The 144,179-nt window shown below is 40.5% G+C and overlaps 3 protein-coding genes, 1 long non-coding RNA gene and 2 other non-coding genes across 6 annotated transcripts; 3 read left to right on the forward strand and 3 right to left on the reverse strand.

Moving 5' to 3' along the window:
* Positions 1-21,959: 21,959 nt before the first annotated feature.
* Positions 21,960-51,336, reverse strand: C4H1orf131 (chromosome 4 C1orf131 homolog). Its single transcript, XM_044001995.1, has 7 exons — positions 51,060-51,336; positions 42,658-43,004; positions 30,815-30,871; positions 30,223-30,318; positions 29,984-30,070; positions 27,704-27,756; positions 21,960-22,563 (listed from the first exon to the last, which is right to left on the reverse strand). The coding sequence occupies exons 1-7, from the start codon at positions 51,145-51,147 to the stop codon at positions 22,425-22,427; spliced, it is 867 nt and encodes a 288-aa protein (XP_043857930.1). The 5' UTR covers positions 51,148-51,336; the 3' UTR covers positions 21,960-22,424.
* Positions 51,319-95,042, forward strand: GNPAT (glyceronephosphate O-acyltransferase). Its single transcript, XM_044001994.1, has 16 exons — positions 51,319-51,568; positions 64,722-64,904; positions 72,543-72,719; positions 76,179-76,308; positions 77,487-77,614; positions 78,417-78,492; positions 78,746-78,897; positions 79,007-79,137; positions 79,787-80,010; positions 83,846-84,088; positions 85,014-85,093; positions 91,718-91,858; positions 92,646-92,745; positions 92,832-92,925; positions 93,891-93,952; positions 94,850-95,042. The coding sequence occupies exons 1-16, from the start codon at positions 51,482-51,484 to the stop codon at positions 94,891-94,893; spliced, it is 2,052 nt and encodes a 683-aa protein (XP_043857929.1). The 5' UTR covers positions 51,319-51,481; the 3' UTR covers positions 94,894-95,042.
* LOC122754034 lies at positions 84,103-97,658 on the reverse strand. Its single transcript, XR_006356323.1, has 3 exons — positions 97,397-97,658; positions 90,026-90,121; positions 84,103-84,372 (listed from the first exon to the last, which is right to left on the reverse strand). It is a non-coding gene; the product is annotated as an uncharacterized LOC122754034 (long non-coding RNA).
* Positions 97,659-97,733: 75 nt separating this feature from the next.
* LOC122726933 lies at positions 97,734-97,852 on the forward strand. Its single transcript, XR_006352924.1, has one exon. It is a non-coding gene; the product is annotated as a 5S ribosomal RNA (ribosomal RNA).
* A 1,229-nt stretch (positions 97,853-99,081) lies between these two features.
* Positions 99,082-99,200, forward strand: LOC122726829. Its single transcript, XR_006352823.1, has one exon. It is a non-coding gene; the product is annotated as a 5S ribosomal RNA (ribosomal RNA).
* A 16,881-nt stretch (positions 99,201-116,081) lies between these two features.
* Positions 116,082-125,537, reverse strand: LOC122725486 (intelectin-1-like). Its single transcript, XM_043962607.1, is given in 8 exon segments — positions 116,082-116,234; positions 120,772-120,875; positions 121,251-121,371; positions 121,481-121,639; positions 123,185-123,432; positions 124,875-124,970; positions 125,419-125,485; positions 125,487-125,537. Coding segments are annotated over 8 exon segments (999 nt in total).
* Between the last annotated feature and the right edge of the window lie 18,642 nt (positions 125,538-144,179).

A 144,179-nucleotide genomic window follows, 5' to 3' on the forward strand; every position in this document is an offset into this window, starting at 1 on the left:
TTAACCTTCCTTTCCATTCCCTCCCTAGTGTGTTAGTCTTCCCTTCCCTTTTCATTCTTCTCTTAAGGTCATCAAGACATAACAGAACCACTCCCAGGTCCTCCATTTAATTAGATTCTCTCTATGACCCCTGATTACTATAGGGTCCAAATGGGACCTCATATTAGAATGTAAGCATTTTATTCTTATTTAACCCTTTATCATTATTCATTCATGTTTAGCATTTTATGTTTTTCCTAACTCCTATGTTTGAACTTAAAAATATTTTTGCAGCTCTGTTTTTTTTTTTTCCAATCAGCAATGGTAGGAAGGAGAGCAGTTAGGTGGTACAGTGGATAAAGCACCAGCCCTGAATTCAGGAGCACCTGAGTTCAAATCCAGCCTCAGACACTTGACACTTACTAGCTGCATGACCCTGGGCAAGTCACTTAACCCTCATTGCCCTGACAAAAAAAAAAGAAAGAAATAGGAAATCTTCCCTCTCATTAAAAATTAATTCCACACACACAGTAGGATTATACTCCATTTTGGAGAGTAAGTTATTCTTGCCTGTAAATTTATATCTTTTGTATTCTAGAATATGTATTCCAAGCTCTCCATTCCTTTAGGGGGATAGCTTCTAAATCATGTGTGATCCTGACTGTAGCTCCACAGTACTGAATTCTTGGTCTGGCTACTTGTAGGATTTTTTTCTTCGAACTTGAAGTTATAGATTTTTAGTTATAATATTACTGAAAGTTTTCTTTTTGAGGTTTCTTTCAGGAGGTGGATCCTTACAATTTCTACTTTGTTCTCTGGGCAGAGTTTGGGGCAGTTTTCTTTTATGATTTCTTGGCATATAATGTCTAAGCTCTTTGTTATGATCCTGGTTTTCAGGTAGTCCTTGATTCTTACATTTTCTCTCCTCCAGCTGTCTTTTAGGTCACTTGTTTTTCTATGATATTTTCCATTTTCTTCTATTCTTTTAGTCTTTTGATTTTGTATTACTATTTCTTGTTGCGTCATGAAGTCATTATTTGCTATTTGGTCCCTTCCAGTTTTCAAGGAGTTTTTTGCTTAAACAAGGTTTTGTACCTCTTAGCTATTAATTACCTTTCTTCCATAACTCTCATTTGTTTTCCAATCTCTTCTCCTAGCACTCTCATTTCATTCATAGAAACATTTTAAAATTCTTTATTTATGTCTTTTAGGAATTCTAGTTTGTTCCTAGAGTGATTTTCCAGAAGTTTGGATCCGATCATTTCTATTGACATCCTACTCAATAAACTATAGTGGCTCCTTAACATCTCTAGGATCAGGGCACCAATTAATAGCTCTGCTTATTGACAGATCTTGAAATTGGTTCCCATCCACCATCTGTCACTCCTAACCCCCATTTAATATGGAGTTTGGAGGTTTGGAGTAGGGCAGAACAGATGGCAAAAGTACTGGGGTGTATGGAGTGTTCAGGGAACCTCTGGTATGAGGGCTATTGAACCCTTTTCAGTGCTGCTCATCTACCTTTGGTGTCCACTTGCCACCCAGATCTCATCTTTAGCTCCAAGAAGCTGTAGCATTCATGGCAGCCACTCTCTGTTAAAACTGTCTTGGGAAGACAGGGTAAACCAGATTGAAGGCAACCATGGGGCCTCAAACCCTTTGGTGAGTTAGGGGAGTGTCTACCTCAAGCATGTGAAGACTTTCCCTAGCAGAATGGACAGATGAGAACAATTTGTTCCAAGCCATGAAGGCAGCTGAAGGATGCTGTGGAGCATTTAGAGCATTTAGAACACCCAGAGGTGTGGCCATTTGTTTTGACTTTTGTCTTGCCGCTGGACTCCAATAACTCTGGAAGAGGGAGGGAGGGCGACAACTTAAATAAACTCTGCCTCACTTAAATCCAATTTACTCTTGAGTCAAAAGGCAAAAGTATTTGTATAATTTCTTTGCCTTCTTTCTCTTTTCAGTGATCTGAAGTCTTTCAAGGAAACCAAAAGTAGCAACTTCTTAGGAAAGGGTTTTGAAGATTATTAAAAGGACAAGGAAAGACTTATTCTCAAATCTTTGAGTATAATCTGCATAAATTGCTGAACACTGACAAGTTTCATTTAGAAAAAAAAAAATGAAACCTTCCTATTTATATATCACATTTCCAAAAAAGGTAATTGATGAACTTTGACCCTAGAGTCCCTCTGCCCTAATTGATGAGAGATTCAAACAGGCTTCAGCCATGCCTCTCTTTACTCCCTGACCAACTTCTTTGCTGGTACTATGAGATCTTCCTCCCTCTCCCTCCTTCTCATGCTTTCCAGTTCTAGACCACTGCTATTCTAAAAGACAAATGAATCTGCTATGAGACGACTTTACTCACCATCCCTATGACTTTCCAAAACACAGTACTGCATCCTTGCCAGCACCCCGCCATTTGTGTTGTCTCTCCCTATTAGAGAGATTTTGTGCACAGTGACAGCAATATTGTAAAGATGATCAACTGTGAAAGACTTGGCTACTCTGATCAAGACAATAATCTAAGACAATTCCAAAGGATTTGTGATGAAAAAATACTATGCTCCTCCTAGAGGGAGAGAACTGATGAACTCTGTGTACAGACTGAAGCATACTTTTTTTTGTGGGGCAATGGGGGTTAAGTGACTTGCCCAGGGTCACACAGCTAGTAAGTGTCAAGTGTCTGAGGCTGGATTTGAACTCAGGTACTCCTGAATCCAGGGCCGGTGCTTTATCCACTGCGCCACCTAGCTGCCCCCTGAAGCATACTTTTTTAAACTTTATTTTTCTTGTTTTTCATGTGTCTTTTTCTTTTGCAACAAGGCAAATGTGGCAATATGTTTTGTTGAATTCACATGCATAATTGATATTATATTGCTTGCCTTCTCAAGGGGTGAGAGAGGGTCAAGAGAGAGAAGAGAATATGGAACTCAAAATTGTAAAAAATGAATGTTAAAAGTTTTTTTTTTCTACATGTAAACTATCTTGTATTCATTTTGTATATATAACTATTAAGTATTGTGAGAAAATAATGAGTTTTTGGGACACCCAGAGGGCCTGCTCAGGGATAATATTAAGATTAACTGGATTGACTTTGCTGATTAACTCACTTAAAGTTAACTTAATTAAAACCACACCTATGAGGGGCAGCTAGGTGGCACAGTGGATAAAGCACTGGCTGTGGATTCAGGAGGACCTGAGTTCAAATCCAGCCTCGGACACTTGACACTTACTAGCTGTGTGACCCTGGGCAAGTCACTTAACCCTCATTGCCCTGAGAAAAAAACAACAACACACCTACCTGAAAGGCTGGCCCTCAGAGGGTGTGTTCTCTGAACTCTGTCCTCAGCCATTCTGCTCATGGACCACCCTCAAGTCCAGTAAACCAATAGATTTGAAAGATGCTAGCCAATTAGCTGGGAGATGTATGGAGGGGCATATCTTCTTCAGAGTGGGAGGTAGAGAGAGAGGGAGGCTCTCAGACATGCTCACTCATGGTGGAGGACTTGGAGAAAGAAGGAAGCCAGACTGAGCTCTATTTCTCCTCTAGGCTAAATTGGCCTTCTTAACTTTCTGAGTCACATGTTCTCTCTTTACTAATATTTGGTATGCTTTAACAAATGCTTAATGCCTGGTGCTAAAGTCTCTAATTTATAAGTAGCACTATATTAGGAACCCCAGCTAAGTTTCCCTAAAACTTGGGACAGAAATAGGATAACCACATATAATTTTAAATGCCACAGTATCAATGTGGAGAACAAATCTCACTGGCTGGCAACTCATTCCTCACTAACCATCTCTAGAATAAGGGAAGGAATAGAATCCTCCCAGACCACAGCTCTCTCTACCTTTTGGTACAGGCTCAGGGAAAAGCCTTCCCTCTTGGCCCCAGTCTCATTCTCCCTTCTCTACTTTAACTTTGTTTGAAGCCATGAGAAAGGAGAATTTCTTAGTCCTTCAGCAACCCTGGCTACAAAAACAATAGACTCATTTATATACAGAATCAGTAATGGGCCTAGATCTACATGGACTCCTTTCTCTACTGTTTTAAGAGGCAACTGGTATTCTAGTGGATAGAACTTTGGCTCTGAAATCAAAAAGACCTGAATTCAGATCTGAACTTAGTCACTAGTTACTTAACTTCTGTCTGCTTCAGTTTTTTCAACTCTAAAATGGGCATAATAATAATACTTTTCTCATGGAGTTGTTGTGAGGATCAAATTAGATAATACTTGTAAAGCACTTAGCACAGTGCCTGGAACATAGTAAGCTTTATATAAGAGCCTATTCCCTCTCTTCTTAGGGGAAGTCATAGTGTTGTTAATAAATATCTGCCCCCCCTGGGGCAGCTGGGTGGTACAGTGGATAGAGCACCAGCCCTGGAGTCAGGAGGATCTGAGTTTAAATCCGGCCTCAGACACTTGACACTTACTAGCTGTGTGACCCTGGGCAAGTCACTTAACCCCAATTGCCTCACTAAAAAAAAAAAAAAATCTCCCCCCCTACCAATAGCACTCAGTCACAAAATTAGCAAAGCAACTTTGCAGCCATTTAGCTCACTGTAGCCAGAATACTCATTCATCTCATTTTTGGTCTCCAACCACAGAAATATATACCCAGAGTAATTGAAATCCATCTCATCACTTATCTAGAGAAAGTCAGACAAAAAAAAAACTATTGAAATAGTAAAGATGAGCTTAGAAGCTTTTCATTTTGATCTCGGTCTCCTCAAAAGGACAGGGAGAGAGTAAGGGAATGTGGAAGGATAAACAACATATTGTCCAGGTCTAGGGAAAGAAGCAAATGTTATAAGCACCAGAATTCTTTGTGCATCCTTTCCTCCACTTGGAAGAGTACCTCTGTCACATTCATATCCTGAAAATGCTTATATGTGTATATGTTGTCTCCACCATTAGAATATAAGCTCACTGAGGGCTGAATTAATTTCCATGGCAACTCAGAGTACAGATTCTGCAGGGATCCTGTAGAGGATGCTGATCTTGGTGGGAAGAAGTGGAGCAGCAGCAACAGTAGCAGGCAGATTCCAAGATGGCCTGAGAGATAGCTGAATCAGATTTGAAGGTGACAGTAAAGCCTGAGGTCTGGATCCACTAGCCAACTAGATTGAGTAGGCTAGGGAAATTTGCACTCCTTCAGCAAGCAAGGCAACTGGGCCTCAGGGCAGTTATGACAAAGATGTTTCCCAGAGGCAACAAAAGCCTACAGATTCTTTTTCCAACTGGATTTTGCACTTAAAGTGTAAAGCTCTTCTGGGGGAAAGGAATTAAGTTAATACAGGTTATTATTTTAATTACTTTCACCTGGGATCTTTGGATCAAGATGAAGCTGAGTGATCAGCCACCAAAATAGAGATGAAGAGTTGGCTCTCTAAATATAACAAGCTCTCTCCCTAATAAGAGCAAAGGGGGTGCCAAAACATGACCTAGAGCTAGCACACTGAGATTTTTCTCTTAGTTTTTATAAAATTAACATTATAGGGAAAAGAGATGTTGTCTGGCAGTAGGTTAAGCCATTGCCACCTTTATTTATTCCTTAGATGCTTTGCCTGCCTTGATTTTTCCATCTCTGATGCTTTCAAGACAAATTATTAAGGAGAGGAGCTTACTTTGGGGGAAGGAGAGATAGATGTCAGCTATTCAACTGATTTTCCTGATGAGCCCTTCTCACACTATTCTATTTCTTAATTTAAACATTTGGTAAGATTGATTTTCAATGCCCCCTGTTCTTTAGGATTCCACAGGACACTTAGTATATCTGTCATAGCCCTCCTGAATACCATTATATTATTTAGAAAAAAAAACTCCCAGGGCAGAGCCAAGATGGCAGAGGAAAGGCTGTGACCCTTGGAGCTCCCAACACGAACCATCCACATACTTTCAAAATAATGCCATAAGACAATTCTTGAAGCAGCAGAACCCACAAAAGAACAGAGGGAAACCATTTTCTAGCCAAAGACTTCTTAAAAGGGTGAGAGGGAAGGTCTGTGGAACTGGGCTGAGAGAGGAGCTCAGTGCAGCACAGATCCAGCCCCAGGCAGACCATGCCTCCAGAGCCTTGGAACCATCAATGTCAGCCACTACTTCTGAAACTTCATTCACAGACCAGTGAGGGGGTCCAGTGGTTGCCTGGGGAGAATTAGCTGCAGTTTCTGCTGGAGCTAAGGCAGAGCACCAATATTCCGAACCAGTAAGCAGACTCGAGTGGCAGTAGCCCAGTGGGGGAGGGGCACAGGCACGCCAAGCTTCTGACCACAGAGAATCAAATTTCAATCAGATTTCTGCTTCTGGTTAAAGAGTAAGCAGGTCGAAAGGAAGGAAGGAAGGAAGGAAGGAAGGAAGGAAGGAAGGAAGGAAGGAAGGAAGGAAGGAAGGAAGGAAGGAAGGAAGGAAGGAAGGAAGGAAGGAAGGAAGGAAGGAAGGAAGGAAGGAAGAAAGGAAGAAAGGAAGAAAGGAAGAAAGGAAGAAAGAAAGAAAGGAAGAAAGAAAGAAAGAAAGAAAGAAAGAAAGAAAGAAAGAAAGAAAGAAAGAAAGAAAGAAAGAAAGAAAGAAAGAAAGAAAGAAATCACTTAACCCAACTTCCTTATTTGGGGCAGCTAGGGGGTGCAGTGGATAGAGCACCAGCCCTGGATTCAGGGGGACCTGAGTTCAAATCCAGCCTCAGACACTTCACACTTACTAGCTGTGTGACCTTGGGGAAGTCACTTAACCCTCATTGCTCCACCCCCCCCAAAAAAAAATCAATGTGAAAAAATTTGTTGTTTTTTTTTTTACATGTAACAGGGAAAATTCTAAATCAATCAATCAATCAACAAATAAATAAATGCTAAAAACAAAACAAAACAAAAACAAAAAAACCCAAAACTTCCCTTTCTCTTACCAGGGGAACTTCCCAGGAATATGCTGGCAAATGTTTAACAACTGGCTCACTGGCTGTGGGGAAAAGAAATGTATGCTTTTAAGTTTTATCTGTATTATAAATAATCAACAAAACAATAAATCAAACCTTGATTTATAGCATTTGCTAATTTCTGAGGTGACATGTTCACACTGAAAATTTAACAATTAGCTCTCCCCAGGCACTGGAGCTGACACCAGCACCCCTGGTGTCACCTTCTTGCACTTTCAGAAAAACCTGATTTGCCTCTGGGGTTGCAGGGAACTAGGATCCCTTTAGAGATAAGGAACCAATTCTGATATACCCAGGAGAAACACTTACCTAAAATAGCCTGCTTTTGTATAAATGATGCAATCCGTTTGGACACTTAAAAACTTTTAAAGTCAAATATTAAGGTGGAGTAGTTTAAAGTATAAGGACATTGCAGTTCTTTTGGATGGCTTTCATAATTTAAATTCTTTTTCAGAGAAGAAAGCCTTAGAATACCCACCAGTCCTTCCCTCCCTCCTCTCTCTCTCCCTTGTTACCTTTCTTCCCCTTTGCTCTTTTCCATTGTCCCGTTTTTGTCCTCTGAGAGGGGTTTGTTATCAAGGTGGGCATTGGTCAGGGGCAGGGCATGAGTAAAAGATGGAAGAAAAGAGACAGGGAAGATCCTCTCCCCTAGGATGGAAGGGAAACATTCTGTGGATTCTAATCTGTTCCCCCAGTTTTTTGGGGAAACTGACTAAAATCACTGATAAAACGAGTTTAGGTTTTTAAGCGTTTATTGAAAGATAGAAAGAGAAAGATTGAGAACAGAATTCCTACAGCCTGGCAATTCTATCTTTCCTCAATTTTCCTGTGAAGTCCTCAGGAGTCTCTGCACCGCCACCATGGTGAAGTCAGGAACCAAAAAGTCACCTCGCTCTCTGTGCAGGCTCCCCTACCTCCTTCCAGTTCCCTCCCAGAAATGGGAGGTTCTTCAAGCTGGTTGGTTGACTGGGCCGGAAGTTCAAAGTTTTTTTTTAGATTCTGAGAACCATGCTTTCTTAAATATTCTCAAGTATCAGCCAGATGTGCTTAGAATCTAGTCAACTACTAATCTAGTCAAATCAGCCAGTAATCCACTCAGGTGGGCTCCGGAGTATCTGCCAAATCTCATCTATCACATTCTATTATCTTGACACTATTTTGTGGGGTTTTTAAAATTTGCTGCTTCAAGCCATTATTAAAATTCTATAATTGCTGCACTGATTTCCCACCTACCCTTAACTTTTCCACTCTTTCTCCTGGACCACATCAGGAGATCTGGAGATGTTGGAAACTGCATCTTAAAGAAGGGATACACTTAGATCTTTCTCAAAGATGTCACTTTACCTTTTTGTTGTCTATATTTTTTCCCATCAACACAGTATCATTGTATAGATCTAATTTACCAAAAATGAGTGGCAATTTGTCTAGGGACCTATTTTCCTTTTTTTTTTTTTTAACAAGTGGGTACCTTTTCCTGGCTCAGCAGACTATGCCCTTGATGTTGATATTCTTTGCTGCTATCACAGGACTAAGGGATTAATAAAGGGATTTTTTTGTTACTCCAAAATAATGAAACTTTTCTCACTCTTAGCTAGAAGCAGCTGTTGTTATTTAGTCCAGTCTGACTCTTTGTGACCCCATTTGGGGTTTTCTTGGCAAAGATATTGGAGTGGTTTGTCATTTTCTTCTCATTTTATAGATAAGGAAACTGAGGCCAACAGGGTTAAATGACTTGCCCAGAGTCACACAGATAGTAAGTGTCTGAAGTGAGATTTGAACTCAGGTCTTCTTGACTCCAGGACTGGAACTCTGGATATGCTGTGCCACCTAGCTGCCCTAAAACAGTTAGGATAGCTCAATATGTGTTACATGGGATGACCCTTACAGGCCTTCTTCTAATCGACCCACTACTAATCATTGTTCAGACCTTAACAGAGAATCTCAATAATGCAGCATGGGCTCTCACTGCTTGTCTGTTTGCCCTTGGAGTCGGCTTGTTCTTTTGATCTCATTTTCATATGCCTTGTATCACTCCCAAACCTCAGATCTTTGTCTGTGTCCCCACAAGTTCTTGGCTTGGATCTGGAACTTTCTGGCAGGTACTGGTGTGGTTGCTTTTACTGCATGTTTAGTACAGCCACTATACCCAAAAATCATCTTCCTCTTTTCTGTTATACACATGACTTTGGCTTTCCTCCATCCCACACAGGGGAGGGGTGGGGAAATTGACTACTGTACTTCTGGCACATGCCCAGTATATATAAATCAAAATGGGCATATAGGGTGTTCAGAAGGATCAGCACCTTGGGCATGAGAGCTTGCAGAGCTGTTTTCAGGGCTGATCATCCATCTTTGATGTCCACCTGAATCACCCAACTCTCACCTGTGGCCACACCTTGATAAACCATCTCGGTAGACAGGCTAAACAAGTTTGAGGGTAACAGACCAGCCTCAGACCTGTGAGTGAGTTAAGGGGTGTCTACTCCCAGCATGTAAAGACTTTCCCTAGGAGAATGGGTAGATGAGAACAATTTGTTTCAATGACCATAAAGGCAGCTTCAGCAGAAGATCTTAGTCAGGCATCAAAGATGCCAAACTCATCTACTGCATCCCGAGCCATCGCCAGTTGTCTTGACTTTTGTCCTGCCACTGGACTTCGATGGCTCAGCAAGAGAAAGTGAGGCTGATGACTCTGTGCAACTGTCTCGTTTAAAATCCAATTTACAAACAAGCTGAGACATCATCTGTGATGTCATTGGACCTCTTCAAAAATGAAAGACAAACAATACATCAAAATGCCACTGTCAGCAAAATCTTCTTGGTTCAGTCCCACTGATTTGGAAAAATGGTATTGCTCTTCATTCCGCTTTATTCTTTTCTTGCCTACTTTTTCTCTTGGGTCTGCTTTTGCAAACAACAACAACAACAACACATAGATCATGTATTATTTTTTATTGTTACCCATTTTCTCACAGATTTGGAAAATGAGGCAAAGTAGGTATTATCACATGAGTCAATGCAGCTTTAGCTATACTGTAGTCATCCTGTGAGCAGAGTGATCAAGCAATTGTAGTAAGCATTATTGTGAATGGAGTCACTTCCCACAGTGAAAGAAAGTCATTAAGACTGTCTGGGGGCAACATGGATGGCACGGGGACAAGCAAGATAATATAAAGAATAGCATGTGATCTTGCAATCAGAAAAAGTAAGTTCAAATCTGACTTCTGGTACTTATTAGTCCTGTGACCATGGGTGGATCACTCACCCTTTCCAAGCCCCAAATTTCTCAACTGTAAAATGCGTATAATTCTGCAGTATCTCTCACAGGAGGGTTTTGAGGCTCAAATGAAATCATGTATTTAAAGGGCTCTGCAAACCTTAAAGCACCATATAAATTTCAGTGATAGTCATGATGATTATGACATTGGTGATGATGATAGTTACATGAGCCTGGTACATATTCAGAGGATAGACGGGTTTAACAGGTATTGCAGATGACCTGGAAAAATGTACCTAGTAAGACCTGTTGAGCTCTTTCCTCCTCAGGCCATCAGCATTCACCTAGGCAAAGGCTAAGAGCCAGCACAGTGGATACCAAAGAAGAGGTGTGGGGTGGGTAGAGGGGAAGGGTAGGGAATGGACATGGTTTTCTTCATTGTACATTCCAACTATCCATTCTTCTCAGAGGACTAGTTAGTCAGTCAGCCAATAAACATTCAAGTGTCAGGTACAGTCCTAAGTTCTGGGAGTACAAAAAGAAGCAAGAGATAGTGTCTGCCCTCAAGGAGCTCACAATCTAATGGAGGAGACAATAAGCAAACAAATATGTCCAAATAAGGTATACACATGATAAATAAGAACTGAGAGGAAAGGTACTAGAATTGAGGGGTTAGAAAAGGTAGAACAGAGGAATCAAACATGTGGCAGGCAGGCCTCCCGAGTATGATCCAAACCCGATTAAAATGTAATTGAGGGGCAGCTAGGTGGCGCAGTGGATAGAGCACCGGCCCTGGATTCAGGAGGACCTGAGTTCAAATCCAGCCTCAGACACTTGACACTTACTAACTGTGTGACCCTGGGCAAGTCACTTAACCCCCATTGCCCTGCCCCCCCAAAAAATGTAATTGAGAAGGGGCAACTAGGTGGTACAATGGATACACTTGACACTTAGTAGCTATGTGACCCTGGACAAGTCACTTAACCCTCATTGCCCTGGAAAAAAAAAATGTAATTGAGAACAAATGATCAAAATAAATAAAAATATAATAAAACATAAATAATGTTAACATGTGTTTTTCTGAGTTAATAGGTTCCCATATGGATCTTTGTAGCCCCCTTTCTATTTGAATTTGACACCATTGCTGTAAAAGATAGGATTTTAGTTGAGACATAAAGGAAGTAGGGAAAGCTAATTGGAGAGAGATGAAGGAGAACATTCCAGGCATGAGGGTCAGCCAGAGAAAATGTCCAGAGCTTAGAGAGATAAAGTATCTTGTTTGTGGAACAGCAAGGAGGCCAGTGTCATTAGACTGAAGAGTTTTTGTTGAGGAACAAGGTATAAAAAGATTGGAAAAATAGGAGGGGTATAGGTCATCAAGTGTTTTGAATGCCAAACAAGATTTTGTATTTTATCCTGAAGGTGATAGGGAACACTAGAGTTTATTAAGTAGGGTTGGGTGGTGACATGATAGGAAGTGAGCTTTAGGACAATCACTTTGGTGGCTGAATGGTGGATGGATTTGGAGTGGGGAGAGACTGGGGGAAGGCAGATGCATCAGTAGGCTATTTCAATATTCCAGGAGTGAGAAGATGAGGGAGGGTCTGCACCAGCTGAGATAGGAAAAGGCATGAAGTTCTAGACTATCTTCAGGTGCCTGAAGAGAGAGAAAGGTTCTGGGTAGAAGCTGACACATAGAGGAGCTATACTTCAATTAGCTGGAAGCCCAAAGAAGACCAGCATCTCTCCTTTCTAGCTCTTACCAGCTCTTCCATTCACACAGGCTCTGATCATTGAACATTTGATCTTCACCAATAAGGATAATCCCATGCAAATGACCTTTTGAGCCAAGAGTTACAATATCTAGAAGCGTACCTACTATTAATCATAAGTTCAAAAAAACCCCATCCAAATAACGCCACAGGAAAATGCCCAGAGCAGCAAAACTCATAGAAGAATGCACTGAAATCATCTTCTAACCAAGAACAGCTTGGAAGGTCAGAAGGAGGGAGCTGCTGTGCTGAGACAGGAGTCAGGCCCAACCCCACAGTCACCCTGACACAGATCCAGTCCCAGGAAGGCCTCACCAGAGAAGACCTCCCAGAGCCTCTGAATCAGCTGAAGCCCCAGTGTCATCTGAACTAAGCTCACAGTCTGGTGAGAGGGCTGAGCCCTGGGTAGGGGAGAGACTACAGGGGTCTATGCTGGAGCTGAGGCAGAACTTGGATTTTTCACCCCTGCTGAGAACCAGGAGGTAGGCTTGAGCAGCAGTGTGGCCCAGGTGGGGGAGGGGCACAGGCTCGTCAGAGCTAACAACCACAACACACAAAGCTGGTTGATTAGCAAGTTGGTCTGGGGTCATCTATGGACCAGGAAATAGGCCAGGCGAGTGAAGAACCTGATCCTCCTTAAGTCATACTACCTGGGACTTCTTAAGCTTGGGATACTGCAGCCTGGAAACAGTGCCCCACTTTAAGGAGCTAAAAGTCAAGTAAAAGAAAGGCAAGATGAGCAGACAGAGAAAGGTGAGGACCATAGAAAGTTTCTTCAGTGACAAGGAAGACCAAGGGGCACCCTCAGAGGAAGATGTCAACATCAGGGCCCCTATATCTAAAGCTTCCAAGAAAAATATGAATTGGTCTCAGGCCATAGAGGTGCTCAAAAAAGACTTTGAAGATAAAGTTAGAGAGGTAGAGGAAAAAAGGGAAAGAGAAATGAGGGGGATGCAGGAAAGACATGAGAAAAATTCAACAGCTTGAAAAGTCAAATTGGCCAAATGGAAAAGAAGGTACAAAAGCTCTCTGATGAAAATAATTGCCTAAGAATGAGGATTGAAAAATGGAAGCCAGTGACTTTAACCAAGACACAATAAAGCAAACCCAAATGAATAAAAAAATAGAGGGCAATGTGAAATATCTTCTGGGAAAAACTGCTGACCTGGAAAATAGGTCCAGGAGAGATCATTTGAAAATTATTGGTCTACCTGAAAACCATGATCAAGGAAAGAGCTTAGACATCATCTTCCAAGATATTTTCAGGGAAAATTGCCCTGAAATTCTAGAAGAAGCAGCTAAAATAGAAATTGAAAGAATCCACCAATCACCTCCAGAAAGAGATCCCCAAAGGAAAACTAGGAATATTATAGCCAAATTCCAGAGCTCTCAGGTCAAGGAGAAAATATTGCAAGCTGCCAAAAAGAAAGAATTCAAGTACAGTGGAGCCCCAGTCAGGATAGCACAAGATCTAGCAGCTTCTACATTAAAGGACCGTAGGGCATGGAATATGATATTCCATAGGGCAAAGGAAATGGGATTACAACCAAAAATAACCTACCCAGCAAAACTCAGCATAATCTTTCAGCAGAAAACATGGGACTTTAATGAAAAAGAAGGCATTCAGATATTTGTGATGAAAAGACCTGAACTGAATGGCAAATTTGACTTCCAAATACAAGACCCATAAAAAGTTGGAGCTGGGAGACATACCTGGGGTCGTACCACTGTACTTGTGACTGTCTTGTGTCTGAGGCCGGGTTTTGGCTGGGATCCCCCTGGGTCCAGGGGTGATGTTTTGTCCACTGTGTCACCTAGCTAGATGATGACATCTTTAGGGTTAAATTGAGGGGTGGAAGGGGCAGCCAGGTGGTGCAGTGGATAGAGCACCAGCCCTGGAGTCAGGAGTACCTGAGTTCAAATCCGGCCTCAGACACTTAACACTTACTAGCTGTGGGGCAGCTAGGTGGCGCAGTGAATAGAGCACCGGCCCTGGAGTCAGGAGTACCTGAGTTCAAATCCGGCTTCAGACACTTAACACTTACTAGCTGTGTGACCCTGGGCAAGTCACTTAACCCCAAGTGCCTCACTAAAAAAAAAAAATTAAAACAAAACAACACTTACTAGCTGTGTGACCCTGGGCAAGTCACTTAACCCCAATTGCTTCACTAAAAAAAAAAAAAATTGAGGGGTGAAGTAATCTCTCCAATCCTGCAGGAAAATAGGAGGGGAAGGGGATAGAGAGAGGGGGGCAAAAGAAGGAAGGGCAGAGTTGGGGAGGGGACAGACAGAAGCAAATCCCTTTTGAATAGTGATGGGATGAAAGAAGATGGATAATAGAATAAATATCATGGGAAAGGGAATAGGATGGAAGGGAAACTGTTAACAATAGTAATCATGAAAAAGAGAAAAGGGGGAAAAATTGTACAAAAAACATTTATAGCAACTCTTTGTGGAGGCTAAGAATTGAGAATCAAGGGAATGTCCATCAAATTAGGAATGATGGGAAAAGCTGTGCTATATGATTGTAGTGGAATGGTCTTGTGCTACAGGAAATGACAAACAGGATAATCCCAGAAAAACCTGGAAAGACTAATGAACAGAACTGGGAGGACATTGTGCATAGTGACAGCAATATTGTTCAATGAGCAATTGTGAATGACTTAACTAATCTCAGTGATGCAATGATCCAAGACAATCCCAAGGAACTAATGAGGAAGCTTACTATCCACCCCCATAGAAAGAACTGATAAAAAGAACACTTGTGGATTGTACATATATAACCTGGTTGCTGTCTTGTGGAGGGGGGGAGGAAAGGGAGGGAGGGAGGGAGAAAAATTTGGAACTCTAAATCTTCTGAAAATGAATGTTGAAAAAAATCATAAGTTCAGTCCTTTATCTACTATGCCAGCTCTATCTAGCTGCCTCAAAAACCAAACAAACAAAATGAAACAAACAAAAAAAAATCCTTTTCCTTAGAAAAGTACCACACAGGCTCTTCTCTACACATCAAAATCATTCAAGAGTCCTTGGAAGGGTGAAAAGACCCTGCTATATCACTTATTAGCCTTGATAGAAAAAAAATCACTTTAATATGAGCATACTTCCCTAATGGGAACAATAACTGTTTTATCAGGTCTATGAAGATTAAATGGGGCAATGCAAAAGTGCTTTGTAAACTGTGAACAGGCAATCTAATATTATTTAGAGGAAAAAACAGTCTGGGAAATGTTCCTGTTTCCCACTGGAATCTTGGATTCTATCCCAGGAAGCTAGACTCTGTTAAGTAAGCTTTCTATACCATACTAACTGCATTCTGGCAGTAATCCTCATTTCCCTCCCATGAGAACCTTGAACTCTGCCCCAGCTTCAGGTTATCTCATCTTGTCCCAAACAAGGTCCCAATACCACTTCTCAAACATCTCCAGACCATGCATCTATTCTCTCACAATTCTCCTTTATGTTTCCCTCCCCACCCCCAATCCCCATTAGAATGTAAACTCCTGGCAGGAATCGTAGTGCTTGCAGTTGTTTTCAGAACTTAGTACCATGCCTGACACATGGTAAAATAAATGCCTTCTTTTCTCTCTCCTTTCCTCTCTCCCTCTCCCTTTTCCTCCCTCTCCTTCTCCCTTTTCCTCTCCATCCTCCTCCCCCCCTCCCCTCCCCACCCCATCCACAAAAAGTTGTATTTATTACTCCTATTTCCTTTCCTCTTGCTCTTTTAAACTTGGCACAGTCTGGCTTCTAATTTTATCAGGAAATTAAAATTGCTCCTTCCAGAGTAACCTATGGTTTCTTAAACAACAATTCTGATGACCTCTTCTCACTTCTCATCTTTCTTGATCTCTCAGCAGCATTTGATATTATTGACTGCCCTATCTTCCTAGATATTCTCTCCCTGATGAGTTTTTGTGACACCACTCTTTCTTGCTTCTCCTCCTACCTGTCCAACTCCTACTCAGTTTCTCTGGCTGAATTATCATCCATATTGCTCCTCCCAATTGTGGCTGTACAAGGCTCCTAGAACTCCTCTTTTCTCTCTGTACTCTTTCACTTGGTGAGATTGCCATTAAATGAAGGAACTTTCCTGTGTTTCATGATCATCTCTGTGCAGATGACTCCCAAATTTAGTCTCTCCCAAATTCGTGCTGTGTCACCCACTGCATCCTGAATAGTTTGAACTGGATGCCCCATACACATCTCAAACTCAACATGTCTAATCTTCTCAAAAACTATCCCTTGGGGCAGCTAGGTGGCGCAGTGGATAGAGCACCGACCCTGGAGTCAGGAGGACTTGAGTTCAAATCCGGCCTCAGACACTTAACACTTACTAGCTGTGTGACCCTAGGCAAGTCACTTAACCCCAATTGCCTTACCAAAAAAACCCCCACCAAACTATCCCTTATCTGGACCTTCCAATCACTACAGAGATCTATTCAACATCCTTCCAGTCATCCTGGCTTGTAACCTGGTGTCATCCTTGACTCCTCCCTCTTACTCACCCTACATATCTAATCACTTGCCAAATCTTTTTCTTTTCAGTTGCATGTCTATCACATCATTTCTCACTGTTCACATACCATGTTACTAGTTCAGGTCCTCATTATATATCAATTATATTACTGTAATGGCCTCTTAAAATTTACTTCCCTACTTCAAGTTTCTTTATACCAATCTTTCCTCTACATAGGCACTAGTGATATTCCTTCATTCCTGGAATGTCACCCTTCTAAACTCTAGTAAACTCCAATAGTTTCCCCAATGTCAATAAAAAATACTAATACTGTATGTACTCTAAGCTTATCATTTAGACTAGAAAAAATTTTACTTATTTTACTTTTTTCTTTAATAAATTTCTTAATTTACCTAATGTTAAATCTCTAGATAATCTTTATAAATATTCTATCTATACTCTATAATCATACACACAGCTTAGTGACATGTCCAAACTGGCATAGCTACTTATGCTGTCTAACATATCTTCTCTGTCCCAGGAAGACAACACATAAGCATTAGGAATCTTGAACAAGGAAAAGATCACAATACAGTTTGGATTAACATTCTGGAATTGTTTAGTAACCAAGTCCATCCCCATCCTGGGCAACCCCTTATTTCTGGAGTAAACAAATCCTTTCTCAATGGAAAAGGGTGGAACTATTACTTCAGATGGGTGGGGAGCCCCAAGAACAAGAGTCAAATTGGGTTATCACTCTGAATCCCTAAGGTTAGGCCACTAACCCACATTTTCTAAGAGGCTTTCCCATGGATTTTGCAAAGGGCTTACGAGTAGAGAGAGATGATTGTATAATATTTCTAGAGAAATGGAAAGGTTTTTAATACATGTATCATCTTTAGGATCAAATATAAATCCCTATTTGGCATTTCTAGCCAGGCTGTCCTGCCTTCCTATGCTCACTACATATTGTTCCCTTCCATGGACTCTATAAACAGCTAAACTGCTTTTCTTGGTATTCTTCACATGTCACACTCCGTATGACATTCACATATGTCCGCTCCAGCTGTCTCCATTGCCTGGAGTGCACTGCTACCTTATCACCATGTTTTGGAATCACTGGTTTTCTACAAGCCTTAAGCTCAAGAACTTGGCTTTGGCAGGTGGTCTTTCTTTTCTTCTTACCTGCCTTTCTGACTAGGTTACCTTGACCCGTTTTGTATATACTTATGTATCTAAATAGTTTTCCATTAGAAAGTAAGCTCCTTACAGGGCAGCTAGGTGGTTCAGTGGATAAAGCACCGGCCTTGGGTTCAGGAGGACCTGAGTTCAAATCTAGCCTCAGACACTTAACAATTACTAGCTGCGTGACCCTGGGCAAGTCACTTAACCCCAATTGCCTCACCAAAAAAAAAAAAAAGTAAGCTCCTTGAGGGCAGGGATTGTTTTGTTATTGTCTCTGTGAGCACCTAGCACAGGACTGCATAAATCTTATTGCTTGACTGGCAAGCACGTTCATCCAACCTGTCAGATTGCCTGGGATAAGGTGCTCTTCTAGGCTACCTTGGAATTCATCACTGAGATCCTTACATAACATTTTTGTCACTTTACATAACATTTAGTCACTTGCCCACTTCTCCCATTCTCAGTCATGCTTTACCAAATTCCCGAGTCTGGTTTACCTCAAACATTTTGGCCCTGCTAGCACTGGGGCTGTAGCTTCATCCTGTAAAGATAACCATAACCCAAAATTCAAGTTTTCCCCAGCAACAGGTTAGCTTCCTGTACATTGTTCAGCTTCCTAATTAAAAGGCCACCCAAACTTGCTCAGTAGTAAATTTGTGGGGCCATTTCCTAAATACTATATAGCACTTGCCCCAGAAAAAGCTAGTATCTATCTAGACCTGCTCCCCTTGAAAAACAAGGCAAGGACAGAATTACTGACGCCTGTTAAGTAGCTGGTATTGGGAAAATAGCCAAAGTCAACAACATGTGGTGCCTTTGTTACAAGGTCCAGATTTGCTTTCAGGCCAACCCTTGTGGCTATCATTGAAGAGAAAAATCATTGTGGAGAATGGGCCCACCTTCTTCCTTATCAGCAGCAACAACTGCTGAGCCCTGGGAGTGGCAGGGCCCTGTCCTACTTCCAGCCCAATCTATAAAGGCATCATTGGGGAAGCAGCTCCCGTGGAGAAGTAGCCAGTCATCCCCCAGTAAATGCCAACCAACTACCACTTACAGGGCAGGAAAAGTTCACCTTTGTTGTTAAATCGTTTCAGACTCATGACCCCGTTTTCTTGTCAAAGATACTGGAGGGATTTGCCATTTCCTTCCCCAGCTCATTTCACATTGAGGAAACTGAGGCAAACAGGGTTAAGTGACTTGCCCAGGGCCACACAGCTAAGGCCAGACTCCAGGTTGACCAATCCATCCATTGCACCATCTAGCTGCCCCAAAGACCACCTAGCTGAAGCAATTGGGCACCCTGGGAGACAGCAAGCATGTGCCAGGCAAGTCAAACCACTACTACCATCTTGACCACCATCTCCCTTCAGACTCTAATGTAGTTGGATCCGAATCTTGGATCTAAATCCAAGAGCCTTGGGAACAGCAATACTTCTAGCCCAAACACCTTCAGCCATTATCCTACAAAAACATCCCCTGTGAAGGCACAGACTTGCAGCCACTCCTATAGATGCTTCATCCAAGACTACTGAAGACTCAGAGGGAAGTTGTTGCCACCTTGACACTGCTAAATGTCTTAACACCAGAAACGATGTGATTTTATCATTGGAAATTAAAGCAGCATTTTCACCTGCTTTGTTGCCACACTCTTTAATATATATATATTTTTTTTGGTGGGGCAATAAGGATTAAGTGACTTGCCCAAAGTCACACAGCTAGTAAGGGTCAAATGTGTGAGGCCGGATTTGAACTCAGGTCCTCCTGAATCCAGGGCCAGAGCTTTATCCAATGTACCACCTAGCTGCCCCCAGTTGCCACACTCTTAATCATGGTGCATTTCCATCTGATTCATTTCTGAAACTTTGTTTTTCTCCCATTTGAATGTGAACTTGAGAGCAGAAAATGTCTTACTTTTCGATTTCTCTCTCTAGACCTTACTACAGTGCTTTGTACATAATAAATGCTTCATAAAAACATCATTTGTTCATTCATTCAAAAGGATTTAGCTCCTGGAGTTACTTTCCTAAGTGTTAGACCACTCGACTAATACCTACATGCCTGGATGGAAGTGCACTAATACATCGTGTCAGGACAGGGGCTGAGATTGTGCTAGACAACATCTTTGGAAATCTATGCAAATTGTACTAAGTGCCACTGTTTTGAGGATGTGAATTATTATATGCCTTGACTATTTTATCCTATGTAATTGTGTTAGATGTTATGGTCTGTTTACACTATAATGCCTAATTATTGTTGGGCTGGTTTTTTGGGTGCTTTAATTGACCTGTCATGTCAACTATGTAAAAAGCTGCCACCAGTAATTGTTCTCCAGTTTAGACTAGTCTAAATCATTAGCTCTGAATGGTTCCTTTGAGTTTCCCAGTTGGGGAATGTTCCATTGACAGGTAAGTTCCCATGTATCTGAGGTGAGGGATTCTGAGAACCAGGGAGCAGCTGTACAGGTAGAGAATGGTACTGTACACACACACACACACACACACACACAAATTATTAATTATGAATTTCTAGGGGAGACCCAGAGATCAGTTTTATTGCTTTCTCTCCCTCACTCCAGAAAGTCCAGCTCTTGTCTTGGACAAGCCCAAGGGAGCAGGGGAAATGTAGATTGATTCTTTTGTTTTGCCAGGTGAAGAGCCACACCTAGACACTGGAATTTGCCCTTTTGCATACTCTCTAGACCACCCTCAAGTCATGTCAATCAATGGAACTGAATGATGCTATAACGAATTGGCTTGGATCAATGTGTAGTGATCCGCCTCTATTTAAGGAGGATAAAACCCTTGGCCACATCAGGGTCAGCCTCTCTTTTTGCCCCCTCCTGCCCCTTTCTCTAGCCTTGCTCTTGCTCGGTGTGTGCTCTTCCTCTTAGAATTATGTGGGTACGAAGGCCTGAAACTATGAAAACTTAGGGAGACACACAGTCAATTCTTGACTGCTATACATATTTATAACAAATGCTTACTGCCAAAACAGGTACAATAGCCATTAATATATAAATAGCAATTAATTTATAAAATACAGTAGCCACAATAATTTTAAAACACACACGTTATATAACAAAAATTTACATATATGATATCATAGACAACATGTGATCTCCTTGTCTTATGAAGCAGTCAAGGGACTGAGAGATGACCAATCTACCTGAGCTATAGCAGTGGAGGTAAGGTCAACTCCTGTAACCTGTCAAGTTATCCAATGCCCTATAGAAACTGGGAACAACTCAGATACTCATGATTCAGACATAAACTGTACTGGACAGAAATCTATTCTATAGCCTTCAGTCACACATTCCTGTACTGATATATGCTGCATAGGTAAGCAGGCAAGGTCTAGCAACCAGGTCACCAGCCCTAGCCCTGTATACACAGTAAGATAAGCAAGCAGGCAAAGAAGTTCCAGTAATTCAATATTTTTAAAAAATATGTAAACAAGAACAAAAGGGCATTTAGAAGAACACGGATAAGCAGGAAACTTTTGAAAGTAATGGAGTTGATTTTTTAAAGAGCAAGAGGTCTGAAATGGGGCATCACTATTTCTTTCATATACAATCCTCTTGGTTCTACCATCTATAAAGAGCTGGTGGCATAGGGCTTGGAGTCAGGAAGAGAAGTTCAAATTGGGCTTTAGACCCATACTAGCTGTGTGACCTTGAGTAAGTCACTTAACCTCTGTTTGCATCAGTTTCCCCCTATGTTAAATAGGGATAATAATAGCACCTACCTCTCTTGGTGGCTATGAGGATCCAATAAGAAAGTATTTGTAAAGTAATTAGCATAGCACCTGTTAGCTATCACTACTATATACACAGAAATACTTGGGTTTGGGGGGGTAGGGGAGAGGTTTGGATGTGTGAATTCAAAATTTAAAAAATTAATATGTTGTGCTAATTAGTTATATTCTGATGAAAACTTTTGTGCATGAAAGTTTTGTAAGCTTTCTTAAGGCCAATATATACTTTATAACCTAGAAGGGACAGAAAATGGCGGTACAGTGAGGAAAGAGAATTAGATTTGGAGTAAGATGACCTAGGTTTGAATCCTAATCTTGTTCCTTACTGTCTGTGTAACCTTAAGCAAGTCACTTTCTCTTTGGGTCTTAGTCTTCTCATCTATAAAATAAACAGTGACTTAGATAATCACTAAGGTCTAAGTTCTAACATTCAACTTACCCTTTCTACAAAACTCTTAAGAAACTAATATGCTTTATTATAAGGGCATAATACAACTGGCCTTATCTAGACTATGACCATCAGTCTCACTACTCTGAAATGTGACATGATTAGTTGATTTTTCTTTCCTTAAAGGGTAAAAAAGTCTCAGAAAACACAGAGATCACACAACTCAGTACATGCCCCCAATCCCCTAGTCAATAAGTACACGTCTGAAAGAAATGATGAAGGCAGAGGTGCATGGTGAAATTTATATGAACTCTGATGCTTAGCCAGGAAAATAACATTCTCAGAAGAAATGGAAAGGACAATAATAAAACAACAGAAATGGAATCCTAGGCAATGATAATGACCAAGTTTGGCTTCAGAGAAGAGGTGGAAGACGATGGTTGTGGAACACAGAACAAAACACTGGACTTCAGTTGTCCTTGCTTAGTTTAAACGAACTCTTTCTTTTCCTCTTTTGTCATAAGGCATGGCTCTTTGGGAGTAAGGAAGGATATAACGGAGATGATGTAAAACAAAAGATACCAATAAAAATAAAATTTTAAAAATAATAAAACATGTTGCAAAAAAAAAAAAAGGCTCCGGCAAAAATGTGAAAAGGAAATTTCTGAATGAATTTGTAATGTCCTCTCTTTTAGGATGATGGGGCTCATCTTAGCTTTTCTTAATTTTTTAGCTGATGCTTCATTTAGTCACTTTAGAAGAATTTATTTTCTTGATATCCACACTACTCAGAATTAAGGTCCCATTTTTGAATTTTCCAATTTGTCCTCCTGATCCTGCTGACAAAATACTGGGAGCCAATTTCTTCTTTTTGGATTTCCTAGGTTTAAAATAAGAGAAAAGAGGATATAATTAAGGTGAGTGAAGGAGATACACAAATCACCTATCATGGGTCCTAACTCAAGAGGAGCCAAAGATAACATCGTAAAATGTACATAAATGGGGCAAGATTCTTATTTTGAGTAAAAGCTTACTGTAGACTTTCCAGGTGTTGGTGAGTGAACAATGGAAAACCCTAAATTCCTTTGAATTAGCTTAACTGGAAATGATCTGGGGATTGCATAGGCTAAGTTTAGAGTTAAGAGTATTTATCTGTATTTCTTTTTTTGCTATTTCCTTATCTTTGATTTTTATTAGTTTCGCCTTTGTTGTTTAATTAATTCCCAAGTAATAAAATCTGATCCTTTTGTGAATTAAAGCTTAAAGGCTCCTTTCTTATTGGCCTGGGAGAAATATCTAAAAAAGACAGTTCAGAGGGGAGGGTGAACCTAAAAGGTCCCTCATATTTCCAGGACCCCAATATTCTGGCGAGTCAACCAATTAACACTCTGTATATCAAATTTTGGCCCTCATATTATTGAGATGATGAAAATCAGAGCAAAAGAATAAAATACAAAGAAATTACTGAAAATTACTAACGTTCTACATGTATGGTATTATGTCAAAGATAATGGAAAAGTTTGTGTGTTCAAGACCATAAAAAAAATTGATAGTCCCAAAGAAAAGATAATGGAAATATAATACTTCCCTTTTAATAGTAGAGGCATAGGAGACCACAAAGACAGAGAGCACTGTATACATTGTCAGATGCGGTCATTGTGTCAGGTATTTTCTTCCTAGTTTTATTTTGCTACAAAGAAGAGTTTAATTGTGGAAATGGGAGCAGAATTGAGATAACTGTGATGTAAAGAAAAAGGGTATCAATAAAATGTATTTTTCTTTAAAGAAATAGTCCCCTTTCATTTTACAAATGAGGAAACTGCAGCCCAGAGAGGTTAGGTGACTTGTCCAGGATCACACAGATATGGCAGAGCTAGGTCAGTGGATAGAGTGCTAGGCCTGGAATCAGGAACACCCAAGTTCAAGTCTGGCCTCAGACATACACTTACTGTATGACTCTGGGCAGGCCATTTAATCCTCGTTTGCCTCAGCTTCCTCATCTGAAAATGGGGATGATAATAGCACTTACTTCGCATGATTGTCATGAGAAAATAATTGTAAGGAGGTTAGCACAGTGGCTGGCAGACAGGCGGTGCTCACAGTAGATGCCTAATAAGTGCTTATTCCATTCCAAAAACAAAAAAAGAAATGGTCACAGTATCCCTTGAGCCAGGTTGCGACACTCTCAGAAACATGAAACTGAAGACACACAACCATCATGCCAGGTTAACAGGGTCTTAGACAAGACCTTCTTAATAAGACAGTCTCAATAAAATAGTGAATTGGCTAGGGCTTCAGGCAGATGAGGAGGAGGAGAGGATTCTGGAAGTTCTGCATTACTGCAGACAGTAACAAAAGTTATTGATCATTTACCTTATTTTTTCCTTTGAAATTGGTCCCAAGTTTGGAAACACCAGTTTTGCAACTATGTCTACCTTGGATGGCTATGTACATATGGCCAAGGGCTAATTTCAAAGGCCTGTAAGCCTGTCTAGGGTTACTGAGTTGTCTGACAAAAAGATCTGTGAATTACGGAATCTAAGAAGAGGTTCAACTTGGTGGAAATGGGAAAAATATGCTGTTTTGGGGAAGTTACTTCTCTACCTCTGCATTCTTTTTTTTTTTTTAATAGAATTTTATTTTCCAAAATATATGTAAAAACAAATTTTAACATCAATTTTTAAAAAAAAATTGTTCCAACTTCTCTTCCCACCCCCACCCACTAGAACTCAAGCATTTCAAAATAAATTATACATGAGTAGTCATGGAAAACATTCCCACATTAGCTAGGTTGTGAAAAAAAAAACAGTCAAAAAACTCCCAAAACTTCAGACTGAGGAATTGTCAAAGGAAAAAAACATTTTTGTAAAAAATGTGTTTCCAGGGGCAGCTAGGTGGCGCAGCGGACAGAGCACCCGCCCTGGAACCAGGAGCACCTGAGCCCAAATCCGGCCCCAGACACCCAACACCCACCAGCCGCATGACCCCGGGGAAGCCACCCAACCCCAATTGCCTCACCAAAAAAGAAAAAAAAAGAAAAGAAAAAAAAATGTGTTTCCATCTATTTTCAGATACTACCACTTCTTTCTCTGTAGATGGGTTGCCATTTTCATAAGTCCTTCAGGGTTATATTGGACCATTGCCTTGCTGAAAATAACCACATGCTTCCCAGCAGATCATTTTACACTATTGCTGTTATTTTGTATACAGTGCATTTCACTCTGCTTCAGTTCATGTAGGTCTTTCCAGGTTTTTCTAATAGTATCCTGTTCATCATAACCTAAATAATGTACCTTAAACTTGACAAAGAATTTTCTTCATATTAGCCCAGCAAAGTCATCATAACTATTTCCCTCCATCCTATTCCCTTCCCATGATATTTACTCTATTTTCTATCTTCTTTTAAACTATTCCTCCTCAAAAGTATTTTACTTCTGACTGTCCCCTCCCCTACTCTGCACTCCCTTTTTTTTTCACCCTTCCTTCCTTATCCTCTTCCCCATATACTTTCCTATAAGGTTAAATAGATTACTCCTCCCAACTGGGTGTGAATGTTATTCCCTCCATGAGCCAACTCTGATGAGTTTAAGGTCTTTGAGCTAATTCTATGTTCCAAATTTTCTTCCTCCCTCTCCTCAACCCTCCCTATGAAATCAAGCAATTCAATATTTCATACTTGTGCCGTTATGCAGAACATCTTCACCTTCCTTCAAAGTATTTTGCTTTTTACTACTCTCTCCCAGAATCTGCCCTTCCCTCCTTCCCCTCTCTCCCCTCCCCTTATCCCCCTCCCCTCCCTCAGGGCAAAATATATTACTATACCCACTTGAGTATGTATGTTAGTCCTTCTTTGAGTCAATTCTGATGATATTAAGGTTCAATCATTCCCCAATTCCTTCCCCCTCTTCCCCTCCCCTCCATAAGCTTTTTTCTTGTTTCTTTCATGTGAACAACCTCTCCCCAGACCATCTCTCCCCTTCCCCCTCCCCCAGTCTACTTCTCGTACCCCTCAACCCTATTTTAAGGATGTCATTATGGGTTAGTTAGGTGACACAGTGGACAATGCACCAGCCCTGGACCCAGGAGGCCCCAAGCCCAAATCTAGCCCTATACATAAGACACCCCACAAAGAACAAAACATAACATCCCTTCATATTCAGTTCAGACCTGTGTCCTCTGTATTATCTTCCCATATAGGAATGTTAACAGTTTGATCTTTTAATATCCCTCATGAAGTCTTTTTCCTTTATCTTTTTATGCTTCTCCAGGGTCTTGTATTTGAAAGTCAAATTTTCTATTCAGTTCAGGTCTTTTCATAACAAATGCCTGAAAGTCTTCTTTCTCCTTGAAGTTCCATGTTTGCCTCTGAAAGATGATGCTTAGTTTTGCTAGGTACGTGATTTTTGGCTGTAGTCCCAGTTCCTTTGCCCTCTGGAATATCATATTCTATGCCCTCCGGTCCTTTAATGTAGAAGCTGCTAGATCTTGCTTTATCCTTATTGGAGCTCCACAGTATTTAAATTAGGGTTAGGGTTAGGGTTAGGGTTAGGGATCGCTAACCCTTTTTCTAGCTGCTTGCAATATTTTCTCCTTAACCTGGGAGTTCTGGAATTTGGCTACAATATTCCTGGAGATTTTCCTTTTGGGATCTCTTTCAGGAGGTGATTGGTGGATTCTTTCCATTTCTATTTTAGCTTCTGCTTCTAGAATATCAGGGCAATTTTCCCTCACAATCTCTTGGAGGATGGTGTCTAAACTCTTGTTTTGGTCATGGTTTTCAGGTAGTCCAATGATTTTAAAATTATCTCTCCTAGATTTATTTTCTAGGTCAGCTGTTTTTCCAAGGAGATATTTCACATTGCCCTCTATTTTTTCATTCAATTGGCTTTGCTTTACTGTGTCTTGGTTCCTCATAAGGTCACTAGCTTCCATTTGTTCAATCCTAATTCTTAGGCAATTATTTTCAGCAGACAGTTTTTTAATCTCCTTTTCCATTTGGCTTTTCAAACTGTTGATTTTTTTCTCATGACTCTCCTGCATTGCTCTCATTTCTCTTTCCATTCCTTCCTCTCTTTCTCTACATCTTCCTTCTATCTCTCCTACTTTCTCTTCAAAGTCCCTTTTGAGAGCTTCCATGGCCTGAGACCAGTTCATATTTTTCTTGGAAGCTTTGGATGTTGGAGCTTTGACCCTATTATTATCTTCTTCTTCTGAGGATGTATTGTAGTCTACCTTTCCCCCAAAGAAGTTTTCGATGGTCTTCTGCTTTCTCTGCCTACTCATGCTGGCTTACTGTTTCTTGGCTTTTTACTCCTTAAAGTGTAGCGCTGCTTCCCGGACACACCGTTGGTGCTACAGCGTGGCCCAGGGGGTGATTCTCTACCTCTGCATTCTTACAAATGAACTGGGGAAAGCATCATTACCTTACCTATACTTCGACAAGGCTGTCATGAAGACAAAACCAGATGAGGTAGGGCCATAATCAGATAAGTAAAAAAAGCTACATTAGTGACAAGATTTTGTTATGAGTCCTAAATAGGAATTTAACCACTGACTTTTGAAAATAGGCTATCACCAGAACCAGGAGAACACTGTACACAATAACAGCAACACTGTGTGATGATCAACTGATAGTTTTAGCTCTTCTCAGCAATATAATGATCTAAGACAATTTCAAAGGACTCATGATGGAAAATGCTCTCCATGGCCAGAAAAAGAACTGTTGCAGATTGAAGCATACTATTTCTACTTTTTGGTTGTTTTTTGTTTTCCTTTTTGAGGTTTTTCCCTTTTGTTGATTCTTCTTTCACAACATGACTAATACAGAAATATGTTTAATATGATCATACATATATAAATTATATCAATTTCCTTCTGCCTTAGGGAGGGGAGAGGGAGGGAGAAAAATTAGGAATTCAAAATCTTATAAAAATAAATGTTGAAAACTATCTTTCATGTAACTGGAAAAAAATATTGTTAAGATTGGGGGGGAGGGGGGAAGAAAATAGGCTATCACTCACCGATTATCTTCTGTACCTTTCCTCTTCTTTCTGAGAGTGTCTGTGACCTGGGCCTAATTTCATAATTTCAAAGAATATCATGTCAAAGTAGTTAGCATTGTATTCCCATGTCTCCACAAAATATTGGTTCTCACAAAGACATCCACAGTTTATTTCTAGTAGATCATTCCATTCAACAAACATTAAGAACTTACAGTGCAGGGTTACTTTTAAAAATTCAACAGAAGAGCTAGAGTATCAAGGGAAATAATGCAAAGGTAGGAGTGAAAGGGTCAACCTCACATTCTTATTATGAAGCAGCCATAATCAAAACCCCTTGGTATTTCCTGGCAACCAGCTCCAAACCATTCTATCTCTCCTCTGACCTTTGTTTTCCCACCTTCTACTCCCCCTAAACTAGAACTCCAATTTTGGAAACCACCCTGAACTTTGAACTCTTTGCCTATATCTTGCTGGGAAGTGAGCCTCCACCATATTTCAGTCACCGATTCCAAATCATGCCACTTCCACTTGGGCCTTCATTCTAATCTGCTCCCCTTGTGAACCTGTACTCTACCCTACAAACCATCCTAGGATTTCATCTTATGTTGTCCAGAAATCAAGTCTCCACTGTACTTTTCAGCTACAGGCTCCAAACCATATCATTAGGGTCATAGGCCCCCCTCACTTTTATTTCCATCTCTCTTTTATGTATTGTTTTCTTGCCTTTATCTGCCACTCTTAGCATGGTGGCTGGCACATAAAAAATATAAATAAATAAATGCTCCATCTATTGGCTGGAAAGAAAACCCCAAAAAACAAAAGTAAATCAGTGGAGCAGATCAGATAAGGAAGAATAAGAAATAACTGAACTCAATAACCCAGCAAACTGGAAAATGAATTATGTAGGAAAGAAGCGTTTATTTGTTAAGAACTACAGGGAGAAATGGAAATCAGTCTGGCAGAAATTAGGTTTTGACCAACATGTTACACCATATTCCACAATAAATTCAAAATGCATAAATGACCTAAATATATGAAAAATCGTAATAAAAAGGAAACTGAAGTAGATCATATGCTTTTTTCCACTGGAGAGGAAATGAATGCTTAACCAAGCAAGAGCTAGAGAGGCTTAGATTTAAAAAATTTAACAATTTAACAATTTAACAATTTAAAAAAATTGTTTCACCTAGTCTAAGAAGGGAAGCAGCTGACTGGGGGAAAAATCTTTTTATCAACTATCTCTGATAAGGGTTTGATATCCAAGATATGTAGAACTCAAATTGAAATGTAGAAGAATAAAAGCCATTCTCCAAAAAGAAGTGGTCAAATGATTAACAACCATATAGCTCCATCTTACTAATAATGAGAACTGTAAATTAAGACAACCCTCAAATTCCACCCCACAACCAGCAAATTGGCAAAGGTGGTAAGGGTAAGCACATAAATACACTGTTGATGTAGCTGTGACTAGGCACAACCATTCTGGCAATTTGGAATTTTAAATAAAATGACTAAAATGTCCATACTCTTTTTGCCCAGATACTCTACTTGCTAAGCCAAAGAGATCACCACCAGATAGTAAGGCTGTGAATACACCAAAATATTTACAGCAAACTTTTCATGGTAGCAAAGAAGTGGAAACAAAATAGATTCCTGTCTATTGGAAAATGGCTGCATGATCCAAGGCAAGTTACTTATGCTATTTACCTCAGTTTCCTCATTTGTAAAATAGAGCTAGTAAGAACACCTTTGTCAGGGCAGCTAGATGGCACAGTGGTTAAAGCACCAGCCCTGGATTCAGGAGTACCTGAGTTCAAACCCGGCCTCAGACACTTGACACTTACTAGCTGTGTGACCCTGGGCAAGTCACTTAACCCCCATTGCCTGAAAAAAAAAAAAGACCTTTGTCCTAGGGTTGTTGTGAGGCTCAAATGAAATAATTGTAAAAATGCTTAGCACAGTGCCTGGCACATAGTAAGTACTATATAAATGCGAGTTATCATCATTATTATCTTAGTGCCACCCCTCTAAAATCACCAATTTATCCTGTACCTATCATTTGTATATAGTTATTTGCATTCTGTCACCTTCATTAGATTGGCAGCTTTTTTGGGAACAGGGCCTATTTTTTGCCTTTTTTTGTGTCTTGTCATTTAAAACAGTACCTGGAATATAGTAAGTGCTAAATAAATACTTGGTGACTTGATTTGACTTCCTAAATTGGTAGGCTGTGGTGACTTAAACATACAAAATCTTCTCAAGGCATAAAAATCAACAAAGGAAAAAGATTATACCCACCATTCTCTTCTTTTCTTCCTTTGCTACCTTTTTTTCTTTGATCTGCTCCTGCAAAACCTTGTAATTCACGTAATTATTCTTTGGAGGCTGCAATAAAATAAAAGGGACATACATTACTGACCTTAACTCAAAAGCAATTTTTAGACAACTTCCAATATACTGTCCCTTAAGCCCCCTCAAAGTCTGTTTTCTTCCATTACCCCCTAAACGGCACAGGAAGGCAGAAAGGAGCAACTGACCTTAGCACCCAGCATGATGGCTCTCTCCCGTTCCAGAATCCGTTCTTTCCCCTTCCCATAACCAGTGATCCCAAATCTATGCACTTCCAAACGGGCCTGTGAACAAGAGTGACATTCATTAAACACTAATCATCCATTTTAACCACCCTGAAGAAAACATGCCATCCCAGTGAACAATGTATTTTAGGGAGGCTACACCAAATGCTAATTATGTCTGCACTCTTACAACTAGAATTCCCTACTATTAAAGTTACTAACATATTAGAAATAGGTCTTTTATGCTGTGTTTTAAGTCAAGGGGCTTTAGTGATATTAGAAACATTCTCCCTAGTATGTGTTTTCCTTTCCAACCGAAGAATAGAACTCTAGTCACTTCTAAGAGCATTATGAATGCATATAGGAAACCACCAGCTCAAATCTTCCCATATCCCTATACTTGCAAGGAATATTTATTCATTCATAAGGGTAGGATAAGGCAAAGGGCAGCTACCTCATAAATCAATGAGAGACCTAGGAATAAAATTCAGGATATGCCCAAAATTTATGTTCAATCATCCTCTGAAATCTCTTCGGAGCATCTTCAAGTGCATACCTTTTCCAAATTAAACTCTTGCATACCCGTACCCTTCTCAAGGTCATTGGTTTTTTTCTGGAAGGAAAAAAAAAAATGGTTTTCATTATCAATTCATTATCATACTGGTGTAATGTCGACTCCAGAAGTCTGGACAAATACAAAAACAATCTTTAAGATGGCCAGAATGTTTGCCTATCCATTCATACTTGTCAACTGTGTCTCTCCAAGTCAGAAAATAACCCGCTACTTCACACATTACTTTGTTCTGTAACTCATATATTTATCATATAATTTGAGGGGACAGGGCATCTATACATGGGATTTCATTAATGCAAGGAATTCCTCATGAATAAGCCTCCTCTAATAAACCTGCCTCAGTCTGGTAAATGCTAAGCAATGTATTCTTTTAGGGAGTTGCCTAGGGCACTGAGGTTAAGTGACCAGCCAGCACATGTAGAGATGGGTGGATATAGACTCTGGCTTTCTTGAATCTGAGACTGGCTCCTCATCCCCAGCCTATCCTAGGTTGCTTCTTATTGCTCATATCTGTCCCCTTTTCTCTACTTTCATGGCTACCATGTGGCACAGGCCCCTCATCACCTGCCACCTGTACTATTTTTGATAGCCTCTAAAGGTCTCTCCCCTCCTGTGTTTTTTACTCAAATGACTTTGACACCATGACTCACTCTGGAACTTCACCTGTGCTCTATGTCAAGTTCCCATTTCCCATTCATGAGCTCAAAATTTTCCTGAACTCCATTTTGGAAATGTAAGGGGCTAAGGGCGCCCCAAACAGGCCGCCCCTCCCCAGGCACATAAGCCTCGAGCTCCCGTGCCCCGCTCAGCAGGGATGTGCATGAAGGGTCTCAGGAACACTGCAGCTTCATCCACCCAGCCCCAGGCTCGAGGCACACCCAGCACAGGGGCTCTGTGTGGCCTGGGGGTGTCAGCCAATTAGCTTGGGGGGGGGGGGCTTGGCCCCAGGTTCCCAATGAGAGAGGTCTTTTATATACCAGGGAAGTTAGACAGTGAAGGGGGATGCTACAGAGACAGATGAAGAGGAGGAAGAGTGAAGGGGAGAGTGGAGGAGTGAAGAGGTAGTGAAGAAGAGCAGAGGTGGGAGTTGGTCGGTAGCAGACGCAGGAGAGGAGCAAAGTGAATGGATACAGTTGAAAAGAGACTCAAAGGGGCCCGCTAAAGAGAAAGGAGGTGAGAGAAAAGGGAGGAGATTTCACGTGGCAGATGAGAAAGTTAAAACAGTCAGATTGTATATTCTATTTGTCTTTGTTCTTATCTCTAAGTTTATTCTTATCAATAAACCCTGGTTTTGGCTTTAAATTGAAAGAGGCTTCTTAATCTCGTTTCTTGTTAATTTGGGAGAAGCAGTTTGGGAGAGGGCAGGCCCTTACAGACTGGCTTAAGCAGCCTATAGCTCCACAGACAGCTAGACAGCTAGCTAGCTAAAATTTAACAGATTGGCTTAGTGGGGAAGACAAAGTTACAGATTAAAAAGCCAGTTATAATTTCTCAGATCAAACAGTTATAAAAAATTTTACATTAAATGGCCAGCGAGCCAGGAGTTTTCAGCTATAGTGCTATAATTTTCAGCTAAAGCTTATAGTTGTCAGAAATATTTTTTCAGGGGCAGCTAGGTGGCACAGTGGATAAAGCACCGGCCCTGGATTCTGGAGTACTTGAGTTCAAATCCAACCTCAGACACTTGACACTTACTAGCTATGTGACCCTGGGCAAGTCACTTAACCCCCACTGCCCCACAAAAACCCCCAAAAAAACAGAAATATTTTTTCAGGGGCAGCTAGGTGGCGCAGTGGATAGAGCACCGGCCCTGGATTCAGGAGGACCTGAGTTCAAATCCAGCCTCAGGCACTTGACACTTACTAGCTGTGTGACCCTGGGCAAGTCACTTAACCCCAATTGCCTCACAAAAAGAAAGAAAGAAAGAATTTTTCAGAAACAAGCCCAGACTAGCCATGCTTCCTTCTTATCTCATCTGTGCTTTTGACTTAATGACTTTGCGACCATGCCCCTTGCCCAGGTACCCATACTTAGCCTTCTCACTCTCCCATTAGAATCTAAGTGCTTTGAGGACACAGACTGTTTTTTACTTTGCATGCTCAGCGATAATGTCTGGTACATAGTAAACACTTACTAAGTGCTTGTTACCTATCTGTCTACCTACCTATCACTGCTCCTAGATTCTCTCCTTTACATCCAATCCTCCCCAGAGCTGCTAAACTGCTATTTCTCAAGTACAAATAATTTAACTATAGTCCTGCCCTGCCCAAGAAGCCCCAGTTGCTCCCAATTTCCTCTATGATCAAAAAGAAACTCTTCTGTTTGGCCTTTAAAGATCTTGTTCCAAACTACTTTTGAAGCCTCATTACAAATCATGATCCCCAACCAAGCCCTCTGCCGCCCAGTCAAACTGGCTTTCTTACTTCTCCCCCTAAACAATATACTACTTCCCATCTGCATGCTTTTGCACAAGGCTGCAATAGTCTCCCTCCTCTAAGAATTCCTAGCTTCCTTCCAAGCTTAGTTCAACTGCCATCTTCCCCATTAGGCCTTTCCTGATTCTACTGGCTGCTGCTATCACCTTTTTCTCCCAAATGACTTTCTATTTACTTTCTATATGTTTTGTTATCTACTCATGTGTATGACATGGTATTTCCCGATAGAATGTAAACACTCTGAAGGCCGGGATTGTTTTAGTATTTGTCTTTATGTTCCTGGTGCCTAGGCCAGTGCCTGATGCATAGTATAGTAATCATTTAATAAGTGTTTATGATGCTATAATACTAAGTATTATGGTTATCCATGTCATCATGCTGCTAGTGTGTAAGTTCCACTTGAGAAAGATTTTGTATTTTCTTTTTTTGTTTGTTTTGTTTTTGTGGGGCAATGAGGGTTAAGTGACTTGCCCAGGGTCACACAGCTAGTGTCAAGTGTCTGAGGCCAAATTTGAACTCAGTTCCTCCTGGATCCTGGGCCAGTGCTTTATACACTGCACCACGTAGCTGCCCCCATAGGTTTTCTTTTCAAAAAAATTATTCTGAACTTAACTAACACCAAATAAAATGAGCAATTTTTAATATACAAAATAGAACAAAAAAAGAGGATTGTACTAGAAACTGTGAATCTCTGTTTGATCCAGCTTACTTTTTTTCAAGCATATAAATTTAACATGTAACTTCAGGGAGAGGAGGAGATGCTTCTTGATGTAATGCTGTTAAGCCACATTAAATGAATTTCAGTTCTCCTGCACCTAGAACTGTTGTCATCTTTCCCTCATAGAATAAACAACTACTTAAAAAAAAAAACAAAACCGATCTTGGGATAGGTAATCTTTCACAAGACTTTCTGAAGTGCATAAAGACAACACATAAACCATGGATCTGTTCTTGGCCCTTTCCTCGCGGCTGCCCCTCAGGAAAATGTTGACATTAACCATTCCCCATCCCTTCTTATCTAAATCTATGGCTGTGACTAGCACAGAGCTACAATGACTGGGGGAGATGGGTCACCTGATTTCCCGATATATGTTTAATATGATTGAAATTCATTAATGATTTCATCTTGTGCCTAATCTCTTGTTAACAAAGCCAGATGACTCAGAGGTTTCTAAAATCACTGCCTCCACAGTAGGGAGGACTGTGAGAATGGAGAAACCTAATGGCTAAATACTTCACGGAAAGGCCCTGCCCATTGATCCAAGGTTGCCTAATATCTCGCACTGTGACATGGTTGAGTCATTCCTATTTGACCTAGAGAAAGCATTCCTCCATCTGGGAATTGGACTAGAAAACCTTTAAGTTCCCCTTGCAGCTGATTATAAAATGTTTGCAAATACTTTGATTAGTTATAAATACAGGAAGGTGTCATCCCTGTCGGGGGCCCCCCCCCACCGCCACCCCCGTGTGTTAATCTTGTCAGTCAGTAAACATGTATTAAGCATCTACTATGTGTGAGGCACTGTGCTAAGTATTAGAGATAGAAATACAAAAAAGAAAGGAGGTCCCTGTCCTCAAGCTTACAATCTATACAAAGGGAAGCTGAAAAGGGGGTAGTAAGAAGGTACCTGCTGTGGAAGCATGATGAGGAAATGAAAGAAGCGCAGCCAGATGGATAATGAAAAGATGGCTGGCATGGGCACTGTCCTTCATGGAGATTTTGGGAGGAGCTCTTAATTCTGCCCTTCAGCCCCCCACATGGAGGGCTCTGGTGAGATGTGTGGATACCAGGGCAGATGTGATCTTGTAGCAAGATGAGGTTCCTGGGAACATGATGGAGAAGTCCAGTGCAGCACTGAGGGGCACCCTCCTCAATCACTACAACTAAATTATAAATTCATTAAAGCCAGGGACCATGTTTTACACTTCACATGGTAGGCACTCAGTAAATATCTATTGGTTGACTGATAACACCCAACTCTTCTGTCTACCCCCTATTTAAGCTTTTATGGAACTTCAATAATCCGTGCAGTATGGATGCTTGTTAACAATATAAGCATGGCTATCACATCCCTTATGCCTTGCATGGCTTCCTGTTCATCTGACCTATCATTTTAGGCTAGTACTCTAAATACTATTCGGCTAGATGCATTATGGGTTAAACAGGCTCCTGTGTGCTGCCCTGGAGATGTAGCCTCCATTGAAAATACCTGGTCTAAGTCTCTGGAGATCACTGAACAAGAATAGAAAGGAGGACATCTACTGCTCAGCTGTGTGTGGTTACCTTCACAAAAACTGATCATGAGTTAGGCCGTAAAAACCTCACAAACAAATGCAGAAAAGTAGAAATATTAAATGTCATTTATGGACCATAGTGCAATAAAATCATATTCAATAAAAGGGCCTTTGAAGCAAAGATTGAAAACTGAGGACTAACTTAATGCTAAAGAATGGGTGGGTCAATCATAATCATAAAAACAATCAATTTCATTAAAGATAATAACAATGAGGTAACACACCACATTTTTTAGGATGCAGCCAAAGCATTTCTTATGGGAACATTTGTATCTCTAAACACCTTCATTGAGAAACAAGGGGACACTAGATGGCACAGTGGATAGAGCACTGGCCCTGGATTCAGGAGTACCTGGGTTCAAATCCGGCCTCAGACACTTAACACTTACTAGCTGTGTGACCTTGGGCAAGTCACTTAACCCCAATTGCCTCAAAAAGAAAAAAAAAAAGAGAAACAAGGGGACAGGGGATAAGAAGGGGGGTGGGGAGGAGGGGCACAGAGAGATCAAAGATCAGTGATACAGGTATACCACTAAACACACTGGAAAACTAACAATTTAAAAGCCATCAATTAAACACCAAAACAGAAATTCTGAAAATTAAAGAACAAAATTGAGAGCAAAAAATCCACTGAAAAAAAGTTGGTTTAAAAAACCCAAACCAAACCAATAAAACAATATTATTCCAAAGGGAAAATATATTCAAATGCAACACTCAAAGCCCACAGCACTCCAAACAATGCAGAGCTGGAGCCTGACTTTAGAAGGTTGTCAGGTAAACACATCTTCCCCTCCTTAAGCAAGCTGCTTAACCTCTCTGGGATTCAGTTTCCTCATTTGTGAAATGAGGGGTTTGGATGAGATGACCACTAATTCCCCTTCCAGTTCTAAATCTATGGTACTATTAGCTGAAAGGTACAGTTAATAATTACATCTGCTCTGTCTATCCAGGCTTTTTGTAACAAGGAAGAATTCTATTGGCGTGCCAAAACAACTTAAGTTACAAAACAAACTTTTGGAATCAGTCCTTAACTGGGTTCAGTCTTCATTATAATTACACAGGTAAACTGACAGGGAATAGGTCAGAGATCATACCTGAAGTTTGAAAAATTGGTAGGATTTCAGTAGTGTACAAGAGATGACTTCTATAGAAAGCTCTTATACTATAAGTCCCTTGTGAATCTGGGGTAATCCTTAAAATGGCTTTTTATCTGGAAGTAGCATGGTGTCATGAATAGGGAGCCAGCCTTGAAGCTAGGAAAACCTGGTTTCAAGTTTCATCTCTGGTCTACTCATTTAAAGATGAAGAAACAGACCCAGAACGATGAAGTAACTTGTCCTATGGACTTGATAACAGAGCTGGGGTTTGAGCCCAATCACCCATATCTGGAGTCAGCACTCTTACTGGAACATTGTACTTGAAATTAGATAGAAACCAGGGCCAGTGTGCCACACTTGGGTTACTATAGATGGACTCCTGAGGCAATATCATTCAGTTCTTGTGAAGAGAGTTTTGGAATGTATGTGCTTTGGGATGTATTGGTATCTCTCTCTCCACACACACACACACACACACACACACTCCTTAAGAAATCCTTAGCTCGGGGCGACTAGGTGGCGCAGTGGATATAGCACCAGCCCTGGATTCAGGAGTACCTGAGTTCAAATCCGGCCTCAGACACTTAATATTTACTAGCTGTGTGACCCTGGGCAAGTCACTTAACCCCAATTGCCTCACTAAAAAAAAAAAAAAAAGGATTAAGAAATCCTTAGCTCAATGTCTCAGGGCAGTAAAGTGGGTATTTTTAATTCAGAGACTGACTGTATTTATCTATTTCTGTTGATTATATGTTAGTGTACCCTGTGTCTCAATTAGATTATGGGACTCCTGGAAGGCAGTAAACAAGGCCTATTTTTTAATATGTAACATAAGCAACTGAGATGGTATTATACATCCTCATTAACCCCAAATCCCTGATCACTCTTTTCTTCTGCTCTTAAAATAGTCACTAATCTAAAAATTAGCACATTAGTTTGTCCATGTTGCTTTATGTGTCTTTTTTTAATTAATTATTATTTTTTTTTTTGCGGGGCAATGGGGGTTAAGTGACTTGCCCAGGGTCACACAGCTAGTAAGTGTCAAGTGTCTGAGGCCGGATTTGAACTCAGGTACTACTGAATCCAGGGCCGGTGCTTTATCCACTACGCCACCTAGCTGCCCCTTTATGTGTCTTTTTAAGCTATATTTTCCATTTCCCTAACTGAATGAGCTCAGATTTAAAAGGACACACACAAAATGAAAGATAACCATAACCAAGGACAGAGATAAATGAACGGAAAGTTCTTGTTATAGTGTCAGGTAGGCTAATTCACTTCAATTCAATAAATATTTAACAAGTACTTAGCATGTGAATAAGCCAAAGCTCAGAAATAAACCAACAAATATTTAAAATACCTACAATGTGCCAGGCACAAAAATAAGACAATTCCTGCCAAACAGGAGGGAAACAACATGTTTATAGCTAAGTACATAAAAGATGTATATAAAATAAATACAAAATAATTTTTAAAAGTATTTAACTGTGAAAAAGAGGACAGATATAGGATGATATCATCAGAGATGGTAAAGTGATTTTTTTTAATGATGGGTAAGGCATCAGGGAAGAAATCAGAAGATGAGGAGAGATGGAAAATTAGATAAAGATGGGTAAGAAGACCAAAACTAGAGATCATAGAGGTAAGTTCCCAAAGGAAAGAGTATGAGATCAAGGAGACAAACTACGGGGTTGAAATTGGTGAGGAAAAGAGCCACCTCTTCTTCCAAGGCTGGAACAAAGGAGAAGAAAATGGAGTATGACGATGAGAATTAACTCAGGACTCCGAATTTTTCTGGCTTAGCCAAAACATGTTTATTACTTGTATACAGAAGGGGAGAACTAGAACACAGACCTGCAAGCACACCTCAGAGCCATGTTCGTTCTAACCAAATGAAGCCTGATCAATTTACATCTAGGTTGAGAAGACAAAGAATAAATCGGGGGAGGTGGAATTTATGAGGACAAAAGGAGTTTGTACAATGCTGTAAGGGGGAAGTACAATAGTAGGAGACTGATAGAGATTTGGTTACGAGGACAGTGACTGAATTGTCAATGGAACATTATAGAAAGCAGTACTGGAAACTGAGCCCAGGCTTTCCACAGCCCTTCTTAGGGACAAGATCCTTTTCCCATAGAAACACATTTTCCCAGTTTCTCCATGCTAGCAACACTTATTTTACCCACAATCCTCTGCAGTGACATCAAACTTTCTAGAAGCACAACAAAATAAGAGGTCTGGGGTCTTGATTGCACAGTTGATAGTCAGTTGGGGAAAAGGAAAAAGTACTAGCCAAAAGCTATAAGAGCCTAGTTGAGAATACATAACATAAATCTGTAGTGAATCCAGCTAGCACCACTGTATGATTTCCTTCAATTGCATTCAATAGCATTTATACATGAGTGGGGTATTCAAATGATGGAAATGCTCTACAGTTGAAATTTGGAAAGGGATAAGCAGCAGCAATAGGATAAGGAGGCAAGGGACTTACAGGAAAAGAACAGTGTAAATAAAGGTGAATTGGTAAAACTATAAAGTCAACATTTTGAAGGGGATGAAAATGAGGCCAGAGCAGAGGTGATAGCTTGGGAAAGCAAGGTGAGGTGGATTGACTGGAGGTAACAACTAGGTCAAAGAATAGGTTTAAGAGAGGTAAGACTCAGGGAAAGATGGAAGGTTAAGAGGTTATGGTCGGATGAGGAAATTCGGAATGATGGATGGGAGAAATGGTACATGTAGATGAAATCTACAAAACATAAAAGGATGGAACCATTCCCATTTGTGGCTAGAGCACAGTGAAGGAACAGATCATGGGATCTGAGGAAGCTCGTGAACCAGAAAGCTGCTGTGTTGGAGAGGACATCCATACATAAATTCAAGTCATCAAGTATAAAGGTAAGAATGGAGGTGAACTTGAAGTCTAGGAAAAATCTACCATAAATTTTAAAAATGGGTTTTAAAGCTATGTTTGGGGCAAAAGGAACAGATAAGGAGTTGACTCATTGCAGGACACATTCACAAGGCTCTTTTATACTTAGAGCCAGTAAGTGTCTGAATTTTAATCTGAGTCTTTTGCTACCAAGTCTAATAACACTCTTTCCAAAATGCCATAGTACAGGTCATAGAAAGAAACAGAACTACCAAAAAATGATTATTTTTGCTGCTATCTGCTTTACTGAAGAGAATGATCTGCAAGCTGTAAAAGGCAGACAAAATATAGTTAATATGTAATTGAAATGTAAGAGGCAACTTGATGGCTTAGTGGATAGAGCCCTGGGCCTGGAGTCAGGAAGACCTGAATTCAAATGTGGCCTCAGACACTTACTAGCTGTGTGACCCTGGGCAAGTCACTAGATCTCTAAATGCCTCTGGAGATGGAAAAGGCAAACCACTCCAGTATCCTAGCCGAGAAAATCCGATGGGTGGGGCAGCTAGGTGGTGCAGTGGATAGAGCACCGGCCCTGGAGTCAGGAGTACCTGAGTTCAAAAGTTCAAATCCGGCCTCAGACACTTAACACTTACTAGCTGTGTGACCCTGGGCAGGTCACTTAACCCCAACTGCCTCACAAAAAAAAAAAAAAAGAAAGAAAGAAAATCCCATGGACAGTATTGGCATGGTCCACGGGATCACAAAGAGTCAGACACCCCCGAACAACAACAAACAAAATGTAAGATAGTTGAGGAAAGAGTAAGAGAACATCTTAGCTATTTTAACTAAATTCAAGTCTGAGCTATTCAATAAGGGCTGTGTAAAAATCACATGCTACTGTGGAGAGAGAACAAAACTTTAAGTCCTACTCTGCTAATGACCAACTGTGTGCCCCTGGACAAGTTGCTTAAATAATCCGTTTCTTCATCTGTAAAAATTAAACAATATGGGGCACCTAGGTGGTGCAGTGGATAGAGCACTGGCCCTGGAGTCAGGAGGACCTGAGTTCAAATCTGGCCTCAGACACTTAACACTTACTAGCTGTGTGACCCTGGGCAAGTCACTTAACCCCAACTGCCTCACCAAAAAAACCCCAATTGTGAGTTCTTGAGCCAAAGCCAATGTTCTAAAGTTTATCCCTGGAAGTTACTTCTGCCTCCACCTCCATTACCTGAAATAAACCTCAGCACAGAGAAAGCAGGATTCTCCAAACCCCAAAAATGAAATTGGTAGAGGACAAAACCTGAAAATGCTCCTACATTCTAGAATTGCATGACTCCAGTGAAAAATGTCCTTATTTTCTTTGCAATGATCTCCTTTATCCTTTACATCACAACCTTCCCAATCCAGTTCAATACCCTGAGGCAGAAAATAATCTCTTTTGTCCCTTATCAGTCCTGGTCTATTAAAAATAAAAAAAGAGAACATTCCAGTCTCACTTATTATTATTTTTTAAAAACAAAAGCCAATCACGTCTGCATTCCACTGTGGGATGCACTGTTAACTCTGGGCTTTTTCTACCATGTCACAGAGGCCTCCTCACTCATTCCTTCCCCCATTTCTCAGACTGGAAGTACTCTTTCCTCCTGAAGCCTCTTTCTCTGATTGGCTGGTTCTTTACAGAACCTCCCTTTTAAGGAAAATGGCCAGGCCAGCCAAGTCTTCATTCCTCTGCAGACTCCACTTGACTCTCTGGCCTTTCTCTACCAAGCAGCACCAGCTCTGGGGCTCTACCCTCTTTTCTCCCAGCCTTTTCAGCTTCATTTTATGTTCTGTCTTCCCTTATTAAAATGTAAGCGTCTCCAGAGTAGAGATTTTATTTCTGCTTATATTTGTATTTCCAGAGCTCAGCAAGTTCCTGGAACATAGCAAGTACTCAATTCATAGTTGTTGACTTGACTTGACAAGGTAGGATTCTTGGTCAGTGTCTTACAGAGGTTCCTCTGCAAATGAGGAAGCTGGGTAGTCATCCAACATTAATTAACTTGCACAAAGATTGACAAATGAGCTAGATTTAGAAATCACATCTTCAGAGTTTGGAGTCAATGAATCAGCAAACATTTAATAAGCCTCTACTATTGTCTAAGTGCTGTGCTAGGCTTTGGGGATCTGAGACAAAAATGAAACCAACCCTGCCCTCAAGAAGCTTTCATTCTACATAGCTGCTGCCTGTTCCTGTATGTGGCATCATCTCCTACAAAAATCAAACTTTGAGGGGAAAAAAAAGCAGTGCTTGATGTAGGGGCTGAATTCAATATATAGAGAGTTAACTGGGTGACTCACTAAAATATTGGGGTCCTGGAAATAATGAGGGACCTCTAGGTTCAAAGTTCCCTCCCCTCCAAACTGCCCTTTTAGATATTTCTCCCAGGCCAATAAGAAAGGAGCTTTAGGGGAAGCTAGGTGGCGAAGTGCATGAAGCACTGGCCCTGGATTCAGGAGTACTTGAGTTCAAATCCGGCCTCAGACACTTGACACTTACTAGCTGTGTGACCCTGGGCAAGTCACTTAACCCCCAATGCCCTGCAAAAAAAAAAAAAAAGGAGCCTTACAGCTTCTTTTCCACAAAAGGATCAGATTTTATTACTTGGGAATTAGATAAGGAAATAGGGAAAAAGAAATACAGATAAATCCTCCTAACTTTAACCTAAATCTATACAATCCCCACCTCATTTCCAATTAAGCTAATTCAAAGGAATGCAGGGCTTTTGTGTTCACTCACCACACCTGGGACATTTGCTAGCTTCTCGAATCACCGGGAAAAGGGGGAGGGGGGGAAAAGGGGAAGCTTGTGCTCTCCAAGCAACTCCAGCCTCCCCTCAGCAAGTATTCAATCTCCCTCCCCCAAAAGGGGAGGTCCTTCAAAAAGCTGCCTATGGAGAGGTTTTTCCTTCTGATCTCAGTAGCATAACTTCAGGGTTGACCAGGTGTGGCCCCTCCCAAATGAGTAAGCTAAAACTCCAATAATTTTTACTACATTGATTAATACTATTAGGGCAGAAAGCCTGTATATCACCAAGGACAACAGGGTTTAGGGAACTGTATTAATTATATAAAACAGATATTTATTACCTTTGTGTCGTCATCTTTGGGTGGTTCTTGTTCAGTTTTCTTCTTTTTCTTCCAGCTGTGAAATTCAACCACTTCCACTGGTTCTTTTTGTCCCTTTGTTAGCAATGGAGCAGGGAAAATTTTTTCAGAGACTTCCAGATGGGAAGCAGGACCAGGGGAACCCTCAGAAGAGTCACAAAGAAGCTCTTCCTGAAGCTTTTTGAAGAAGCTAGAAGAACTTTTCTTTTGACCTCTTGAAAGAGATTCTGGCTGCAAGACTGTGTCCACTGTCAAAGCTTCTGCAGTGACTGAATCTCTCTTCTTTTTATTTTTGCTTCTTTTCAGTGTCTTTTTATCTAAGGTCTCTCCTGTGCTTTCAAGGACAAAAGAAAAATATCAACACATTGAGTTTTAATGTGATTCCACCATCATCAAAACTTAAGTGTGAAGTGATGTACATGAAGGCACCCAAACAGCTAGGTGGTAAAGTGGATAGGGCACTGGTATTGGAATCAGGAAGACCTGACATTAAATCCATCCTCAAACACTTACTAGCTATGTGATCCTGGGCAAGTCACCTAACCTGTCTGCCTCAGTAGCCTCATCTGTAAAATAGGGACAATAATAGCACCTACCTTCTAGGGTTGTGGTAAGGATCAAATGAGATAATAATTGTAAAGTACTTAGCACAGTGTCTGGAACATAGTAGGTGCTATGTAAATGTTAGTGTGGGTAGCCTGTCCAATCACAGGGTGCCATATGCCCTATTTCTACCACACAAGTGCCCAACAACAGCCTTGTCCAATCCTCAGGTACCCCACACCCAATTCACCTTTTGCCTAAATTGAAACTTGTATAAGCTTTGTCCTTTTGTTCATTCATGGAGTCTCCACTCATGCAGGTTGGGCTCCTTTGCTAGCAAACATAATAAACCCTTGGTTTTTTCCCTAAATGCATAGTACTGAGTTTGGAGTATGGCTTTGGTTTGGAGGTTTGGGGTTCTGCAAAAGCAGTAAAAAGACATGAGGTTAGAAGCTCAGGCAAGACATTCCTCCCCATAGTGTAGAGAGTCCAAAAATAACAGAAAGTTCTAAGTTAAGAAGTAGGATAGAAAAATAAGCAAAAAACAAAACAAAACAAAAAAATCCATAGAGTTATTATGTTGACAAGAAAGCTCAAAATACAACCTCCAAAAGTAAAGAAAAAAATTTACTCAAAAACATCTATAAACAAAGCCTCAAAGAAAAATAGTTTGGACAAAGATTGAACAAGAACTCCTAGAAGAGTTAAACTTTTTAAAGGGTCTAAAAATGATTTTTAAAATGAATGAGAGTGGGGGCAGCTAGGTGGTGCAGTGGATAGAGCACCAGCCCTGGATTCAGGAGAACCTGAGTTCAAACCTGTCTCAGACACTTAACACTAGCTGGGTGACCCTGGGTAAGTCACTTAATCCTAACTGCCTCACAATCAATCAATCAATCAATCAATCAATCAATAAATGAATAAATAAATAAAAATGAGAATGGTTATGGGGGGAAAAATGGAATAGAAGTGAAATCTATGGAATAAAGAAAATAATTAACAGGTTGAAAAAATAGGAAAAAACCATATTGAAGAAAATAACTCCTTGAAAATTAAATTTAACCAAATAAAAACTAATGACTTATCTAGAAATTATAAAATAAAGTCAAAAGACTAAAAAATGAAAACAGACAGAAGAGAGATTATTTAAGAAATCACTCTACTACTTGAAAGTCATGAGCAAAAAAAGAATCTAGACATTATATACCAAGAAATTACAAAAAGAGAATTGTCCAATTCTCTAAGAACCAGAGTGAAGTAGTACCTCTAAAGGTAAGGAGAACTTGCAATATGATATTCCAGGAGGCAAAAGATCTAGACTTACAATCAGGAAAAACTTACTCAACAAAACTGATTACAATCTTACAGGGGAGAATAGACCTTTAATGAAATAATTACCAAGCATTCTTAATGAAAAGACCAGAGCTGAAAAGAAAATATGACATAAAAACAGAGGAGTCAAGAGAAGCATAAAAAGGTAAACATAAGTGAGCAAATCACAAAGGGTTACACAAAGTTAAACTTTATATTCTTATATGGGAAGATGATACATGTAACCCCTCAGAACCTTTTCATAATCAGGGGTCATAGAGGGAGTCTAAGTAGATAAGGCCTGGGGATGATTCTGTTATGTCTTCATGACTTTAAGAGAAGAATATAAAGAGGAAGAGGAATATACTAACAGAGAAAGGGAGAGGAAGAAAAGGGAAAATTATCTTACATAAATGGGGTGTATAAATAGAAGTCCATAGGGGCAGTAGGAAAAAAGTGGGTGCCACATGAATCTCATTCTCACTTGAACTGGTCAAAGGAGAAAAAAATAGAGAGTTAAGTTGTTACAGCACAACTGACACAGAAAATACTTAGCCAGGTACTCAAGGTGGAGAGAGAGAGTTTATTAGGCGAGGGCTCAAAGTGGGTTTCAATCTTCCATCAATGGGCAGTGAGTCTTGTAGCCCACCTGGTTATATACAAAAAGAGTAGGTGTGGTATAGCAGCAAGTTTATCAAACAAAGATGAAATCAGTTATTCACCAAACAAAGGATGCACAGTGGCGCTTAGTGGTTAAGGGAGGCTTGTCGTTGCAGCTGGGGTACCATCAAGGGAAGGCTAAGGGAGGCTTGGCATTGTAGCTGGGGTACCTCAAGGTCAGAGCCTGTCTGAGACAGACAAGGTCGGAAAGCAGAGATTACAGGCTGTAGCTGCAGCTTGGAACACAGCCAGGCCAGGGCCTGTTTGAGATAGCCAAGATCAGAGGCTGTGTGTGATTTTCTACATCAAGGTCCAGAAATACATCTTACCCAACAAAGGTATAGGAAGGAAAGGGAAAAGTGAAAAGAATAATAGGGAAGTAAATCAAACACACTTTTGAAGAGGTGGCAGGGGAAAAAGAGAAGGAAATGCATAAGAGAATAGGATGGAGGGAAACACATAATTAGAAATCATAATTGTGAATGTGCATGAAATGAAATGAAATCACTCCCCAAAAGGAAGAAGATAGAAGAATAGACTGGACACCAGAATCCAACAATATGTTCCTTATAATGAACACCTCTGAAACAGAAAAATACAAAATTAAAATAAGGAGCTGGAGCAGAATCTATTGTGCTTCAGCTGAAGTAAAAAGGCAGGGGAAAGGGGCAGCTAGGTGGCGCAGTGGATAGAGCACTGGCCCTGGAGTCAGGAGTACCTGAGTTCAAATCTGGCCTCAGACACTTAACACTTACTAGCTATGTGACCCTGGGCAAGTCACTTAACCCCAATTGCCTCACTAAAAAAAATTAAAACAGCAGGGGAAGCCATCATGATTTCAGACTAAGTGATAACAAAGACAGACCTAATTAAAAGAGAAAAACTCAAAACTATAGTCTGTTAAAAGGTAACATAGAAAACAAATTCTTAGCAGTACTAAATAAATATAAAAGTACCAAATGTCATAGCATCTGAATTCTTAAAGGAAAAGTTTAACAAATTGGGGGGGGGGCGGGGCAGCTGGGTGGTGCAATGGATAAAACACCCGCTCTGGATTCAGGAGGACCTGAATTCAAATCTGATCTCAGACACTTGACCCTAGTTGCGTGACCCTGTGCAAGTCACTTAACCCCAATTGTCTCATACACACATACACAATTGAAAAAAAAAATTATAGGGAGAAATACAGTAAAACTATAATAGTGAGGGACTTCAATTTTCTCCTCTCAGATGTAGATAAGTCTATTTTTTTAAATGAAGGACTAGAGTAGAATTTTAGAAAAAAAATTTTAGATCTGCTAGACTTCTGAAGAATACTGAATGGGAATAGAAAGGAATATACCTATTTTCAGATCTGTATGGCACCTTCATAAAAAAAAAAAACATGACCCTATATTAGGGCATAAAAACTTTACACAGTTTGCTCATACTATAGGCACTTTAAGGACAACATGTATGGCTCTTCCTTATATGGACAGTCCATACTGCATGTTTTGGAATTCACATTCCATCCTTTATATGGATATTCTGTTCTTTATGTCCTGGACCCTACAGAATCTTTTACACCAAGTGAAATGTTTAGAGCTTTCAACAGAATTTGTATTGTCCTGCAATGTATGGCTTCCTAACAGTGTTACCACTTGCTGTGTTGAATACATTTTATTTTAATTAGGAATTACATATTTTTTAAATCTCAGTTAAGATATTTTTATAGCATTTTATGATCCATAAGTGCCTTATAGCATTCTATTCCTAAGCCTGAATCATTAGACTTGTCTGAATTATGTCTAGTTTAGAATACCCTTTTGTGATCACTGCTTCCTTTTCTAGGTTATTAACAGACTAGCCCTTTAATAATATGTTCTACTCTGACCCTGGGAAATTTGCATAACCTCTCCATGACCCAGGCAATTCTTTTGGATTTTAAATCAGAGAAGAGTTGCTGATCTGTCCTGGGGGAAAAAGTTTCCTCAAAGGAGCTCCCTATACCTTGAAATCACAAGTCTAAAAAAAAGAAAAAAGAAAGGAAAAAGAAAAATATATGTCCCATAAATAAAGCTTACAGTTTTTAGAATTAATTTTCTTCCCCTTTGTTAGAGGTCATTTGCCCTTCTCCAGACCTTTGGCACCTCTCCCATTCTATAGGATCTTTCAAAGAACATTGACTCAAAAATTCATCTCTAACAGGACTATAATAATGAAGATTTAGTTCATTTGGTATGAACTCATCATCTGAAACAAGTAGGTTCTCTTTCTTTTCCTCTACTTTTCCTAGTCAACTCCCTATAACTATTTTCTGTTCTTTCCAGTCCCAAGATCATTTTCCTTAGCAGCGGAAACAGAAGCAACATAAAGGTTGAACAGTTTTGCCTTTCTTTAATATACATTATTGCTAGCTTTGACTAGTACAGAGAAGGCCATACATAATCTGGCTGAGACGGTCAAGTTTATATAGCACTGCGAGCTTATTAATTAACCTGAATCAGCTATTTCATTTAATTTCCCACAACAACTCTGTAAAGATTGTACAGTCATTATATTCATTTTATATAGGAGGAAACAGATTCAGAGAGGTCAAACCACCCTGAGGTCATACACATTGTTTGAGGCAGAATTTGAATCCAGGTCTTCTTGACTCCAACACCTTATTTATTATGGACTCTGCTTCTTACAGGTAAATGTATAATTATACATATATAATATACAAAAACAATGATGCAGAGGATGGTTTAAATTTTATGGACATTTGTTGTCATTTTTCAGTCATGTCCAACTCTCTGCAACCCCACTTGGGGTTTTCTTGGCAAAGATACTGGGGTAATTTTCTGTTCCCTTCTCTAGCTCGCTTGACAAATGAGGAAACTGAGGCAAATAAAGGTTAAGTGACTTGCCCAGAGTCACACAACTATTAAGTGTCTGAAGCTAGATTTGAACTCAGAAAAATGAGTCTTCCTGACTCCAGGCCAAGTACACTATTCATTGTGTCATCTCGTTACTTCATATTCATATTTATTACTACATCAATCAACTCAACATATGAAAACAAAAGGACAAGAAGTCTCTTCCAAAATAAGTTTGTGGTTTTGTTTTGATGGCTGAACCTTAGCAGACAGCTTCCCAAAATGGCAAAGTAGTGGCATTTATCTCTTATCAGGGATGGTGTTATGGTAGGGTGTTTGGAGTTGGTACAGACTAAGTATGTCGTCATGCTGATAGTTTTTATAAACTAGTTTGATCCTTCCCCAGTGTTTCTTCTTGGAGTTGTACCAAATCTTATTGCTTGTTTTCTTGCAATTCCATTAAGGAACGAAACAATTTTGCTTTTGCATCTTTGCAAGAAATCTCTTGATCCTGAAAATATGGTGGGAGGGCATAGTAAGGAGGTCACTCCTGTGCCTTCACCACCATGTTAAGATGAGCAAAAAAAGTTCTGAAATATCACACACTGGTATTCATTCTGTTATTTGTCTTTGCTTTCATCTTCTGTATGTCTTTTTAAAAAATCTTGCTCATTGCCCACACTTTGTACATTTGTATATGAACACCCGAGGTCATGTACTTTATTTTTGACATGTTCCTGAATTTTGTTTTCTATAAATTTCTGGCCTTTTCTACTTCTGAAACTTTACTGTGCATCTTTTCTTACAGGCACCTTTCTAATTCTCCCTTTTCACTTTAAAGTCTTTTTGGTCAGCTTTCTAAGACTCTTACGAAATACATTTCTACTAGCCCTTGTTAGGTGTCCTTCATCCCTCTGGGCCTATCATTCCTCTATTTTAAGACATAATCCGGAAATTCAAATACCATTCTTTTTTTTTTTTTTTGCGGGGCAATGGGGGTTAAGTGACTTGCCCAGGGTCACAAAGCTTATAAGTATCAAGTGTCTGAGGCCAGATTTGAACTCACGTCCTCCAGAATCCAGGGCTGGTGCTTTATCCACTGTGCTACCTAGCTGCCCCTCCCCCCAATACCATTCTGAGACACCACTGCTTCCCTTTTCTGCTTGCATGATGGACTAAAGCTGACAGTGGCATCCCAAAAGAATTCTTTTTGCTCAAAAAACCTCTCTTGCATTATGAGATAGAAGATATACCATCTTCTCACTCCTGATCTTCTACATTTAAAAATTCAACAATTAAACTAAACCTGAGGCAGAAGTAAACACTTTAATGCCCTATTTTCCCTAAATTACAATCATGTTCTTAGTACAACCTGAATAAATGTGTCAGTCACCCAAGGACCTCACTCTTCCCCACCACATAATTAGAAGTTTCTCTAGATTTATTGGCCTCTAGATTTACCTAGCATTCATTTATTTAAAACACCAAATTCCCTGATCATTCAGAACTCCTACTGCCTAACTCTCCAAAGTCCAGCTCATTCAGTTCCCATCTGATATTATAAACATGTATAATATTATATCACTTCTTCCATTAGACTTTAATTTTCTCAAAATTCTTTAATCTCGTCTTCTGCTTTATTTGTAACTGTACCCTTCTCCACCCCCCCCCCCTTCCCCGGGACAGTGCTTTCCTTTTAAAGGTATTCAATAAATACTATTGACTAGTTTTATATTAAGGTAGCCTAGAAGTCCAGTCTACCCAGTCTCAAACCAAACAATATTTCCAATGTTATAACTAGTTTGAAAATGTGTTTGCATGGATGTACATACAAGGACTCCCGGTAAAACTTATTGTCTGTCATAGGTGCAAAAGGAATTTTTCCCCTCCCTAGATCTTCCCCCCTCTCCTCCGTCATTGGCTAAAGGGGTGTGGTGCTACCTTCCGTGGGAGAAGTGCCAGATAGGAAATTATATTCCAACCATTAATAACATGCTTTTGGTCCACTGAGATTAAGGAAGACCTTCGTTTATCTTGGCTAGGAACTCAAGAGCCAGTGTAAAGTTTTGTTTAGGAAGGTCTTAGTTTGTTCTGTACAGGCTCTCCAGAGGTAGTTCGGTCCAGGCTCTCTGGAGAAAGCTCTGGGTACAGACATACTTCTCAGCCTTGGGTTCCCCCAATCCTGCAAAGATCTACTCTTCTTCTAGAGCAAGGTAGTTGAATTACGCAGGGCTACAGACAGAACAAACAAGAGAAAGCCTCGTAACCTGGACCAAGCAGGTTTTAAGTGGTCCATTATTTTTGGAACGGCAGAGAAAGGTATGGAGAAGACTGTGAACCTGGCAACTGCATCCCCAATTACCCCGGTGCCCAAAATGCCCAAGAGACAGCAGGAATCACACAGAGAACAGGTTGGTACCAAGTCAATGGATCAACAGAAATGGAAGGAGATGCCGGGTGGGTGGGAGCTTTTCCTTGGAAAAGTAAAACTCACTACTTCTCAGTCAGGGAGTGGGGAAAGGGTAGAGGCAGAGGATCGGAGAGGGGGGTAGAGAGGGTCGGGGTGTACTTTCCTAGGAGAAGTAAAATCCACTACTACTCAATGCGGGGGTGAGCCGGATAGGTGTCAGGAAGTTGGAAGCGGGGGCTTTCCAGGGAAAAGTAAAACCTACAACTACCTAGTGGAGGGGGAGTAAGGGTGGTATCAGGTGGCCGTCCTCCAGTCTCTAGGCTAGTACGTGGGAAAGTACGCCAAGCACCTCGGCAGGCTTAAAATAGCGCACGCTCCCGGCCTTGCCGGGGGATAAAGAGAGGCTCTGGGCGGTGCGGAAGGATCAATGGGCGCTCACTAAATCACTCCTGCCTGGGCTCAGCTCTACACGTGGGGCTGAAGGAGCTGCCACTGGCGAAAATGAGCTGGTCCCCCACTCCTCCAGAAAGAACGCGTGTAAGACATCCCACCGCATCCCCCACCCTCCAAGCAATAGCTTCTTCCCCCACGTGGGCGCCGGTCCCGCTCCTCGCACTCACCGAAGTCATAGAGGTTGTGCAGCAAGGTGTCCAAGAGACTCTCAGGACTGGAAGAGTCATCCGGTCCCGGCTTCTCTTCTTCGGCCATTATGCGGTGTGAGGCGAGGGGAGAAAAAGGGAGGGGGGGGGGGGCGCAGAACTACCTTTCGGAGTTGTGACCCAAACGTTTCAGTTCTCAGCAATTAACAAAAGGACCCGGCCAACTTCCGCGTTTCCGGGGCCGGGCCTGGACACGCGCTTTGGCTCAGTGCGGCTTCCGTCCGGGCCAAGATGGCGGCGCCCGGGGCCTCTAGGAGCGTCCGCCGCGGGTGCCGCCGCCCCAGGCGAGGTCGGGCCGCTGAACGCGGGTCAGCAGCTGTCAGCGCCACCCTTCCTGCTTAGCTGGGAAGCTCCGGCGTCTCCCGGAGAGCGGCAGCGGGATCATGGCAGCGGCTCGATCATCCGAATGTTTTGTCGCCGTCGCTTCCACCTCTACCTCCACGGTCGCCGCCCCCACACCCCTCTATTCGGTAGGCTCCATGGCCGGGGCGGGGAATGGGGCCGGCTGAGAGGTCAAGCCCTCGCCCAGGCGCTGGGCTCCGCAGCCCGGCCCCAGCCAGGAGAGGGGTGCGGACCCGGTCGGAGTCATGGTGGGAGGGGGACTGGTTTCCTAGGAGACAGATCTGAGGGAGGTGGTCTCAACCTCCGATCCTCCATCCCCCACGGACCAAGCCCAGAGTCTCTTCCGCTCTTCTCTCTCATTCCTTGTTAACAACTTCCCCCGCGTTGAAGGCGTGGGGAAGGGAGTGACCTCGACCCAGAGAAAGAACTTTCTCCGACCCTTCCCTGGGCGAGGCGGACTTACATTCCTCTGGACTGGGCGGGATGACTCTGGGAGCCGCGTGGGGACAGAGCGAGGGACGAGGGTGGGCAGTTGTGTTAACAGCCCCCGGGTCTTAGTGGTTTGTGTCGGATGTGGGGGAAAGAAAGCGCGCCCCTCCCCGTCTGATCTGTCCCCGGGTTGTAGCCGTCCAGTCCTTCACGACTCGTTTTTCTTTTTCCTCAAATGAAATTCTTTCCGACCAACAAATCATCGGGTTTGGGGTGGGATTGTGATTTAGAGGATTTGTTTGGCCTTCACTATATTCTAGGGCTTAGAACTCTTTCTAGACGTTTTCTTTGCCTGCTGTTGTCTTTTGACAGTTTGCAGTGTTTGTTTCAAGAGTAATGGGCAGGAACAGCTGACACCATTGACTTTTTTTCTTTCTTTCTAAATATCTTATAGCCTACAAGCAGCTCCATTCTTCTCTCCCCAGTTCCCTCCCAATCCCTTTTCTCCTGGTTTATCAGGATTGTTTGCTTTAGCTCTTCCTGAAAAGGAAGTGTTGCTCTCTTAAAACTTAACTACAAGAACTCAAGAGGTAGCGAGCAGTCCTGTCTCCCAGATTGCATAATCACGAAATTAGAAGCATGTTGAAACTGTCGGTTTTTTTATCCAGTGTTTTAATTTTTAAGCACTTCTGGAGGAAGCCAAAAATTCGCATAAGAAGCATGTGAATACCGACTTCTGACTTAGAAATTAATTTAAAAGTACAAAAAAGAAAACAAGTGTGTAGACGGTATAAAAAATTTTGTTTCGAACGAGATTATTGTTATCTTCTAATATTGGAGTTTCCATATAATATCCATTGTACTGGATATATTCTTAGCTTGTAGCTTTTAATATGTGAAAAACAACGAGGGAAAATTATTATGTATGTCCTTTTCAACATCAGTTAAATAGGATTTCAGGTTCGTGGTCGACTGCAATTGCCATCCAACATTTGGCCCATTCTCCAACATCTGATTTAATGTTATAACTTCACTCTTTCCAATATGCTTAACTCCTTTGATTCCTTCTCTGCTAATTCTTTTCCCCCTTCACTTATATCTTATTTTCCCCAACTCAGTTTCTTTAGTTCAAAAACAGTCATCCATATCTATGAAGAGACAGCGGATTCCTGGTAGTTTAGACTCCTTTCAGGTCTGCTTTTTCTGTCATCGACCCTTATTTAGTAGCTATTTGAACTGCAAAGGTATTCATTTCTTTGTTTCAACCTTCTCTGTACCTTCCTGTATTTTGATACTGTTTTTTTTAAACACTTTTTTTGTTTGTTTGTTTTGTTTTGTTTTGTTTTCGGGGCAATTAGCGTTAAGTGACTTGCCCAGGGTCACACAGCTAGTATGAGTGTCTGAGGCTGAATTTGAACTCAGGTCCTCCTGAATCCAAGGCCAGTGCTTTATCCACTGCATCACCTAGCTGCCCCCTTAAACACTTTTTAATATAAAAGAATGACAGCTGCAACTCTTTCCTTTTCTAATTCTTTACAATTCCACATATTTCTTGTCAAGTTCAGGCTTGTCTAATTTCTCTAATTTCCTCTGTGCTCCAGAACCTCCTATCCAACCAGAAAATGATCATTTATGAGGAGTCACTTAATATATCATAGAATTGGGGCAGCTAGGTGGCACAGTGGATAAAGCACCAGCCCTGGATTCAGGAGGACCTGGGTTCAAATCTGACCTCAGACACTTGACACTTACTAACTGTGACCCTGGGCAAGTCACTTAACCCTCATTGCCCCCCCCAAAAACCCAACCAAACAAAAAATATATATCATAGAATTTTTATCTCTGTACATATATATGTATATGTGTTATAAATATATGTAGATACATGTGTGATGCTTTTTTAAATTTAAATTTTAAAATTATTGAACACCTATCATGTGATAAATTAGGTATTATCTGATCAAAAAAAAAGATATAACCAACCCTGCCATTTAAGGATGTATAAACCAAGTTGGAAGGTTGTATTTATACTTAAAGTTATTGGAAGCCTATGTAATCAAGTTGTAGATCCACAAAGGAGTTCAAAGAATCAGAAAAGGGAGACATGAATGTGGTCCTCATAGATGGGGAAGGGCTTCACGGAGAAAAGGTACATGCTTTGGACTTGATGGAGGCAGCCTGGTATGATGGAAAGAGAACAGGACTTAGGGACAGGAAATCCGGGTTTGACTCAGTCCTGCTTACTAGCTTTATGACCATAAGCAAGCTGATAAAATGGTTCTTCTTCCTTATCTATAAATTGGGGATAATAATAGTTGATAATAATGGGGATAATAATAGTTGTACTACATAAAAGTGTTTTGAAGAAAATGCTTCATAAATAATAAAGTGCAATATAGAAGTGTTATTGCTAATAATAGTTATTGAATAACTACTTTGTTAGATACTGTGGAATGAATGAATGTCAGTCAATGAAAAGAATGAAAAGCATTTATTAAGTATTTTGTGTCAAGCACTGTACTACTAAGTACTGGGTCACACAAAAACAGTTTGACATAGTCCCTGCCCTTGAAGCAGACATGATCATAATAATATAATGTCCCACCTCTGCTTCTTACTTAAGCTATGTGACCTTGGAGCTGTCCTTTAGCCTCCTGTTTCCTCATTTGGAAAATGAAGGGTGATGAAAATGAAGATAATCTCTAAGGTCCCTTTCAGCTCTAAACCTCCTATTAAAGTTTTGTCTTTTTAATGAACAGAATCTTTTTATTTCTCCCTCGCCCTCCAGCCCACTGGAGGAAAAAAAAGGAAAAAGAACAACAAATTTCCTGTGATAAACATGCATAGTCAAGCAAAACAAATTCCCCCTATTGACCATGGTCAAAACAATGTTTCATTCTGCTTTCTGAATTCTGTCACCTCTGTCAGAAGGTGGATAACATGCTTCATCATGGTCATTGTGTTGATCATAGTTCTTACTGCTTTCGAAGTTGTTTTTATTTACAGCATTGTTATTGTATAATTGTTCTTCCAGTTCTGCTCATTCATCAGTTTATAAAAGTCTTCAATTGTTTATTTTATAATATTGATGTTATAGTATAAATTGTTCTCTGGTTCTTCTTATTCCACTCTACATCAGTTCATACAAGCCTTTCCATATCTCTTTGAAATTGTTTCCTCATTTCTTGCAGTACAATAGTTATTGCATTAGATTCTTAGACCACATTTTGTTCAGCCCTCCCCTGATTGATGAGCATCCCCTTAGTTTCTTGGTTTTTGCTACCACAAAAAGAGTTGCAATAAATATTTTCATAAACATAAGGCCTGTTCTCCTGTTTTTGAAATAAAGATAAAAGATACCAGTCTTTTTGGTAAGGGGAGGGGATGCTAATCCATTGCACTTCATCAACTACCTGGTCTTCACTGCCCCTCAGAAAGGGAAGAAATATCATGTCAAGCATTGGACTCCTCTCTTCTGGGATAAAGGAGAAAGACCATTCTATCAAGTATGATGAAATCAGCTCCAATTCACAGGTCTTCAGATCATCTCCCGACTTGTCATGCCCCTGCATGGGTACTTCCCTCTCCCTTTTCAGCTTCTTTTTTTTGGTGTTGTCTTTCCCTATTAGAGTGAAGGCAGGGGCTGTCATTCCTTTTTTCTTATCCCTGGAGCTTAGCACAGTCTGTGGAACATAGTAGGTACTTAAGAAATGTTTATGGACTGTGTCTCTAACTCCTAGTACTCTAGCTCCACTCACAGCTCTTTAACCTACTTTGTTTCCCATAACTTAACTTCTCCCCTCCACCTAAGCCACATATAAAAATGGTCATACTCTTGATTTTGCCACTACCCACAAGCTCACCCCATCTATGTTCATGAATTCTGAAATTTCCCCATTTGATCGCTGTCCATTGTCATTCAACCTTTCTCTCTGACCTGAAATCCCAAAACCTATTCTTTGTCCTAACCATGGTCAATTTCTTGATCCCTCAGTGCTCTCCCAGGCCATTACCCCTGTACTAGCTACACTCTCCTTTTTCCATCTTGACCCTTTCTTGAACCAGTTCAGCTCTACACTGTTCTCCTCTATCTGCTGCCTATACATAGGGGAAGTGGGGATGAACAAAGCTGCTAAACAAAGTTGGAGAAAATCACTAAGCTGACATGGTCCACTATAAATTTATATTTACATAAACTCAACTCCTTCTGTCTCATTTGCTGTATCTTCATCCAAGTCATACTTCCTAACCACAAGGCTGTGTCCTGAGCCCTCTTCTCTTCTCCCTCTATAATCTTCCACTTGATCACATTAGCTCCCATGGATTCAGTGGTCAGCTCTATGTGATGATTTTCAAGTCTACTTATACAGCCCTATTTTCTCTGTGGACTTCTAGTCTAGCATCTTCAGCTGTTTACTAGATGTCCTGTATTTGAACTGGATGCCCTTAAACTCAACCTGTCCAAACTGAACTCATCTTTCCCTTCAAACCCTCCCTGCTTCCAGACTTCCCTAGTACTTATCCCCTATTCTCTTAGTCCCCCAGGCTTATTCCATTCCTCAGCTTCTCTCACCTTCCCTTCCATTCCCTAACCCCATCTCCCATCTCCTATTTGCTGCAAACATTTGTTGAATTTACCTTTGTGACATCTCTTGCATATTCCCCATTTGCTGCTCTGATACTATTACTTCCTTCATGCCAGGCAGAAATCTTGCTTGCAGCAATAGCTTGCTGGTTGATCTGCCTGCCAGCCACAAGTCTCTCCCCCATTCCAGTCCATCTTCTGCTTAGTGGTCAGTGATTTTCCTAAAGCATAGGTTTGACAACCACTAAATAAACTCCAGTGACTCCCTGTCACCTCCAGGATCAAATAGAAAACCTTCTGATTGACATTTAAAGCTCTAGTCTTTTTATACCTCATACCTTTTTTATTGGGTGACATTGGTTTCCTTGTTGTTCCTCACATAAAGTACTCCATCCTCCCCAACTCTTTCTTCATCTGTGCCCCCTGACTTTCCTGGTTACCTTCGTTGGTTACCTACCTGAAATCCTATCTTCTAAAAGAAGTCTGTCTGAATCCCTCTTCATTCTCGTGCTTTCTCTCTGTTGTTTCCTATTTATCCTGTCCATAGCTCATTCATACATAGCTATTTGCCAGTTGTTTTCAGACCATGTACCTTTCTTGGTGTCCTTAGCCATTGGCTCATAGGAAGTGCTTAATTTTCTAACTCTTTGATTTCCTTTGGGATAGTCCCTGCAATGGTCCAACTGGGCCAAAGGATATGAACTACTTTGTAACTCGGTACATAATTCCAAATTGCTTTCTAGAATAGGTGTACCCATTCAAAAGTATATCAATAGAGCATCAATATGCCTATTTTTCTACAGCCTCTCCAACATTCATAATTTTTCCTTTTTTGTCATCTTTGCTAATCTCTTGGTTGTGAGGTGGAACTTCAGAATTACTTTAATTTGCATTTCATCTAGTTATTAATAATTTGGAATATTTTTCACATAATTATAGGTAGCTTGAGTTTCTTCTCTTAAGAATTCTCTATTCATATCCTTAGATCATTTGTCAATTGAGAATGATCCTTATAGACTTGAATTGCTTCCTCATATCTTGGAAATGAGACCTTTTTTTTTTTTTTAGAGAAACTCACTGCAAAGACTTTCCCCCCATTTGTTTGCTTTTTAATCTTACCTTCATTGAATTTGTGCACAAACTTTTAAATTTTATGTAAGCAGAATTACCCATTTTATCTTCTTGGATCATCTTCCTCTTGTTTGGTTATGAACTTTTCCTCAATCCATCGATCTGAAAGAAGGTGGGATGAGTAGGATGGTATCACACTACATTGTGTTTATTTTATATTCCGTATATACTTACACATGTATATGTTGCCTGACCAGGTAGAATTTAAGCTTCTTGAACACAGGGCTTGTTTCATTTTTTCATCTTTATGACCCCATTGCCTGGCACATAGTATTTAGTAAATGTTTATTTATCAATCAGAGGCCTTAAATATTAACTAAGGGGTGTGGAATTGCTTTTATGAACACTTTCTGTTGAACTTAATGAAGACTTTTGAGGGGCAAGTGACATAAAGGAAAGTGGGGTTTTAAGTTGGCTCTGCAGCAACCAGGCAGATTTATTAAAGGGGAGGGAGATTAGCCAGATAATCCTAGAAGATAATTGCAGTATTTAAGATAATTGGGTATTTATTCTCCTATTTGGTAGACTCTTAGCTTGGTGTGAATAAATATATTTGTGAAGTCCATAAAGGGAATATTTTAACCCTTTAGAGAGTCTGATTAGAATTTGGTTACCCCAGCTGATAATGAAGGCTAAGTAAAGGCTCAGTGTTTGCTGAGAGGGGTTACAGAAGCAGCATAAACCAGTGACCTCTCCACCAGTTCCTTATAAGAGTAATAAGGAAGAGGTGATAATGAAGGGCTGTAATAGTTAGAGAAGGCTTTATGGAGGAGACAGGCAAAGAGTGGCAGGAAAACCATTCCAGTAAGTATGGGCCAAAGCATTAGAATTAGGGCATAGTTTGTCAGCCAGTGACAGATCAGCCAAACTGGAGAATAAAATTACTTAGATATTTCAGTGATCTAATCAATGTGGTACTTGAACTGCTTCTTGAAGAAAAATTGGGGATTCTGTGAAAAGGAAGGGATCCAACAATGCATATCATAATCTGCCATGATTTATTGTGTCATTTTTTGAGTCTGTATCCTCCCATAAATTTGAATGGGGTATGGGGGTAGGAGTGGGAGGGACTGAGTTCACTTGGGTGAAGAGGGGTGAGGGTGGGACTACTTAGTGGGCTGAAAAGGCCTTCTCCTGTTCTCTTATCAAGAAATGATAGCTTGTTCTTTTTTGATACTGTTGTCAACTCCCTCCTCCTAGACACTGTAACTCTGGACTTTTCATGATAGTGCTCTCTTGATTGGGTCTCCTTTGATATCTCTGACTGTTCTCAGTTTCCTTTGCTACATCATTATCCATATAATCTACTCAAATTGTAGGTATATCTCAAGGCTCTGTTCTGGACCCTCTACTTTCTCCACATTCTCTTAGTAATTTCATCAGCTTACATGGATTTAATTATCACTATTCAAATGACTCACATCCATATACATCCACCTGCAGCTCCTTCTTGAGCTCTTCTTATATTCCTAATGAGCATTTCATACTGGAGATCCCAGAGCTAACTCAAATTCAACACATCATAAACAGAATTCTTTATCTTTACCCCAAAACTCTCCCCTCTACTGAACTTCCCTATTTTTATTAAGGGTACCACCATTTTCTGACTTACCGGCCCTTTCCCAACATATGCAGTCAGTTGCCAAATCTTGACATTTATACCCCTACAAACACCTCTTACATCCATCCAACCCCTCCTCTCTCCTCCCATAGCCACCACCTAAATTCAGGTAACCTTATCACCTCTTTCCTGGACTATTTCAAGGGTCTCCTTATTATCTCCCTGCCATAAGTCTCTCCCTCACCCCTGTCCCCAACTCCAGCCTCTGTTTACACAGCTGACTGAGTGATCTTCCTTAAGTACAGACCTGCTCATGTCACTACTCTACGCAAATTCTAGTGGCTCCATATTGCCTCAGCAATAAAATATGAATTCTCATGAGGCTTTTACAACTTGGCACTAATCAGCCTTTCCAGCGCCATTATGTGTTACTCCCTTCCCTCAATTGATGGCTCAGCCAAACTGTACTTCTCATACTTTCGCACTCGTGTCACTCTTCCATCTCTGCACCTTTGTATTGACCAACACCCATACCTGGCATACATGCTCTCTTCATTTCCACCTCATAGAATCTCTAACCTCAAGAAATAACACAAACACTGCCTTCTATAGCCAACTGCTACTGCTTCCCTTACTATCCTCGAACCTGCCTTCCATCTCCCTCTGTGTGCATCCCCTCAGGGAAGGCTGCAAGGGGTCTGGCTGACTGACTGCTGTCTGCCTCTGTCCAACTTCCACCTGCAGGAAACTTAGTCATTTGAGGTTGCACTGCTTGTTGTTGTTGTTGTTGTTGTTGTTGTTGGCGGCGGCGGCTCATGTCTGACTCCTATTGGACTCTTTGTGACCCCATTTGGGGTTTTCTTGGCAAAGATACTGGAGTATTTTGCTATTTCTTCCTTCAGTTCATTTACAGATGAGGAAACTGAAGCAAACAGGGTTAAGTGACTTGCCCAAGGTCACACAGTGTCTGAGGCCCAATTTGAACTGAGGAAAATGAGTATTCTGGACTCCAGGCCTAGTACTCTATCCACTGGGCCACCTAGCAGCTCTATAGGAAAGATTTCTACCTTCTTCTGCTTCACCAGCCTTATCTGTAGCCTCAGGAGGGGCTGCACTACTGGAATGTCTCTGACCGACTCTTCAACTTTGCCCTAAGAAGTTCATTATAAAGATAACTTCTTCATCCTGTAAGAAGATCTCATCAGTCTTCGTACTAGACCTCATCACTTCTCTCCACCTCTTTTATTGGAGGGTGGGGCTAAGAACTCCAAACCACCATCGAAAGAGAGACCCTAGCTGAGAACACCATCTCATTTCTCACCTGGCTGCACTACTTCTTGGGATTTCTCCACTGGGTGCCTGCTTTCCTTGCCTCACCCTGATTTTTAGCTTCCTTTTGTTTTTTGTCTTTTTGTCTTATATTGTAAGCTCCTTCTAGGCAGGGACTATGCTTTTTTTCTTATTTGTAGCCCCAGAGCTTAGCACAGTGCCTAGCACAAAATAGACACTTAATAAATATTTGTTGATTATTGAAGAGGAGCAAGACCTTGCTCCAACCAAGACTTCCATCTCCTATTGTGGGTTTCCACCTGGAGAAAGGTGGCATGGGGCCAAGTGACTTCCATCTGCCCCAAACACAACTTGTCCCTGTCCATAAGAATTTTACTTCTAGATGCCTGCCAAATTTCCTTCCTAAGAAGTGAATAGCCTCCCTGCAAAGAAGAGCAACTTTCTCTTTAAAGGTCTTTCATCTAATTAACCTGTCCCTGGAGGGAAGAAGAAAAGAGTGGGTGGAAAGCAGGCTTTCTATCTCCTGCTCCACTGTCTCTTGCCTTATCACCAGCCTTTGGAAGGAAAAGGAGTAGCAAAACAGGGCCTCTGATCTGACCATCTGACTATGCCCTTCCATCTCATGCTGCTCTCCTGCCTGATCTCCAGCCTCCTCTGAGGTGAGGAATAGCACCTTCCAATCAGCAATGATCATTTTCACACATAGTAATACCCTACTCATTCCAGAGATTCTGAACCCTTTTTTAGCTTATCATCCAAATTCCATTCCCCTTCCTCTAACAACTCTTCCTTATTCCTTTCCCCCTCAAACTTCCCACCCGAAAGCCCCAACCAAAGGCCACCCACCATTTCCATAGTCATTGTATTAGGAAACTTTTATAGAGGAATATGAAATAAGTCTGGAAAAACAGGTTGGGACGAGATTGTGGGGTACTCTTGCATTCTGGGCTAAGGAGTTTGGCCTCAATCTGCAATCCCAGTGCTCAGGAAATAGTTATTTCTTATATGTAGCATTTTCATTTAGTTGCTTGCTGAGCAAAATATTAGGGCTAGACATCTGTTGAATCATCTGCCTTTTTCTCCCCTAGATATTTTCTTACAGATTTGCTTCACAGTATATAATAATTGAAGCATCAAATAGGTATGTTACTAGAGAGTATCCCTCTTCTTTCATCTTGGTTTTGGCAGTGCTCTATGGCGGATAACCTTAGTTGTTGAAGGCTGATTGGGCAAGTGAGGTATAAATGCTTTAATTCAAGAGAAAACAGAAATAGGAAGAAAAGTTGGTATTCTAGAATCAGAAAATTCGAAAGGACCTCAGAGAGCATCCAGTCCAACTTTGAAGATAAAAAAGTTGAGGCCAAGAAAATTTAAATGACTTAATCATGGTTACACAGGTAGCAAGTAACATACCAAAGTCTTTTTTTTTTAACCAAAGTTTAGCTTAATTAGAACCATTGTCTTCTCAGCTTATTTGGTACCAAAGTTCCAGTTTTTGGCAAAGTCTTTCTGACAAACTCTTCACCTTAATATTTCAGTGCTTCATTAGATCAGTGATCTCATTGTGGGTAATCCTTCATCTGGTTCAAATTGCAACTCATCCGTATTTTCTCTTTCTTTGTGATTCTTGACCGTTTCTTATTATAAATCCTCCATAAAGGTGCTAGCCAACATCTCAGGCCTTCTTCTAGGTCTGTTAACATTTTGTGGATACTAATGCAGCACTTGTGCTGTCCATTTGTCAAATATCATTCTCACATGGCCAACTCCTTTAACATGCATTCCTTGAAAATATTCTCTATGAAGATTTTGGTGTTTAAGTCAAATGTTAGCAAAATGCTAAAGCCTACTTAAAACCACCATGATCTCCCCATTGCTTTTAGAAATTTCAGCATTCCTTGATTTTGAGCCATATAGCAATTACAGTGTTGGTGTTAATTTGGCTTTTTGTGTCAAGGAGGAGTTTAGGATTATTAGAATCATTTCACAATTGCTCAAATACAACTGATTTTGTCTCTTCTGTTTAAGTCTGTTTATTTTCCATCTGCAGTGCCTGTGCAAGATATATACTGATATGCTAATATAATAGGCTTTTCATCCAACTGCATGTTATAATCTGGGCAGTTTTCATCTCTCACAGACCTGCTTTTCCCTATGCCAGTCTCTTTTAATTAGCCATGGATTTCCTTGGGAAAGTATGTTAGTAGTATTGCTTATATTGATTATTGATATAATACTTATCCACACTCGTATAGTCATAGAAATATGTTTTCCTTCAAACTATACCTTCTTAAAGGTCAGGAATATTATCATTCTTAGTTGAACCTAGAAGATGATCAGTTAATGTTAATTAGTAACAGCAATATTATAAGAACAAACACCTTTTAATGACCTAAGAACACTGATTGATGACCCAATTATTGTTCCACAGGACTAATGATGAAGCATGCTGCCAGCTCATTTTGGGGGGGGAGGGAGGAGATACAGTTTCTGTGCTTTACTGTATACTTGTTAGAGAAGTTTCTCTCTCTCTCTCTCTCTCTCTCTCTCTCTCTCACACACACACACACACACACACACACACACACACACACACTGAAGGGATGGTAAAGGGAGGGAGAGGAAGTTGGGATACAGTTGCCAACAAAGAGAGAAAGGAACAACAACAACAACAACAAGTTTTTTATTATCTCAGTTTGCAGGACCCCATATAAGAAGTTTGTCATCTAATGACAATTTTTACTTCTTGTTTATCATTAACTCTATTTTCATTAATGTATTTTATATTATCATTTGTACATGCTTTAACTTAATTCCTTTAACATAATTTAAAAGTTTTATCCCCTCTTTGAGTTTTTAAAAATTAATTTCTTTAGAGGTAAAGTGGTAAAAAAAAATTTTTTTGAATAGTCTATTTAAAATAAGTGTAGTGGGGCAGCTAGGTGGTGAAGTGGATAAAGTACTGGCCCTAGATTCAGGAGGACCTGAGTTCAAATACGGGCTGAAACACTTGACACTTACTAGCTGTATGACCCTGGGCAAGTCACTTAACCCTCATTGCCCCGACCAAAAAAAAAAAAAAAAGCTTAGTTATAAGATGGTAACTGCTGACCAACACAATGACACACCACAGTTTCAAAGGATTCCTGATGAAAAATGCTATTTATCTCCAGATAGAAAACTGATGGACTCAAAAAGCATATTGAAACATATTTTTTCTCTTTCTTTTTCTTCAGAACATAGCTAATGTGGAAATTTATTTTGTATTAATTCATATTTATAAAGGGCTTTCTATTTACTGCCTTTTCAGTGGGTAGGAGCTGAAAAGAAAATAAAAATTGAATTTTTTAAAAAAGATTTTAAAAATTGAATTAAAAAACCAAGTAATTGACAAAAATTTCAAAACCACTATATTTGTTATTAGTTTTATTAATTTTGTATATTGTGCCAGTCTATATAGCCTGATGATAATAGCATGCATTTGTATGGTAATTTATAGTTCATAAAGTACATGTGTTTTTATAAATGCACTATATAAATTTATTTCTATGTATATCATATATATTTATAATGCATTTGTATATTTAGTTTCATTTTACAAAGTGCTTTCTTCACAAGTAGCCCTGAAGATAGGTTGCATATTATTATCCCCATTTTAGAGATGAGGCAACTAAATATCACAGAGGTATAATCACTTTGTCCATGATGACACATCCAGTATTCTTTCTACTCTGTCATATAATATGTTGTTGGCCCAATACTCTATAAGATCAAATGGCGTTTTTATGAGGAAATGGTATTTTTTGTTAACTCTTTTTCTCTGGAAAATAAAGCCTTAGAACATCATAAAGGCAGAAGAAATCTGTAAATAGACAGGTTCAATCAGACAACTTTTTTGATTTTGTATGAGGAAACTTGGGGATTCATTAATAATATACTTGTTCAAATGTTTAACCAAAAGGATTGCTGATTATCCTTGATCCAGTTTTCTTGTATAACATTTATTTGCTGTATTGGCAGAATGATAATAGTGTAGAGGATATTACTGGTAGTTCAGCATATGTTTCCTAGGCCTAATCATATTTATATTTTTGTTTTTCATTATATGTACATTTTATATTGGAACAAGAATTTATCTCCTGAGCAGAAATATCCCTTATCATGTAATAATCATTACAGAAAACTTAGAAATAAGAACTCACCCCTATAATCATCAAATGTAACTAACTGACTTAAGTTTAATGTCATATTCTCACTGTTTTCTTTCTTTTGTTCCTTACAACAGAAAGAACCTAAAAAGTGGGATGAATTTGAAGATATGTTGGAAGAGAGGCGGCATTTCAGTGACCTGAAATATGCAATGAAATGCTATACACCTACCGTCTACAAGGGACTTTGCCCTTGCAAGCCAGATAAAATTAAACGTGCTGTTCTCAAATCTGAGGAGGTTCAGTATGTCATCAAGCAGGTGAGTGGTTCCTATCATTGCTACCATCATATGTATTCAATATTTTTTTTCCTAGATATCCTTGGATGTTTTCATTTTCTTCTTTGTCTTCTGTAGGTCTGCAATTATTTAAGTTGATTAGAGTAAACTGTTTTAGATTCATCTTGATTTCTTTGTTTTGGTGCTCAGGGAAGAGAAGCAAAGATCTGCTCTTCAACCCATTCTTCTATTGCAGGGAACTTTTGGTTTTCTACTTTTGCTATCCTGAGTTACCTCGATATCGCAATTTAATTTAGCATAATACTCTTTACAGAGTATTATGTCATTTTTGTTGCCACCCTCCATTTTTTTAGACAGTTGGGCAGGGGATAGAGTGCTGGGCCTAGAGACAGAAAGAACTGAGTTCAAATTTGGCCTCAGACATTTGTTAGCCAGTGTGACACTGGGCAAGTCACTTATCTGCTCTGCCTCATTTTCCTCAACTGTAAAATGAGAATACTAATAGCACCTACATTGAAAGAGTGTTTTGAGGATCAAATGAGTAAAGTGCTTATCACAGTGCCTGGCACATAGTAGATTCTTTATAAATGACATATTATAATTATTAAAATTATTATTGTTGTTACTTCTATAAAATGAGTACATAGCCTATCAGCTACTCATTTTTTCTTTTTCTTTACTTTTTTTTAGTGAGGCGATTGGGGTTAAGTGACTTGCCCAGGGTCACATAGCTAGTAAGTGTTAAGTGTCTGAGGCCAGATTTGAACTCAGGTACTCCTGACTCCAGGGCCAGTGCTCTATCCACTGCGCCACCTAGGTGCCCCTACTCATTTTTGAATAGTGGATGATGGAGGTCTGTTCTTTTCCCTTATCTTGTTTCCTGACTTAACTGCCAGCCCTCTCTTAATCTAAAATAAAATCATATTAGACCAAATTTTTTAAACCTTTCATTTGGTACTCAAGGAGAACAAACACTGGAACAAAGGTCCAGTGGATGCCAAAATACTATAATTTAGTAGTCTTCTTTATGATAGCAAAGAAATTGAAACCAAGTGATGACAGATTGATGAATAGTTGAAAAACCTATGGCATATAGATCTATTGTAATGTTATGCTGTAAGAAATTATGAATTTTCAAAAAAGAAAGTATGAATTAAAGGAATTCAGAGAAAAGGGGAAATTTGTATAAACTGATACAGAGCAACAGAAACAAGAGAACAACATATATAGTATCTTCAGTGATATAAATGAAAGAATCACTACAGAGTAGATGACCACTGAGTAATGAACAAATCAAAAACAGTCCTGGAGCATAGATAAGAAAACATGCCTTGGGGCTGCTAGGTGATGCAGTGGATAGAGCAGGGGCCCTGGAGTCAGGAAGACCTGAGTTCAAATCCAGCCTCAGGCACTTGACACTTACTAGCTGTGTGACCCTGGGCAAGTCACTTAACCCCAATTGCCTCACCAAAAAATACAAAAAACAAAAAAATGCCTTGCTTATCCTGGTAGAAGTGGGAAACTACTAAGACAGTATTATATATACTGTCAGATGTGGCTACAGTTAGGGATGTGTCTTAAAGTAGGTTCAATATGGAAGGGTGGGGACAGTGTTAAAATTATGAGTCAACAAGCATTGATGTGCCAGATACTGCACTACTCCCTGAAAATAAAAGTATAAAATAGAGAAAATCCTTACCCTTAGGGAACTTACTTTTCTATTAGGAGGATACAACATATGTTGAGGAGTGCTGTCTGGGGAAGAAAGCTTTGGTTTAGGCTACAGATCTTTAAGCATTTTGAGTGGACCTGTGTCTGGAAAAGCCTATGTGGGCCCTTTCTCAGAATAATGTTTTTAAATTCATAAAATAACATACACAAAGGGCAGCTAGGTAGTGCAGTGGAAAAAGCACTGGCCTTGGGTTCAGGAGGACCTGAGTTCAAATCTAGCCTCAGACACTTGACACTTACTAACTGTGTGACCCTGGGCAAGTCACTTAACCCTCATTGCCCTGCCAAAAATAAATAAATAAATAAAAATAACATATACAAGATACAAAGAAAACCAATCATATGTAAATGCAATTATAAAAAATTTTTTTTAGGAAGTCCATGGTTTAAAAAAAAAAGTAGTCCATGATTTAAGAAGCCCAGGTTAAACATCCCTGGTCTAGGCAGTTACAGGAATTGTGAGTGGAGCTATTGAATAGTATACACTTGCAAGTAGCACCAATAAAGTTCACTGAAAGCAATCTTACATAAACTTTGTAACCAGTAGCACAGAAGTTCAAATACACAAAGAAGAGGAGGGAACCAATTATATGTGAAACTAAACATCTCTTGTTTGTAGTTTGTATAGAAAAGGGAAAAGTGTTTGTTTTAGCAATAAAATCACAAAATCATCTTGTCAGCTGCCATACCTCCTTCCAAACTTGCTTTTTCTCTTGTGTAATCTTTGAGATTTTGTGCATTTTCTTGCTTATATTGTAGTCAGTGTGCAGTTTTTGTTTGTTTTACTTTACTTTGTTTATTCTTAACATTCTTTTTTCAAAATTTTGAGTTCCAAATTCTCTCTCTCCCCCACCCATTGAGAAGGCAAACAATATGATACCCATTATATATGTAGCCAAATAAAAGGCAAGAAAAATAAAGTGAAAAACAATATACTTCAATCAGCATTCAGTTCATTTCTCTGGAGGTGAGTAGCATTTTTCATCATGTGTCCTTTGGAATTATCTTAGATAATTGAATTCATCATAATAGCTAAGTCTTTCACAGTTAATTATCATGACAATGTTGCTGTTAACTGCCCTACATCACTTTTGGTTTTTTCCTCAATTCTTATGGTGGAGAAATATTTCATTATATTTATATACCATAGTTTATTCAGTGCTTCAGCAATCAGTAGACACATGGAATGGGTTTTTAAAAAAATTTTATTTTATTTGTGATATATAATTATATTTTATACATATATCAAACATAGATATAATATATACAAAGATACATATATGACATATATAATGTAAATTTTCTACATTATTACATTTAGATATACTTACTTATATTCTAATTCATATAATTTAGTATTTTAATTCCTTAAATACTATTTTATAAATAACAAATACATATTAGTTTATATAAATAATTTATGACAAATTTGTTTAAATATAATTACTATATAAATAATACCTAAATAACTCATAAATGCACAACATATATGTGTGTGTGTGTGTGTGTGTGTACATAAATACATATACACCTACTGTACCCTTCCCAGCACACTCCTCCCCCACCTTTCTGGATTAAACTTTTTTATTTATATTTTTCTATTCCAATCTCTATCCTTCCCTTGCCCCCTCCCTTTGCCCCTCCTCAAGGTGGTAAATAATCCAATATGGGTTATATGTATATGATCATGGAAAACATCACCATATTTGTCACTTAATGAATGTGAAAAATAGCATGCCCCAAACTGTTCTGTTAATTGGAGGTGAATAGTATGTTTCATTAGTATTCCTTTGGGATTTACTTGGATCATTGCATTGCTGATAATAGTCAAGTCATTCACAGTTCTTCATCAAACAATATTGCTGTCTCTTTGTGGAGTATTCTATTAGTTCTGCTTGCTTCCCAATACATCATTTCATACGTGTCTTTCCAAGCTTTTTTTAAGCTCTTATTTTTTTCAAATAATTTATATAATATTGAAGTTAATTGTTCTTTAAAAGTTTGGTAGAAATTCACTTGTCAATCCATCTGGTCCTAGAGACTTTTCAACTTCTCCTTCAAAAACCCAGGTGCTATACCACTTGACATGTTAAATATTGATATGATTTCATTGTCTATGGTACCCCTCAGCAAAATATAGCTTCCCTCCCCAACTACCCCAACTAGATCTATTTTTGCCTCTGTTCTGTCTGAAATCATAATTGCTACCCCTGCTTTCCTTGCTCCAGCCGAAGCATAATAGATCTCCCTCCAATTTTCTACATTCACCCCCATTTGTATCACTGCCTCAAATGTGTTCACATTTATGGTTATGATGACTAACTGTCTATATCTCTCCATGCTATTTTTTCATCGGCTCATCCTTCCTATTCTGACCCCCCACCCTCTCCTTTCCCTCAACTGCCTTACCTAGGATCACTGCCTTCCCCAATATCCCTCCCCAATAGTCCCCTCTCCATTATCACCATCCCTATCTGAACTTCCCTATAGGGTAAGATAGATTTCTATATCAAACTGAGTGTATTTGTTGTTCCCTTTTTTGTGCCATCTTTGATGGCATTAAGGTTTAATCTTTGCCCATATCCCCTATCTTCCCCTCCATTAGGATAATTTATTTATCTAATTATTTATTCATTCATCCATCCATCCATTCATTAATTTATGTTAATTTTTCATTATGCCTCTTTAGGAATGTGTGTGTGTTCACTTCATTCAGTTTCTCCCTTCCTACTTCTTCATGCAATTTCTTTTTAGCCCTTTATTTTATTTTATTTTCTATGGTTTTATATCATCAATGTCACCTTATGATCACACCCTCTGTCTACATATATTCTTTCTAATCATTCTTATATTACATTATTTTAGACTTACAAATATTATCATACCTTAAATATTACCTATGACCACAAGCTCTTTACATATACTCTTTTTTTTTTTTAGGCAATGGGGGTTAAGTGACTTGCCCAGGGTCACACAGCTAGTAAGCGTCAAGTGTCTGAGGCCAGATTTGAACTCAGGTCCTTCTGAATCCAGGGCCGGTGCTTTAATCACTGCGCCATCTAGCTGCCCCACATATACTCTTAAGTGAATTGAAAATTGCTTCTGTGATAGTTATTGAGAATTAAAAATATTATTTTATCATACAGAACTAGAAATAATGTAACCTTATTAAATTTCTTACAGGTTTTATTTCTTATTTCTTTTTTACCTTTTTTTGTTTCACTTGAACCTTGTATTTGGAAGCCAAATTTCCCATTCAACTCTGGCCTTTTAATCAAAAATGTTTTAAATTCCTCTATTTCGTTAAATATCCATTTTTCCCCTGAAAGATTATATTTAGTTTTGCTGAGTATGTAATTCTTGGTTGTAAACCTAACTCCTTTGCCTTCCAGTATATTATATTCCAAGCCCTGTGATTCTTTAATGTGGAAGCTGCCAAATCCTATGTGTAATGTTTTTAAAAACAATGTTTTTGTTTTTGTCATTGCTTTACTTTAATGATGCTGCTAGGAGTATTTCAGTACAGATAGTTTCCCCCATATCTTTACGGTTTAGCCCCTTGAGCATAAAACCTGGAGTAGGACAACAAATAATTGAAAAATAATAATAATAACTGCTACATATAGTGCTTTAAGACCTGCATAGTACTTTACTTAAATGATCTTAATTGACCTCACAACAACTGTGTTAATTTTATAGGTGAAGGAACTGAAATTCTGAGAGGCCAAATGATTTGTCCAGGGTCAAACAGTCAGTTAAGTGTTCTGGTGCTATACTGACTATTCTTTATTACCTAATATCCAACAAATATGCAGACATCTCCATAGTTATCTAGTCTTGTCAGTAATAATAGTGGTCTTAGCTCTGAAGGGTTCAGTTTTTATCTCTATGCGGATGATTCCTAGATCTGTTTATCCAGGCATCTTCTGTCTCTTGAATTCCAATCTCACATCACCAACCTCTTGTTGGGCATTTCAAACTGCATGTCCCACAGACATCTTATATTCAATATGTCCCAAAATAACTCATTGTCTTTCTCTGCAACCTTCTCCCCTTCTGAACTTAATTTTATTGAGGGCACTCTATCCTCCCAGTCACCAAGGTTTAAAACTTGGTTATTATACTTAACTCCTTTTTAGTTGTCAAATCTTATTTCTTTCCCTACATCTTATACCTGTCCACTTTTCTCCATTCACACAACCACCTATTTTAGGCCCTTATCAACCTATGTCCTGGACTATTACAATAGTTTGTCTCCCTGACTCAATCTCCCCCCATCCTTAGTTTGGTTGACAAAAGGATTTTCCTAAAGCACAAATCTGACTACCCTTTGCTTGGCTTTCTGGTCTTCTTACATCTTATTACACTCTGTACTCTGCTATCCAGACATGGTGACTGCCTTACTGTTCCTTAGGCATGACACTCCATCTCCTATCCCCTGGCCTTTGTGTTGGCAGTTCCCTGTGCCTAGAATGCTCTCCCTCTCAATTTAGACTTTTAGAATTCCTGGCTTCCTTTAAAACTCTATTCAAACCTCACTTCTTTATCTTACATATTCTGATTTATATAGATTATCTTTCCTGTTGGGATATAAGTTTCTTGAAGACAGAGACATTTTTTTTTATTATTATTTCCAATGCATAGTAGAGTGCCTGGCACATAGTAAACAACTAATAAATCCTTTTGATTAATTGATTAATGACTCCAAGTTTCTCTCTGAAACAGAGACCCATCTTTTAAACGTCAGTGTTTTTAATTTTCTAGTGTCCTTGTTTGTCTTTTAAGTCATAGAACACTACAGTCTTTGAAGAATTAAGATAAAAAATCATCCAAAGAACAACGAAAGTGCATCATTGCCATGAGCAAGTCATAACACAATAAAAACAAAGATGGTGGGTTGTTCACATTGTGAAAATGAGGGGTAACCATTGACCAGCCACTGGTTGACAAGAAGAGATGATGTGGGAAGCACTGGGGTAATGAGAAGAGATGTGAAAAGAAAGTAAGAGCCCTAGAACATAGGACAGATGATGCCTCAGTTCCCCACTCCAACCTCAGGAACAAATTATGGAAAAACATAAACAGGAAAGTTTGGCTTTGAGGATTTGGTAGAGTTAGATAAGATAGAGTTTGGGGAAGGGCAGAGGAAAAAGAGCTTGTGAAGACATTGGGGCAAGTATATATGGGGAATAGCTAGTTAGTCCTATGTTTGTTTGGAACATTGATTATGTGAAGCGTAATGCTGTGAAATCTAAAAAAGGAAGCAGACAAATTGTTAGGGCACTTTATTCTATGGGTAATGGAAAGCTAACAAAGGTTTTTGAACAGCGGTATGTCATAACCAGAGTTGTGCTTCAGGGAAACTAATAAGGAGTAGAGTAAGGTGGATTAGATGGAGAAGAAAGTAAGATCCAGAAACCAACTGGGGAGATATGACAATAGTTTAGACTCTAGAGGAAAGATAATGAGAATTTGAAACTAAGGTGGTGAGAGTGATAGAGGAAAGAAGATGAATTTGAGAGATTTTGTCGAGGTAGAAATGACAGGATTTAGCATCTGTTTTCTATGCTGGTTCGAGTCCTTTTCCTCTCATTTTGTTATTCAGTCATTTCAGTCATATCCAACTCTTCCTGACCACATTTGGGATTTTCTTGACAAAGATTCTGACCTGTTTCGCAATTTCCTTCTCATTTTACAGATGAGGAAACTGAGGTAAACAGGATTAAGTGACTTGCCGAGGGTCACACAGCTAATAAGTGTTTGAGACTGGATTTTAACTCAGGAATAGGAGTCTTCTTAACTTCAAGCTTAATGCTCTATCCACTGTGCCACCAGCTGCCCTTTCATATCATACTTCATCCTTATTTGAAAGAAAAGAATCTCTCTGCTTATGTCTTCAGAAGTGACTTCTTTTCCCTTTCTCTCCAGATTTCCAGGGAAACATTCGAGTCTGTTGATATAATCCAAGAGGAAGCTTCTATAATCCTGGATGAGATGGCTCACAAATTGCGTCTGGGAGCCATACGATTTTTTGCTTTCAGTTTGAGTAAAGTGTTTAAACGTATATACAAGAAGGTGTGTGTGAATGAAGAAGGTATTCAGAGAGTGAGTATTGTTATAAACCTCTCATTGTAAAAGGTGGGTCTCCCCCACCCCTCATATTCATAGTCAGCCTCATAATTCATATTCATAACTTTCTGCTTAGGTGTAATATCAAAAAAAATCTACCAGTTAGCATAAAGAAATTGTATCTTGGCAGCATGTCGGTTAAGAAATAGAATGAGCCACAAAGGCCAGTCAGAAGAGAATCTCTTGTATCTTGAAGCCATGATCTTGACAGCTTGTTTTTAGTTAGAGTGTATTTTTATATGTGCTTGTTCAGACAGCCGCTCTGTTCCTTATTGCCCTGACTCGTCAGGCCTTTCAGCCTCTCCTTTTCACTCACCCCATTTGATTTCCTTTTTAATGATTTTTATTCTTCCTATTACACTTATGAATTCACTTCCTAATCTAATCATGAGTCTGCGAAGTAAACTTAGAACCTCTTCAAATACTAGACAGACCTCTTTAAATAACTCTCCATCATTCAGATGGCCCCTGTAGTCTCTGGGGAAGAAACCACCCTTATGCTCACTTTCTTATCAGAAACTTTTTTATTGGAACTCCAGTTTTGACCCAGGATCTCCAATGGTTACATGTCTTATGGGTTTATTTAACAGTGTGAGGTGTTTGGAGCTTCTTCCATAAGCTTGATATCAAGACTGCCAGGAAAACTGCAGTTTGAATAAAGAGAATGGTGTTGGGAAGTGGTATTAAAGAATTTGGAGGGGGGGTATATGATAGGAAGCAAAAAGTGTTGATGTAGGAGGCAAAAAAGGGGTTAATAGAAAAACCTAAGACCCAAGCTTTAATTCAGATAATAGCTCCAAAAGGGAGTCAGACCCTAGTTAATAGATAACTTACAAATCAGGATACTTGGTTCTCGTACCCAAAGAAATCAGAACCCATAATGGGACTGTAAAGAGTCAGGTCATATAACAATAAAGGAAATGACAAGGCAATAGAAATTCTAATGGAAAATGTGAAACTAGCCATGGGAATCAGAAAGAGACATGCGCAGAAAAGGCCAAATTTGTCCCCAGATTCACCTTATGATATGTAAACCCCAAAAACACACCTCCACTGAAAAGGGTACCCACCTTGGGGGTTGACTTAGGGCCCCAAGAACTCCAAATTAGGATAAGCCCTCCCCTGTACCTCCCCAAGGTGGAGAATATTATAATGAATACGACAGGCCCTACCTTGTACCTCCCTAAGGTGGAAATTATTATAATATCCATACTATAAATATAACTGTCTTTCCCTTCCTTATTTGAGAGATACCTTTCCACTATTCTGGTTCTCTCCCTGTGGTTACCCACAGTATTGCAATAAAACCTGGGAAACTGAGTCACTGAGTCTTATAATTCTTTTGGGATGACTCACAATCAATTTGACCCCAAATTCCATCCCACATCAGTGTGAGATAGAGTTAGCAATTGTAGAGGATATTTAATTGCTGGAAATTCACTTTTGCAAGGAAAGTTGTTAGCAAGATAATTTACAAATTTCCCCATTGCTCCACACAAATACAAAAGATCAGTTCACTTTCTAGAATCTTACTTGAGTCCCCTGATCAGGTACAATTTAAACCATTCTGGGCCTACATCTTCCAGATTGGCCCTAAAAACAACCTTTGGTTTGTAAGGTACCCCAGAAAACTCATGACTCAGTTGATAATCTTGGGATGCCCTGAGGTATACCTCACACTAGACTGCCTCAGACATTGCCTAGTTAGTATGGATAGCTCCTAGAGCTAAACCAAGCTGAGTCCCAGGGGAACAGTCAGTTGGTACACATTTGTTAAATGTTTACTATGTGCTAGGCCCTGTTCTAAGTGCTATGTCTACAAAGAAAGGCAAAACCAGTCCCTACTTCAAAGAAATTCACATTCTTATGGGATAGACAACATGCAAACAACTATATACATACTGTAAGGAATTAATCATGATTTGGGGTTTCCATGACCCCATCTTTGCTTTATTATGATTAGACTGAAAAAATGTAATCTTGAAAAGCCATGCAGCTTTGGTGTCAGGGAGTGATATTTGCTCATGGGTCCTGTCAGATCAAACTTGCCAGCCAATTAGTTTGTAGCTGTGTGTGTGGACAGCCCTGTTTTCCTGTTTTCACGGGAAGCTTCTGGGAGGAGGGAGGAGCGAGGGGTGCTTTTTGTCCCGGGGAAGAGAGAGGTAGAGGAGCTGGTGGTGGACCTTCAGACCTCAGACCGAGCCAGGAGAGACTGCACAGCTGATTCTCCTTAGAACTACAGATTCCAGGTGGTGGTGAGTTTGTGTTGTTAAAGTGAGGCTGGCTCTTTGGGCCAGCTGGGCTGGAGGCAAGTTTAGGATTTGAGTCAGTTTTTATTTGAGCCAGGCTGTTCTAAGCAGCTTGGGAGGTAGAGCTTGTTCAAGGTGCTGGGGGCCTTTTTACCCTAGAGATTTAGATTCTAACCATCTGGAAAGTGGGACATATTTTTTCCCTTTCTCTATCCCCTTTCTCATTGTCCCTTGCTCTATTAATTTCACTTATGTTGTAAACTTTGTTCCCATTAATAAAATCTGATTTGTTTGTGGAAAAGAAGCTATTAATCTCCTATCTTATCAGTCTAAGAGAAATAACTAAAGAAAAGGCAGTTTGGAAGAGAGGAAACTCTGGACCTATGAGGTTTCCCATTATTTTCTGAACCCCAATATTATGACGAGCCACCCAATTAACTCTCCCCATACTGAATTTGGCCCATACAATACACAATAGATGTTGGTTAAAGGGCAGTCTCAGAGGGAAGGTACTAGTGGATGGTAGGAGGAGTGGAAGGTATAAAAGGAGGAGACTGGAAAAGGTCTCCTGTAGAAGGTGGGATTTGAGCTAAATCTTGAAGAAAACCAGGTATTCTAAGAAGCAGAGATGAGGAGGCAGAGCATTCCAGACACGGGAGACAGCTACTCTCTATAAGGCTTCTAATTTCTATAGAGGCTCTATAACAACACAAGGCATCATGCAGTTCCTTGGGTTAATGCTATCTGGAAGTTTCAATGTAACCTAAATTACAGATTTAATACTTATTTTTATAATGTAGACTTGTCATTTTTTCTTTCTCTGTATTATTGCAAGTAGTTGGATTAGTTTTAGGTTTTGTAGTATCTGCTGCCAAGAGTAGATGTAATACTCTACAAATTGAGCTTGGATTTCTATTTTTTTGGACCTAGAAAAAGATTTCTAGTGCCTGAGCCATGAGACTTTAAATCCTCAGTTCTCTTATGCTGTGGGAAATTACTGAACTGGATCCCTGAAATACTATTTTAAGTGGAAATTTGGAGATGGGGTAGAGAGCATATGGATCATAGACTAGTAGTGTATTTCTACTCCAAATATACAGATATTCAATCCTTCTCCTTCCTTTCCTTATTTGAGATAATTTGTAAAGCAAATATTAAAATTGTACTATCCTTTCTTGTTTTAAAGCTACAACGGGCTATCCAGGAGCATCCAGTTGTTCTGCTGCCTAGTCATAGAAGTTATATTGACTTTTTGTTGCTGTCTTATGTTTTATACACCTATGATTTACCTGTACCTGTCATTGCAGCTGGAATGGGCAAGTATTCTGCTTTTAACAATTCATGTTGTAGGTATCACAGGTCAGAAAAGCAGAGGGCTAATGAAGGAGACAACTATGTAAATATCTCAAAATAAATGTTCTTACTTAATAAAGTTAAAATGTAACTGCCAGGGACTAGAAGCCTTTAAAAAATATTCTTACAGGGGCAGCTAGGTGGCACAGTGGATAAAGCACTGGCCCTGGATTCAGGATGACCTGAGTTCAGATCTGGCCTCAGACACTTGAGACTTACTGGCTGTGTGACCCCGGGCAAGTCACTTAACCCCCATTGCCCCCCCCCCAATATTCTTACAATTTCCTGTGAAGATCTTTATCTGACAGTTGGAGACACTGAGGCATGCAGCTGTTAAGGATCTTATCTAAATTTTTGAGAGCAGAGATCAGATCTGACTCTTTTTATTGAATCCATAATACTATTTATTAGTGGACAAACATTTTAGCCCAATTGGCAACTAGGTGGTGTAGTAGAAAAAACACTGGAATTGGAGGTAGGAGGAGCTGCGTCACCAACTCAGTGATTTGGGGCAAGTAAGTCATTTTATCTGTTTCAGTCTCAGTCTCCTCATCAATAAAATGGGGATAATAATCACTCACTTCAGAGTTGTTGTGAGGCTCAAATGAACTAAGTTATATAAAGTGTTTTGCAAACCTCAAAGTGATACATAACTGTTAACTATACTGAGGGTGGTGGTGGTAGTGATGGAGGAAGGAATAGGAATAACAGTGGGTACAAGGCATGACAGTCACCTCATCAAAATAAGTTAATCACATTCATGTTGAAAGTATCACTTTAGGATCAACATGACCACGCGAACACTGTTGTGAGCAGAAAGTTCTGTAAATTGTTTATAAATGTCAGTTAAGCCATCCATCATGACTAGTTAATGCTGACTTCAGGCTGGACAGTTGTAATCAGTGTTGTGAAGGATTGGTCAGAAAAGTCTGCTAGAGCTCATCTGGTCCATAGACCTTTATTTCCTACCCTTCTGTTAGACCCAACTACTTGCTGTTACTAATCAACTTCATGTGACTGGACCTTAGGAATATTTTACCCATATACTGTCATCTTTCACTTTTGACTGTGAGTTCATATCTTTATAAAAATTAACTGTACTTGTGAATGAATATTATACATTAATGTTATGTGTTTTTAGATTTCCTGGGAATGAAATTGGTGGGTGAGCTGCTACGAATGTCAGGTGCCTTTTTCATGCGGCGTACATTTGGTGGAAATAAGCTCTATTGGACTGTGTTCTCTGAATATGTAAAAACCATGTTACGGGTAAATACAACTACTTATCTAATACTGTGATGTGAATATTCAGTTCTTTTCATTGAAGTTTTCTCTTAGATGCCATTAAAACGCTTAGGTCTGTTGAATAGACTGGCTACTTTTTCTGTTTGGGGTGTATAGTCTGTTTGATCGGTGCATCTCCTTTCATTAAGAATGAATGTAGGGCAGCTAGATGGCGCAGTGGATAGAGCACTGGCCCTGGATTCAGGAGTACCTGAGTTCAAATCCAGCCTCAGACCCTTGACACTTACTAGCTGTGTGACCCTGGGCAAGTCACTTAACCCCAGTTGCCCCTCAAAAAAACCAAAAAACCAAACAAACAAACAAAAAAGGAATGAATGTAGGGGGCAGCTAGATGGCGCAGTGGATAGAGCACTGGCCCTGGAGTCAGGAGGACCTGAGTTCAAATCCAGCCTCAGACCCTTGACACTAGCTGTGTGACCCTGGGCAAGTCACTTAACCCCAGTTGTCTCACCAAAAAAAAAAAGAATAAATGTAGGGGTCAGCTAGGTGGCACAGTGGATAAAGCACTGGCCCTGGGTTCAGGAGGACCTGAGTTCAAATCCGGCCTCAGACACTTGACACTAGCTGTGTGACCCTGGGCAAGTCACTTAACCCTCATTGTTCTGTACTCCGCCCCCCCCCCCAAAAAAAAAGAATAAATGTAAATTTTTAGTTCAATGTTACTTGGAGGGCTGAAGGAGGGAACTTGGGGAAAGGAATCAAAAGTATTTGCTACTTCGGTTGCTGATACTGGATTATTGTTTTCTTTTCTCTCTCTCTTGTTAAGAATGGTTATGCTCCAGTTGAATTTTTCCTTGAAGGGACAAGAAGCCGTTCTTCTAAAACCTTGCCTCCCAAATTTGGTAGGTCAATTTGAAGATTGGATTATTGTAAGAGAATTGAGTTGTTCTTGAAGAAGATGGAAAATGTTAGATCTATTAGGCATAGCTTTTCAATTCTGGTATTTCATAAAACATTTCACTTCTCCCTTGAACATAGTAGTATTTATTTTTTTGTAGCTGATATACATTATATTTAAATACATGGCTTTTTTGTTTGAACTGACTTTTTATGATCTATCATTAGGTAGTATGAGCTATTTTCCTCTTTTTATAGGTCTTCTCAATATTGTCATGGAACCATTTTTTAAGAGAGAAGTTTTTGACACCTACCTTGTTCCAATTAGCATCAGTTATGATAGGACATTAGAAGAAACTCTATATGCACATGAACTTCTAGGAGTTCCTAAGCCGAAAGAATCAACAGCTGTAAGTAAATGTCTTGATTGTTGGCCATAATGTAATTCTTATTAAAATATTCATGCTTCTCAAATTGATGGTTGTCTTTTTTTTTGTTGCCCTTTGCTGCAATTCTTAGGGCCTATTGAAAGCAAGGAAGGTACTTGCTGAAAATTATGGAAGCATTCACGTGTACTTTGGAGAACCATTATCACTCCGATCCATGGCAAATGGGAAAATGAATCGGGGTCCATATAACTTAGTTCCCAGGTACCAAGTGCTATGTTTTAATAAACTTCTGAAAAAACAGTCCTGGATGTAAAATAGGGTTGATGATTCTAATGGGCACCACTTGGGATTAGAGGTTGGTCTGTTTGTGTAGCAGGTTTGTGAACAGATCAGGTTTCTGTTTCTCTCAGAATAGCTTTTAGTAAAAAATAGCTATCTGTATCTACTGGGTATAGAATTATGAGACACTTGACATATATATTAAGGAGAGAAGAGGTGATATGCTTTTCCTTTCATAGGAGGGAGTCAGTACACTACTAGCTTTCCCAGAAAAACATCAGGAAATACTTAGTGCCTATGTGAAGAGCATTACTAGTAGGCCAGCCAAATCATATATGCATGCCTTCATGAACTGTAAAGAACAGACCTTTTTGACTTTTACAAAACACTACAAGTCCTTAACCCAGGACTGTGAAAGACAGAGCAATACTTACTCTTTAGTACATATAGACCTTGCAAAAATGGGAAGGTCTACAACCTTGACATTGTAGAAGATCTTGTACAGAATGATTCTTGTTTGAAAGCTGTGAAAGTACTTCATAAAGCATCTCTTTAAAGATAGCCCACAAAGCAAGACTTCTCTATTCACACTGTCCTGGGTAGTAATCTCTTTTCTGGATCTTTCTTTTAGACACATCCCCCAGAAACCATCTGAGGATATGCAGGCATTTGTCAGTCATGTTGCATACAAACTGGAACTTCTGCAAATTGAAAACATGGTTCTGAATCCATGGAATGTAGTAGTCACTGTTTTTCTTCAGAACTTACCAAGAATGGACTTTGATGTTTTGGTTGAAAAGGCTGTCTGGCTGAAAGGTTTAACACAGGCCTTTGGAGGATTTCTAATTTGGCCTGGTATGTAGAAAATTTGAACCTTTTTTTCTTTTATGTCTTAATTCAAGAAGATGGTGATCCTAGATTTGGAGGTACAGAGTCTCTTGAGTTAAAGCACTGAACTGAAAGGCAAAAAAAAAAAACACCCCAAAACAGTATATTTGTTTCCCTCTCTTAAGAAATGGAGTTAATATATACAACATATCTGCCCCATAAGCTGTTAAAAGACTTCAAAGGAGTTATCAAGCTTTGTACAATCTGAGACTAATGCCTGTTTTGTAAATATTCTCATTTAGTTATGGACATAATCCTGTGAGCATTGAATGTGATTAATCAAGGATTGAAGCACTTGAAAAGGATTTTTTAATTCTTAAATTTCCTAGGTTTTCACTTTTTAAGGAATTTTCCTCTTCAAGACTGGTCATAGCCATTTGTTCAGGAAGCATACCTACCATTTAAAATGTTATGTATACTTTTAAAGGTGGCTTAACTACATGTCCAGAACCTAGCAGGGATCATCTCTTCAGAGGAACACCATTTATTGCAAAATAAGGATTGTTTATGCCTTTTTCAACATCCTTTGTAACTAGAAATAACCAGTCTCATAGGAAGGCATTTGCTTTCATTTTGCCTAAAGTTTCCCCAGTTTCTAGCCTTCCCATCTTATATCCAAAGCTTTCTATGATAACTTCATGGAATAGAATGGAAAAACATTTAAGTACTTACTATGTGTCAACTGTGCTAAGCACTGGATGGAAATACAAATAGAGAAATGACAAAGTTCCACCCCTCAAATAGCTTACATTCTAATTGGGGGAAGGAAGGGAACGATACTTACAGGAGGAGTCAGCTGAGATAATCAAGGCAAAACAGAATTCCCAATTGAGAGTGAAGATAAACAATGGAAAAGAAACCTACTTACAAGCTTCTCACCTCCTTACCCTACCCCCATCCCTTGTAAATAAAGCATTGCACAGTCAAGGGGTACACAGTCTGAATCATTTACCTATCTTGCCTCAGACACTTATTAGTTGTAAGCTGTGACTTGGGCAAGTCAATTAACCTCTGTTTGCCTCAGTTTCCTTAATTGTAAAATAGAGATAAAAAATAGCATGTACCCCTCAGAGTTTCTATGCTGATCAAATGAAATGATACTTGTAAAGTGCTTTTAGCACAGTGCCTAATACATAGTCAATTCTTTATAAATGCTAGCTATTGTTATCATGATTACCTCTAACAAATCTATAAGCAAACAACCTGCAACTGTCTACCCAGCATAGGTTGAAGACAAATTGCTTCCTTTACCTGGAATATTTTCTCATCATACAGTATCATTAGGTGCAAAAAGGAATGAAACAGGTATAATACCTCACTTTCAGGACCACAGCCTCTTTTGTTTTACAAACTACATATAATGATGAGATTCATTGTGATTTTATGTGATTGCTTCCTGAACTACCTGTGATAGAGTGGAGTAGAGGTGAGAGCAGAGATTCTGTCTTGCATAAGTGGAAACACATGACTGGAGTTCAAAAATCATATTTCTTTGGACAGTTACTTTTTTTATCCTGAAGGTCTGTATTCTCTTCATCATTTATCTTCAGCTATGTGTTTCTTTTGATGTGTAGAGGCTTCAAGAACCTCCAAATTGGTCATGACAACCTTTCATTTCCTTCTTAAGGTAATCATTAAATCATAGGATGATCGTGCTTCAAGGGACCTTAGCAATCAGCTAGTCTGACCTCTAAGGAAATAATCCACCAATTGAGAGAGGATGATATAAAGTGTCTCTCCATTCTTGTTTTTGTTTTCTTTTTTTGTTTTTTTTTGGTGGGGCAATGAGGGTTAAGTGACTTGCCCAGGGTCACACAGCTAGTAAGTTTCAATTGTCTGAGTCCAGATTTGAACTCAGGTCCTCCTGAATCCAGGGATGGTGCTTTATCCACTGTGCCATCTAGCTGTCCCCTGTCTCTCCATTCTTTTTTTTTTTTAATGTTTTAAAAATAAAGTATTTTTTTCCCGTTACATGTAAAGATAGTTCTCAGCTTTTGTTCATACAAGCTTTCCAATTTCAGATTTTTTCCCCTCCCTCCCCCTCCCCTAGACAGCAGGTAATCTGATATAGGTTTTATATATATATGTGAGATTTAAAATTGGATATATGAGCATCAAACTCCCTCTTTAACTTTTCCCTTATATATCTCCCAGACCACTAAGAAAAAGAAGCCTCTGAGCTTTAATCAGTGAGGGATTAGTTTTTATTGTTTGGAAATTAATTAGACAACAAAAGGTGATACCAATTAGGGAAATAGGAAAGTAGAAATACAAATGAATAATCTTAGATCTAAGCTTAGTCTATATTCCTTTATAAAACTCACTGAATCCCAAACTGCCTGCCAGGCACCAGCACTGAACACCAAACGAGCTGCCACAGCTAAGCTGAAAAGCCAGAGAGACCAAACTTCCCTTCCACCCTCAGTTTTAAGCTGGTGTGCCGGAAGTTCATCATGGACTCTACCCCAAAAGGGAGGTCCTTCAAAAGCTGCTTCAGTAGCATGCGCTCAACTCTCAAATGATTCAGCTAAAACTTCCGTTTTTTACCGCATGTAATAACATTAAACATATTTTTTTCCCCCCTGGATTTGGAGATCCTCTTTAATCATGAGTTCCCTGGAACTCTTCTGTACCATTGCATTGGTGAGAAGAATGGAGTCCATCACAGTAGATCAACACACAATGTTGATGATACTGTGTACAGTGTTCTTCTGGTTCTGCTCATCTCACTCATCATCAGCCCACGCAAGACCCTCCAGGTTTCTCTGAACTCCTCCTGCTCATCGTTTCTTACAGAACAATAGTATTCCATTACATTCATATACCACAACTTGTCCAGCCATTCCCCCCAATTGATGGGCATCCCCTCAACTTCCAATTCCTTGCCACCACATAAAGTCTCCATGCTTTTTTTTTTTTTTTTTGCGGGGCAGTGGGGGATAAGTGACTTGCCCAGGGTCACACAGCTAGTAAGTGTCAAGTGTCTGAGGCCGGACTTGAACTCAGGTCCTCCTGAATCCAGGGCCAGTGCTTTATCCACTGTACCACCTAGCTGCCCCAAAGTCTCCATTCTTAATACAAACTAGAACATGTACATCTTAGGATCTTTGGATGACTTTCTTTCATGAATCCAGGAAGTATGCTTTGAAGTAGTATTGGCTTGAGATGATATCTCGATAGGAAGAAATCATACAAACTTTTCACCTTTTTGATAAAGGTATTTTCCCTACATATCTAAAACCAATGGGGGGCAGCTAGGTGGTGCAGTGGATAAAGCACTGGCCCTGGATTCAGGAGGACCTGAGTTCGAATCCCGCCTCAGACACTTGACACTTACTAGCTGTGTGACCCTGGGCAAGTCATTTAACCCCCATTGCCCCACCAAAAAAAAAAAATTTAAATTAAAACCAATGTACACACAATATAGATATTGTCATTTGGCAACTTGAATTCTAAGGTGGCATGCTAAATCTGTTTTTGTACCCATAATCATTTATCAGAGGTATATAGGAAGACATATCAGTCCCTTTTTAAATAGAGAGTTAAACTCTTCAGTTAAAGAGGTAGATTAGGCGATGAAGATAAATATTTTAAAATGTTAGAACCAAAGCATTCATGGTTAGCCTGGCAAAGAGGGATGATTTAAGAATGTTTGATAAATATTATAAGAGGCCATAGAGGATAAAATGTGTTTAGAAATCTCTTAAAAGCTTAAAAAATATTTCTAAGACCTAAACACAAAATGAGATGCCTTCCATTTCCTTTTGTCATTTGCCTGCATCCTCTGTCCTTATGTGTGCAGATAATATAGCTGCTGATGAAGTTATCCATTCTTCCCTTCTTCTGCATTCTAACATCGTCAGCCTTACCAAGGATCAGGTGGTTCTGAAAGAGGAAAGTGGAGAAGCAGGAGTTGCTGAAGGACTTGTTTTCCAGCATATCATTACACTCATGTGTGTGGCCTACAGAAATCATCTGCTTAACATTTTTGTCCGTCCTTCTTTTGTGGCTATATCACTGCAGATGACACCTGGTTTCAGGAAAGGTAACTTTCCAGAATATATTTGTGTGTGGAAAAGGTTTGTCCATAATATGTAGTGTTTGCAGCCTTCTTGATTTCCTATCTTCTTTAATGCCATATATTTAATTACATGAACTAGAAAACCTGTGGTACCCATAGCACCTTAAAACTTCTTGCTCAGGTACATAACCACCTAATTCCTTCCACTTCCAAATTTGAAGTTGCAAGGGCTCTTTGGGACCATCTGGTTCAATCCCTTCATCTTACAAGTAAGGGAAACACATCAGTTGAGGGGAGATGACTTCCACCTGAAAAATACATAAGAGATGGAGAATTAATCATTCAATCAACATATTTATTCACTATCTGAGTCCTTTAGGTCTTTTGGGCTACAAAAGTCCTTTCCAGTAAGGTGCTTACAGACTAGGCGAAAAGATAAGATATACCTAATAGTCATGTTTGGTGACAAAATTGTATATCAGTGTGTAATGTACTGAAAAGGACAAAACACAGGAAAGATGAGAGCATCAAGTGGCTGGAGATCCAAAGTTCCCTTCTTTCTCCATCAGGAAATCATTGGTGTGGGATAACTAGAAAGGAAACATGAGAGACTTCTAAGGGACTTTGGTGAGCAACCTGAAATTTTGTTGATTCCAAGTTCAATCTAAATAGAAATCTGGCTGTCATCAGCTGTAATCATTAAAAAACTGGGCTGTACTGAGGGAATTTGGTAATAATTGAGGCTTATGTAAATTTTACTACATGGCTGATTTCAACTCCTTTGAATAGAACGGAATTCTCATTTCTGGGGTATATGACTAAGACCTAGGCCAATGTCAGCTTTGAAATGTTGCACTTTATTTCATAGATTGACTAGTATTTTCTAAAGATTGTGTTGGCTGTCTTGAAAAAGGAGTATTGTAAACTTTGGTAATAAACTTATTTCCAGAGGACATCTACAGCTGCTTTGACTTCCTGCGTGATGTGTTTTCAGATGAATTCATCTTCTTTCCAGGAAATTCACTGAAGGTAAAGCCTTTATAAACACAAAAGCATATGTGTAGCTTGAGTTCTAATGACATTAATTACCTAGTGTGGCAGGGTTCTAAAAGAGGCTAAGCTCTATGTAGTTTATTGTTATTCTAAATCCAAGCATTTCTAACTTGGACACATGTTCCAATTGATATTGTGTTCATCCCCCGCCCGCCCCCCCTTCCATGCTCTCAGATATTTCTACCCCAAGATAATTTGAGGTAACATTTATAGGAATTGTGAACAAGGAAAAGTTCACAATTGGTTAAAATACAGTTTTTGGTTAACATTTTACTCCATCAAGGCTAGTACCCTTTCCAGTACTCCAAATACCATAATACTGGGTTTCTTAACTATTTTCCTGTCATGGACCCCTTTGGCAGTCTGTGAAGCCTATGGACTTCATTCCAGAATAATGTTTTTAAATGCACAAAATGAAATATATAGGATTACAAAGGAAGCTGGTTATACTGAAATAAATATGTAATTTTCCCCCAAGAAGATGGTGGACCTCAGTTTATGAACCTGTGATGTAATAGAACAATTATAATTTTATCTTCTTCTGAAACTACTTCAGTTCCTTCCTTGACCCCTCTCTTCAAGGACTGAAGGGAAATTCTGTTCTGTTATCAATATATCCTAGTCCATTCAGACAGAGGGTGCTGACTTAGGTGGGTTATAACTCTCATCCCTTCAGTGAGGGAAAGGCAATGATCTTAATTTAATAAAAGGTGGGTTTTTTAATTTAAGGTTATTTATCACACTTATTCCATTTTTCCTTTCCTTAGCTTTTGTTCTTATCTTTTATATACTTTGCTAAAGCTCAAACTGAAATGACTTTAGCTAAATATTTATTTCTTAATTTGGGGGGGGCAGTGGGGGTTAAGTGACTTGCCCAGGGTCACACAGCTAGTAAGTGTCAAGTGTCTGAGGCCTGGACTTGAACTCAGGTACTCCTGAATCCAGGGCCGGTGCTTTATCCACTGCGCCACCTAGCCTCCCCCTATTTCTTAGTTGAATTATAAAGAGTAGACCATTAATACATTTCTAAGTTTAGTATACTTTTTGTAAGAACAGAATATCAATGCAAGTTTTCTCATAGCTTTTTGCTTCCAGAAAGTTGTTGGGTAAGATGCACTTCCTCTTTCTGGTAAAATCAATAATGTTTAAGTGTTTTGCTTTTTAACTGCCTACCCTCTACTATGATTCAAATACTGTAACAATGTAACTTTCCACCCTAGTAACATGTTTTACAAATGTAGAACCATTTGCTATAAAAGAATTATGGCTGTTTTTGGATAAAGAAGCCCTTTTCTTCCTTTAAAACACAGTGGTTTCCATTATATTTGTTTAAAATTAACAAAGATGTTTTGCCAAATGCAGAAAAATCATATACATAGTAAACTATTTTCTTCCTTCTATGGAAGTATACATTATAAATATCTGTTTCACTTGATTATAGTTTGTTAAATTTTTTCACATTCATATCTCATTTCATCTTTACTACAACACTATGAGGTATGCAAAACAGGTAAGTTGTCCAAGTCTCATGACTCCTAGACAACTGCTTTTTCTTTATACCATTTGCCTCTTTAACATAAACCATATATGACTTAACAATTTTCACATACTTTTAAAGTTTTCATATAATCACAATACTAGAAAATAATCACTAAAACTATACTTGACATAATTTAATTTTTGAATTGCACTTGAGAATCTTGCAGTTTCATAATCATTATGAACATCAACTAGATTGTTGCATGGGGAAATGTGGCTGTGATTTCCAGTTGAGAGGATGTTAAATCCTCAAGAGTTCTCCCTTTACCAAATGGCATAACATTTAAATTGTTCAAGGAAAAGTTAAATGAGTTACAGAAAAAAAATAAATAGTAAAACTATAATAGTGGAGTGATGCAGTCTAGACAATACTAAGAGTGCAGATGTGTACTTCATGGCCTAAATTGGGATGATTCAGAGACACCTGGAAAGACTGAGTCTTGAAACTCCAGTCCCTAAGAAAAATGTAGCTAACTGGTATATAGACTGGTATATAGAGAGTAGAATGACGAAATGGAGAATACTTGTGGTTAATATTTTCTAATATGCCATTATGCATTTAAATGGACTATGTCCTTATCCTGCTGTATTGAGGCTGTCTCCCTCGTCATTGAGAGGGCCACCATGCAGGCATAGGGGCCAAACACACTTGCTACCTTCTTCAGATATCACTGTTCACCTCTCATTCTGCTCAATTAAATGTCATTTGCTTTAGAATAATATGCCGTTTGATCTGATCTGGTATAAAGATACATTGATTGGAATAGGAGTTCTGAGCTCTGGTTTTGAATAGGTAACTGCTTCCAAAAATGCCATAAATCTATTTGTGGCTAAGAGGTGGCCATACAAAATGGTCCTTTGCCCTGTGCAAATCCCATGTACTTCTGAAGTGATGATGGTAGTAGCAGAAAGTAGGGCAAAAGATGCTAGATCATTTTTAGACATTTAATATAAATATAAGGACATTGTTCAGTGACTTAGTAAAAATACTATTGGAATAATTGAATAATATCATTTTTGACATTTTAACTACAAATAAAGCCAGAAGATGAAGAAATTTCAGCCAAATGGAAAGATAGCTCACAGGTTTTCACAGTAAAGCCAATTTTAAAATCGGGAAAATTGTTTTTATAGTTTTTCCAAAGGAAAAAAAGACACGTTCTTTTTGGGGGGACAATTAGTCATCTTAAATTGCAGTGCTCATAAGACGCTTATGTGCCAAAACTTACTGCAAAGAATGAGGAGGTAGAGAAATTCTATGAAGACCATAAGATGCTCCAAATTCAGTACTTTTATAGCCTCTGTTATTAAGGTGGGTATGGAGGTTTAAAGTGAAAGGGTGGGGAGAAAGTGTTGGAAATATAGCTGAAGATCAACATATGAAAGGGGAGGCAGCTAGGTGACACAGTGGATAAAGTACTGGCCCTGGATTCAGGAGGACCTGGGTTCAAATCTGGCCTTAGACACTTGACAGTTACTAGCTGTGTGACCCTGGGCAAGTCACTTAACCCTCATTTCCCCATCAAAAAGAGAGAGAGAGAGAAAAGAGAAGATATGAAAGGGACCAAAAGTTTGGAGACTTACATAGAAACCTCATAATTTAATAACATGAATATTTTCTTTAAGAAGAATGTAAAGAGGGGGCAGCTAGGTGGTACAGTGGATAAAGCAGTGGCCCTGGATTCAGGGGGACCTGAGTTCAAAGTCAGCCTCAGACACTTGACATTTACTAGCTGTGTGACCCTGGGCAAGTCACTTAACCCACATTGCCCTGCAAAAAAAAAAAAAAAGAAGAAGAATGTAAAGAATGACTCGACATGGTGAGCATTAAATAATATCCCAAGAAATTAAATCGAAATGCTAAAATGGAATCTTAGCAGATAGGAAATAACTAGTTAGGTTATTTGAGGTAATTTTTTTAAAAATATAGTATCTTTTGTTTTTACATCACCTTAATTTCCCTCAGACCCTATATTGTAATAAAGAAAAAAAGAGGGGTAGTGTAGGGAAAGCAGTTCAATACAGTTAACCAACACATTAATCAAATATGAAAGTATATGCAATATTTGACATCCATAATCTTCCCTCTTTGCAAAAAAAGGAGGAGCATTTTCTTTCTGTAGCCAAGCGTACTCATTTATTGTAAAGCATTTAAATGGACTACTCATTTGATGCATTTAATGGACTCAATGTTCAGTTTCTGTTGCTTGTACTTTCAGTTTAGACTGTTGTAGTTATCAAAAAATTGTTTTCCTGGTTTTGCTTACTTCATTCAGCATCAGTTCATAAAAGCCTTCTGTTTCTTTGTATACATTGCTTCCTACAAAATACATTATTATTAAGTTACATTAATATACTACAATTTGACCATTCCTCAATTAATAGGCATCTTCTTTGTTTCCAGTTCTTTTTTTATAATGAGAAATGCTATCATGAATATTTTGGTGTACATGGGGATCTTTCTGTTTGTTTTACTTCCCTGGGCTATATGCCTAACATTTGGAACTCTGTGTCAGAGGGTATGGACATTTTAGTCCATTTTTTAAAGCACAATTCCAAATTGCTTTCCAGAATGATTGATTCAGTTTACAGGTCTATCAGAAATAAATGTCTTGTGGGAATCATTTCTTAATCAGCTGTCTATATGTCAGACCATTGACGTGTTAGGGTATTGATCAGAAGCAACACTGAATTATGTGATGTGATTAAATTTATGTGATTAAATTATGGCATGTGATTAAAACAATTCTCATTTCACCCATATTTAAACAAACTTTTGTTTTCTAATTCAATTTTATTTTCACTTCCTAATTTATTCCCTTCCCTCTCCCGCTCTCCTGTCCAATGAGAAGGCAAGAAAAACAAAACAAATCTGTAAAGCTAATAAAAACAAGTTTCTGAATTAGCCATGCCTGAGAAAGAAGAAAAGACAAAATGTGTCTGCATTTTGAGTCCATCGCCTCTTTGTTTGGAGGTGGATAGCATCTTTTATCACCAGTCCTTTGGATTTGTGGTTGGTCATTGTTTTGATTAGAGTTCCTAAGTCTTTTGGAGAAAATAGGCTCTTTTGTGAAGGCATAGTGGATAAAGGAACATAGGTATGGGCCATTACGATTTCTTGTGGAAGTTCAAACAGTATAAATCACCAGTCAGAAAGCCAAAAAAAAAAAAAAAAGCCTAGAGACCATCTCCTTGCAAAGTAGAGAAATGTGTTAGCCAAAAGTGAATATAGATTCATTGGAAAATCATGGTGGGGTGGAGGGAGAGGCGAATTATATGAGTAGTACTCAGGTACTCAGATGGCTTCTCTGATCATGTCAGGTTTGAAGTTTCCTCCAGCGATGAAAATCAAATGCCATCTATTCCTACCTGAATGGATTCTTGTTCATGTCTTCCTGTATGTCCATCACAGGAGGTCCACCCTATGTGCTGGAAGCCTTCCTTGATTTCTTATATAATGGGGCACTGTAAAGACATAATGACTGAAGATGATATAGTTATGATGGAGCCAAACTTGTGATTGGGTATTGTTGTGGGGTGGGTGTGATGCAAGGATGTGACCCATTTTCTGATTAGATAACCTTAGTCCTTGGGGTCATGCCGTGACCTCTACTTAACTCCTATTACCACATTTCCCCACTATACTATGTCTTACTACTGCTAGCTAAGTTGTGCAAATGTTGACCCCATCATGTTGACATAATCCAGATCCCAGGAGTAGCTATGTTCCTCACCATAGCACATACATACCGTGCTTCCCAGATCAACTTTTGGGTACAATAGGCACTCCTTTGTGTTCTAGGACAGTGACTCCCCACCATCCCCACCCTTCTATTTTCCATGGAACAGTGAGTTGCATAGGATAACTAGATATGGGTGGGTTTCAGTATGCATCACAGATCTCATTTTTCTCCCATAATCTACCCAGTCTTCTGAACTGCCTGAGGGTACCATCATTCTTATAATCATTCAAATTCACAACTTTGCTATCATCCTCAAATCCACATTCTTCCTCACTTCACATGTCCAGTCAGCTGACATATCTTGCCCTATTGAGCTCCATGATTTCTTGTTTCTGTTCCCTTTTTTCTATTCACAGCAAATACACTGGATCAGATCATTATCATTTCTTGCCTAGACTATTGAAATAGCCTCCTAATTGGTTTTCCTGCTCCAAGTGTTTCCTCTCCAATCCATATTCCACACAGTTGCTAAAATGATTTTCCGAAAGTGACCATGTCACTCCTTCATTCTAGGATCAAATAATAATTTCACCTTTGCCTCATCCTCTATTAATTTGTATTTATGTATGTTTTAGAATGTGCATAATTATTAGTACAGTAGGACATGTATGCAATTTCTAAATATTGAAATATATACATATCAGGAGGGCATGCTTTTTAGTAATAGGAGCACATTATCAAAAGAGTTAGGAGAGGGGCAGCTAGGTGGTGCAGTGGATAAAGCACCCACCCTGGATTTAGGAGGACCTGAGTTCAAATTTGATCTCAGACACTTAACACTTAATAGCTGTGTGACCCTGGGCAAGTCACTTAACCCTTATTGCCCCACAAAAAAAAAAAAAAGGAAGTTAAAAAGAGTTAGGAGACCACAAGTCTAGAAGACAAATTAAGATGAACTTGAAACAAGTCTAGATCAGGGTATGCTAAAGATCAAAAGTCCTTTCTAAGATTACAGGGTCCGGCTGTGCTAAACTAAGGGCAAACGTAGGTTTGTTAGTAATGTGGTAGATTCCTCTATATAAGTGGCAGGTAAATTTGGTCCACAGAAAACTATAGCAATTTTCAAAGTAGTGAAACTTTTAAATTTTGGTTTGTTTTGAAACCCAAACATGCATTTCTGGGGGGGGGGGTTATCTACCAGAATGCCAGCAGGTCTGCCAACTACCTTTCCAACCATCATTTGAACAGTTGTGCAATTAACTGCCATGTTGGTATTTTTCCTAGGAGAAGGAGGACTGGCTGCACTTGTTGAGGGTAGTAGTCCACTTAGCTCCCACTTGGAAAGTATGATTTTCTATTTCCTTTTGCTTCTTTTCAGGACTTTGAAGACAGCTGTTACCTGCTTACTAAAAGTGAAAGCATTCAAGTGACTCCACAAGACATTTTAGTTACAGACAAAGGAGATACTGTGGTATCATTTTTAGCATTACTCTTTAAGCCCTTTGTGGAAGGTTATCAGGTATGTAATTGTTGATAAATTTTCTTCTTTCCCCCATCCCACCCAAGACTCTAAAGATATTTTTTTCCTCAAAATTTGACCTGTCTTCTATCAGATGATATACTTCGATAAGAGACTGTCCATTCATTAGCATTTTTGGTCCAGCAGTAATTGACTAGGGATGTTTCAAATAGAGTTAGAACCTCTGTACATAAATGCCATAAATGCCTCATTGAGCTGCCTCTTGTACAGGTTCCAAAATGACTGTATTTTTAAAACCTTCCCAAGAAGCGCACACTGAAGATTAGCCATACAAGAGAAAAAGTTTGAGTTACCGATGGGAATTTTAAAAACCTGTTGGTATCCTTCCAACTTGTTTTGGTGCCTTGTTGAGATTTTGCTTCATTGAAGCTTCTCTTAACCAGAGATCTCACTTCTACATCCAAGCGGATCCATTCACTTTAGCCTTCTAATGAGAAAGAACCCTGTATCTCCAGAGGCAGGCCACTCTATTTTTGGATAACTTCAATGGTTAGGAAGTTTTCCCTTCAATGAGCTGAAAGCTGCAGCCTCTGCACCTGTTGCTCCTAGCTCTTGACCCTCTGGGGCCAAATGGGACAGGTTTCATTGCTCCTATGATTGATCTTTGGGTAGCAGACTCTCTTGTCAGTACCTCTGACTCTTGACTGAAGGAAGAGAGTGATTATATACTTATTCTGCCACTATACCACCAAATTCTATAATACATAGTCATGGATGGTGTTTTAAAATATTTATTCTTTCTCTTTTCCCCCACTTTAAAATTCAGATAATTTGCCAATATCTTCTGAAAGAAGAAAATGAGTGCTTCACTGAGAAGCAGTACTTAACTGGACTCAGAAACTATACTTACTATCTTCTTGAATCAGGTCAGTGTCACATTCACAGGGCTGGGTAACTTCTTTTTTAATGGGTGACCAAAAAGTCCATTGATTTTCACTTGCCCTCTTTTTAGGAGACTGTCAGTGTTATGAGCTGCTTTCTTCTGATATGCACAAAAATGCATTAGCAGCTCTTGTTCGACTGGGAGCTGTATCGAAAAACAAGACGTAAGTGGCGTGATGTTGTTGGTAGTTCTCTTCGCAACATAGTAACTGATGTGACTTTTATATGAAAACTAGTTAGTAGCACCTAGATATATGTTCATTGTGTAGTGTAACATGTTTATGTGATTTAGATAAGATAGGCAAATGATATTTTGTATTTGTATTTATTCACATTTGAAGAAGACTCTGCTGTGTTTGGTAGAGGCTAACTAGCCAAATATGCAACCGTTTTGTACTGTGGACACAGACTCTTCCTTAATTAGTCCTGCCAAGAGAAGTGAATGTTTGAAAAATAAAAAGCAAATCTGACCTGTCAACTTTGTATCAGAAGAGAACTGTGTACAGACTAATCATCACATATTTTGTGAATAATTCAGCCACCTAATCTTTGCTCAGTTAGTTCCACATGACAACCCAAGATTTCTGAGAACTGGACTAGGGCATATCTTGGGCAACATTGTAACCAAAATGCATATCATTAGGTCATTGGTTTCTCTTGTGGATTTTCTAAAGTAAATCTTACTAGGGCTTAGCAACCTCTTGTTTGTTTTCTTCATTCCCCACCCCCCCTTTGTAACCTGCTTTCTGGGTAAGATTTGGCAAATTCATTCACTCCAAGGTATAAATAAATGATAGCTAATGCTTAATGTATTAACCTTATTAAGGGAATATGCCTTTTAGTAGGTCCCTTGTCCCTCTTAGCTATAGTGAGAGGAACAAAGCTGAAGGCGAGAATTGAAAACTGAGGTGGACTTTGGGAGGGTTCCCATGAAATGACACCACTTGAATAATGTCAGTATCATTTATTCTTAAAGTTTCCCCAGTGAAACCATTTAAAATTGTTGCCATTATATACCAGTATAATAATTATAGCTATAATATATAGAATAATAGCTATGATATATATAGCTATAATAATTACTATTTGCTTTTTTTGATAAAATAACATTATTAACTTTTCTTCTTAGAACTGATGAGTATACTTATAAGGTGAATGATGAAGCCACCATAAAGTTAGAAGAAATGCTTGGTAAGTTCTACTTAGAAAAAGTAATAGTTAGCTTTGGTGGCACATGCCTGTAACCCCTGGGGATTATTGAAGAGGCTCATGAAGAAAGATCACTTGGGGCAGCTAGGTGGCGCAGTGGACAGAGCACCGGCCCTGAAGTCAGGAGTACCTGAGTTCAAATCCTGCTTCAGACACATAACACTTACTAGCTGTGTGACCCTGGGCAAGTCACTTAACCCCAATTGCCTCACTTAAAAAAAAAAAAAGAAAGAAAGATCACTTGAGTTCAGGAGTTAAGAGCTAGAGAAAGACTAAACTGATCACGTGTCCTCACTAAGTCCATCACCATTATGAGGAGCCCCCAGGATCAAGGTGCCACCAAGTTGCTTAGGAAGGGCCAAACCACCTATGTCAAAGTTTCTGTCCTGATAAGTGGTGGGATCAGGCCTAGGAGTGGACACTGCACTTACAGCCTGGAAATACAGAGATGCAGGGAGAACCAGTAGCCTTTTATAATGTACTTAATGGTATTTATACTAGGAGGCAATGAATAGAGTCCTGGTCTTTGTACTCAGGAAGACCGGGATTGAATTTCCCTTTCCTGACACTTAGTGGGAGAACCTTCAAAATTGGCTGAAAATTTCATCCATGTGGGGTCAGTCTAGTTATGAGTTTTTGGTACTTAGATGTATAGTTCATTATCAACAAACACCGAATAGATTTCTAGTTTGCTAGGACCTACCAGAACATAAGGTCTTCTGGCACAGAATTTAAAATCAGCTTGGTGTGTTGATGAATGATGTATCCTCCTTGATTGGAGGAGTAATTCTTAAATAGTGTAATATATGATTTAACAGCGACATGAAAACTTTATTTCATTATTATGTAATGAGTCCTTTCTTCTCACCCTTTCCTTAGGTGCCAAAACACCCATAGGAAAACCAGTGACCGCAAGACTTTAACCTTTCCCTGCAGTTGGATGAGGAAGAATGTTGCAGAATGACTATTTAAAAACAAAGCAGGAATTCGAAAGAAAACACATTACCTTTCATCCCTCTGACACAGCTTCTTTGGAAGTATCTAATAAAGGAGAAAAAGGTGTTCAACTGAAGTAATGAGTGTGGGCTTTGAACTCTGATGCTAAAAACTGCATTTGTACCATCTTCTCTGTTTTTGAATAAAATATTATTTCAATACATATTTGGAAAAACAGCACAACTACTACTTCACTACCAACTCTCAGCTTCTTACATAGGGTATTCCGTTTCTGTAGATTTCTTCATTAATGTGTAACTTAGAAAATAAAATGGTTAAATAATAAAAGAAAGATATGGAAAGGGGTTGATCATCTATTCCAATTGTAATGCCTTCTTTGTAAATAAATGTAAATGGCAAATTGTTATTACCAAATAAGTGATCTAAAGCCACATTATATATAAATTGCCCACAAGAGCTGACAAGATTTATAACTCAGAACATAAAATGAAAGTATACTATGCCTTGAATCTTTAACAGAAAAAAAGTTGTGAGAGCTAATATTCTAAAGACATAGCTACTGGTTGTAAGAAAGGGGTGGAGTGGGAGCTCACTAACAAAAAGAAATTTTTTTTTTAAATTTTCTCAATGGGTGAGAAATCTGTTCACCTGCTCTAGCATTACTTTCCTCACTACTATAGGACTGGAGACACTGATCCATTATGCTATTTAAGCCAAGGTGTCCATCTTCAACAAGTAACCTCTCTTTTTTTGTCCGGCAATGAGGCTTAAGTGACTTGCCCAGGGTCCTTCAGCTAGTGTCAGGTGTCTGAGGCCAGATTTGAACTCGGGTCCTCCTGAATCCAGGACCAGTGTTTTATCCACTGCACCACATAGCTGTCCCCATAGTAACCTCTCTTTAAAAAAAAAATAATTAAATATATGTCATTCAGTCAAGATTCTGGTAGCTACTGACCTCTAGAGCACCTTCCTTCCTTAAATCTATGTTTAGTTCAGTCTTTCCTCCCCAAATACTTCCTTCATAATACAGGATTTTGAAAAATATATTGATACTATTTCATACACCATAACTTCCCTTCCAAAATTAACTACTTATTGCCTGTGACCTATTTCATCCTACCAAAACTACACATAATAATAGACATTGCCTTGATCTTGGCCAAAATTTGTTTCCAAGAACTTAGAAATTCCTTTGGTCATCATTTGGCTTTACACCTTTCCTTCTGCCTTTCAACTTCCCAGATGTTCATCCTTGCCATGACTGCTGTTCTCCAGACAAAAGGACAATGGTCCTTGCCTAGGGCCGTTACTCCTGCAGTGGTACTCCCTTCTCCATTGGTGAATTAGTTCAACTCTGTCATCCTCTCTCTGATATCAACTGATATCCTATCACTGATATCAACCTGCCAACCCCCAACTTTGGATTTCTCCCACCGAACTGCTGAAAGAAGCTGAAGAAATTTCAACTGGGCTGTCTACTGCAGCTAGGCAATTCTTTATCATCAACTAATCCACCTATTTAACTTATTCACCAACCATACCTCCCATAGCTCACCTTTAATATCATCAATTACCCTCCCATAAATCCCCTTTGACACCCTAAGTCCTCCTTTTCTCTTTTTGTTTTTTCATAATACTGTGCCCTCCTGGTTCTGCTTCTGCCTGATTCACTGATACTTCTCAATTTTCTGCTGTGCAGCTTCTTCCAGGTTATGTTCTCTAACTGGGTATTCCCCAATGCTCTGTCCAGTGCCTTCTCCTTCAATAATATTATATTTGATGATCTCATGAACTCCCATGCATTCGAGTACCATATCTATGCTGATGAATGTCAGGTCTATTTATCCAGCCCTAACTAAACTGTCTCCACCTCCAGTGGTGCATATGCAACTGCCAACTGGCCATCTGGAACAGAATTCTGATGAGACAAATTCAATATGTCCCAGATAGAAATCATTCTTTTCCTCCTACATCCTCTTACTTTATATATTAAGTTAAGGGTATTAATATCTACCCAGTCGATCAGACAACTTAGTTTTAATTCCAGTACTCAAAACCACCATATCAAATATGTTACCAAGTTCTGTGGAGGCTATCCCCATGACATCTCCCCTACATTTCCCTCTACTATCCTTTGATATTGCCACAACCTTGATGCAGGCTCATAAGCTGGACTATGGCGACAGCCCTCTGCTTAGCCTTCCTGTCTCCAAATATTTCCCCAAAACAATCCATCCTCCATTCAAATAGCAAAGTGATTTTCAGCCTATTTCACCCCTATTATATAAACCGCAGTTATTTCTTAATGTCCTTCACTATAAACCGTAAAACCATCTGTCTAGCTTTTAAAAGCAGTAGAAAACTGTGATCCTCTCATGTGGTCTTATATCCTGTACCTAAGTTTTCAGATCCAGTTTGATCTTGATATATTGGGCAGGGAAGAGAACAATGCAGTTTAGAAGTCTGTACCTTGTCAAGCTCTTTCAAGTGCCTGGAATTAATTCTCCTCTACAAATGAAATCGTCTGAAGTTACCGGCCAAAACGACACGCACACACACTCAGACCCCAAAAGACACAGAGCTGGACGAGCCACTCTGGGCCAGGCGCGCAATGTCCTGGACCTCCACTCGCGCTCGCCCTCGCCCACAGGGACACGCAACCCGCAATCACAGCGCCCGCGCCACGGCCGACTCTCACTGTGGCCAGGCCGCCCTTCCTCTGCAGGACAGAATGACACACACACGCACACGCACACGCACACGCACACGCACACGCACACGCACTCAGACAGCCCAAACTCGTCCAAAAGACGGCCATACCACCCTGAACGCGCCCGATCTCGTCTGATCTCGGAAGCTAAGCAGGGTCGGGCCTGGTTAGTACTTGGATGGGAGACCGCCTGGGAATACCGGGTGCTGTAGGCTTTTTATACCCCCCTTTTCCTGGACCTCCACTCGCGCCCGCCCTCGCCCCCAGGGACACGCAACCCGCAGTCACAGCCCCCGCGCCACGGCCCACTCTCACTGCGGCCAGGCCGCCCTTCGTCTCCAGGACAGAACGACACGCACACGCACACGCACACGCACACGCACTCAGACAGCCCAAACTCGTCCAAAAGACGCACGGCAAGACGCGCCACTCTGGGCCGGGCGCGCAATGCACAGCTTTTCTGGATGCAGGTGCTCAGCCTCCCAGCCTCGCACTCCCTCACTGCAGCCCTTCGTTCCCGAATTCCTTGCTTCCTTGCTTCCTCCTTGGGTGTTCTTTGCCGGGCGTGTGCGTGTGCGTGTGTGCGTGTGTGTGTGTGTGTGTGTGTGTGTGTATGTGTCTCGGGGGGGGGGCGAGTGGCGGGGGGCTGCGGTCTGTGGGCGAGGTGATTTCCCCCTTTTGGGCGCGCTGGCAGGCGAAGCTTCTCCGGGACGCTCGGGCTAGGGCGCTGGACTCAGGGCTCGGGGCTCAGGGCCAAGGGCCAGGACGGACCCTGGGCAGCCGGAGCCCCCAAGCGAAGGGGCAGGCGACAGGCTGTGTGTAGGCACGCGGGCGCGCTCAAGAGAGGGGAGGGCCTGGGCTGCAGAGGCATGGGGACAGGCTTCCTGGAGAAGAAGGTGCTCGGGGGCGAGCTGGCCCCTGAAGGAAGGCCGAGCAGGCAGGAGGCTCCGGGGAGCAGGCAGCCCGTTGGCGCCGGGGTCTGTCCGGGTCGGGGTGTGGTGTGCGGCGGGCAGCAGGGGAAGGGCAGCTAGGAAGACGCAGGAGGGGCTGGGTTTGGGCTGTGGCCGCGGGCGAGCGGCGGCTGCCAGGGTGCGGGGAGTCCAGGGGCGGGGCGCCTGAGCGGGCCAACAGGGTTGGTGGGAGTCAGGAGTCAGGGAGGGGGGCGTGGCCCGGGGCCCGGGGCCCGCAGCGGACCGGAGTGGGGCCCGCCTGGCCTTGGCGGCGGCTCTGGGAAGAAGGCGGAGCGGGGGTGGCGAGGAGGGCGTGCGCGTGTGCGTGTAGGGTGGCGAGAGTGTCCCGGCGCAGCCGGGGCCAGCCGCCTGCGGCCAGGCCGGCCGAAGGAGCAGCAGCCCCGTGGGCTCCTGGCGGGCTGTTGGCAGCCGAGCCCCGGCCGAGGCGCAGGCGGCGGCGCGAGCTCTTGGGGCGTCCCGGAGAAGCTCCTGTCGTCTACGGCCATACCACCCTGAACGCGCCCGATCTCGTCTGATCTCGGAAGCTAAGCAGGGTCGGGCCTGGTTAGTACTTGGATGGGAGACCGCCTGGGAATACCGGGTGCTGTAGGCTTTTTATACCCCCCTTTTCCTGGACCTCCACTCGCGCCCGCCCTCGCCCCCAGGGACACGCAACCCGCAGTCACAGCCCCCGCGCCACGGCCCACTCTCACTGCGGCCAGGCCGCCCTTCGTCTCCAGGACAGAACGACACGCACACGCACACGCACACGCACACGCACACGCACACGCACACGCACTCAGACAGCCCAAACTCGTCCAAAAGACGCACGGCAAGACGCGCCACTCTGGGCCGGGCGCGCAATGCACAGCTTTTCTGGATGCAGGTGCTCAGCCTCCCAGCCTCGCACTCCCTCACTGCAGCCCTTCGTTCCCGAATTCCTTGCTTCCTTGCTTCCTCCTTGGGTGTTCTTTGCCGGGCGTGTGCGTGTGCGTGTGTGCGTGTGTGTGTGTGTGTGTGTGTGTGTGTATGTGTCTCGGGGGGGGGCGAGTGGCGGGGGGCTGCGGTCTGTGGGCGAGGTGATTTCCCCCTTTTGGGCGCGCTGGCAGGCGAAGCTTCTCCGGGACGCTCGGGCTAGGGCGCTGGACTCAGGGCTCGGGGCTCAGGGCCAAGGGCCAGGACGGACCCTGGGCAGCCGGAGCCCCCAAGCGAAGGGGCAGGCGACAGGCTGTGTGTAGGCACGCGGGCGCGCTCAAGAGAGGGGAGGGCCTGGGCTGCAGAGGCATGGGGACAGGCTTCCTGGAGAAGAAGGTGCTCGGGGGCGAGCTGGCCCCTGAAGGAAGGCCGAGCAGGCAGGAGGCTCCGGGGAGCAGGCAGCCCGTTGGCGCCGGGGTCTGTCCGGGTCGGGGTGTGGTGTGCGGCGGGCAGCAGGGGAAGGGCAGCTAGGAAGACGCAGGAGGGGCTGGGTTTGGGCTGTGGCCGCGGGCGAGCGGCGGCTGCCAGGGTGCGGGGAGTCAGGGGCTCCTGTGCGGTCCAACAGGTGTATGTGTGTGTGAGTGTGTGACTTTTGGGTGGGGGGGCTTGCGGGGGGCTGTCTATGGGCGAGATGTTTGTATGTGCGTTGCCGTGGGGAGGGATCTGTCTGTGGGCGAGGTGGTTTCCCCCTTTTCGGTTTGCTGGCTTGGGACGCTTCTCCTGGAACCTCTGCCTAGGGCCAGGGTGTTTGTCTGAGGGGTAGGTGTTCGGGGCTCACGGCTCAGCGCCAAGGACCAGGATGGTCTCTGGCCCGCTGCACCTCCCAGCTGTACATGTCTACCTCATCTTCATACTCAGTGTTTGGCTACACCTAGACTCAGTGCAGTAGGAAATTTGCAAATGTCGAGAATGCTTCATTGCCAAGTCAGAATTTATAGTTTTTATCTAGTGTGACGATAATCTGTGCCCCAGTGTTAGTGTGTCTCAGAGATTTGTTATGGGTACCTTACATTTCCAGTAAGCTCTTCTCGTCTTCCAAAGTGAAGTACAGGTGGCATTAAAGTCTTTCAACTGCATGCTTAAAGACTCATTCTTGAAATTGGAACTATGCCCTAAAGTCTACAGAACTGTACATATCCTTTGATCCATCAATATCACTCCTAGGTTTATATCACAAAGACCAGCCCCAAAAGAGAAAGGACATACTTGTACAAAATATTTATAGTATCTCTTTTTGTGGTGGCTAAGAATTGGAAATCAAGGGGATGCCAATCAATTGGGAATGTAGCCATTGTTTAGCAACAAGCTGAGGTATATGATGGTGGTGAAATATTTCTGTTCTAGAAGTAATGACAAGCAGGATGATTTCAGAAAGGTTTGAGTGAACTCATGTATAGTGAAGTGAGCAGAACAAGTAGAACGTTGTGCACAGTGAGAGTATTCTTGTTTGATGAATAGTTGTGAATGACATATGTATACTCAGCAATACAATGATCCAAGGCAATCCCAAAGGACGAATGATGAAGCATACTATCCACCTCCAAAGAAAGAACTTATATTGTTTGAACGCGGCCTAAAACATGTTATTTTTCACTTTCATTTTTTCTTTTATTCAAATTTTCTTATACAAAATGACTAATATAGTAATGTTCTATATGATTGTGTGTGATTGCTTGGCACCAAAGGGAGGTAGGAAGAGGGATAAAATTTGGAATTCAAAACTTTAAATAACATGCTTATTATTATGAAAAAAGGGATGGCTACAGTGAATTGTTTCTCAACAGCTAATCTGAATTTGGCTTCTTTGAGAACTTTGCTTTTTTAATGCTGGAAACAACAAAAAAAGAACTGTTTGGAATGTATGAATAATAATTGTTTCATGCTTGAGAGATGTTGATTTTGACTTTTTTAATCCTTAGGAAGATTTGAATCACTTTATACCAGGAATCACATTGTTTTGAAGCAGGGTATACGTACAACAAAACACCTAATAAAGGTTAGTTTTAAAGAGAAAATTCATACAGAAGAATAGAGGCCACAATAAGTGGGGAAGGGACTGAAACAAAAAGAAATTCAACTTACCTGAGAATTGAGAAAATAACTTAGAGCCTACACTGCAGATATGAGAATGGAATAAGTTGGTTTTGGTGGGATAGGTATTCCTTGCTTCTGGGACCTGATTTGAGGAAAAAGCTGAGAGTTGATTAGAGGAAAGAGAAATCCATTCTGGTCGGTAATGAACTATCTGGGCTTGTCTGCCTTGTCCTTTAGCAAAATTTGCAGCTTGACAGAGTGGAAATGTTTTTCAGAGCCACATCTAAGTCATCCTCTACCACCTTCTCTGACAGGAGAATGGATTGTTGGCCCAGAAAGCATTCCTGCATAGCTTTATATACCCCAAGTTTAAGGGAATTGTCTGTCATGGAAAAAAAAAGCACAATGCTGCTGGTTCACTAAAAGTATTTCACTGTCTGCTCACAGCCCAAGAGAAGTATAGAAGAGATTTCATGAAGAAGTACAATGGAGAAGACCAAAAGAGTGGTCCCACCTTGCAGGTGACAGACAGAGCAGACTGTCCTCTAAAGAGACCAAGGCCACCAAAACCTGGAGCCCAGAACTATGAGCCTCCCAGCCACATGAAATTCCCTACTCAGGTTTCACTGCTAGATTTCTGTAAGTTTGTGCTCCCTCTCCTTTTCCTTCCTACCTGCCCATCCCACTTCCTTGCCCCTTCTACAAACACTTTGGGTGCATTGGTACATGACTGTGACTCAGGTTTAAGGGTATACTATTTTAAAAACTAATCCTTTGGGGCAGCTAGGTGGTCCAGTTCATAGAGCACCGGCCCTGGGTTGAGGAGGACCTGAGTTCAAATCCGGCCTCAGACACTAGCTGTGTGACCCTGGGCAAGTCACTTAACCCCAAATGCCTCCCTAAAAAAAAGTCCTTGATTTTTTCTTCTATTAAATACATGTTACCAAATGCTTATTCTTTTTTTCCCACTTCTGACTTAGTAAATGTTTTAAGTTTCATTCAATGGTGTCCTTGTAACTTGGAAAGCACTCTGGTGGAGGTACAAGAGGAATAGTGGAGAATACAAGAGTGTATTCCCCCATACCAGTCTTACCCCTGGAACCGCAATAGTGAGTTGTATAGACATGTTAGGTTTGATTAGGCCCTTCTCTGGGAACCCCCATGAGATAGGATTGTCATGAGTGATGCAGCTAAGGGACAGGCAGATATAGAGACAGAGAGAGGGCAAAAGAGATAAGGATAGTGAGATAGGGATAAAAAGAGAATAGAAGAGAGGGGGAGGAAGAGCAGGAGGAGGAGGAAGAGGAGGAGGAGGAGAGAGAGAGAGGGAGGGAGAGAGAGAGAGAGAGAGAGAGAGAGAGAGAGAGAGAGAGAGAGGGAGAAGGAGAGAGAGGGAGAGGGAGAGAGAGAAAGAGAAAGAGAAAGCCAAGGAGCCAGGGAGGACGAATGGATATTGGTACCATGTCAGAACTATGATTGGGCTACAATAGAAAGTCTTGGCTTACTTTAAGCTAATATATATATATCCACTGGACCTAGTTCAACCTCCAGGGGGCAACACAAAGTAAACCAGGTTGAATCCTGCCTCTAGCACTTGTGCCCTATATCACTTGACTTCTCAGCCCCTCACTCTCATCATGTGTAAAATAAGAGTTGCACTAGATGACTTCTAAGTCCTATGGTCCTAAAAGGCTTTGTAGCCTGAAGCCTCACTGCAGTGTGGCAAAAAACAACTCCATGAAAGATCAATTCACTCCTCCACATTTACTGAACCATAGGGAATTCTGCAATTGCTGCATTTAAACCAATTGACTCAAACAATAGAATATCAAATAATAGTTGGCTTACCACCCCAGGATTTCCATATTTCTGCTACTTTTACTAATAATAGCTGACATAAATAAAGCACTTTCTATGTGCCAGGGCTAAGCACCTAACAATATTATATCATTTGAGCCTTATAACAACTCTTGGAAGTAGGTACTATCATTATCCTCATTTATAGATGAGGAAACTGAGGCAAACAGGTTAAGTGACTTGCTCAGGGTCACACAGCTAGTAAGTGTTAAGTGTCTGAGGCCGGATTTGAACTTACATCCTCCTGACTCCAGGGCTGGTGCTCTATCCACTGTGCCACCTAGCTGCCCCCACACAGCTAATTTCTGAGGTTGCATTTGGACTCAGGTCTGTCTTGACTCTAGATCAGGCACTGTATCCACTGAGTCACTCGCCAGCCTTACTTCCTGAGTTAAGGTAGACTCTATCTACCCTCTCCAACATGACCTAGAGCTCTTCCTCTGTCACTCAGCAGCTGCCTCTGCCCAACACTGGAAGATTTATTCCCTCAGTGTTCTAAGCATCTTTAGCCTGGAAGGGGAAGTCATGTATCCAGAGATATCCAGTGAGGATGCTGCATATTGAAAGAAAGAGGCAGAACTAATCCAGGAGAGGCTGTGAAGTACCATAATAGATACAATTCTAGACCTGAAGTCAGGAAGTCCTTAGTGTGAATTCTGCTTGGTCACTTCCTAGCTCTATGATTCTGGGCTCTTCCACTTAGGATCCATTTAGGACTTAGAGTTCATCTAGTACAACCCTCTCATTTTACACATGATGAGACTGAGGGGCTGTCAAGTCAAGTGATATAAGTCACTAGTGGAAGAGGCAGAATTTGACCTTTGGTCTTCTCACTCCATGTCATTACTCTTTCCAGTGAGCCATCCCATTGTCTTCAAGGTTAAGTACTTATGACAGTGCCTGGGTAAATTACTGCAACTTCGTTAATCTTACTTTCCTCATCAGTAAAGTAGGAATAGCAATAATACCTACTATACAGTGTCATTGTGAAGGTCAAATGACATGAAAGGCATAAAGTACCTTCTAAATCCTAAAGCATTATAGAGGGGCAGCTAGATGGTACAGTGGTTAAAGCACCGGCCCTGAATTCAGGAGTACCTGAGTTCAAATCTGGCCTCAGACACTTGACGCTTACTAGCTGTGTGACCCTGGGAAAGTCACTTAACCCCCATTGCCTGCAAAAAAACAAAAAAAAAAAGCCTTATAGAAATTATCAGTGTTGTCATCAATCCCATTGGCTCAGACCTTTATCTCTGATGCTGTCTTTGTTTCTGTCTCTCCATCTCTGTCTTTTTCTGACTTACCATCTCTGTTTCTGTCTCTGTCTCTGTCTTTTTCTGACTTACTGTCTCTCTGTTTCTGTCTCTGTCTCTGCTTCTCTCTCTGTCTCTGTCTCTGTCTCTCTTACATGGATTGAAAAGAGCTCTAGTGTGAGACTCTCACTTGACCCCACTAGGCTCAGAGCTTCCTGAATTGCTTCTCTCCAAACCCTCCAAACTCACATGTTCAGTGTTACATCTGGTGACTCACATTCCAGCACACAGGGCATTGACAAATCTTTCATTATAATATACCTGGAACTGGATAAAGCTTCCAATAAATTCCTCTGGTAAGACACACGAGCATTGGACTGATCATTGTGAAAGGCAAAAATTCAGAAATTAGCTTCAAATGGGCAGCCTTGGAATTCATTGAATGATACACCCTAGAAGCTAGAATGTGACTCGGCACTCTAATGGTTTAGAGCAAGCCCATCTGGGAGCAGGGACTGGTGCTTTATAATCACATACAAAGCCAGAAGGGTACAAGACCAGATGAAGACATCACCAGTGGTTTCACCTAAGTCTTTGGCATCAGTGAAGTCCCTTGGCTTGTTTGAGGATTGTGGGAAAACTATGGTTCTCCTTTTGTGGGCATGTCACCATTACAGTGCAAAGCTCAGAGAGATGAGGATAACAGGTAATATTATTATTTGGGGCTCATATAAGAAACACTCACTCTGGCAAAATGGAGAGTAATACTTGGTAGTTTTTATGCATACCAAAGTCATAGATGACAGGCACAGCTGGGCCATTGTCAGTCAAACACTTGCCAGTCCTATATTTCACTGGGTACCTCTTCAGAAGACAAAAAGATGACACCATGAGGACAGGTGTTTGGGGGTCCCGTTGAGTTTACTTCCCCGGGTATTTTCCCAACCCACTTGACAAAAGGAACCCAGTTTACCTGGTAGAGGCCAAACAGGTTCCCCCACAGATCAATGAAGAAGCTACTGTTGGGATGATACCTCAGTAGGGAGCTTTTCCTCCATTGCTGTAGGGGAGACTTGTTGGGCACATGCCAGATGGCCAGGTCCTGGGCCCGGATGGCACAGTAACCCAGGTTCTGGAGGACAAAGAAGAGGCTTAGCCAAATATTGTTATGAGTAAAATTCAAGAAAAGTAGGCTGAGGTACATTCTCTCTGAGCAAGATAACCTTTTATTACTAATAGGGATGGTGTCTGCCAATAATACGGGTCAATGGCATTGCCTCAGCTAGGCAAAGAACTCAAGGTGAAGACAACTAATTTTTAGAAGGTTTGAACTACGAACAGAACAGGGTAGGTGACATCATGGGTTTGAGGACCACATGACTGGTTACATAGCTGAAGCATGATTGGTTAGAGGTTAGAAGTGAAGGGTTAGCATCAACACTTTCCTTTCCGTCTGTGACTAAGAAGTGATCATTATTTGAGTTCACCTGCAGAAATAAAAGATAATGGGCCAGACTTCTTTGGAAAGCAAACCAGACTTTCTTGAAGGATAGCTTGGTGGTGTAAAGATTCTAGACCAGTTTACCAGGTGTCCACCCTCATCCACCAAGGTCAACAGAATCCCTTAAGGCAACAATAGATCAGTGATTAGCAGTAGCACTCAATGTTTAAACTTAATTCATTACAGACCAGCTGAGTTTCTGTACTAAGTTCAGAGACAGAACCATGACATTAGGCAGTTACAGGACAAAATCAATTAACAGTAAGTAGGGTGAATAGAAGTGATAAAGAATCAATTTAACCTTCTCAATAGCCTGCCAGGAGGTCACATTAAGACTTAGACTGAAAGTAAAGTCCCTTCTTTATTAGACTGTGAGCTTTGGGGTCCCACTGATCATGTATGCAACAAAGCTTACAAAACACAGAGTTACAGAATTTGAAAGATAGAAGAGACCTCAACAGGAATCTTGTCTAAGCCATACACAGAAGATTCCCTTCTATAACATCCCTAACAAGAGGTTGTCTGCCTTCATGACCTTCACTGAAGGCAGCCCATTCCACTTTTGAACAATTCTAAATGTTAGGAAGCTTTTTTTTCTTATATCTAGCTTAAATGAACCACTTTTCAGGCATCACCCACAGTTCCTGTTTCTACCTGCCGGGGCCAAACCAAATACATCTAATCACTCCTCAATATAAATAATTAGCTTAATCCTAGCTGGTGAAACTCCACAAACTCCAGGGGGTGAGAATTCAGGACCCATATGGAAGTGACTCAAACACTCCTTCCAACAAGAGTCATTTGGCATTCAGACTGAGAGGGTCTAGCAGGCACCCTGGGTATACATACCTTGTGATCATCACTGGTAGCAGCTTCTGTAGATCCAAGGTGGTATAATTGGCCCAGTTCCCATCACCTGCAGGGTGGTCTTTTCTTTTACCCTGTTGGGTAACACCTGGCTGCACCTCCCTGCCAAGTGATTCTCATGCACATTGGCCACCAGGGTCCAGCTGCCTCCCCCAGACCGCATGTCACAAAAGGTCTGATAGATGTTCTCATTCCCGGTCTGGAGGAAGTACAGGCCATCTGCAGAGGACAAAGCCACACAGACTCACTCACTGACAGCACATGAGTAATCTTAGGGACAGGAAAAGGCCTAAAACCCAGAGGAATCACTTTCCAGGATTCACCCAAACTTGGTCTTGTGACTTTCTTTACTGGAGAAAGTTTTCTTTCCCTGAATCTGGGAGAGTGTTTCTGAGCTGTGTAGCTGAAGCAGGTCATGGAAACAAGAATTCCAACTGGAAATCTGTTATTTGCAACTATTTTCTAACTCCCACTTGTATAGTATTTTATGAATTTGCTGATAGCTTTCTTAAACACTACTCAGTGAGATAGATAATGCATGTATTGTTATTCTCATTCCATAGATTTTGAACCCAAGGCTCAGGGCAATTGTTACTATAGTCACACAGCTAGAGTCAGAACAAAGCTCTGAACTTACATTAATTGGCTCTAAGTCTAGCATTCTTTCCACTATGTCACACATGCTTTCTCTTTCCCATTCCTATAGAAGTCAAACAAGAATGGACTGAATAATATTATTGATTTGCAGGCCTGAACCAGCACTGGAGTCCTTGTTAATGTGACAGTTCAGCATCACAGGCTTTTAATCCTAGCCCCAAGGTGTAGAGACCCCTGAGGTATGCTGACTCCCTAGTTTCTCCTTCTTTTAGGGCCACTGACCCTGAAGCCTCTGCTTTCTAAGCTTGGTTCAAAGGCCCATAACCTGAGAGGTTCTAACCTGGAATGATGCACAGGGAGTGGAGCCCAGGGCAGAGAATTGGTGTCCCTCAGCTCTCTCCAATTTCATGGCAGTGCTGAAGCCAAGGGAGCAGTTAGGTGGCACAGTATAGAGTCAGGAAGACTTTAGAGGCATGCCAATGTTCAGGGTGTAGGCAAGTTGGGGGCATGATGGGGTGTTACAGAGGGCCGACATTCATCAGTCTAGTTATCTTATTGATCAAGATACCATGTCACTCAGTCTGTTCATCGAGGAAGTATTGTGCTAAAAATGTCCTGTTACTGTGTTAAGTTGTGGTCAAAATGTTAACTTAAATAAACTCAGAGGTTAACTTGGCGGGACTCAAAGGATAACTTAGACTTGAGAACTTAGTCTCTGACTACAATGATTATAGCTCTTAATCTAAAAGCTATCTAAATTAGGCCTTACCATCAAGGAGTTTTGACGAACCATCACATCATTGTGTTGATGAGAAGCAAAACTTCTGCAGACTACACACACAGCTGCCATAGCAGTAGGGTTGGAGGAAAATATGGTATAGATGTCTATATCGAAGAAAAATTTTTTGATTTTATAGGAGAATATCTGAAAAGCATTTCATAAGTTGATAATGACATTCCCCCCTTGGTCTACTTCTGAGATAAAATAGAGCCAAACAGAACATCAGGCCATTTTAGAGCAGTTTGACAAAAAGGGTTTGACCTCCCTATTCATGTGCTCCCCTTGGCCAGAACTCTGGCAAAGGACAAAAATCAGTAGAGTGAGACCCTCATCAGAGTCAAATGCATGCAGGTGGACCATATCTGGGCACAATCTCTTTAATCAGCATCTTGCTGACAAAAACAGCAGTGGCTTTAGAGGCATGGAAAGCTTCAACCCAGTGAGTTAATTGATCAACCACAACTAGACTATTTTTAAGATGTCCTGCCTTGTGCATATTTAAAAAATAAATTTGCAAATGTTCAAAAGGAGGACAGGCAAGGAGGTGGCCACTAAAAGCTGTGGTCTTAAAAGCATATTGATTAAACAGGTGGGGCAATTTGAAGTTATATGGGCAGCAACTGAGGTGATACCAGGAGCAATCCATCCTCATCTATTTGAATCAATCAGATGGAATAATTATTCCCTATGTGCCATAATGTCCCCCAGAATGAACTGAAAGACATCCCTGATGATCAAAAACTCAGAGGAAGGATTGGTTTGCCTTCAGGAGTAACCCAGATCCCAGAGATCTGTTTTAAATTATACTGCTGCTTCCATTTTTTGACCTCAGCATCATTGTAGGGGAAGGGGACACCTTTGGGTGTCATCATGATTGACAGGGATCTTGTCTGGAGGTGTCAAAGAATCTTGAAGGTGAAGAAGGAAAGAAGAGTCTTCCAAAGCTGCAGACTCAGCAGTTGTAACGACTCCAGCATTTCCAAGGGAAATGGGATCAGATCCATGAGTAGAACAGTGGCCAATGCTCTGGGCAATTTTATGGCAGAGAGGTCTTTAAGTAACTCAGAATTGGCAATCAGTTTACCAGAGGACATAAAAAAACCTGGTTGTAACAATTGAATGCATTGTACTCCAAAAACATAATGAGAATCAGTATATATGGTGACATCCTTATCAGTGGCAAGGCAACAGCTCAGCAACCTGAGGACTGAGGTGAGAAGGGAATGAAACTACCCAAACTACACTGTGATCAGAGACTAGTGAGATTCCTATGTGACCTTCACCATCCTTCATAAAGGAGGAGCCATCAGGATAGAAAAATCAAGCCTGGATTATCTAATGGGACATCAATAAGATCACTATAAGGCTTCTCAACTAGATTAACAAAAGAGGCACAATCACACAGGGGTTCATCTGAGATGGAGAAATTAGGGAGCAGGGTTGCGGGGTTGAGGGTAGAACACCTCTTAATGGTGACATTTCCCCTTCCTAATAAAGTCCCTTCATATTTAGCAAGTCTTTGATCAGAAAAGGCCTGAGTAAAGTGATGGTGACTCAAGAGCAAAGCCTCAACTTTGAGGGCACTGAATGGTTAATGAGTTTTCTAATCAAGGTTAGAATATTTCTCTACTGGGAGGTCAGTAGCTGCTACAGCCTGCAGGCAGGGTGGAGCACCTGAAACTACACTATCCAGTTAAGCTGAATAATAGTGGGTACCAATGATTGTCTGAGAACACCAGATGTCACCCGACTCCTCCCTTCATGCACAAAAACAGTGAAGGACTTAACTATACTCTAGGACTCTGGGAGTCCTAGGGCTAGAGCAGACATCAGTGTTCTCATCAGCTCTGTGAGGGCAATGAGATGCTCAAGCTCAAGATGAATAGGCTCAGAGATTTGTTCTTTGGTTAGAGTAACAAGAGGCTTAGTAATTTCACTAAAAGATGGAACAAACTGCTGGCTATATCCTGCAGCTCCCAGAAAGGCACATACCTGTTTCTTTGTTTTAAGAACTAATGGGGGGCAGCTAGGTGGCGCAGTGGATGGAGCGCCGGCCCTGGATTCAGGAGGACCTGAGTTTGGATCCGGCCTCAGACACTTATCACTTACTAGCTGTGTGACCCTGGGCAAGTCACTTGACCCCAATTGCCTCACCAAAACAAAACAAAACAAAACAAAACTAATGGCTGGGGGCAGCTAGGTGGCACAGTGGATACAGCACTGGCCCTGGAGTCAGGAGTACCTGAGTTCAAATCTGGCCTCAGACCTTAACACTTACTAGCTGTGTGACCCTGGGCAAGTCACTTAACCCCAACTACCCTGCAAACAAACAAACAAAACCTAATGACTGTTGAATTGCTTGTACGTGTTTCTGTGAAATAGAATGTGTTCCAGCTGATAAAACATATCCAAGATACTCTACCTGAGGCTTGCACCACTATGCCGTTGACCTAGAGAACTTGTGTACATGATGGTAAAGCTGGAGGATGAGATGGAGACTGTACCTCTGGAAGATGTCAGTAGTAAGTGAGGCTAGTAGAAGGTCATCAATATATTGGACTAAAACTGAGTCTCTGAAGACAATAGGCTAAACCTTGCTGAAAGATTTGAGTGAATAAAGTATGAGACTCAACAAAGCCTTGAGGCAGGCAAGTCTATGTTCACTGCTGGTTATTCCAGGCAAATGCAAACAGGTGTCTGAATTCAGGGCTTATGGGGATACTAAAAATGTGGCACAGTGGTCTTTAACTGTAAATCAGGAAGCATCATGAAGAATGGAGGAAATAATGGTGGGAGGATTAGGTACCAAAGGATGCCTTGGCATAACATATGCATTGATAGCACTCAAATATTGCACAAAAAAGCAAATAGGTTTCCCATCAGGATCTGGTTTGGATTTCTTAACAGGTAACATAGGTGTAATACAGGGAGACTTGTATGGGATCACAGCGCTTTGTTCTATTAATGAATTGATGATGGGTGCAATGCCTTCAATGGCTTCTCTAGATAGGGAGTGTGGAGGCATAGGTGGTGATGACCCTCCTTTTGCTGATTTCAAGGGACCCCCATCTATGGAGGAAGTAGCTCACAAAGAACTAGGAATATCATGGGGAATACTAGGACCATTGCCATGAATTCCTGAAGCAGGTAACACAGGGAACAGTGAAAGTTCATCATCAAAGACATCATTAAGGAAGTCAATCAATGATGGAAATAAGGAAGCTGTTCATGACTGGAAGACATGAAATCGTGGAATTCAATGTATACAGGAGATCCCTTTCCAATAGATTTGAGGGTGCATTGGCTAACCATAAGGAATGCAAAAAGACAAAGGCACACTTTCACTTGTGGGAACAGGAGGGGCACCTGCCATGAAATCCCCTCTATCCCCATGATCTTTACAGACTGAATAATGGTACAAACAGAGTTGGGTTTTTAAATTAAGACAGAATTAGCAGCTCCAGTGTCAAGAAGACAAACGTATGGGGTGCCTGCAACTGTAAGAGTAGTTAGGAGAGAGACTAAGGATGGGATAACAAGGATAGGGATGTCAGAAGTAAAAATACCATCCCCATCCCCATCCCCATGCATGAAAGTCTCTTTATTGTTCAGACCCTGTTTTATCTTTCGCCTGAATTTTCCTATGCCCATCATTCCCTTCCACCAGAATCAAGGGCTTTTAAAATCTAGTTTCTCTTTGTGGGTCATAATTCTGTCTACTAGACCAATTTAGATTTGGCCCCTAGGTTCTGGGAAATCCAAAGTTTCTTTGGTTTTGTCTTTTTTTTTCCATGTAGTCCCAGGCAAAGTGCCCTCTCTTCCCATAATAATGACAATATTTACTGTGTATGCGGAATTAATGGAGGCTGGAAAGGGGCTGTTGGATGGTCAGGACCCTGGACAGGCACAAGGAGAGATCTAGGCTGAGGCTTTTGTTTAGACCTCTTTCCTGTGTCTTCACTGTCTTTCACTAGTTGTTTTCCCTCATAGACACATTGCACTATCCTCTAAGTTCCCCTATGGCTTTTTCATGCCATAAGGAAATAGTCCTTAATCTTAGGTAACGCTTGATTAACAAAAGCTGCATTAATAATTCTTGCATCCTGTGGATTTAAGGGATCTAATCAGGCAAAATGCTTTCCACTATCACAGGATTTTTACCCTCTTCCAATATGGTCCCTTGAAATTTATTAAAATGTTCTGGTTGCTCTGCAAAAAAGTTCCATGCTCCTAACTAAGATATCCTTAACCTGTTGTAACTGAGCAAACTGTGCAGGTTGGTTAGGGTCCCAGTGGGGGTCCTGCACAGGCCAAGTTCCCTATCCTCCTGGACCCACACTTTGTCTATTAGTTACTTCAATAACTCTTGCTCTTTCTCCTGGGGATAATAGATCCTCCATGAGATGAGCCACATCCTCCTAGGAGGGATGATAGCCATGAAAGATGGCTTTAAATCAACCCATAAATGCAACAGGATTTTCACCAAATCTGGGTGTGTCTTTTAATTAGAGAGGTCCAGTGGCTTAAAAGGATGCAGTCTTTAACACATACAAGACCTCCTTCTGCTGCTTGCTAAACTTTAGAGGAAAAAGCAGCAGACTGTTCTGCTTCCTGAGCTTTTGTGGAGAAAGGGGATGTGCATAAACAGGGGGCTGGGACAGAGGAAGAGGGAGGAGAGGAAAAGTCTGGCAGGGCTGGACAGAGAGACGAAGACAGGCTGGCTTCTAGTAGTGCCTAACAGTGAGAGAAATGAAATAATGTCACACCAGAAAAATGCTGTTATCTCAGAAAAAAAAATGAGACAGGGAGGGAGTCTGGGTAAGAAAAGAGCATTATAGAAAGGAGACCTCAAGACTGAGAGTCTTGTAGGTGACTAAAAATAGATATAGAAGAGAGCTTCAAGGCCAGTAGTCTAGCTAGTCCAAGTGTGCCAAAGGTTAAAGCTAGTTTCTACTGACCTTGCTTAATTAGCTTATGTATATTAACTGCCAGCACCCCAAAGTCAGAGACTGCTGCTATCTTCAAACCTGTGATGTATGTAATGGGAGGGGGGACATGTTAAGGGGAAATATGTAAAGGCATTCCGGGAATATTGTACACTTCTTAGTCCTCAACCAATGAGACGAAGAGGGAAGGGACTTTGCATTAGATTTAGGGATAAAAAGTGAAGTTTAATGTAGCAAAGCGTGCCACTCTTCTATAGTGTGTGCCCATTCTTTCAAGGATATAATAAAGCTTTCATATATTCACCAAAAAGGAAACTCCAGTATTTTTACTTCTGACACCAACAATACCAATAACTCATTTGTTCTAAATTAGTTTTGGGAAATTGTTTGATGAAATCTCATAACTTTATGAGGGTAAAGCAGTCAAAGGTACCATGCTTTGGCCAATACCAAATACTAATCCTTTGTCTTCTCAAACCAGATTTTACACAATTTGACAGCTGTCTTCTTTGTCATCTCCTGATGGACAGGGAGTCTACCCCTGCCCCAGGCTATCAAAAACTTGCTCAGTGGGGATCCTACAGGATTACTTATGTCTGACTCCCATCTCTCATGTGGGTATCCCCACCCAGGAGTAGGAATTCTCAAATGAAATTCTCCTAAGAAAAGTGCACTAGGCACCATCTCACACCTATCAGATTGGCTAATATGAGAAAAAAGGAAAATAATAAATGTTGAAGAATTTGTGGGAAAATTGGAACACTAATGTATTGTTGGTGGAGCTGTGAACTGATCCAAACATTCTGGAGAGCAATTTGGAACTATGCCCACAGGGTTATAAAGCTGTGCATACCCTTTGACCCAGAAATACCACTATTAGGTCTTTTTCCCAGGGAGATCATGGAAAAGGGAAAAGGACCCACATGCACAAAAATATTTATAGCTGCTCTTTTTGTGGTGGCAAGGAATTGGAAATTGAGGGGTTGCCCATCAATTGGGGAGTGGCTGAACAAGTTCTGGTATATGAATGTAATGTAATACTATTGTGCTATAAGAAATGCTGAGCAAGCAGATTTCAGAGAAACCTGGAAGGACTGACATGAACTGATGCTGAGTGAGATGAGCAGAACCAGGAGAACATTGTACATAGTATCAACTGTGATAGACAAGACTCTTCTCAGCAATACCAAGATTGTTCCAAAGGACTCATGATGGAAAATGCTCTCCAAATCCAGAAAAAAAAGAATTGTGGAATCTAGATGCAGATTGAACCATACTATTTCTTCTTTTTGTTTTTCTTTTTTGAGGTTTTTCCCTTTTGCTCTGATTCTTCTTTCACAGCATGACCCATGCAGAAATATATTTAATGTGATTGTGTGTGTATATACATATACATATACATATATATAACCTATATAAGATTGCTTACTGTCTTGGGGAGGGTGGAAGGAGGGGAGGGAGGGAAAACATTTGAAACTAGAAATCTTAGGAAAACAAATGTTGAAAACTCTCTACATGTAACTAGAAAATAATGAAATACTTTTATGGTAAAAGTGCACTAAATTCCTCAGGTACAGTTTCCTTGTATCTTTCTGAGAAATTCCCCAGTTAAAACATCTACAAAAATATTTATAATCTCTCTGAGATCATCCTCACAGGGTTCCCATCCTATAGCTAACATTTAATTAAATATTCAAGGATCTGTTCTGGCAAATTCTCCATTTTTAAAAAATTGTAATTTCTGGGCTTAACTTGTAGAGTCTTCAGACCAGTCAACTAAGACTCCAGAGTCCTTTATGAATGAGTCTTTACCAGAATTTATACTAGTCTTTTTCAAACTGAAGCATCTTGCCTATAGGATGTGGGTTCTTCTGGAGGTGCCAGACCAACGACCAAGCAATAGCTTTATATCTTCAGAGTAGCCTTATTTACTTTTTTTCTTTTTAATGAGGCAATTGGGGTTAAGTGACTTGCCCAGGGTCACACAGCTAGTAAGTGTTAAGTGTCTGAGGCTGGATTTGAACTCAGGTACTCCTGAATCCAGGACCGGTGCTCTATCCACTGAGCCACCTAGCTGCCCCCAGTAGCCTTATTTACTAACTGAAAAAGAGCTTTCTAATGGGGCAAAACTGCTCTAATTGGTCATATCCTTTGACAGTTTGCCAATGAAGTGGGGCAGCCCATGCTCCCAGAGAATCTCTCCTCCAATCCCTATCCAGCCAGGAACTTGTTGGAAAAGTCCCTAAGATACATTTCTCACCCCACAAAGCCTCCCCAAACCAATTGTGATTTTCTCTAGTGCCTCTTTATGTATTGAACTCCCACCCCCAATTACTATTTAAGCTCTTTGAAGACAGGGACTGTTTTGCTGCTGTATTTGTATCCCCAGCCCTTAACACAGTATCTGGCATAGAGTAAGTGCTTCATAAATATTTAACTATCCAGCTATATTCATAGGATCATAATACCATAGGTATTAATCCAATCCTCTCACTGTATAGATAAGGAGATGTCCCTGAAAGCTTTGGCCAAGGTCACACAAGAACCAAGAGTCATTGAATGGAATTTTTTTTATTCTTTCCAAACTCCATGCCGAGAGCAATCATCTCTTATTGCTTCTTGGAGGAAGGTAGATTACCCATTCCCAAATCTGCAAATATCTGGTTCCAGAATGGCACAATGGTCATCTGTAGAACAGGAGCACAGTAGCCTCTGTTATCTCCCGACTGTTGCTAGTATCACCATGAGTTCCATAGCCACCCCAGTCATAGGCAGAGAAATCTCCACACTGCCTAGGAGCCCCTTCTGGAAAGAATCCTCCTCCACCAATGCAGTGCTGCAAAGGAGAAAGATGACGATGAAAGAACCACAGGAATATCATATTTAGTGAGAGAATTTGTCGAGGCATGGAAATGCATGGGATCCCTTGGTCCCATCAATATATATGGAGCTTAGTGAATGATAATCTAATTCCCCAGAATACTAGCTGTCCTCATGCCTATAGTGGCTACCCCTCTCCTCCTGATTATATATAATGATTACATTGACTTCAAGACCTAGTTCAAAAGCTACCACCTATAGCCTTCCCCAACAATCCAGGCCATGGTGATCCTTTCAGCCAGTATGAATTACACATCCATTTAGTCCTTGTAATGACTGTCAGACACAGGAAAAAGCCCCTGGATTCTTGATTTGAATCTTGCCTGTACTTCTTATTGCTTGCCTGATCTGGGTCAAGTCTACTTCCCCTCTCTGGGCCTCAGTTTTCTTCTCTGAAGAATGACTTGCATTAGGCATCCTATTTGGTGCTTGAGTTCAGAAGAAAAGTGAAAAAAAACCAAAACATTTTTTAAAGAATGTGTATGGGGCAGCTAGGTGGTGCAGTGGATAGAGCACTGGCCCTGGATTCAGGAGGACCTGAGTTCAAATCCATCCTCAGACGCTTAACACTTACTAGCTGTGTGACCCTGGGCAAGTCACTTAACCCCAATTGCCTCACCCCCCAAAAAATAAATAAAAAGAATGTGTACATTGGACTAAGTTGCTCATAAGAATACAAGTCATTCCCCAATTGATAAATGATCAAAGGATATCAACAGGCAGTTTTCATACAGAGAATTCAAAGCTATCTATGATAATAAGAAAAAATGCTCTAAATTAGTACTTCTTAACCTTTTTCCACTTGCGGTCCTTTTCACCCAAGAAATTTTTACATGACCCTGAGTATATATGTATATAAAATAGGTATACATAACTTTTCACTATTGCCAAATTTTTCGAGACCCCCACATTCAATTGGGACCCACAGTTTAAGAAGCTAGGCTCTAAATTACTATTGATTTAACCCAAATTAAAACAAGTCTGAGGTATCACCTCATACCTATCAGATTGGTTAATATGACAGATAAAGAAAATGATAAATATTGGAGGGGATATTGGAAAACTAGGACACTGATACACTTTTGGTGGAGTTGTGAACTGATCCAATCGTTCTAGAGAGCAATTCAGAACTGTGCATAACCTTTGATCCAGCAATACCATTGTTAAATTTATATCCCAAAGACATCAAAAAAATTTTCTACAAAAATATTTATAGTAGCTCTTTTTTGTGGTGGCTAAGAATTGGAAATCCAAGGGATGCCCATCAATTGGGGAATGGCCGAAAAAGCTGTAGTGTAGGAATGTAATGGAATAGTATTGTGCTATAAGAAATGACAAGCAGGATGATTCCAGAAAAACCTGGAACAAGTTACATGAACTGAGACAGAGTGAAGTGAGCTGAGTCAGGAAAGCATTGTATACAGGAACAGCAATATTGTTCAGTGAAGAATTGTGAGTTACTTAGCTATTCTTAGCAATACAATGATCCAAGACAATCCAAAGGGCTCATGAGGAAAAACTCTATCTGCCTCCAGAGAAAGAATTGATGGTGTCTGAATACAGACTGAAGCATACTATTTTTCTCTTCCCTTCCTTCCTTCCTTCCTTCCTGCCTTCCTTCCTTCCTTCCTTCCTTCCTTCCTTCCTTCCTTCCTTCCTTCCTTCCTTCCTTCCTTCCTTCCCCTCCCTCTATGCTCTCTCCCTCCATTCCCTTTCTTTCTTTCTTTCTCTTTCTGTCTCCCTCTGCCTTTCTTTTTTCCTTCTGTCTGTCTGTCTTTCTAGTTCAAGGTTTTTTTTTAATGACTAATATGGAAATATTTTACATGATTGCATATATATAAACCTATAACATTGTTTATTGTCTCAGAGAGGGGGGAGAGAAGGGAAAGAGGGAGAGAATTTGAAACTCAAAACTTTAAAAATATCAATGAATGTTAAAAAAAACTTTTTATATGTAATTGGGCAAAAATAAAACATTGACTTTTTTTTTAAAGGAGCTCAGGAGTAAGAATAAATGGGGAAGAGACTGAGACAAGGAGAATTACAACTAAACAGAGAGCTGAGAAAATGACAGAGCCTACACTGCAGAGGTAAGAATGGACTGGGGTGAATAGGGTGGGGAAGGCATTCCTTGCTTCTGGGAACTGATTGGAGAAAAGCTCTGATGCTGAGATTTGATTGGAAGAAAGGTGAATACATTCTGGTTGGTAATGAACTATCTGGTCTTGTCTGTCTTGTTCTTCAGAACCATGTATTTGTATCTTGAGAGAGTATAAACCTTTTAGAGAGTGTATCAACTAAATTAGCCTCTGCTGACTTCTCTGGCTGGAGAGGGGATAATTAGCCCAGAAAGAATGCCTGCATAGCTCTAGAGACCCCAGGTTTAAGAGAACTGCTTTTCATGAAAAAAGCACAATGCTTCTGGTTCACTAAAAGTGCTTCACAGTCTTCCCAGTTTCCTCATCTTAAAATAGGGATACCTCTAAGGGTTGCTAATGAGGCTCAAATGAAATAATAATTGTAGGGTGCTTAGCCCAATGCTTGGCACATAGTAAGTGCTGTATCTGTGTTAGCTCAAGAGTAGTATAGGGGCAGCTAGGTGGTGCAGTGGATAGAGCACCGGCTCTGGAGTCAGGAGTACCTGAGTTCAAATCCAACCTCAGACACTTAACACTTACTAGCTGTGTGACCCTGGGCAAGTCACTTAACCCCAATTGCCTCACTAAAAAAAAAAAAAGAGTAGTATAGAAGGGATTTCATGAAGTAGAACAGAGTGGTTCCACCAAGCAGGTGACTGAGGGAGCAAGCTGTTCCCTAAAGAGACCAAGGGCATCAAAACCTGTAGCCCAGAACTACCAGCCTCCCAGCCACAGGGAATTCCCTACTCACATCTCACTGCTAGATTTCTGTAAGTTTGTGTTCACTCACCTTCATCTTCCTACCTGCCCCTCCCCCTCCTTTCCCCCTCCACACCCACACTGTGTGCATTGGTAGAGTACTGTGACTCCGGTTTAAGGGTATACTATATATTTTTTTTATTAATCCTTAATTTTTCTTCCTATTAAATACGTATTGCCAGATGATTATTCCTTCTTTTGCCTTCTTATTTAGTAAATGTTTCAAGTTTGAGTCAATGGTGTCCTAATGACTTGGAAAGCTCTCTGGTGGAGATACAAGAGCTATAGTGGAGAATAGAAGAGTGTATTCCACTATATCAGTCTTAGCCCTAAAACCTCAGTAGTGAGTATCAACATGTTAGGTCTGGTTGGCCCCTCCTCTGGGGAACCCCTCCATAATTGCGTACATAAAGGCAGGTTGGCATAAGTCATCCAGCTGAGAGACAATTAAACAGATGGACACAGAGACAAATAGAAACAGAAGAAAGATTTTTAAAAAGAGAGAGAGAGAGAGAGAGAGAGAGAGAAGAGAAATGGAGGGAGGCAAGGAGGGGGCAGGGATATGCCAGCACCATGATTGACCTACACTAGAAAGTCTTGGCTTCCTTTAAGTTAAAATACCTCCCTATAATTTCTACCTACTGGATCTAGTTTGGCCTTCAGGGGCAACACAAATTAACCCAGGTCATCTTCCATAAGACAGGACTTCAAATATTTCAAGATGACTATCAGTTACCTCTAAGTCTATTCTATCAACATTCCCTTCCATTGTTCCTTAGATGAGTTTTCATATCTATGAAATGAAAGTACCTGAATAGGTGTCTTTAAGGACCCTTCAGTCTAGGATCTTAGGATTTCCTGATCCCACTACATCCTAATTAGTCTGCCCTGGACAGGTTTGGAATTTCCCATATCCCACTTAAAATGTGGCTTATGGAATGGAACATAATACTCCCCACTGTGGTTAGATGAGGGCAGTGTGTGCTCTCTATCTAGTAACATGTCCTTGAACATGGCCCTTTTTGGTGCTTCTGGCTCATACAGGGCCTTTTCACTGGAATAGATGCTCTTTAAGAATTCTAAAAAAAAAGAACAGGAAAGAAAGAAGGAGAGTGAAGGGAGGGAATAGGCATTTCTATAGCATCTACTGTGTGCCAGGCACTGTCATAAGTGTTTTACATTGTAGATAATGGGATGGCCCACAGGAAAGAGGAATGACATGGAGTGAGAGGACTCAAAGTTGAATTCTGACTCTGCCACTGGTGACCTGCATCACTTGACTTCTCAGCCCCTCACTCTTATCATGTGTAAAATGAGAGGGTTGCACTAGATGACCTCTAAATCCTATGACCCTAAAAGGCTTTCTAGCCTGAAGCCTCACTGTCCTGTGGCAAAAAAGAAAGGCCTCCATGACAGGTCAACTCAGTCATTTACAATTCCTTTACTGAACAATGGGCATTACTACAGTTGCTCTCTGTCTTTCTTCAATGGACTGAAAGGAGCTAGAGTTGCTGTTAGGCTCTAATTTGGTAGTACTAGGCTCAGAGCTTCTTGAATTGCTTCTCTCTAAACCCTCTGATGGGTCCCAGGACTCACGTGTTCAGTGTTACATCCAGTGACTCTCATTCCAGGACACAGGGCATTGGCTGCTCCTTCATTATTATATACCCGGAACTGGATAAAGCCTCCAACAAATTCCTCTGGTAAGACAAAAGAACACTGGATTGATCATTGTGAAAGGCAAAAATTCAGAAATTAGCTTCAAAGGGGCAGTCTTTGAATGATATACCTTAGAACCCAGACCATGGCTTAACATGCTAATGGTTTAGAGCAAGCCCATCTGGGAGCAGGGACTGGTACTTTACAACTATATACAAAGCCAGAAGGGCCCAAGACCAGTTGAAGACATCACCAGTGATTTCACCTAAGCCTTAGGCATCAGTGACATCTCCTGGCTTGTCTGAAGATTGTAGGAAAACTATGGTTCTCCTTTTATGGGGCTGTCACCATTAGAGTGCTAAGCTCAGAGGGATGAGGTAATAGTATAGTTTGAGACTCATATAACAAACACTCACTCTGGCCAAGTTGAGAATAATACTGGGCAGTTTTTTCTGCATCACCAAAGTCATAGATGACAGGCACAGCCGGGCCGTTGTCAATCCAACACTTGCCAATCCCATATTTCACTGGGTACCTCTTCAGGAGACAGAAAGACAGACACCATGAGGACAGGTGTTTGGGGGTCTTGTTGAACCCACACCCCAGGGATGCTCCCTCCCCACCTGGCCCAAGGAACCCAGTTTACCTTATAGAGGCCAAATAGGTTCCCTCCCAGATTGTTGAAGAAGCTACTGTTGGTACGATATCTCAGCAGGGACCTATTCCTCCATTGCTTCAGGGGAGACTTGTTGGGCACATGCCAGATGGCCAGATCCCTGGCCTGTATATCATAGTAACCTGGGTTCTAGAGGACAACAGAAAGCTTAATCCAATGGTGTCATGAGCAAAATTCAAGAAAGGTAGACTGAGGTACATTTTCTCTGAGCAAAATAACATTTCATTAGTAATAGGGATGCTACCTGCCAATATTATAGGGCAATGGCTTTGCCTCAGCTAGCCAAAGAACCTGAGATGAAGACTTAACTCATTTGTATAAGGTTAGAACAAAGAAGAGAAGAAGGTAAGTGACTTTATAAGTTTGAGGATGACATGAACTTAGGCATGGGGGACATTACAATTGGTTAGAAATTGGAAGTGAAGGGCTAACAACAACCTGCTCCTTTCCTTCTGTGACTAAGAAGTGTTCATTTTTTGAGTTCATCTGCAAGGATAAAAGATAATGGGCCAGACTTCTCTGGAAAACAAACCAGACTTTCTTGAAGGATAGCTTGGTGGTGTAAAGATTCTAGACCAGACTCCCAGATGTCCACCCACATCTCCCAAGGTCAGCAGAATCCCTTGAGGCAACAATAGAACAATGATTAGCAGGAAGACTGGATGTCTAAACCTGATTCATTACAGACCAGCTGAGTTTCTTTACTAAGTTCAGGGACAGATCTGTGACATTAGGCAGTTACAGGACAAAATCAATTAATAATAAATAGGATGAATAGAAGTGATACAGGGGCAGCTAGATGGTGCAGTGGATAGAGCACCGGTCCTGGAGTCAGGAGTACCTGAGTTTAAATCTGACTTCAGACACTTAACACTCACTATCTGTGTGACCCTGGGCAAGTCACTTAACCCCAATTGCCTCACTAAAAAAAACAAAACAAAACAAAAAAAGAAGTGATACAGAATCAATTTAACCTGCTCAATAGCCTGCCAGGAGGTCACATTAAGAATCGGACTGAAAGCAAAGTCCCTTCTTTATTAGACTGTGAGCTCTTGGGTCCCACTGATTACATGTGTGGCAAAGCTTACAAAACTGTCACAGAATTTGAAAGATAGAAGAGACCTCAACAGCTATTTTGTCTAAGCTGTACACAGAAGATTCTCTTCTATAACATCCCTAAAAAGAGGTTGTCTGGCTTTGTGACCTTCACTGAAGGGGAACCCACCACCTCTCAAGGCAATGAGGGTTAAGTGACTTGTCCAGGGTCACACAGCTAGTAAGTGTCAAGTGTCCAAATCAGGATTTGAACTCAAGTCCGCCTGAATCCAGGGCCAGTACTTTATCCACTATACCACCTAGCTGCCCAAACCTTTCAAACAATTCTAAATGTTAGGAAGCATTTTTTTTCTGACATCTAGCTTAAATGAACCACTTTTCAGGTATCACCTACTGCTCCTACTTCTACCTGCTGGGGCCAAACCAAATACATCTAATCATTCCTCAATATAAATAATTAGCTTAGTCCTAGCTGGTGAAACTCCTCTCATAAATAATCAAAGGACCACAAACTCTAGGGGGTGAGAATTCAGGACCCATATGGAAGTGACTCATTCAAACAAGAGGCATTTGGCATTCAGACTGAGAGGGTCTAGCAGGCATGCTGAGCATACATACCTTGTAGTCATCACTGGTAGCAGCTTCTGCAGATCCAAAGGTGGCATAATTGGCCCAGTTTCCATCACCTTCAGGGTAGTCTTTCCAGTTACCCTGCTGGCTGGACCAGCGATCCCCCTGGGTACACTTCCCTGCCAAGTGATTCTCATGCACACTGGCCACCAGGGTCCAGCCACCTTCCCCAGAACTCATGTCACAAAAGGTCTGGTAAATGTTCCCATTCTCAGTCTGGAGGAAGTACAGGCCATCTGCAGAGGACAAAGCCACACAGACTCACTCACTGACAGCACGTGAGTAATCTTAGGGACAGGAAAAGGCCTAAAAACCAGAAGAATCACCTTCCAGGATTCACTCAGACTTGGCCTTGAGATATTCTTTACTGGAGAAAATCTTTCCCTGAATCTGGGAGAGTGTTTCTGAGCTGTGGGTGAAGCAGGGCATGGAAACAAGAATTTCAACTGGAAGTCTATTATTTGAGACTGTTTTTTGCATCATCATAACTTCCATTTGTATAGTATTTTATGAGTTTACAAGTAGCATTCTTAAACATTACTCAGTGAGATGGATAATACATGCATTACAGATCTTGAACCTGAGGCTCAGGGAAATTGTTACTTATTATAGTCACACAGCTGATTAATATCAGAACAAAGCTCTGAACCTACATTAATTAGCATTAATTTAGCTTTCTTCCACTATGCCACGCATGCTTTCTCTTTCCCATTCCTATAGAAGTCAACAAAGAATGGACTGAGTAATATTAGTGATTTGCAGGCCTGAACCAGCACTGGAGCCCTTGTCAATGTGAAGTTCAGCATCACAGGCTTTTAATCCTAGCCCAGAGGTGCAGAGACTGCTGAGGTATACTGACTCCCTAGCTTCTCCTTCTTTTGGGGCCACTGACCCTGAAGCCTCTGCTCTCTAAGCTTGGTTCAAAGGACCCTAACCTGAGAGGCTCTAACCTGGAATGATGCACAGGGAATGGAGCACAGGGAAGAGAAGAAATGGTGCCCCTCAGCTCTTTTCAATTTCATGGGAGTACAAGGGGCAGTTAGGTGGCACAGTGGATAGAGAGTAGGGCATGGAGTCGGGAAGACTCATCTCCCTGAGTTCAAATCTGACCTCAAACACTTACTAGTTGTGTGGTCTTAGACAAGTCAACTAACCCTACTTGCTTCAGTTTCCTCATCTGTAGAATGTGTTAGAGAAGGAAATGGCAAATCTCTCTCATATCTTTGCCAAGGAAATCCCAACTGTGTCACAACGAGTCAGACAATAACTGAAACAAGTCAATATCAAGAAAAAGAGTGATTAAGAAAGAGAAGGGGCAGCTAGGTGATGCAGTGGATAAAGCACTGGCCTTGGATTCAGGAGGACCTGAGTTCAAATCCAGCCTCAGACACTTGACACTTAACTAGCTGTGTGACCCTGGGCAAGTCACTTAACCCTCGTTGCCCTGAAAAAAAAAACCCAAAGAAAGAGAAGACAAAGGGGTAGCAGACTGTAGAAGGAAATAAAATAGAAAAAGCATTAGGATGAAGCAGATTTATTGCCTTCTGACCTCTCTGGCTTTAGTCTTCTGGACAAACATTTGGTTGCCATAGTTGGAGTGAGATAGGGTAAAATGTGGTTCAAGTTGGACTGTTGAGAACCCAGTGACCCCAGGACCATCCTGACCCTATCCACTCACCATTTGACTCTGGACAGCTGTTTTTGATTTCCTTGCAGCTTTGAGGTATGGATCCAGTAGAAGAAGCACAGGACTTTTGTAGTGGCAAAGGGAGACCTAATTCTCAAAAAACATGCAGAGATTGCTTTTCAGTTACTGGTTTGTGCCAGTTTCCACCACAGAGCAGAGGGTCCTGGTTTCATCTAACCTTCTTGAAGAGATCAGGGATCACACCCATTTTTAACTTGCTTAGTATGGCTACCAGCCTCATGGAGCTTTAATAAGTATGAGGTAGTAAGAAAAGCCGTAATTCCTTTCCTAGGACATAGGTCACATGCAACCCTTTCCATATTTTTGGGCTGGTACCTCAACTTCCTCCCACTGCAACTTATTCCCAGACTCAGAAATTAGATGTCTCAAATTTGAGGTCAGCGGTGGAAACTGTGTTAATAAGAAACCCTTGCCATTAGCCTCAGGACATTTCCAGTTCCCTTTCTTCCTAATGATTTCCATGAAAACACCATGGAGTGTAGAGGAGAATTTGCTAGTAGGAAATCTGACTTACCAGCCATGCCTGCTTTGGTCACCAACATCAGGAACAGCAATGTATAAAGCCAGATCATTATCTTTCTAAATACAAATATTTGTCACTGCAAAGAGAGGCCAGAGACCATTATCTCCCATTTCCCAAACTACTTCCTCAGGCACTGATCTCAGGCTAGCAAGTCCAGAGCAAGTGAGAGTCTTGGCCTCCTATACTGATCCATACTATAGGTCTGCTGGTAAATGTTTAACAACCATTTCTCAGGGAATATGAGTGTGTGTGTGTGTACACATACTTAAAATTATGCCTGGCATATATAACATAATTTTAATATTATATATGCTAGATACACTTTTAAGTTTTATCTGCATTATTCACATGTCCTCCAACACTTTTCGTAAGTCTAGACAATCAACAAAGAAATAAATCAACCTTTGATTTATAGTGTTTGTAGATTTCCAAGATGTAAATGCTTGGACTGAGGATTTAAGAACTCCAGCATATCCATCCCTGTCTGGACCTTCCTCATTGGATTCTATTTTACCCTGGGGCTGAGCCAGACCTCAAATCTAGACCATTCCTGTCCTTCCAGTACCTGAGCCCAAAGAGCAATGTCTTTCTTAGCTAGATCCCTCCTCACAGCTTCAGAGAGAGAAAAGTGCTTTCTGGTTTCCCCTCTTTTGAGTGAGGTTTATCCTTTGTTGGGGGGCGGGGAAACAGCCCTTTATTAGGCTCTGCCCCAATGTGTTCTGCTGCCCCTCCCCTTGGAAACTTGTCAGTGACAGTTAACTCTGGTTTTCCCAGAAACAACTCTGATGTGACCAGTGCCCTTTGGCAGCCATCTGTCCCCAAAACTGCACTCTAGCAGAAAGTACGGCATTGTGGGTAAGTCAAAAACTGTCTAGCTGCAGGGTCTTCTTTTATGTTAAGTAGCATATGGCTGGTAGAGAAGGCAGTGGGTGAAGAGAGAAACTTCAAAGGATTTTTGTAGGACTAAATCTATTTATTAGTACTCAGGATGCAGCAGAATGAAGTCTCTACAATGCTATCATATCATCTATGATAACAGTGTGTATTCATCTAACAACTTCCCTGTGTGAACACCAGTGTGAACAATACTTCAATGAAAGAAAAATCAGCCATTTATGGCTTTGGCATTAATTTGTAAAAGTTTTTATCTTCTACCCTATAACTTGTAGGGAATCTCACACTATCCATTTTATAGATGAAAACAAGGCAGGACCACTTTGAGCTATTCCTGAGACTTGTGTTGTGTGGGAGGCTATCTCCCACCTGGCCATGGGGGCTATGAGCAGATGGTCACCCTAGTCTCTTTCTGTTTATTCTTTACTGATCTTAGTTGAACAGGTGTTCTATGATAGCAGGACCCAGGCAACCTTGTGACTTAAGAAAATTTGCAGATACCATCAGAGGTTATACTGGTGACCAGAATCCATAACATAGCCCACTGAAGACAGTAGCTATAGAAATAGGAAATGGGAACGGGGCTGGGCAATGTCCCTGAGATGAACACACTCAAGCAGCAATCTTGCAAGCAAGGTCAGAAGAAATTTCAGCCAAGCCGCTGAGCAGCTAAGTCCAGTAGCAGTGGACATAGTAAGATTTAGACTCCCTGTTTCCAGAGCTAAGGCCCAGCAAGCAAGCTGTGCCCTGAGCTTGACAGGGCAACAATCCTTTCCTATCACCCTCTAGATGATCTCACCCTCCTGGCTTGTCACACAATTCACCAGGTGTTCTCTGGTCAAAGACCAACATTGGACAAAGCAGGTGCGTTCTTTTTTTTTTTTTTTTTACATATAAGGTATTTTATTTTTTCTGTTACATGTAAAGATAGTTCTCAACTTTTGTTTATACAAGCTTTACAATTTCAGATTTTTCTCCCTCCCTCCCCTCCCTCCCCCCTCCCCTAGACAGCAGGTAATCTGATATAGGTTATATCTATATATCTATATCTATATCCATATACATATATCTATACACACACACACATATATATATACACATAAAACATTAATCCTATTTCTGCATTAGTCCTGTTATAAGAGAAAAAATCAGAGCAATGATGAAAAACCTCAAAATAGAAAAAAAAACAACAGCACCAAAAACAAAAGAAATAGTATGGTTCATTCAGCATCTGTACTCCACAGTTCTTTTTTTTTTTCTTGGATTTGGAGATCCTCTTCTATCATGAGTTCCCTGGAACTCTTCTGTACCTTGCATTGGTGAGAAGAATATAGTCCATCACAGTAGATCAACACTCAATGTTGATGATACTGTGTACATGTTCTTCTGGTTCTGCTCATCTCACTCATCATCAGCTCACGTAAGACCCTCCAAGTTTCTCTGAACTCCTCCAAGCAGGCGCATTCTTCAGTGAATCAGACTTGTTACATGCTCGATGTCTCCTCATTGTTAGGGCTACAATTCACAAAGCAGTCACTAGTATCAGTACTGAGATTTCCCCATACTACCTTGGGTCCCCCCCCCACTAGGGGTGGGGCCCTGGCATATGTGTCTATACCTCCACCTTGCTGGCAAGCCTAAATTCTCTCTCATTCCTAACACCTGTGTCTGGCCACAGACACAGGCAGATCCGGCTGTACATAGGTTAGAGACTGGTTCTGGAAAAAAGTCTGGTTGACACAGTAGCAAAGCAAGCAGCACAGCAGCACATTGAGCACTCATGCAGAGGTACTGTGTCCCGCAAAGATAAAGCACACTTCCTAGTGGAAATATTCCTTGAGGTTCCTGGACAGCTGAGCTCATCCATTACCCATGCTGTGCCCCCACCTCAAGCTTCATGAAGATTGAATAAAAGGAGAAAAAGGCTTCCAAGGCCAGTAGTTTGGAGATGCCCTTTTGCCATGTGTGCCTCACTACCATCTAAAAAATGTTTTATTTCATTATCTCCCAATTATAATTTTTAAACATTTAAACATTAATTTAAAAAATTGAGTTCCAAAATTTCTCCCTCCTTCCTGCCCCTCCCCTCAGTGTGAGGAAAGAAGGGGGCACATATGAGAGAGGTTGTGAAAGCAGTGTCATAAGAGGATTTCTGAGAGGTGGCTAGGTGGTGCAGCAGATAAAGTACTGGCCCTGGATCAGGAGGACCTGAGTTCAAATCCAACCTCAGACGCTTGACACTTACTAGCTGTGTGACCCTGGGCAAGTCAGTTAATCCCCATTGCCCTGACAAAAAAAAAGAAGAGAGAGAGAGAGAGAATTTCTGGCTTAACTTTTGTTGAAAATGATTTTTTGTAGAATATGACTCTGTTTTGTTCTATATTCACCATTTTGTTGTGTATAACCCCTGGATAAACTATAGGACCAGTTGTAGCTGCCAGTTTTCTTTGATGTCTTCCTTCCTTGCTGCCCTAATTAGTAACAAAGGGCTTATTCTTTTAAAAAGTATTATTTATTATTATTATTATTTTGTGGGGCAGTGAGGGTTAAGTGACTTGCCCAGGGTAATACAGCTAGTAAGTGTCAAATGTCTGAGGCCGGATTTGAACTCAGGTCCTCTTGAATCTAGGGCCAGTGCTTTATCCACTGCATCACCTAGCTGCCCCCAAGTCTTATTCTTTTGTTTATTGTTTTTTTTTTTTTTGGTGAGGCAATTGGGGTTAAGTGACTTACCCAGGGTCACTCAGCTAGTAAGTGTCAAGTGTCTGAGGCTAGATTTGAACTCAGGTCCTCCTGACTCCAGGGCCGGTGCTCTATTCACTGCGCCACCTAGCTGCCCCCCCCCCAAGTCTTATTCTTAAAAAAAAAAATCCATCTCTAAAATGTTCTATTCTCTTATCTAGCCTGTCAGGTAATCCTAATTCAGTGAAATTAGCCATGCTTACAAGGACACATTCCTCATTTCTCTCCTGTAGCTAATGATATACATTCTCCTAAATAAACAAAAATCCTCTTGGATTTCCTTGAAGCTGCAAGGCTATATTTGTTGGCAGGAAAATGAAAGTATATCCTTCTATATCTTTGTGGTAATATGACCCACAGCTGGAAAATGTACGGAGATGCTGCCCTCCATTGCTCTATCAGAATATGCCCATCCGTCCCTATCCTTAGAACAGAATATCCCAGTTAGAGCTATAAGGCCACCGGAAGTCATTAGTCACATCCATTTAAATTGTGTAGTGCAGCACACATCTCATGACTATTTTATAAATATCCCTGCAGGAGGTAGACAGTGGTAGAAGGAAGCAGACATTTCCAGAAGACCATGCAGTCAAAGCAGAGATCATAGAACTGAGATCACAAATCCCAAGATCTTAGAAAAGAGAGGAACTTCAGAGGATCATAGATTTAGAGTTGGACCTGATCTTAAGAGGCCACCTAATCAAACCAACTCCTTCCCTTTACAGATAAGGAAACTGAAGCCCAGTGGAGATTATCTTAATCTATGATTCTACGACCTTGTCCCATCCCCTCTTTGTGTAGTTGAAGTAAATGAAAATGAACAGAAAAGGGACATATCTAAGGTCACGCAGCAGTTCTGTGGCAGAAAGAACTTGGGTGCCATAAGGCTTGAGTTACTGGAGCAGCTCTAATAGGAGACCCCCACCCCACCCCCCACACACCCTTACAGCCACACAGAGGCTCAGGACATAGTTCTATTAGAATACCCTGCCTGGGTGGCTAGGTGGTACAGTGGATAAAGCACCGGCCCTTGATTCAGGAGGACCTGAGTTCAAATCCAACCTCAGACGCTTGACACTTACTAGCTGTATGACCCTGGGCAAGTCACTTAACCCCCATTGCCCCTCAAAAAAACAACAACAAAAACCACCCAAAACAAAAACAGAATACCCTGCCTGCCTTTAATCAGCCTCCCCAGCAGGGAGCTAGGCCCCAGAAAACATCTCTCAATGTGTTTCTAATCTGCAGCAAGATGTGGGGGCTCTGAATCTGAGAAACCCACCATCACCTCCGACAGTTCCAGTACCCTGTCTCTCTATTGATTCCCAGGCAGGTCCCATGGTTTGGGCAGGATTTGCTGCCAGGGAGCATCATTTACCTACATGTCCCCCCTCTGGTGGCCATTAAAAGGAATAGCAGGAAACAGAGCTAGGTCATTGACCTGTCTAAATGCAAACACTTTTCACTTCACTACCTGTCTTCTCACCCCCATTCCATCCCTTATATAGCAACTTGGAGGATGACCCAAGAGCAGTATTTCTGTGAGAAAGTGGCTAACATTCTGGACCCCTTAGATTATCCAAGACTGTAAAATAACCTCATACATTCCCTGACCTAGAGGCTGTCTCAAATCCTCATCCCCTCCCTCCTAATTTCTATAATGGTTGAAGCCTAGACAGCTGTATCTTAGTAGCCAGAGTTCCCTCCTTACAGTTGCAATGAAAGGAGTGTTTTCTGCTCCTTTACCAATGGAGAATCCTGGCTTCTGCTTCACCCTGGATGATGTTTCTGGTCAGGGATGAGATGTTGAGTCTTTTATGGTGCTTTGCCCTCATTTCTACCATATTTCCCTCACCTTGAAACTTGTCAATGCATGCAGATAACTCCTGGACTTCTGTGATCTGTAGTAGGCAGAACCCTACAAGGCTGGAGAGTGCCCCCAACATATTCTAACCCTATCTTTCCTATGACCGGTTTGGATCACCTGAAATCTTATCTGTGGTGCAGTTTAGTCTATAGGTGGGGTCTAAGCCAACCTCATTTTATTTTTATTTACTTATTATTATTTTTTTAATTTTGGGGGGGTGGGGCAATGAGGGTTAAGTGATTTGCCCAGGGTCACACAGCTAGTAAATTCAAGTGTCTGAGGCTGGATTTGAACTCAGGTCCTCCTGAATCCAGGGCTGATGCTTTATCCATTGCACCACCTAGCTGCCCTAAAATGTTTATTTTAAATACACTTAAAATTTTTTTGAGTTCCAAATTCTCGCCCTTTCTCCATCCCCTCCCCCCACTTCGAGAAAGCAATCAATATGATAGCCAGTATACATGTGAAGTTTGCAACACATTTCCATATTAGTCATATTGAAAAAAAAGCAAGAAAAATAAAGAAAATGAAAAAAAAATGTGCTTCAATCTGCACTCAGAATTTATCAGTTCTCTCTCTGGAGATGGATAGCATTTTAATCCTGAATACTTGGGAACTGTCTTGGATTATCATATTAACCAGAGTAGCTAAGTCTTTCCTATTTGACCATCACTACAATATTGCTGTTGCTGTGGATACTGTTCACCTGGTTCTGCTCATTTCATTTTGCACCAGTTCATATAGGTTTTCCCGAAATCATTATCCTCATCATTTCCTATAACACAATTCCATCACAATAATTTACCACAACTTATGATAGGAAAGGAAAAAGAAAAAGAAAAATGCTGGAGAGGATGTGGAAAAACAGACACACTAACAAACTGTTGGTATAGTTATGAAATGGTCTAATCATTCTGTAGAATAATTTGGAACTATTCCAAAAGAGCTACACAACTTTGACCTAGTAGGTATAGATCTAGTAGTAGTTTTTCCTGGATCAAATTGTTCTTCAGAATGGTTAGAGCAGTTCACAACTCCACCAACAATGCATTAGTGTACCTGTTTTTTCCGCATCCCCCCACCTTTTTTTTTTTTGTAAGGCAATTGGGGTTAAGTGACTTGCCTAGGGTCACACAGCTAGTAAGTGTCAAGTGTCTGAGGCCAGATTTGAATGCAGGTACTCCGGAATCCAGGGTCTGTGCTTTTTTGAGGTGGTATGTCAGATATATTTTAATTTGAATTTTTCTAATCAATGGTGATTTGGAATATTTTATATGACTATTGATAGTTTGAGTTTTTCTTCTGAAAACAGCCTATTTATATCCTTTGACCCTTTATCAATAGGAAATGGCTCTTATTTTTATAAAATTGGCTAGGTTACTTATATATTTGAGAAATGAGACCTTTATTAGAGAAACTTGCAGTAAAAACATTTTCCCCCACTTTCCTGCTTTCCTTTTAATTTTGGCTATATTAGCTTTGATTGAAAAAAACTGTTAATTTCATGTAATCAAAATTATCTACTTTGCCTCCCATGATCCTCTCTGTCTCTTGTTTGGTCATAAATCCATTCCTTATTCATTGATCTGACAGGTAAAATAGTCCATACTCTTTTAATTTACTTATATCACCTTTTATATTTAAATAATTTATCTTTTTTGATCTTATCTTGGTATAGGGGATGTGATATTGGTGTAGGCCTAGTTTCTGCCAGACTACTTTCCAGTTTTTCCAGAAATTTTTGTCAAATAGTGAATTCTTGCCCCAAAGCTTAGATCTTTGGGTTTATTAAAGACCAGATTACTATGATCATTACTTCTGCATATTGTGTACCTAATCTCCATTGATTTGCTACTTTATTTCTTAGCCAGTACCAAATTGCTTTGATGATTACCACTACGTAATACAATTTGAAATATGGTAATGGTAGGCCTCCAACTTCATTTAAAAAAAATTATTCCCATGATATTCTTGACTTTTTGTTCTTCAAGATGTTTGTTATTATTGTTTTCTAGCTCTATAAAATGTTTTTTTTGTACTTTGGTACAGCACTGAATAACTAAATTAATTTAGCTAGAATTGTCAGCCTACCCCTGATCAATTGATATTTCTCCAATTATTTAGATCTGTCTTTGTTTGTGTTAAAAGTGTTTTGCAATTGTTTTTATATCATTCCTGGGTTTATTTTGGCAGGTAGACTTCCAAGTACTTTATGTGGTCTACAATCTTGTAGTTTATTCTCATTACAGAAAATATTAGCTCTTGGTTTTAGATAGATATTATTTATCACTTTAAGAAAAGGTTCATTTACTCCTTTGATTCCTAGTGGGGTTTTTTTGTGTTTTTTTGTTGTTGCTTTTGCAGGGCAATGAGGGTTAAGTGACTTGCCCATGGTCACACAGCTAGTTAAGTGTCAAGTGTCTGAGGCTGGATTTGAACTCAAGTCCTCCTGAATCCAAGGCCAGTGCTTTATCCACTGAGCCACCTAGCTGCCCCCAATTCCTAGTCTTTTTAATAGGAATAGGTATTGTATTTTGTCAAAAGCTTTTTTTTGTATCTATTGATGAATCATATGATCTTTGTGGTTTTTGTTATTGATGTGATAAATTATGCTTATAGTTTCACCAATATTAAGCCAGCCCTACATTTCTGGTATAAATCCGACCTAGTCTTAGCACATGATATTAGTAATATATTGCTTTAACTCCTTACTAGTAATTTATTAAAAAATTTAGCATCATTTCCGGCTCTCTGTCACTCCCGAGCTACCAGCAGAGTGTGCGGCCGCAGGAACGGAGCGATGCCCAAATCAAAGGAACTTGTTTCTTCAAGCTCATCTGGGAAAACTGTAAAATCAGAGCCATATGAAACCTGTACTGTTTTAGTTGTTTAATCAGTCTTTTTACATTGGCTTTTGTTTTCTAAACTATTTGTTTTCCAGGCTATTGTATATTTGGATTGCAAAACAATTTGTAAGATGAAACCCTTTTTTTAAATGTGCATTAAAAGTGTATTCTGAGTGAAAAAAAATTTAGCATCAATATTCATTAGGGAAATTATTCTATAGTTTTCTCCCCCTTTTTTTCCTCTCCCTGGTTTAGGTATCAAAACCATATTTAAATCATGGAAGGTATTTGGTAGGACTCCTTTACCTATTTTTTCAGATAATTTATATAATATTGGAATGAATTGTTTTGAAATGTTTGGTAGAAATCACTTGTAAATCCATTTTGTCCTGGGGATTTTTTTTTCCTTAGGGAGTCCATTTATGGCTTGATCAATTTCTTTTTCTAAGATACAGTTATTTCAATATTCTATTTCCTTTTTTGTTAATCTGGGCAATTTATATTTTTGTAAATATTCATCCACTTTATTTAGACTTCTTTTACTAGCTCATAATTAGGCAAAATAACTTATAACTGCTTTAATTTTATGTTCTCTGGTGGTGTATTCACCTTTGTATTTTACATGCTGGTAATTTGGTTTTCCTTTTAATCAAATTAACTAATAGTTTATCTACTTTATTAGTTGTTTCATAAAACTAGATAATGGGGGCAGCTAGGTGGTGCAGTAGATAAAGCACCAGCCTTGGATTCAGCAGGACCTGAGTTTAATAGCTCATTGTTGTCAATATTTTTAATCAGTTATTGATTATTTCTATGATTTGTTCTTTAATCTACTCATTCTTTTCTTTTCTTTCTTTCTTTCTTTCTTTCTTTCTTTCTTTCTTCCTTCCTTCCTTCCTTTCTTTCTTTTTTTAGGACAATGGGGGTTAAGTGACTTGCCCAGGGTCACACAGCTAGGAAATGTCAAGTGTCTGATGCTGCATTTGAACTCAGGTCCTCCTGAATCCAGGGCCTGTGCTTTATCCACAATACCACCTAGCTGCCCCCATACCTAATTTCTTAAGAAGAGATTTATCAGGTTCATGCCAAAGGTTAGGAGATCAGAAAACTTTTAGACAAGTTTTTTTTTTCTTACAAAGGGAACAACAACAAAATCCATTGCAAAAACACAACACTTTTGTTTACATTATTGTCATTTTCTTTTCTTATTCTTTCACCTAGGTACGATGCAGATAGCTTTCAACTACAGAAAAGCACATTGACCCTGGGCAAGAGGCAACACACCTTTCCAACTCACAAGGATTCCAAGGGTCCCTGTTTTTTGCAACACATAAAGTTGCCTATTCTACAAAAGGGAAGAAGGCTAGAAACCTAGTGTATACCTAGTCATGGAGAGACTGAACACCAATACTTATTTACAGAATACTTCCAGAGACTGTTGGGGATCACGTGAAGCCAATTCATTGCAACCACTTATTGTTTAAAGGTGGATTCCCTACAGGGTAGGCAGAGACTGATAGAAACTTACCACAGTAGATTCTAAGCACCCCCCTCCCCGCCCCAGCCCCATCTATTTATAGTCCGAATACTGTATGAACCAGATAATGTCTCAAACACAAATATTTCAAATGAAGAAAAAATTTTGTACCATAATCTGGGTCCTCTGTTTAGGAGCAACTAGGTGGTGCAGAACATAGAGCACTGGGCTTGGGATCAACAATATCTAAGTTTAAATGTGGCCTCACACTAGCTGTGTGATACTTCAGCTCTGATTTCCTCATCTATAAAATAGGGAAAATAATAGGATTTTGCTCCCAGGTTTGTTGTAAAGAACAAAGGAGATATTTGTGCAGAGTGTAAGCACTATATAAATGTTAGTTATTATTGTTAGCCCAACAACCAGTTCACATGTGGTGACGGTGGTGGGGGGGATAGGACTGAACCTACAGGATACATCTTTTCTGCCTAGAATATCAAATACAGAGAGACGCTTAAGGTGCAGACATATCCTACAGAGCATAGTAACACTGCTAACCAGCTTGGGCCCTCTATAGATTTGTTTCAGAATGTAGTTCTTTTTTTGTGTGTGTTTTGTTTTTGTTTTTTTGCGGGACAGTGGGGGTTAAGTGACTTGCCCAGGGTCACACAGCTAGTAAGTGTCAAGTGTCTGAGGCTGGATTTGAACTCAGATACTTCTGAATCCAGGGCCGGTGCTTTATCCACTTCGCCACCTAGCTGCCCCCCAGAATGTAGTTCTAATGAGGACTATGGAGAGTGTATACATCTACTTGTTCTGGTCAGCAGATCATGGGCAAGAGCCAGACCTATTCAACTAGTGATCACACTACATGATGCTACAGGGGCCATTCTCGAAGAGGACTGTAACATGGATGTGATGTCATGACTTGTATTATATTGAGTTTTGCAAGGTCACCAACCTCAAGATAGTAGAGATGGCCCATGATGTTTAAGGCAATTGAGGTTAAGTGACTTGCCCAGGGTCACACAGCTAGTAAGTGAAGTGAGATTAGATCTTACTTAGGTCCTCCCAACTTCAGGGCCAGGGCTCTAGGCACTGCGCCACCTAGCTGCTCACTTGTATTATTGGAATTTAAAAGATTTATCAAGTTTTCTTCCCCTAGTTAAGATATTGCCACCAGGTGGCAACAGGCAGCTTGTTCACAGCCACGTGCTTGAAACAAGGCTTCTGCTAAAGGTCCTATTTGTCTGACATAGAAATTAATATACATTTTGTCATTTAAAAACATATGCTTCTTTCTTAAAACAGAGGAAAGGAAAAAAATTATTACTATACACACACACACACGCACAAGAAGTGAGATTAAAAAACTGAACAAAAAATCCAAGGTATAATTGTTTATATTTCCCTGCCAAACTGTCATTGTCAGAGTCTAAACTTAACCTAATTGCATCCAGAGAAACTGATTAGAATACTCCTTGTCTATATCAACTTGAACCCAACTTGAAGTTAAATTTCTCCTTGGTCTTGAAGGGTTAAATTTTTGTGTATGACTATAAAGGAAAATAATTTGTGCTGATCCACAAAGTTACAAAACAGAAAAAGGAGTTAATAAGAGCAACTGATAAATTGCATGACTGTTTGTACAGGAGACCTCTGAATGGTCTCAAAAAACAATGTCTTTGGGATAAGAAAAAGGACTTACATCAATATTAGGCCAACTGGGGAACAGTGCTTGGTAAAGAGAAGAAGCCAGAATTATTTGATCAAGGTTTAAAAATCGGGTAGATTTTAGAGGAATTTCATAATCTCTTGCACAAGCTACCTGCATATGTGTATTCAGCATTCCTGTATGCATTCTGGCTACTGCATATAGCAATCAATAAACTTCTCCTTAACTTGGTCTGCCACCTGATTTTTATGATCTAACTGTTTCAAGAACCACTTTGATGTCAGAAGCCCCAAAATCATGGGAATTTTTCTTCTGGCTGCTTAACTTGCACAGTTGCTATAAAATATCCACTCTAGTTCCATATCTAAAGTGGGATACATACGCACCAAAGACTGCTCCATCTGATCTTTTGAAATATAAAAAAACTATTAGAATTTCAAGTTCCATGTAATTTTTTTATGTAAAGAAGGAAATTGTGTCAATTCATATATTAAATAATATTTATTATTTCTTTTTCTAACATTACTTTGAGGAAATGTTAAATTATTATTAAATAATACCAACACAATAATATATCTAATATTAATAAATAAATGATAAATAATATTTAATATATGGATTGACCCTGGCACCCTCACCTTGTTGCCTAGGATATTCAGAATATCCTGAGATAAGTGGGAGGTCCATAATGCAGAGGAGCTGACAGTAGTGCCCTCACTCATTTGATTGCTCTTAGCATATTGTGATGTATTACAATTTATGTGTAACCATTTAAGTGATTTTATGAAGCATGTTATGGGAAGCTAGGTGGTACAGTGTGATAAAGTGCTGGGCCTGGGGTCAGGAAGACTCATCTTTGTGAGTTCAAATGTGGCCTCAGATACTTCCTGGATGTGTGACCTTGGGAAAGTCACTTAACCCTATTTGCCTCAGTTTCCTCATCTGTAAAATGAGCTGGAGACGGAAATAGAAAACTACTCCAGTATCTTTACAAAGAAAATCCTAAATGGGGTCACAAAGAGTCAGACATGACTGAAAACAACTCAGCAAAAGCAAAATGAAGTATATTATCTCTTTCAACTAAATATTGGTATAAAGAACTCTCAGTGAGAAGCTCCCTCTACTAAGTCATTTTCTCTTCAACCTATATATAGCCTTCTAAGGGTTGCCTAGGTACCGAGAGATTAAATGACATCTCTCAGATGACACAGCCAAAGTATGAAAAAAAAGCAGGATTTTTACCCAGATCTTTTTTTGATGAGGCAATGAGGGTTAAGTGACTTGCACAGGGTCACACGGCTAGTAAGTGTCAAGTGTCTGAGGCTAGATTTTAACTCAGGTCCTCCTGACTCCAGAGCCAGTATCCTATCCACTGAGCCACCTAGTTGCCCCCTTCATGACTTTTAATCCAACTTTCTCTTCTATACAGCATGCTATCTTTTTAAAAATAGGAGACTGTATGGTAGAATGGAAAGACTGCTGGATTTTGAGTCAGAGGAACTGAGTTCAAGTACTTGCTCTTCCATTTACTGGGAAAGTTACTTTGTTTCTTTGAGTGTAGAGTTTCATCATCTGTAAAATGATTGCATCAGACTTGATGAACTCAAAGACCCCTTCCATCTCTAAATCTAAGGCCCCATGAACCTACAAACTAGGTTAAACCTAAAAGAAAAAAAATCAGGGCCTTTAAAAGATCAATCAATAAACATTTATTAAGCATCTACCATGTGTCAGGCACTGGATTACTGCCATGAAACTGTGGGTTAAATTCACCACTAATAATGCAAACATAAATGAGCAAGACAATGATAGAGCTGATACTTCTTCTAGTTCTAGTACTAGCTCTCCTTGAGCTAATTCATTTTACTTTGAAGTAAAAAAGACAATCAGATCTGACAAAAAGTTGACCAACTACTATGTGATTCAAGGGAGTCTTTACTATTGTGGATGCAGCTGCCTTGGCAGACAGAAGGACTTCTGGCCATCCTGACATCATTGCTTGCCATCTTCATTTGGTAGTGCCATATAGTCCATTTGCCACCATGTTCCAGGGAATAAAGTTTGAAATGTATTCCTTCCTGATACTTACCTTCAGTTACCATGCATCATACTGTTTGCATGTTGTACATCTTGGAAGAATAGTATCAATCATTTGGTGCTTATCAACTATATGATACTTTCCTACCATTTGTAAGAGACCTTTCTTATTTATGTTATTTATGCTTTGTGCATTGCTAAGCAACCAGTAGCCTACCAATTTTGGCAGAAACCATTGGTCTTTGGCATCTCTCCATAAGAATAGTTGATCTTGAAGCCCATAGGCCCCTTTTCTTTCCATAACTCTATCTCCCCCTAAGGAACCAAAGGGTAAAGTACAGAAAGGGAAGCTGACAAAACTGTCCCAATTCATGGCTTGGGCCTTCATGTTCCTTATCAGAAAGAGTTTCTATCAATTTCCCTGCCTCATCAGCCCTGGAATTTCCTAAAGATATTTTATCTACCAGTCCAGCATGGGCTTTACAATATATTATACAGATTTTAGCAGGCATCTGTATATCTTTTTCTTCTTCTTCTTGGTGAGGCAATTGGGGTTAAGTGACTTGCCCAGGGTCACACAGCTAGAAAGTGTTAAGTGTCTGGGTCTGGATTTGAACTCAGGTCCTCTGGAATCCAGGGCCAGTGCTCTATCCACTGTGCCACCTAGCTGCCCCAACTGTATATCTTCTAATGGGACATTATTAATTTTCCATGGGCTACTGCAGTTCCTGAAGAATCCCTAATTTTTCTAAATTTGACCTGTGGCATGATAGATCTCAATAGCCACTATTACAGCAACAGAGTTAGGAACAACTACATTCAAGGGAATCACAAATCGATTAATGGCATATAAATCCTATATAAAGTGATAAATAAGTGGACCAGCCTTATCAAATTTTCCTTCTTTTTTCACTTGCAAGATTGAACTATTACATGGAGAATGTTCCTTTTTAATTTTCTCCTATTTTTCCAGCTCTTAGATGATTGGCTTTATTCCCTCAATTTGGTATTATTTAACATTTGGCCAATAGCCAATATTTTAATATTTTGTAACCATGGCCTCCATTCCCAATTTTCCCATATCATTTGTAGAAAGAACTTATAAAGTGTTTGGTACCAACTAAAGTTCCAGGAAGTCTTCCTCCATTCCCTTCAGGGCTTGCCTCCAAACTGGCAAAAAAAACAAAACAAAAAAAAAACCCTGCCACCTGTCCTGCTGGTAATTAATTCTGCACAGATAATCCTTTGGTACAGAATATAGTTGCCCCTAGCTTACATAGCAGGTCACATCCTAATAAATTTTTTAGTTTCTTGTTCTTTCTCCACCTTTCCCCAGAACTGAGTAATGGCTGCCATAAACTGACATATACCAAGTCCCTGCCATCCCATGACTTTACCCCGTATTTGATGATGGAGATTCCCCAAAAGAGAGGAAACAAAACTACAGACAATTCTCGCTTTACTGCCGGCCTTTCTGCAGACCTTTGTGTAAAGCCATTTTTTACGAAATGAGAATTTACCTGTAGAATGGGGAAGAAAGGGAGGGAAAGAAGGAAGCAGGAAGGGAGAGAGCCCTTCATGTCCATGAATGGAGGGAGCTGGCACACGGTTCGAGGACACATGGGGGCCTGGGAAAGAAAAGCAAGAGCAGGAGGAGAGCAGGGGTAGCCACGTGGAATCTGGGCCAGAGCTGAGAGGAAGAAAGGGTGGCGGGAGGGGCAAACACCAGGAGTCCAGACAAGAACACAGAAAGAAGAGGACGAAGTGACACAGGGATGGGGACAGACCCAGTACTCTAATGAAGAGTACCCGAAGACAGACACACTGATTGGCATAGGGGGTGGGTGGGTAGAGCTGGGCAAAGGTCTCCTCTCTCTCAGGTCAAGCTCCCGTCTGGCAGTAGTGGCCTCTCTGTCCCTCACTTCTTCTGCTTTCATTTGGAAGATTTTTTTTTTAGTGGGTGGGAAGGTGGGGGGTGATGTGGGAGGTTGAGGAGCTCTGAGCAGGGGGTCAAGAGGAAGAACAAGACCTTAAGGTTCTGTCCTGGGTCCTCTTTTCCTCTTCCTCTATACTATCATGCTGACTTTAGGAAACACATTCACTGGGAAATTTGGATATCATGGAGGATATTTCATAAGACTTGTAACTTTAAACAACATCTAATAAAAACCACCTGACATGCAGAGTGTCGATGTGGAAAATAGCCAAGATGAAGATGAAGATGCATGGCCCCAGTGTGTTTTGAGTGAGCTGAGTGTCTTAGCACCTCTTGGGCATAGTCTTTTTTTCTATTCTGGCCAGAAACTCTAGGGGTTTTCCCTTCCCAGACTGATATCTTTGTGATGGTAAATTGAGCCATCTTTTTTTGTGGGGCAATGAGGATTAAGTGACTTGCCCAGGGTCACACAGCTAGTAAGTGTCAGGTGTCTGAGACTGGATTTGAACTTAGGTCCTCCTGAATCCAGGCTTGGTGCTGTATCCACTGTGCTACCTAGCTGCTCCTGGGCATAGTCTTTTATATCCAATTTGGAACATAGAACAAGAACAGCTGTGGTTTCTGCTACTTGGGGCTACAGCTGCTGATATAATAAATTTTTAATTAATTAAATAGACTTTTGATTATAATGTGTTATCTAAATGGATGGTAAACAGAGAGAAACAGAAGGAAAGTTGCTAGTGGGGTAGATAAAACAAGTCAAGTAGAATATTTATTATCCAGGGTGTAATAAGGAATTGCACACATCCCAACTCTGTTACATTAAAGGAAGATTTTTATCAAATTAATAAATAAAGTATAATAACCTTATTGGATTTGGAGTCAGAAAAATCCCAGCTGTGCTACTTTTTTTTTACCTGTGAAACCTTAGGCAAGTATTTCTCCATTCTGAGTCTCCATTTCCTGACCTGTAAAAAGAAATGGTTTTATTTTAGATGTTATTGAAGGTTGCTTCCATCTATAAGTCCTATGAAATATCCTACTATAACTTTGACTTACATCTATAAGGTAAATTTATACAACAAAGCTCAAATTCATAGTGATTCTTTTTTTTGTTTGTTTTTGTTTTTTTTGCTGAGGCAATTGGGGTTAAATGACTTGCCCAGGGTCACACAGCTAGTAAGTGTTAAGTCTCTGGGGCCGGTGCTCTATCCACTGCACCACCTAGCTGCCCCTTTTTATTTTATTTTATTTTTTTAAATTCATAGTAATTCTGCACTTAGAAGGGTAGCGATATAAGGGCCTATGACCATGTTGCTAATGAGAGAACAAAACTCTAATAATAAGCTGGGGTTTCAGTTCTAGGAGGATCTAAGGAAGCTCCTTCTCTCCTTTGTGGCTGACATTGCACTCTCATGCCTCAGACAAAAGTATACCTTGTGACAAAAGGGTAAGGTCTACCAGAGATGTTTATTAGAAATAACACCAAATCTGAGAAATGTAATTTTTATAAGAACAAATTTAAGAAAAACACAAAGGGTAGTAAAGCCGGGGCAGGGTAGAGCCCATTGTTCCTCTCAGTGGTCTTCCTTCTCTCCACATTACTGCTTCTGGGCTGGTGCTTACAATAAAATTCCTTCAGTTATGTACCTCCCAACTTGTGCATTTAAATAAAAAATGATCTCTCATGGTCTTAGAAAAAGGAAATTCAGGGGGCAGCTAGGTGGTGCAGTGGATAAAGCACTGGCCTTGGATTCAGGAGTACCTGAGTTCAAATCCAGTCTCAGACACTTGACACTTACTAGCTGTGTGACCCTGGGCAAGTCATTTAACCCTCATTGCCCTGCAAAAAAGAAAAAAGAAAAAAGGAAATTCAGATATGACAGATGCTAGTTGCTTCTTCATTCATACTGCCACCTCTCCTCATCTCCTACACACACACACACACACACACACACACACACACTGCTTTGGAAAGGGCTCTCTTATTCACTTCCTTCTGTTCTCTATTTTAGGACCTGGAAAGTCTCTGAACTTTTCAGGGAAATTTTGAGATCATTTATCAGCCATACCTGTTCACTGATCCACAAGCTCTGGACCATGGAAATAGTCTCTTTTTCTTTAACATAAACAGAATCAAATATCTGAGGTCTGATTTCCACAGAAGGAAACTCTCACATTTAAACCGACTCTCAAACATATGAGAATGTCCAGAAATAGATTCTCCAAATTACCATGACTCTAGAAGTGTACCTTTTTCTGAGAGTCTGGCATAAAGTGCTTAATAAATGCTTGCTAACTGACAATGCTAACAGCAGTTTAGTCTGATACATAAATAATCCACTTTGATAAATTCCTAACTAACACATAATTTATTAACCTAAAACTCTGTTTTCTCATTTCTTGCCTTTTTGTTTTTTTACTGAGGCAATTGGGGTTAAGTGACTTGCCCAGGGTCACACAGCTAGTAAGTGTTAAGTGTCTGAGGCCGGATTTGAACTCAGGTACTCCTGACTCCAGGGCCAGTGCTCGATCCACTGCGCCACCTAGCTGCCCCTTCTCATTTCTAAAGTGGGAATAATAATAGTACCTACTTTATAGAACTATTGTGTAACAATTGGAATGATGCCACCTGCTCGAGATTTACAGTAGGAGGGCTCTACCATGAGGAGAAGGGGTCTGAGGGCAAGCCATGTAGCTTTTCTTTGGTGACAGGGAGTAATGTTTGCTTGTGGGAGGAAGAGGGGGGTGAGGCTGGCTCTTTTACTCTCTTTCACCAGGGCTCTTGTGGAGAGTGGAGCAGGAGTACTGTAGCTCCCAAGATAGATAGCTGAATCTAGGCCTCTTTCTCTCTTCACCAAATTCTTATTCTCCTTAATAAATGCTTAAAAGTCTAACTCTTGCTTAAGCTTATAATTTATTGGCGACCACTCATTAGATATTTTAGACAGTATAGCTAGAATTTTAGCCCCTTACAATTGTGAAGATTACACGAGATTATGGATATAAAGAGGGGTGGGGGTTTTTTGTTATTTTTCCTGATTTTTCATGACCTCATGGACCATAATGTCCATAGGGTTTTCTTGGCAAAGACACTGGAGTGGTTTGCCATTTCCTTCTCCAGCAGATTAAGGGAAACAGAGGTTAAGTGATTTGCCTAGGGTCACACAGCTAATAAGTATCTAAGGCCAGATTTGAAGTCAGATTTCTCTTGACTAAAAGCCTAGTGCTTTATCCACTGGGCCATCTGGTTGCCACTATAAAAAGTTTTACAGAAT

The sequence above is a fragment of the Dromiciops gliroides genome, chromosome 4, assembly GCF_019393635.1.
Source record: "Dromiciops gliroides isolate mDroGli1 chromosome 4, mDroGli1.pri, whole genome shotgun sequence".
In the NCBI taxonomy this organism is placed as follows: domain Eukaryota; kingdom Metazoa; phylum Chordata; class Mammalia; order Microbiotheria; family Microbiotheriidae; genus Dromiciops; species Dromiciops gliroides.

Excerpts from the sequence above, each read along its gene's own strand:
- C4H1orf131 (XM_044001995.1), bottom strand. The coding sequence starts at position 51,147 with ATGGCCGAAGAAGAGAAGCCGGGACCGGATGACTCTTCCAGTCCTGAG. Across the intron at positions 30,872-42,657 it reads CCAAAGATGACGACACAAAG|AAAAAAACCAATGACCTTGA; the intron begins GTAATAAATATC and ends TTTTCCTTCCAG. Across the intron at positions 30,071-30,222 it reads CCATCATGCTGGGTGCTAAG|CCTCCAAAGAATAATTACGT; the intron begins GTCAGTTGCTCC and ends ATTTTATTGCAG.
- GNPAT (XM_044001994.1), top strand. The coding sequence starts at position 51,482 with ATGGCAGCGGCTCGATCATCCGAATGTTTTGTCGCCGTCGCTTCCACC. Across the intron at positions 77,615-78,416 it reads ATGTAAAAACCATGTTACGG|AATGGTTATGCTCCAGTTGA; the intron begins GTAAATACAACT and ends TCTCTTGTTAAG. Across the intron at positions 79,138-79,786 it reads CCATATAACTTAGTTCCCAG|ACACATCCCCCAGAAACCAT; the intron begins GTACCAAGTGCT and ends TCTTTCTTTTAG.